Source organism: Cydia strobilella, chromosome 4 (assembly GCF_947568885.1).
Source record: "Cydia strobilella chromosome 4, ilCydStro3.1, whole genome shotgun sequence".
In the NCBI taxonomy this organism is placed as follows: Eukaryota; Metazoa; Arthropoda; class Insecta; order Lepidoptera; family Tortricidae; genus Cydia; species Cydia strobilella.
Window position 1 is genome coordinate 7,423,056 of NC_086044.1, and position 114,533 is coordinate 7,537,588.

Genomic DNA, 114,533 nt, shown 5'->3' on the forward strand with positions numbered 1-114,533 from the left:
AATTCATAAACAGACTAAGCCGACTATAGGGTAACAGATGTATTCATACCACATGTGACAAAAAACCTGACGATATATTTCTCTTGCATTCAAGAGCAATAAAATGTAAAAATAACATGTAGTTTTAATTTCCACTTCTTTTCCACACATATTCCAATTCAATTTATTATAGGATACGATTAATCAGCATCGAAAACAAGTTTAATTAAAACCGCATCTGCATGGCTGGAGCTGCAAAGTTTATCACAACTTATGTTTGCTTTATAGCAATCATGTCCAGCATGCAAGCGCAAAAGTAATGAATACGGGGCGGTGCACTTTAAATGGAAATTTCCACACAGTTTCCACTCTTATGGTTTTTGTCCTTTATTAACATTGGCATACTATTGGAGCGGTTCTAGTTTTAAGAACGACATGTTAAATTAAAGGATAATGCAACCAAGCAAAATTGGTCGATAGGTACTATAAGTTTAAACTACACAATCTTCAGTTTCGCAGTTAGACGTTTCTATGATGATTCCGATGCCAAATCATACTTAATTCCGGCTTAGATGAGCGTTAGTTTTTATTTACATTTGACTACCCCGTACTGATGTGTCGTCGGAAAGTTTCCAAAACTGCGAGTTCGACTTAGAAAAATTTCGGACTTTCCGAGAAAATTTCCAACTTATTTGAGACTTTCCGCGACGTTCCGAAACATTTCTTTTAGTCATGTCGGGCACATACAAGACGTTTGCCAGAAAACAACATTTTCGAAAAGAGCAACATCAAATACAGCTTGCCACATAACAACTGCAAATTATAGTATGAATTTTCTCAAATGATTTTTACGCCTAAAACCCTAATCTGTTAAACAAGTCATTGTTTCTTTTATGACGGGCCCAAAGGTAGTAACTATTTATTAATCTGTGCCCAGCTTCCAACTGGCGCGTGGCATAAAACATTTAAAAAGCAACTGTATCGCGATAGTACTAAAGTTCAAATCTTTGTAACAGCTCATTCAAGATACGGTCGACCACCCCGATATAGGCGAGAATACAGCGCAAATCACGAGAAAATTCATACTATACATAATATACATATATATGATATCGTATTTTAAGCTTTATTAAAAAGATGATAAATAACATTTACATTAATTGTGTAATACAGAATTATGACTACTTATAAAATAAAACGACTAAAACTAAACTTACCTATAACAAACCCTGACCTCTTGGCATGGTGCCCATCACGCAGGCAGCATTCCCGCGCATTATATAGGTATGATATGTATGACATTTCACGACAACAATTGATAACTGTTAACTTCCATTGCGCTTCTATTTTAATTTAGTATGCCCATTTACCTGTTTAAGAACGCACAGTTAGAAATCAGATAAGTAGACCTGTAATTTGGCAAACATTATACCCTACAATTGGAGGCAAAGTCTCTAAATGTGCCTATCGTTGTGCGTTTCTCGACAACGTTCTGCGTTTAGTTTTGTATGGGGAATGTTCTCGTGCGAGAACGGCACAACTATACGTGTCTGTGATTCTAATGGTGTACCTATAATGGGGTTGGCTGGTCGAAATATTTAGCAGATGGCGCCAGCATAGCTTGCCCTGTCAATCCCTAGAATTGTGTCAAATTTTTGTTTTTTTAAAGTAATTTAATGCCCTGGATGCCAGCTCTTTAAGCCAAATCTCATAGAAAATGGGGCAAGCTATGATGGCGCTATCTATGCAAACCTTTGACAGTTGCCAACCCCATTGTACAGTCGCTATCAAAAATATCTGTGCTGCACAAAACTACCTGAAATTGTACTTTAATGCCTTGAAAATAGAGTGGGGCTTATATGTTTGTGAAAACCATGTTCACTCAAGAGCAAAGATAGATATAACTCCGTAATAGATAGATACAGTCTAAAGAAAAAACGTGCCTCGAAAATCAAGAATAATATTCAGAGGGCGCTACTAGCTTTGGCCTACTGTCGTATAGATGGCGTTGACGGTTTCGTTTGTTATTTAACAATTTTAACGCATGTCAGTGAAAGAATATGGGTCAAAATCATAAAAATAATTAATGCAAATAAAAAAAATCATTTATCCATATTTAAATACATTTTATCGTATTTTTATAAATCTTCATTTTTAGTTTTAAAGTGTGTTTACAGATGGCAGTGAATTTACAGGGGTTACAAAATTTACTATGACAGTACCGCTCTAGTATAAGTTACTCTATGCTCAAGAGTTATCCGATATCAAGATTACAAATCAGATAAACTATAAGAGAGATAAATGTGTGGATTTATCTTTTCTGTTTAGCTCCCGTAGAAGAGGGAAGTCAAAGGAATGCTAGCTTGATGCCGTAAAGGATGACATCGGAATTAGTGAGCTGTGAAAATGAATTATTTGGAAAAAGAAATAAATATATACAGATCTGATGAAAGCGGGGCTTAAGAGTCGATCACCAATCTGTGCATGGGAATTGCAAACATGAACATTATAGATACCTACCTACTTTTAACTTGAAAAAGTATTAGAATGTTTGAATAAGGGGCGTCAGCGTGTAAATGAGTTATTGGTTGCATATGCAAGTGACAGCTATGCGATGCGAGTACCTGCATGGGTGAAAGTACCCGCGGCAAGTGAACTAACGAGCCCCCACCAGTCGGCGCATTCGCTAATCTCGCTCAATCACTGGAGACGTTTGATTTAATCGCACCAACAATGGGAAAGAAAGTGCAGCAATTGTAAGACGGCCAGGAAACGGCTTGCTAAAGTACTCCCGACCTAACTGAGGCGTGGTTATGTTTGTGGCAATCTTCTTTCCATAGCGATGCAATACGAAAGTACTTAGGTACATTCTCTTCAACTTTAGGGTAAACAGGCAGAATTGAGTGTCGTGTCATATTATATATTGATGAACACAGAATCCGAATGAACATACGAGACTATGAGTAGCTGTTTATATGAGCGCCTTTGCGTTACTGTCTGCTAAACTTCGTTATTGCGTACATTCCTCCGTTTAAATTGATATGGACAACTGTTGGTAGGTATTTATCAGCATTTAGTTACATGGCCGATCGTTGTAACTACTTATTTAAGCATTCATAAGGATTTCTTTAGTATTATCCTGAAATTTTCTAAGCCCATGGAGAGTAGTTGTTACGTCGGAGTCGCGACAGCCACGTCGTTGTCGGCGCGGCGCGCCGGCCAATATAGCGCGCGACACCGCCCGCCCGCCGCCCCCGCTGGCGCCCGTGAGCCCAGTCCCGTCCGCGCCGCCGAGCCGCGCGCTAGTGCCGCGCGATCATCCTGTTCGCTCTGCAAGTCTCTGACCACTGAATCCGACCGTTTATGACATTCGACAACCCCGCCCTGTGTCAGTGCATTTTCCCGAGACGCATTGCGTTTCGAACACGAGAGAGCGCTGCTCCAAACCGAACCGTGTTGGGATTTGTGGCTGCGTTTATTTATGTTGTCGTTTTGGTGTGGTGTATATTGTGTTATACGGACGAAAACCGTATTATCTGTGATATAGTTTGTGGATACTTTTAACAATCGGTGGCATATTCACGAAGGTGAGTCAAAAACTTGTTTACTTCGTACCCACATAACGAAAATTCGCCGCGACGTGGCAAGCGAATCGTATCCAAACAATATTAAAGCGCAAAATAACTCGCGCATATTAAACTGTCGGTAACTAATAAGCCTGCCCGATACACCACTTTTTCTTGTAGTAGTTTTCTTCGTCGTGCTCTGGGATTTATCAAAAGAACAGTTCCTCGTTCGCAGTTGTTGTATACATTATGACGTCACCTAATCAATTGATTGGTACGGAGTTTACAAGGGACCAAAATACCAGTTTTCGATTGGAGTATTATGCTGATTAGATTCTTATTGGATTCGGTCCTATCACACTATCCCATATGGTGGCCGGAAGCGAGTGGATAAGAAAACATGGAGGAGAGAGAGGCGGCGTCGGCGCGGGGCGGTGCGCGGCCGGCGACCGCATTCCATATGGAATGCCGGATTAAACGCAATGTCAGTGTGACGGGGTTCACCGCGGGCCGCACCATACACAGCCCATTGCAAATTCACAACAATGTAACCTGAGAGAGCCACTACAAAGGCTTCTGTTGGGGATACATTCCTGTAAACATTTTGTAAGCACTTACGTGCGCAAACTCCCACTTAATAAAAAGTACCCTACACTTAAATATTATACGGCCACCTGTTGTGGTGGAGGGGATTTTGATTTCTAATGATAAGTTTTTTTTCAACCACTTCACTGTAGATAATAAGTTTACAATAGGTTGCGATTCGTAGCGCTTTTTAATGACGCAAGCATTCTATTTAACATCTTTGCATTTGCATTCATATAATTTTGCTATACCTACATTACCTACAGCAAAATAAAATATAAATTATATGAGATAATAAATAAATAATTTCTTTATTCAGACAATACAGTCCACATTTGTTAATCAGATACTTTTAAACTAGGTTAATTGTACACAGACTAAAATTAGACAGGTATCTTTAACCATTTACTTTATAATAGGTATTTATTGCAATCTTTACAGTTGTAACAGTTGTTAGGAATGGATAATGGAAACAATTGTGATTTATTCCGAGAGTAATTCGCAAATGTATGTGTAGCAAAACCCACATTACACCTGAACATACATACAACTGTAATCAAGAAATCCTGCAATCAATATTTCTGACATGATATGATATACACATGCCTAGACTGAACCAATTCAATTATATATTATTGTAGGTACCTCACCTATGTACTCGTACATTATAGTTATGTATTTGCAACGACGATACTGCGACATTGTGCTCAAGATACGTCAGGGGCCTCAGAAAATTATTTGCAGCATAGGATTATCTTTAAGGCCGTTACAAACACACTTCGACCCAGAAGGATCTATTGTGTGTGTATTCACACTTATATTAAATGGGTGTATGTCACAACGGTGGGCCTTAAAATCTTTGACCCCAAATAGGTATGTAGCTATTGTTTCTTCTAAAGTCCTTCAATTGCAATCTAAGCAGACACAATCAATTAATAGGTAGGCTTCATCGTTGCTTCGACACACCTGCAACAATCAACATTATTGAACTAAAACGGGTCATACTGGCATACCTATATAACAAGTTTGAAAATGACCTCTGATATTTCGTGGTTCCGGAATATGATTTGACAAAGCCATTAAATATTGTAGAATAGCTGCCGGGGTTTTCAAACTACCCGCACTCGGTCCCCTTTTATTTACTTGGGGGCGTCCCTAAATTTCGTGAGGCGTTTTTGAGGATCCTCTCGGGCCTTGTGACATGTTCTGAGATTTGCCTCAACTCCCTCCCCTTCCCCCAATCTCACGTGTGATCTTTCAAAATGTGTATTTATGTAGGTATAAATGCGTTGGATCACACACGCCTCACATCTATTCATAGATTTAATATACCTAAATATAGGAGGATTGTATCAGCGCCATATTTTAGTGTAGAATAATGTTTTACTTGGATTTAATCTAATTTTCTCGTGTATCTTACACAATTTTTTGCCAGAAAAAAATAGCACGATATTCGCTGAGATTCGGCTTGAATTGAAACCCGTTAGTTAAGGTTGTCATTGTCACGTCGTGGGATTCCCTTACAGGGATTAAAATCATATATCAAAGTTATAAAATTAGCTTTTCATTGGCGTCAATTCAGTTCAATTTTTCAATGCCAGGCCGGTTGCTTCTAAAGTTTGTGAAAGTCTTTATTTCCATTCCATTACAGATTACAGTCAAGAAACTCCTCTAACAATGTTTGTTTGTATGATTAAGAGAATGCTTTTTATTTTATCTTGGGGTTTGTTTACGCATTTTGTACTATTTTATGCAATAAAGTCTAAACGATAAACATAAACATAATGATTTTGAGCAAATAAACAAAATACGTTTCAAGTTTTGCCATTGGCAGTTTTCCATATTAGTGGCCTGGCCTTTTGTCAAAAAGTCTTCTAGAAATCAATTTTTTATTTCTCATGCTCTGAAAGAGGGTCATTGTTGTTCTAAAAGGTGTGCAGAAAATGATACGTCTCTTCTGCACTAGAGCATTTTACGTTTCAAGTACGTGTTTTTCAATTTTTTCACAATAAGCAATTGAGATTTGGGTTTAAATGAATTTGTTATAAAATTTCCATTCTGATATTTAACTTCCCATTCCATAAATAATAATACTTTTGCCAAAATTGCTAATTGAAAGTACCCTCAAGAAATACTATAAAATGTATACTTAATCATGTTTTTAAAATAACACATCATTTTACTTTCCTCGTATTCGAAATGAAAAGTAGTGTTTAACTCGGGTGAAAGGCATCATTTCAGCCTCGAACTATTGGCGCTCTCACTGCGCTCGAGCGACTAACAACCTCGGCAGGAATGAGTGCCTTTCATCCCTTGGTTAACAATCTACTATTCGCTCATGTCATCTCAGATATGGGTGAATATGGTATATACAGTGTGGAAAAAAATTATGGGCCCTGGAGAGCCCATTTTACTTAAAGGAAACATTTATTTTTATTTTTAAAAAGAAACAAAACTGCATTCAAACTTTAATACTACTCTTTGTGCGAGGAAAATATTAGATACTTGCCTAGATATATACAATTTGTAAATAGCGAATTACACAAAAAATAATATTGTCTTCGGTTACCGCGATAGTTACTCATGAAATAAAACTATGAAAACGGATTATATCGCGTATATTGAATTTATAACACATCCCGACGTTTCGAACCCTTTACAGCGTTCATGGTCAACGGGTGACTGAGGAAAAATTACGTTAATTAGTATGTGGGTATTTTTGCACTTTGTAATTTTTCCTCAGTCACCCGTTGACCACGAACGCTATAAAGGGTTCGAAACGTCGGGATGTGTTATAAATTCAATATACGCGATATAATCCGTTTTCATAGTTTTATTTCATACACAAAAAATACTTTAATTAAAAAATAACAAACAAATAGATAAGTAAATATGTGCCTGTATGTATTCAGTGAAGCATATACTATGTACTTGTTGCAAACCTATTTCGGACGTCAATTGCTAAAATCAGATAAGCCTGGCGCTTTTATGCTAAACTGCTATCAGATTACACGATATCGATTACAATGAGTTGTCCCAAAAGCGGAGTTCACAACTGAGAATATAAGTAGTATACAGGATCCTTTTTAATACGTTGTTACGTTATGTTTTCATACCCATCCATTTGCATAAAAAAATGGAGATTTACATGATTGTCTGACAGTGGCACACTTCATGACGAAGTCTGGCTCGATGATTTGAAGCAGAAAAGACTCCGGGCTGCACAGGAACCACCAACAGACTCGCGTTTCACCTGCGATCTTTGTGGCAGAAAGTGTCGTGCTGCGATTGGACTTTACAGCCACAGGAAGAGATGTGCCGCACCTCCGATCTCCGACGGCGCACAGACCTCTTCTTCATAATAAACTGTCGCTGCAACAATCATCTGTCAAGATGCTGTGGCCAATGATGGTACACTTCTATTATAGTGGCATTACTGTTTTACGAGGGCGGTTTCATAACTACCCGTTTTCAGGTTTTTTTTTTCAACACATAAATAGGTATTCTAAGTATTTTCTACTCCATCTTTTCTTAGCTCTATATATTTTTGCCAACGGTATTTTGGTTTCAGCAAGCCACCCAAAAAATACGATTCTTGAAAGTCCTGAAAATAGACCTCTCTGTACCATCAATGATCTCTACGTTAAATGCATATTTTTTCCGCCATGCCATTTTTTCAGATTTGGAAGTTTAAAATAATCGTTAAGAGATAGAGTGGGTGCGCCATCAATTCGTAACGTAATTCTTTTAATTTTGCTATTACAAGCCGAGATCAGTGAGGTGGTTTGGCTGTTCCTAGGGAGTAAATTGTTATTATTATTTTTTTGTTCTCAAATGTTTTGTACCTCCTTGATAACAACATTGACAATGTCAACGATTTCCCGAAATTTTATTTGGCAGTCGGCTAGTACAATATTTTCAATTTCTTAGCCATTTCCTCTGAAGTCACCCCACTGAACCGACCAGGTTCGTCCTCATCAAAAACAGATGTACTGCCACGATTAAATTCGTTAAACATCATATTATTGTTGTTATGGAAGAACAGTTGTTATAAACAATCCGCAACCTTACTCTTATATCGTCATACGTTTTTCTTTCTAAAAACAAGAACCGAACTACGGACTGGTACTGTTCTTTTTTCATACTTGCAAATACTGTCGACCGCTTGACCTTTGATAGCGTTCGAAGGAAGAAAAAGCAAACGCCATTTTTTTAATCTTTTAAGGCTTATGAAAATGCCTTACAAATGTGGAATTAGTTATTTACGAATTTTACGATACAAGTGCGGAAAAGAGGTAATTCGAAACGAGTGGCGATAAATTAGCGAAGAGCGACTCGAATTGTCGACTGCCAGCGTACTTCGGAACGGCTTGACTCCTTGGCGCTGCGTAGAGATGTGGCCTCGCTCTGCATTTTCTATCGCGTGTATAACGGGGAGTGCTCCGAGGAATTGTTCGGATTAATCCCTGCAGCTTCTTTTCGCCATCGCCCTACGCGAAAACATTACCATCCTCACCACTTAGATGGTTGGCAGTCCTCAACTGTACGTTTCTCTAGAAACTTCCTGCCTCGCACAGCTAAACTGTGGAATGAACTGTCGCCTGCGGTATTTCCGGACCGATATGACCTTCAAACCTTCAAGAAAAGAGCGTATTCCCATCTTAAAGGCCGGCAACGCACTTACAACCCCTCTGGTGTTGCGGGTGTCCATGGGCGGCGGTAATCGCTTTCCATCAGGTGATCCGTCTGCTCGTTTGCCTCCTATTTCATAAAAAAAAAAAAAAAAAAAAAAAAAAAAAAAAAAAAAAAAAAAAATTAAAACACGACCGCAGGGAGTGTTTTAAATCGACACGAGTTGCGAATTACCTATTCGCACTGTATCGTACAACGTTTTACAGTACATATGGCCCTTTAAACTTTCGACATATGCACGAAAAGTGCTCTTTTACGCACTAGTGCGAGAAAGTAGCACCATATGTACTGTAATAGTACATTTCGATGCTAGTGCGGAAAGTATGTCATTACTCCACGAGTACCGAGATATAGCCTATATATATGTATATATAGACGGCTCGTGGCAAGACTGGACGAGTGAAGAATGACATTTCCGTTTTTTAATAAAGTTGCGAAAAAATAAGAAAAACAAAAGTTAAGGAATAAAAACAATATCGAATGTTGCCTTGGAAACTTAAAACATGCTTGCAGTAAGAAAACACGCCTCTTTGACAGGCGTTTCGGCAGCTATTCCTACCTCTACCTTCCATAGCTATTCCGTTTCATTCAGACAACTTATTAAGAACGGTTTTTCAATATTAAAAAATAAACGTGTTATAATTTATAATGATGAAGAGGTAAGTAATAAAATATGAAATATGTATATTTTTCGTATTCTTACATTAACAGTAGGTTTTTATGTTGATTACGACGTTTAAAGGAAACTAATATTAACAGTCATCAATAAGTAGTCATGAATTGGAACAAGGATAAATTTCAAAAAATTGGAAAAGTAAAAAGCACCAGTTCGCGAAAACCAACTAAACAGCTACCTACGTAAAGTAGCACTTTTTGAGCAACTGTATTAAAAAATACATTCTTGACCAGTGACATAGACAGTATGGTAAAACGAGTACTTATCACACCGCCCTCGTAACGTGTGATTCGTGTGAAGATACGTTTTCTGATTACTACATGCTACTTACTTAGTACCGCGTGAAGTATTTGTGAATCGATAGTGCGTGCTACATTCGAAAACTCGACCGCGGCCGCTTCCGTCTCGTCGCCACGTTAATTATGATATCTGTTTTGGGCATTGCCTTCCTAATGATATCATAAATGCTTAGGCACATTCTTACTAAACTTTTTATCAAACGAGATCCGGGTGCTAGGTCAAACTTACACAATCTATGCGACCTTTATCTTGTTTCAGATATTCTTCTTTGAATTCTGAGAACTAGAATCATATCTTAATGTTCATTTCACTGCTTCTCGTCAACAGTAGGTAATCAAGTTATTATTGTTTCATCCACTTTGCGAAAGATGGTGGTGGTTTTCCCATAGAGCTACAGTATGGGGTTCTTCAAAAAAGGAGTGTACATGTTTTTAAGTATCGGCAACCCGCATGTAATATCTCTGGTGTTACAGGCGTCCATAGGCTACGGTGACTGCTTACCATCAGGCGGGCCGTATGCTTGTTTGACACCGATGTGGTATAAAATAAACCGGCCAAGTGCGAGTCGGACTCGCCCACCGAGGGTTTTGTACTTTTTAGTATTTGTTGTTATAGCGGCAACAGAAATACATCATCGGTGAAAATTTCAATTGTCTAGCTATCACGGTTTATGAGATACAGCCTGGTGACAGACAGACAGACGGACAGCGAAGTCTTAGTAATAGGGTCCCGTTTTTACCCTTTGGGTACGGAACCCTAAAAAAAGATGTTACTGATTAACTGGTTCATAACAAATTCAGTTGATCCTCGTTAATTTCATTGTTGACGAAGACGATGTAATTAAATAGGGGTCTCCCTCGCGATCCCTAACAACGTTTGTCCTAAAAATCACTTGCCCTAACTTCCTAATGGCTAATAGTCGTAACAAACAATTGTCATAACAATTATTTTCCATAATCAAAGAGAATATATAGGATTGAGGGGTACTGTCATAGTAAATTTTGTAGTCACAGTAAATTTACTGCCATCTATCGACACACGATTAAAACTAAAAATAAAAATATCAAAAATGTATATATATATATGGATAAATATTTCGCGATTTTGGGGTTGGTCCCATAGTAAAAGTTCTTTGCCATAATGTAATGATTGCTCTAAAACTCATTTCTCCGCAGCATGTTTACCATAAATATCAGTATCCCTGATGTTTCTTTTGTCATAACGTCAGAATGTCCTAGTAATCGATGTCCAGAAAAATAAGTTAGGGTTACACTGCGACTCTCGCGAAAACGCACTGCTGCCAGAAAAGTAGGTTAGGTTAGAACTGCGACCAGGGGCCTGCAGGAGGCTGTATTTGAGTGTCGTGCTAGAGCAGCCCCAAAAGATGAGCCCGCATGGGCAACGCTGGCGGGGTATCGGAAGTCTACAGTCGCGTTCCCGAAACCCCGTCCACAAAGCGCGCGGCGGAACACCCCAGAGGGTTTAGTACGCGGGAGTCGGCCATACCCACTTGGCTTTCGCGAAAACAAACTGCTACCAGAAACTAAGTTAGGTTAGAACTGCAACCCTCGCGAAATCGAACTGCTGCTAGAGTTAGAACTGCGACCCACGCGAAAACGAACTGCTGCCAGAAAACTAGGTTAGGTTAGAACTGCGACCCTCGCGAAAACGAACTGCTACCAGAAAACTAGGTTAGGTTAGAACTACGACCCTCGCGAAATCGAACTGCTGCCAGAATAGTAGGTTAGGTTAGAACTGCGACCCTCGCGAAATCGAACTCCTGCCAGAATAGTAGGTTATGTTGGGTTAGAACTGCAACCCTCGTGAAATAGAGCTGCTGCCAGAATAGTAGGTTAGATTAGCACTGCAACTCTCGCGAAAGCTATCTGCTTCCAAAATAGTAAGTTAGGTTAGGTTAGAACTGCTGCCAGAATAGTAGGTTAGGTTAGAACTACGACCCTCGTGAAAACGGACTGCTGCCAGATTAGTAGGTTAGGACATAAAATGTTGGGGTAGGGAAAAGAACCGTCAGGAAAAATAATGTTAGGTAATAGGACAAACTACATATTTAAGGTCATATAAAGTTAGGTAACATAACGATTAGGACATATGATCTTTAGGGCTGCTAATAATTATTACAAATAACTATAATGGAACATGATTACATGACATTAAGATAAATATTTAAGTGACATTAGGAAATAAAATATTGAGGCAAAACAAACCATCCATACCACGTTAGGGAAACCAACATTATTGCATGTGAGTGTTAGGACAAACAATATTAGGGAATGCAAAAATTGTTTAAAAAAAACTTTAGGGATTCCGACATAGATACCTTAAATAAATATATCTGATTGATTTTATGTAGGTAATGTAATATTGTTTCATGACATCTTCACATCAATTAGGTAAGACATATTTAACTAACGCCATCCATTAAAAGACGTGTAGTTCACCAATAAATGTTGATTGTACATTGAGTCGCATTCAATTACCGATACTGAATTACTTAAACTAAATAGGGAGGTATACTTGAGTCTGGACGTGTTGTTTTTAATGTTTTGTTGTACATTTTGGATCATGATGTCATCAAACCAGCTAAGGCAGGTAGATTAAAAATAAAATTGAATGAATTGGGAAGTTTAATTTTGTGTTTTACAAAGCATTAATGGTTTTAGTTGGCATTTTCCTCATTCGGCCCCAACAGTCAACGTCAACGCTGACAAACAATAAGCAAGCAATGATTGTGAAATCCTTGTTTACTGCATTGTATCAAATGTGTAACAGTCGCTATATTTCAGATACTATTATCTTCCTCACTTTAATCTGATGTTAAAGTCTAGTAATATGTGGATGTTGCACACAACTTTTGTACTTCGGTATAATAATACAAATCAGACTTAATGCTTCAAGGAAAGGAAAGAAAAGTTCTTTTGATAAATGTTTCGAGATGATTACTTCTGTAAGTTTGCTAATAGACATTGCGTTAGACATTCTGTAAAGCGAATGACGATATGCTCGTCTGTTCTAGTGATGAAATCTTAAAGAGATATAATCGCATTCCGCGGTGAGCCTCCCCTCTTTCTTGCGGTGTCTATTGCATGCCGCCGCCGCGCGGGCGAGTGGTTCTTTAAGTGGGTTTTGCACTTACCTTCACTAAGGTGCTGATGCGGGAGACTCTGCTGAATTTGCACTTTGTCAATTACGCATGACCCTTAGCTAATAACTATGCATATAGCTTCTATAGACACATGAATACCTTTATGAATATCTTTACTTGAATATTCATTCACTTTCTTGCTAGCTCGGTTAAGAGGATTCGAATTAGTCTTGGTATATTTGGTGATTTGGCGGTAATAGGGCGGTAGATGAAGCAGCTATCGAGCATAGCGGGGTAACGGTTCCCTCGTGTTTGCAGAGGCACTACTGAGCCGTGTGTGCGTGCGCCACTCACGCCCAAACACATACGCAAGCGCTCACGCCATAGCTCGGCCGTTGAACCGAATGCTCGAGGAATTTCTCCAGCGCTCGCTCCGTTTGTAGACGAAGAAGGAAATTAGGCTGTTGGAGAGGTGTCAGTCAGGGATGAGGATGAGTTAACGCCGTGAGCGATGTCGCGACCCCGGAACGAGTGTTGACCAATGTCGAAATGATTTTACTTTTAACTTATTTTGTAACAAACTTGGGAAGTAGTAGGTATTTGTAGGTAGTGATTTGTCGCAGGCACGTGTGCGAATGCTCTCGCAATCGCCCGCATACCAGTCCAGGGTGCGGGCTAATGTTTCAAATCGCCAATAAATTAGCCTTGCTGTATTGACGTCATTTATATGCCACTGTCGGGTTTCGGGCCTTTATTTTCGTAATATAGTATACATAATCGATGTTGATTGATGCAGTTATCTCATGTCGGTGCACTGTGGATGTGTTGTGTTTTTGGGACAACAGATTTCAAGTCAAGAACTAATCCGGGTGTTATAATGAATATAATGATAATACACCGTTTAATTCTAGGGATTGATGTTAGATTTTAGCATAACTTATCTGTAGTTAGTATCATAAAACAACATTGAACTAAATACCTATTGCAGGCTTGATAGGTAGGTACTTGTAATTAATCCGGAATGTCGTGTAATAAATTTGCATATAGCATGTATGTGTATTAATTGACAGGTCGTATAAGAACAAATTATTTAGATATTTCGTGGTTGCATAAAATGTCACGCTTAGGACAAGTGCTTCATAATGGTTATTATATTTATTTATTTAAACTTTATTGCACAAGCAAAGAAAAATGTACAAATGGCGGACTTAATGCCAAAAGGCATTCTCTACCAGTCAACCATTAGGTCAAACAGAGACATAAATGTTGGTGCAGGATAGATTCATGAATTATAACGAGAAATAGAACCAAAAAAATGTCAAATTTTATGTATATATATATACATATAATACAATATATTATTATAATTTTATGTATATATATATATATATATATATAAACATAATAAAGTAAACTAACAAAATTATGATTAAATACTAATACTTATATGATATACAAAAAATAAACTAATACATATTAGTACATACAAGATGGAGAACATTATTTAAATTCTTCTGACAGAAGAAGTTAAGAAGAAGAAGAAGAAGAGTTATTATAGTTTTCCATCGCAGCCTATTAATTTTAGTACATAATAATAAAAGTTTGCGTCACTAGCGTTCACTTTCAGAATTTCGACACTGCGCATGAGCTGCATGCACGTTGCACAAACATCCGGTTCGAAGTACCAGCGAAGTTTAAAGATAACAATCGGCGCTTTTCAAGGGTTCAAAGTGACAGACTAATTGAAGTTATAGTTTCATGTAAAAATATTACCTTAAGTATTCTAGGAATTGGCGTATGTAGGTCGTTTACAGCGGCTATTCTATTTGTCGTTGATTGTGATAAGAGGCTACGTGTTTTGTATAAAGTATTTAATTTGTGATACCCTTAGGTGGTGACGGTGGTGCAGTTGCCTGTGGCGAGTGAACGCGGCGACCTTGGGCCTGCGCTGGCGCGGACGTTCGTTGAACGCACCCCGCACCCCGCCACTTGCACCCGCGCCCCATGCCCACCTCAACTCGTTTGTGTCTCGATAATTCTTAATTGAAATAGAAATAAACGCATTCTCTTAACAGTTCAACAAGCTTTTGTTGGACGCAATACTTTATGTAAAATGATTTTTGAATGTTAATAAAGCTGGATTTTTTCTTCTATCACGGAATTCAGGGTAGAAATATAATCGAATCGGTCGTTCGATTTGTAGCTGGCCCCGAACGGCTTATCCTTTGTCTATTGTTAAGTAAAACCGCACGTGCATAAAAAATGGTTCGGTCACTTTAACCGGTTATTGAATAACAACTCCTATGGAAATTGCAATAAGATTTAAAAAAAAGAAAAACCTAATTTACGATTTTTTGTGTGGTCCCTCTACGGTTACTGAGTGCCGGCGAGTCGAATGTGGATGCGTAACAAAGGCGCGTTATCGAAGAGCGCACCTAACCTACACTGGTTTTTTGAGCGTTGGACTAGGCCGCGGTCAGGTGCCAATTAGAATTGCACGACCCTTATTTGCAGGTAGGCGGTACGTGCGGTTTTACTTAACAATAGACAAATGATTAGCCGTTCGGGGCCAGCTACAAATCGAACGACTATAATACGTGTATCTCATGTAAATGATTTGAAACTCAACGTGAAAGTGATACCTACCTACATAAACATGTACAAAGGTTTGTTGACTGTGTTTAAATAATGCGAAAATTATTTTTTCCAGTAATGAAGTCGGTAATATTTAATGGATATGATTGTATCATTACTTCTCAGTAATTTGTCATAAATATAAAATAAATCACCGCTGACGTGTAGAGTGTAGATATCGATAACTTATAATTACTATCGATAGTTTCGTTATTTAATCGCGCTATCGATACGTGGGCGGCGAATGTTTTAATGTCACGCACGCAGGCGGCCCAGTCTTTAAACGTCTCTCCTATCTCCTATTTCCCTTTGTGGAGACTCATTAAAATAATGATGTCTGAAAAAGGCTGTCCGTCTTTTGTCTAAACGTGCATAATTTGCCTGAATATCGCCAAAACAAACGAGTGTCGAATGCTGCATTATTTTTGCCATAGTGGGTACCTGAGGCCCGCCGGGCGGCCGGCGCCACAGCGAGCAATGACTCCTGACGTACTACGTCATAAACATTTTAATATACAATTTGTAAAATTATATGAAACTCGCTATACAAGATGATATTTTAATCGTCTTTTACTACTCGAGTAATATCCGAATCAAACATGATGTCATTTGGACATAACGATTTGCATTTTGATATGGTCTATTATTTATTGTTTGTTACTAATCTGAGGTTGCCTTTCCTTAGAAACATGTTGCATACAAACAAGATGCGTTAAGGATTTTCCTTGTTGGACGCTGGCACAGCAACACGTACATTATTAATGGCAAGGTATCTCTAGCTCGTAAGCGATACGTGCTGTGCTGTTTGCGGTTATTTTTATCTTTGTTATTACCACAATATTCAAATGTGTTGCTTCAAGTCTAGTTTTGTTATTGGATTAACGTTTGTCATAATCATCATTGTCAGAATAGGTGTAAGTATACATTACTATTGAGCACAGGCACATCCCCTCGTAACATAACAAGTTTTTTTAATAGTGTGGTTTATTACGCTACCCTGGTGCAGATTAGGATATATTATCACCTTCTTCTTTATTAACTTATTTGCACTGGTTTCCTTACAATGTTTTCCTTCATCTAAATGCTGGTGGTATTTAAATATCAATTGAACTCTCTTGCGTAATTCCAAGAAGTCAAGTTAAGATCAGTTTTAACCGGTCTAACTTTATTACTAAACTATGACTTGATATGTAAAACACCACTGGCATTATCTTGAATTCCCTAATATAAAATACTAGCTTTTTCCCACGACTTCGTCTGCGTGGAGACTAATTTGGGTAGCTTATATTTTATCCAATCTGCTTTTTATCGCTTCTCCATACAAACTTCCACCCCCCTTTTCACCCCCTTAAAGGATGGCTTCTAGAATAAAAACTACCCTATGTCCTTTTTCGGGACTCAAACTATCTCTATACCAAATTTCAACTAAATCGGTTCAGCGGTTTAAGCCTGAAGAGGTAACAGACAGACAGACACATTTATAATATTAGTATGGATTGTTTGTCATAATACTCATAATGATCATTTGTCCTAACACTCACAAGCCCAAATTTTGGATTTCCTAACATTGTATGGTTTTTTTTTGCCCAAATATTTTATTTTCTAATGTCACTTGCCATATTGATTATTCATCCTTATGTCATGTTTCATAATAGTTATTTGTCATAATTATTAGTAGGCCTAAAGATCATATGTCCTAAACATTATTTACCTAACTTTATATAGCCTAATGTAGTATGTCCTATTTTTGTATTAGGTACCTAACATTATTTATCCTCACGATTCTTTTCCCTAATTGTGATTACCCTTTCATTTTATGTCCTAACCTACTATTCTGGCAGCAGTTCGTTTTCGCGAGGGTAGCAATTCTAACCTAACCTACTTTTGTGGCAGCAGTTCGTTTTCGCGAGGGTCGCAATTCCAACCTAACCAAACCTACTTTTCTTGCAGCAATTAGTTTACGCGAGGGTCGCATTTCTAACGTAACCTACTATTCTGGAAGCAGTTCAATCTAGCAAAGATCGCAGTTCTAACCTAACCTACTTTTCTGGCAGCAGTCCGATTTCGCGACGATCGGAATTCTAACCTAACCTACTATTCTGGCAGCAGTTCTTTTTCGCGAGGGTCGCAGTTCTAACCTAACCTAACCTACTATTCTTGCAGCAATTAGTTTACGCGAGGGTCGCATTTCTAACGTAACCTACTATTCTGGCAGCAGTTCGATTTCGCGAGGGTCGCAGTTCTAACCTAACCCTTACCTATTTTTATGGACATTAATAGGACATATTAGGGATACTGATATTTATGGTAAACATATTTATGGTGGACAAATGCTGTTAGGGATTGTGAGGATTATGGAAAAAAACATTAGGAATATTGATAGTTATGGTAAAAATGCTTAGGACAAATGAGCTGTTACATAACCTCATAACCATTACATTATGAAGAAAAATAATTGTTATGACAATTGATCGTTCGGGCCCATTAGGACAAAACAGTTAGGGCAAGTGATTTTAGGACAAACGTTGTTAGGGATCGCGAGTTAGACCCCGGTAAAATAACCTAAAATATTGGATATTTCTGTAGGTATATTTTACTCACAATCTAAGTGAGTGTTAAAAATTACATATAGTTGGTCAAACAAATCTTGTCAGTGTCAATTTGCCGCCTTTTTCTACTGACAAGATTTGCTTGACCAACTATATTTTGACTTACTTAATTTACTGAAATTGCGACCTCTGGATAAAACATTTGTTAAGGTTTTATAAAACTTACATAGGTAACTATGTAGATTTCTAATGATATTTGTTACTAATGAATTCGTTCAAGTAAACAATTTGAAGCAAAAGGCAATTTGTACACCTACAATTCCCATATTAAATAGGTGTTTGAAGATAATTGGTTCAAAATGTCATACATGTAACATGATTCATTCGAAACAACCACGTTAACACTAAACTAATGTAGTATTCAGAAACATTGTCGTCACGCATTAACAATTAAAGTTTCAGGGCAATACAGTTAATGTTCGTAGCATTTCATTCATACTATGTAACACACTTCGTTTCTATTCGTCCGCCAGACACCATATTGTCACGCAACGCTATCCAACATCGGAGTTTATCCAAGAGCACTTTCTCTCTTCGTGGTCGCAATCAAATCTAACAACTTTAATGAAGAGATATCAAGCCTGTCGTCCGGTTGTGCACCTATTCCATTGTTGCTTTATGTAATCTCTCGGATAGTTTGCATGTCGACAGCAAAGGCTTTTATGGACTCCATAAGTAGGAAACTGAGACAGTTTTTAGGATTAAGTACGTTATTTCAATTGCTGCCACAGCTGTATTGCTGCTACTGCACAACTGATGAGAAACGTTATAAAACATAATATTTATTAACACTTAGATGTTAAATTCAAAAGAGTTCCCACCGTCTAGGTGGCAGTGCTCCTAATTCTTTTTGAGTGTAACAATAATTTATAAAAAAAAAAAAATCTCGCTCGCAGTATGTATTGTTTACAAAATAAGCGCTTCTATGGCGACCTGTTTCTTTATCAGCGTTTTCACGACCTCGCTCTTGCCAACAATCAACATTGCGCAATGCGCGGGTGTAATGTACCTACCTAGTACCTACACTGATGCGCGGGCTGATTATTAATCTGTTTTGGGAGTAGAGATTGTATAAGTTAATAATACTAGTAAATGTTCTTTCCTTAATACATTAAGGAAATATGTGGTGACCATCGCAATGGATCTGACAAAATGGGCGAAATAGGCTTTCTTATGAAAGTTAATTAATGTGGCTTTTTGGAGTAATAATTTAGTGTTTTTAGTTTTGTGTTTGTAAGCAGTAAGAGTCAGGGCTATATTCTTCTGATACCTACAAGTACATAGTTGAAAAACTTATTACAAAATTAGATTAGACACACTATGTCTTGCAGATACTATATGTTATTATAGTTGCAGTGGCGGCTTGCCGGGATCGACGGCACTCGTTATCGGAAAAGATAAGCTGGAAGCCGCCAGATTACTTCAACCACTTTCGTTTATCAAATCAAACGATGCCGTTTGCAAACAAGTTTCCCGGGCCCGTGTAGATTGCCTTATTACCAGCCCTGCGAGTTTGCAGGATGTACAACGGAGACCTCGTTACAGCTTTTTAATATCATGCTGTGCTGAAAGATAAAAAATTACTCGTAGGCCATGCTTTTTACGAGTAACCAGTTTTTAGCGTAAAAGATTACGGAGTGGTTGGGCAAATATTCTACGTAAAATATCCTCATGTAATCCTATATCCTCGTGTACATTAATTATCTAGTCCATCTATTCAAGTAGGTTTTTTAGTATTTTTTCTTCGTATTCATCATCATCATATATTTAAGAGTAAGACTTTCGGTGGAGCAATTTCCGTGTTTGGCGGTTCTCTGCCTTCTCTTTGACAGCCTGATACGACACGACGTTGATTTATTCCATTATTTGATGCATGTACTACGCTCTTCTTGGTCTTCCCTTCTTCCTCTTTGCTTCAACTTTTTCTCCTATGATGTCTTCATATTTAGTACTTATTAATTCGTTATGTTTTGAAAAATACTAAGGAAAAAAGTACTGTGATCATCAAAGCAATGAGTGCGGGTTTTCACATCCAATCTAGTCAATTGCTAAATATATACACTCGCAGGTCTCCTCCCAGGAACTCCACAACAACTGTTTGAGTTATTCAGTGCCAACGTGACCACGTTTGCGATAGTCGTGAATATTATTGTTCAGTTACAAAATTAGGCTTAAAATTGATTGAGAGGTTACATACATATATAGTTGATCTCAATTATCTCAAACTACGTGGCATTCTTAATGTTTTCTCAAATGTATATGACGCGTAACGCCTCAATTAATTAGAGACGTCGCACGCAGTGCACCGGCATCGGCACCAGGATTTCGAGATGCGACTTAACGGCGGCGATCAATAAGGGGGGCTGCGGGCGCCCCCGCCCACGGACTCCTGGCTTCGACAGCGTTTCCATCATGTTCTGCTACTCATACTGTACGAAGTCCTGCTTAGCTATTACTGGCTATTGAACGGTTCATGGTATAGTCACTAGGTATCAACCGCGGTAAATTATGTAGATACGAAATTTGTTGTTGTTACTTCTTCCTTAGTAAAAGACTAAACGATAATAGGCATTTATTAGAGGTTTTTTAGATAGGTACAACAAGTAAATATTTTAACAATACTATAGCTATATAAAAACTAAATATAAAATACCTCCCCAAAGCTACCCGCTTCTGGAATGGTGCCTAGGACGCTGGCGAAGATGAAGTCGGACTTTTATATTAAAGAGTGCTTAGTGAAATGAGTTTTGCCATTTATTAGAAACCGATAACAGTCCTGTGAAATTTTGGCCTGATTTAGCCAGCTGCCACTACTCAAAAAAAGTTTTGGCATGGTAATCAGGTTGATTACATACCCCGCGAGATGAATCCTCCGAATTGTCCCCAATTTTGATCTATCGAAAACTACTGGGCAATCATAAAAAAAAATTAAACATGACTAGTCAAATTGTCCAGGATATCAATTCGTTGCGATCTACATGGGATCAACACGCCAAGAATGTCGATAAGTGTTGTGCAGAATATGATGGGGTCCATTACGAAAAAAGTTCGTAATTATTTGTGACGTTTTCAACTAAAAGGTACCACATTGTCGGTTGTCGATAAGGTTGATTTCAAATTGAAGCTTTAAGGAAATAGCGCCGTATTGACAAGCGACTATAAGTACTCTTTTGGTTGAAAACGGCACATTTACATAACAATTTTATTTATTCATTTATACATATTTAAAAGCTAAATACATTACTATTTAAAATTCACTATTCCTAACTTTGTTATATCGTTTGCTTAAAAAAATATCAATTTTCTAGTGCGTACCAATTATATATGAACTATGCTTTATACTGCCAATGAGAATAAGCGTTCTACAGGCAGACGACAGAAATGCTAGGAGCGCCAAACTGCCCGTCAAGCGGATACCAAGACCTCCATATTTCGATCGGGAGGGTAGGGTAGCTTGGGTCGAACTGGGTGAACTGGGGGATGTGAAAGTAACTTTCAGAATTGTGCCAACGGTGTCTCTTAAAATTTGGTCAATGTTTGCAACTTTGCAGTAATTACGGGGAATTTCCAAAGTGGGGCGCAGAGGAGGATGTACAAAAATTTGGGTGAGAATAGGCACAGTAGCAAAATGTAGAGGGCCAAAAGTGGGTCGATTTCGTAAAATAGGCCGGAACACTTATAGAATTGTTCTATTTTTGAATTTATAGATAGCGGGATGAATTTGTCTAAAATGGGGGCTCCTAAAAGTGTGAGAGTTTCGCGAGATAAAATGGAATAGTTGGTGTAAGCTGGTTAATGTCGTTAATTAATAATTATAGAGGATCGGGTATTGGGTGGAATGGCTTCAGAAATGAACATTTCACACTTGTTAAAGTTGATTGAAAGGCAGATTTCTGAGAAGCGGTCAATTAAAGTTTTTAGGTCTGCCAACACAGATGACTTACTTCCACCGATGGTGTCGACGTCTAAATACCAATAATTTAATTCAGATGTAAGTGGAGTGATAACGGGATGGATGGCTAGGCTGAAGATTGCCGGCCCTAGTGGCTACTGACATCCTACACAAGAAAGTATTTTGTTGTTTTTAACCGACTTCAATTTCATAGAAGGAGGAGGTTCTGTATTCGGTTGTGGCATTTTTTTTTTTTATGTATGTTCAACGATTATTCCGAGACCCGTGGTCCGATTTTAGTAATTCTTTTTTTGTTCGAAAGGAGCTACTTCCAAGTTGGTCCCATATTAATCTGGTTCTGATCTGATGATGGGATCCCTGAGGAATTGAGGGAACTCCTCAATTTTTAAAGGCACATGTATACCTATAGTGATTTGGGTGTTTTCATAAGCAGTGTTTTCGTATTTTCTCTCGAAAACGACCAATTTGATGAAGTGGACCTGATGATGATGATTATTTTGAAGATAGTGATGATGATTTTTTTAATGTAGGATGTTCAGCGATTACTCCGAGACCCGTGGTCCGACTTGAACAATTTTTTTTTGTTTGAAAGGAACTACCTCCAAGGTGGTCCCACATTAATCTGGTGCTGTTCTGATGAAGGGATCCATGAGGAATTGAGGGAACTCCTCAATTTTTAAAGGCACATGTATGGTGATTTGGTCGTTTTCTTAAGCAACTTGAGCATTTTTTTCTCGAAAACCACCAATTTGATGAAGTGGAGCTGATGATGATGATTGTTTTGATGATAATGATTTCAGCGATTACTCCGGCACCCATGATCCGATTTGAGTTATTCTTTTTCTGTTTGAAAGAAGTTACCTCTCCAAGGTGTTTTCGTAATATTTTTGGTTTTGATCTGATGATGGAATCCGTGAGTAATTGAGGGAACTCCTCAATTTTTAAAGGCACGTGTATGGTAATTTCGGTGTTTTCTAAAGTAACCCAAGCATTTCCTCCCCAAAACCACCAATTTGATGTAGTGCAACTGTAGCCTAATCACGAGTTTGACACTAAATATTCTTCGTAACCTACTTTGTACACTAATATGCCAGTACGAGCGAGATGCATAAACAGTAAGTTACGCACACGATAGCGAATATATTAATGTCAAACTCCGATGTTTTCCTTCACCGAAAAGCGACTGGTAAATATCAAATGATATTTCGTACATTAGTTACGAAAAACTCATTGGTACGAGCCGGGGTTTGAACCCGCGACCTCCGGATTGCAAGTCGCACGCTCTTACCGCTAGGCCACCAGCGCTTACTAACTAAGAATACAAATATAAACACTAAATAGTAAGAGAATAGGAATTATTGAGAAACACATTTTTAAAAGTATTATATCGTTGGAATGTTTCCCAAAAGCGAAGTAGATTCTACCAAAGGAACAGCCGTTACCTTGCAGAACTGGTATATATAAACTTGATCACAGATGATTTTTGTAAAACTGTTCCCCAAGACTTCATTTGTTATATTTATTCAATATTTACAGATTTAAATGTATTTTTTTAAATAAGTGAACAAAAATTGCGTTAGCTGTCAACGTCAACACTTAAAAAACTGTGCTTTGAAGAAAAGAAACAGTTCCCTAGAATCTCTACGTATAGCAATGGATATTTAGGAATGCGGTTGCAAGAAATTAGGAACCGTTCTCCAAGGTACTTTTTTTTCCTTTATAAAAAATGTTCATGATCTGCCTGTACGTTAATTTAATAAACCTTTAAATAGTTACTCTGCCACACGCTAATTATTACTTACGTATTAATTTTATTTTCGCAAGTACGTATCGATAAAATGGGTGTGTATTGGAAGCCATCTTGTTGTATGTTAATGTGGGTACAATTGAATTGTCTCGGCTGTTTAAAAAAACCTCATTGTTCCCGCGCGCCGGCGCATCATACACCGTTCATGTTTTCCTGTGTCTGTCCTGTGTTATATGCATCGGTTAAGGTGGTTCGCTTTCCATACAAAAAAACAATTGCGTTTTATTAAGTCATCATTACACACTATTACTACATAAATATGTGCGCATTTATCTACTGAATATTCGTTTGTTTGAAATTGATAGAAAAACTTTGTTTTATACAAAAATCGCGAAAAAAAACTTTCTCAAAAACTATGATTGTTAGCGAGCGCTCTTAAACCCCTTTAGAAATGCGCAATTTGACGTAGTACCTGCCAACGGCGCATATAAAGTGGTTTTGGGTGTACAACGAACAACATTTACGTACCTACCAAAAAAACGCGAAAAGCAACTTTTCCCCAATAATTTTGATTGTATCAAAACGTGTTTACGTTGTTGTTATATTTTTTCTTATATTCTATAGTTATTCAATATGTGACTTTGTTTTATAGAGTGCACATTCTTTGGCAATTATGAATTATTATTATTACCTCGGAAGCTATACCTACCTCGGTGTTAGGGGAGTTGTTCTGGTTTTCGTAGATTTTCTCAAAAACTATAATACTCATTCATGTTCGTTACAGATTTTGAAAAAGTATGAATTAAGCTACACATTATTATAAACTTCATAGTGATGGTATGCTTTGTTCCTATGTCTGTTAAAGTAAAAATTGTCACAACAATCCTTAGTCTCCCCTACTTTGTTCATATTCATAGTGGACATGTGCAGGCCACGTGTGTGTGACTGTGACCTATTATCATTCTGATGTACTTACTACTTTATAACCTTGTTGCTTGGGATTTCCATATATATCGCAAAGATTGTTCTTCAATAATATTTCCTGGAATGCGGCAAAATTAAGATTACTTTCCAAGATATTGCGCGATTTGTATATATTTCTGCATAAGTTAGATGGGTTGATTTGCAAGGTTTCTGGTCATCACCAACATTTGTCTTAAAACTATGTGGACTCGGAAGACCACATAGTTTAGTATGTAGTCGCCAGTCACAAGTTAGTTTCATTCGGTGTTTTAGGTACTCTTCTGACACAGACGATCATTCTTAACTTCTAGTCTTCTTTATTTTGCAAGTTCTTAAAAATAAATGACAACTGTTTATAATATTAGTATGTATACCCATGCGGCGTAAAATACGATGCCAGGGGCCCGAGAGGTAGATAGTAGATAGCATAACAACAGGGTTGGAACATTCACGGTATGCGTGGGTGGTTTAAGTACATAGGGTAAGTACATTGTATCGTATCGAGCGCCGGCCATTCAATGACTGCGTGACTTGATGAAGATTCGTGAACAATCTAACTGCTGCAGCGATCGCGGTTTCTAATTTGTAATTGGTGCGTTCTGGAAAAATCTGGAATTGTAGATCAGTGAAATAGTTATTTTCTCAACACTTTTCTTAATTGCTTGCTTAATTTCGCGCTCTTTTATGTTGTTAATAGAACCTAAATTGTATTGCGAGACAGGCAATTCCAAATTCCTACAAGAATTACTGGAATCCAGTCTTATAGGTTTCTAGAAATCTACATTTCTAAAAGTCTGTGTAGCCAATACTTTTTATTTTGCTTATCTACCTAATGTTACTTCATAAAATAAAATACCTAGGTAAAAATATTGACATCGTGACGGTACATCTCCCTTGGTCATGCTTCTATTTCAATAGTTTTGCTGTTAGCCCTCGATATCTCATAAACTAAAAATGTGTACTGTGTTCAGATAATTCCTGAAAGCTCCTTATACTCACATTGATATTTTTCAAACCGAATAGAGGTCGTTTAATGCGATATAGCCGATATAGCGTCGAGTGTGCATAAATAAGTATAAAGGAATAAACGGTAGTAATTGGCTCACCAAATCTCTTTGAAACGTTAATCGGTAGTACGTTTGTTCCTACCGAGAAAGGATTATAGTCTTGAAGCTAAATGAAGATTGCATTATTAGATAAAATGGTGGAATTAACGTGCATTGTTGCAAGCGAATAGGCTTGATATTATTAGGCTCATTGCGAGTAGATCGTGACTCGTCGTCGGCGGTCAGACGCGGAGTCTTTCCTCTCAGCTCAAGTCTTTATTCTTCACAATTCTTCAACACTGATGTATTTCATTTAATCTTCTTTGAATGGTAACAATTCTCTTGGATTGACAACACTTGCACTGGATGGTTTCGCTCGTCAGACTGTCAGTCATGTTATCATTTAAATTTTAATGAATGGATGGCCACTTAGAAGAATTACTTCGCTTTTATGAACAGATTGCGTCGTTATTGCCATTTATTGGTCATACGCATGAACGTTTTCTGAGTGAAACGATCTAAACGATTACTTGAGTTCATTGACTCTACATTATACCTCTCTCGACTGTCGATAATAAACAATAGACACTATTTCGTTTCAGCACCTAATCATTGTGGGCAATGTTCTCCTAACTAGCGCAACGACTGTCTGCTTTGACTTGGAAACGTTTTGCATCGTCCATATTATTAACGTCGAGGTCGCTCACATCGTCAAGTGTTCATGTGACTGTCAAAACACGAAGCTGCGTTGATGAACGTAACAGCTGAGCATCAGCTGGCGGCTATACAGATAAGTCGTATAGGCGGGTGTCGCGTTGAGCTCATCGCTTAAACGATCCACAGTGGATCACAGTGCAGTGCGCACTGCGGCCATTGGAGCTCCCGGGTAGCGCGAGCGCGCCACACCAGACGTGCGCGAGCGCACGACAATTGAGGGGCCACGTCGATTGAAGATCGCCTTCACAACGTCTGCTATTGCGCATAACCGAATGAAAGTCTTTTCGAATGGTTTAATCTCGTCCGTCGACGTGCAATCAAATACCTTGTGTGGTTTGTAAGATGGATACGAGTAGTGCAGACGATACGGAGGTTAACCAGCATAATGTTTCTTATTTTGGAATGCTACATACGCTATCGCTCCCAAACTAGATGTATATAGTTCGTCCTCGACGTTAAAGCGATGATGCGATCAGACCGTGGGAATCTTTATTTTATAGTCCTTTAAAGGATCATGTTTATGTTAATGATTACGAATACCATAGACTCACTGTACTTATTGTAGCATGTTGTACTATACTGTAGGCACTCTGAAAGTAACTAGACATTCAAGTAACGCAATTTGACTTTATCTAATATCCAAATATGTCAGTTAAATGTCAAACATGGGTATGCTTAGTTGCATTGCATGTATGTGGTCGTATACAGTATTTAACTTGAAACATTATGAAATGTCGTAAGGGCACTTGACTATGTCGGTATGTGAGTGACGCATGCGAAAAAGTGAGTAATTAAAAGGTTGACAACGAAGGCCGCCAGTTCCGTGTGGTGTGGTTTCGCAAGCGCGGCGCGGGCGCGCGGCCGCTCACCTCGCCGTCTGCGGGTCACGCGCACCTTCGATTCCTTTCTAATGTACTTTCTATACCTATCTTAATTACACACCCCACGATTCAATCTCGTCTTTCCTTCACGCTTCTTTGACATTCTCAATTTGTCATTCGGATCAAATAACACTGCTCTGATTTAAGGCGTTTTCCATGCGGATGTTAAACCCTGGCATCGCGGTCTAATTATCCACGAGCGATGTGCGCTGCGACTGCATTTTACATCAACATTCCGATAGCGGCGCGTCATCCTTGATTGTACTTCGATGCTTAGTACAAGAGCTCAATAGAAATGCGTCTACATTCAGATTCAGATGTTTTGTTGGTAAAAAGCAGCCATTTTAAAAGTCAATAAATAGATGTACAATATCTATGCTTAAATAATTTTACATTTTAGGTAGGTACCTACTAGACTTATATTGACCGGGATATAGACCGTGATTACCTTTTGTATTATTTGTGAGCTCCCGAGCTTTGTGATCTTCAGTCACCCGTGAACATGATGCATGTAACTGCGTCGAAATATCGGGAGCTCACAAATAATACAAAAGGTAATCACGGTCTATATCCCGGTCAATATAAGTCTAGTGAAACTAACCGTGAATCATTCAAAACTCTAGGTACCTTACTACTTAATTATTGTTACATATTTATATTAATATTATATATTTACATTCATTTCATTATTATCGGACGAGCAAGCGAATCGAAGTGAAGTTCTTACATTCAACTTGGAACACACGGCTGGCTAGGGGCACGTCCTGGCATTTCGATGTTTTTAGGCGTTTAATGGACAATAACTTTAAGTAAATTTGTTCTAATTTAAATGAAATTGGGTAAACGTGTAGATGACGGCAGTATATTTTAGTCATTAAATTATGAGCAGGCTCCATCAAGAAGTTATGGGGCTAGAAGAGCCCAGAAGGCCAAAAAGCTATTTGTGATGGGTCTTGCTATTCTGGTCATCTTATTTGCAAGAAAGTATGGTCGAGTTTGGTATCAAATTAAAGTGCTCGGTTTACACATTTATAATATTGTTTTTTAATTTACGATATCGGTCGCGTCGAGGGATACGGCAGAGACTATCGTGAATGTGTCTTTTTTCGGATGAGCAATGGATTCAAGCGTCTTTGCGGATACGTCACGGTGGTCTCGGTTATGCGGTGTGCGGGGGATGTGACCCTGCCAGCCTTCCTAGCGTCGGCACATGGAGTTGGTGACCTGGTCTCTAAAATTTTAAATTGTCATGGAGATAGGGTTACCATTCCATTTGTGGAGGATGCACTGGCAAGGTGGACGGCTCGTTACCTAACTGCGTCGCTGCCCGAGGCTCCACGCGTACAGCGCGTTTGGGACGATGTAGGAGCCAAGGACGCTCTTGCAGGGCTTGTGGGTGTGGCCACGAGGGGTGAATTTGGCTAGCTTGAAGTCGGTGTCAAGAGTCGAGGCCGGAGCGTGGTTGCAAGCTTTGCCTGCTCCTCATCTGGGAACACTTCTAGGCAACGACTCATTGCGTGTGGCAGTAGCTCTCCGCCTGGGCTGCGATGTTTGTAAATGCATCTGGGGCTCCATGGTGGAGGCGAATGGCCATCACGCTTTGAGTTTTCGTCGTTGTTCGGGGAGGTTTTCGCGTCACCACGCTCTCAATGACATCGTAAGGAGGGCCTTAATATCCACCAACATCCCTTGTGTCCTGGAGCCTCCGGGCCTCTGCCGCACAGATGGCAAAAGACCGGACGGCTTGACTCTGGTGCCGTGGCAGAGGGGTAAGTGCCTGCTGTGGGACGCCATGTGCGTTAGCACTTTCGCGGCCTTACACCTCGGCCGAACCGTGCGGACAGCTGGTGCCGCGGCACATTTTGCCGCGGTCAAAAAGCAGGTTAAGTACGCGAACCTGGCAGGTAACTATTATTCTGTACCCCTGGCGTTTAAGACTACTGGGTGCTGGGGGTCAGAGGCTATTGCCTTTATTAGGGAAGTGGGACATCGCATTAGGGAGAAGGGGTCTGACGCCCGCGCGGGTTCGTACCTGGTGCAAAGGTTGTCCATCGCAATTCAACGTGGTAACGCGGCTAGTGTGATGGGCACCTTTGCGCCAGGGACAACTCGGGGGGGACTTTTTGACTAGGCTTAAGTTTAGTCTTAAGTTATTATTGAATTGTTTTTTATTGTTATACTGACATTTGTTGAATAAATAATTATTAATTTACGATATTAATAGTACATTTCGGGACGAGTGAAGAATGACATTTCCGCTCGTGTATCGAAGGACGTTTTTTAATACAGTTGCGAAAAAATAAGAAAAACAACAAGTAAGGAATTCGAAACTTTTATATTATTAATTCTGTGACATCAATGACATTGACATTATGAAGAGGTGTTTTTTTAGCTGGGTGTTATTATTATTGAACCCACTTCAATGAGTCTTTTTTTACCCAAATATCGTTAATTACGATTATTTGTGTATCGTACATTTATAAAAACAATATCGAATGTTGCCTTTAGAAACTTAAAGCAGAAAGAAAAAACGCCTCTTCTTTGACTGGCGTTCCGTTCCATTCAGACAACTTATTAAGAGCGGTTTTTCAATATTCAATATAAAAAATAGGCGTGTTATAATGATGAAGACGTAAGTAATAAAGTATATAATATGTACCTATATATTTTTCGTATTCTTACATTAACAGTAGGTTTTTATGTTGATTACGACGTTTAAAGGAAACTAATATTAACACTCCTCAATAAGTAGTCATGAATTGGAACAAGTATTAATTTAAAAAAATTGGAAAAGTAAAAAGCACTAGTTCGCGAAAACCAGCTTTCCGCACGCTCAACAGCTACGTAAAGGAGCACTTTATGAGCAACTCTATTAAAAAATAATTGGCAAGATTTATAAAAACGAAATAAAATAAACATAATATACATAGGTAGGTATTTGACATTTGACAAGAAAGATTACGGCTTACCACAGATACAGTTTATTTTAATCTCTATATTCACCATAAAGTCACCATGACTTAAATCTTTCAGGTAAGGGCTTCACAGACCTTGCAATAAATCAATAAATCGCACGCGGTTTTCGATCCTTTGCGGACTTGTTGCGGACTTAGGTAGGTGCATTCAATTGATATAACTTTTTGGCGAATCGCGAGTTCTCAGTTCGGGGCGAACTACTAGTATATTTATATCTATAATTAATTACTCAGACTTGTATTGACCGGGATATAGACCGTGATTACCTTTTGTATTATTAAGTTACTTTTGTGTGTAAGTGAACGCAGTCGACGCGCAAGAATGAGGGTAATAGACCGAGCGCTGTCTACACAACTTTGACACCCACCCATGTAACTGCGTCGAAATATCGGGAGCTCACAAATAATACAAAAAAGGTAATCACGGTCTATATCCCGGTAAATATTTGGAAGTTGCCTTAGAATCTGGCATCTGTACAATGAATCTAAGATAACTGTATAAATGAAATGGAAAGTAAGGCGATGCGGCGCATTGCACAACTCCATTGTCCTCACCATAGATGCGGCTCCCACATGAGTGGTACCTAATGGCGGCATGTAATTCATCGGAGCGCTCGAGCGGTATGAACTCCCGTTGGACGGACACTTTAATTAGAGCCGATGTCGATATAAATCCTGTAGTACGTCGTCACTGTTAGAAAGTAAAGTGATGCAACAATGCGGCGCAGGCAGCTCCAGATCGTGACTGATCTGTTTGTTAGCTAGCTCTCGTTCGTTAGTTAAATATCTTTGTTTATTGTGCCACGTCCGGTTTGTGTTACTTCTTTTTAATGTGTTCGCACACCTAATACTTACGTAGTTTTAAGCGTTATTATTATTATATCACCATTAATAATGAATTCCCCTGATGGTACAGGCAGGTACCTATTGCACCTAACTATAGGCTATGTCAATAGAACACCCAATTTTAATCAAAAACTAAGGTAGGTGTACCTTGAGCTGTACTTGATGTGTTTGATTTTCAACGACATTTCAATTTTAAAACACTAAAAACCAATTATCAATATTGTCTAAGTAATTTAATTTTGTTTTGTTTGTTTGCGATTTGTGTAAATGCTTGGAACGTAATTTTTGACTCCGTAACTTTGTTTGGACTAGTTAGGAGGTGAACATATAAACAGTCCCCGGCCGTAGCCCCTGAGCCGGGGGAGGGGGGTTTTCGGTTTTCGGTTCATCACTTTTATCTTGGAAACTGCGTCTTAGCGACATGAGCACTTAAACAAACCGAAAGCTTTTTCGAAATGGGTCAATGTGATACCATAAATGCATTCAGCACCCCCGATTTATGCGAAAGCGATACCAAACACGGCCTAACAGCTTCACTGATGTAGATATCAAGATGAAATTGAGAGCCATAAATGAACTTTCAAAAGCGGAGATATCGAAAAACTCGACCAAATAAAACTGATAACTAATTAAATCAAGTTTCGTTTTGTATGTGGCCATGTCGCTAAGACGCATAGTTTCCGAGATATAATCGAAAAACCGAAAAATGGGACCTTCAAACCCCTCTCTCCCGTCCAGCTCAAGGGCTACGGTCGGGGACTTTTGATATGTTCACCTCCTTACTAGTCCAAACAAAGTAAAGAAGTCAAAAATTGTGTTCCATTCCAAGCATTTCCCTCTATAACTTTTTATGAGCGTTTGTTGCCTGACCTATTATAGAAACACAACCCGCGTGAGGTTGTTTCATTTGGAGTTTTCAAGTGGATAACTTTTTGCCGGATGGCTGGCCTCGATATTATTTGGTGTATGATATCGTTAGACAAGTTTGCCGAGGGCATAGGAAAGGGTGCGGCAACTGCGGCAAGCGTTTTTTTTTTTCTGGCACGAATCCGAATGGCGAACTGTAGATTTTATGATAGCCATGTTAGAAAATTGGCTGGCGTGTCTAAGACTAAGTGAGCTTTAAAGTCTTTGATTGTTTATAAATTAGCTGATTCTAAAGGTGCGTTGACGCAAAATCGCAGCTTAACTAAAAATTGCAATTTTTCGTTGATAAAGTCGTGTTACCGCAAATGTGACAGACTGACAAGTATTTTCTAGAGCACTACCATAAATACGTATTTTAACTGTTAATGAATATTATAGTTCATTCATGGTTCATTCCATTCAAATAAGTGACAACACTTGAATACCGTGTACCAATCTTTAAGTAGCGATAAATAAAAATTGTAAGTTTCGGCGTAGATGCCATTAATTGTCTTTATGTCGCTTTAAATCAAACCGGCTAGGGACTCGCTTTGTGCTAACTGGTTTATTGACATTCAGTGTGACTAGCGCGGAGTCAGAAAAATCTTTTTGTTGCTTTTGCTCTGCTTTAATGAATATTAAAGCATTCAACTAGATGACATATGCATTGAGATAAGATATCATCGAGTCAAGTGAAGTAGGTTAACCTAGAAACAAAAAGAAAACTCGTCAATTTGGAATGAAAATGCTTATTCTCTTTCAGAGGTCTCATAGATGACGTAATGCTCTTAGGTCTATGAATAAAACAGCAGACAAGTTGGATATCTATTATGTTATGTGTGAAATTCAAATGAGTTTCGGCTCGCTGCAGCCACATTACTTAGCTACTTGTTTGCTGCCCTGGAGTTTTATCTCTTCGTCTCTCACAGGCCCTGTCCCGACCCGACTCGGCTGGATAAAAACAATATGTTATATCTTGTCACTTGATTTTCTTATTTTCTTTGCTAATCAAAGTATTATAATCACTAGCTGTGCCCGCGGCTCCGCCCACGTGGAATTCGGTCTGTGTCAGTAAGCGGCTAATTCACCCCTAATTTCTCTCCCTTTGCCCTGGAGGTGGAACTTGAATAAAGTTGACAGATGGATACGCTAGAGGACTGTAAGTAGTCCAGATAAAATATATAACAAAAAAGTTATATCTGTACATACTATAACTGAAATAATTTCTTACAAAACACTAGGGGCACTATATTAATTAAAAAAGAGCCTAAAATGAAACCTTAAATATACTTAAATAAATTAAGAATAATGTGTTACTCTTGCATATACTACATGTTTACTCTTACTGCAACTAACCATCGGAATGCGGTTTTTTTGTCAAACGACCCACGTGTACGGCTAATATTTAACTTAACTAATAAAATTAAATGATGTTGCTTATTGACTGTCAAGTGTCAACACATTGAAAATAGAGGATGGCGAATCGTGTTTCCACCGTGATACAGTTTAATACTAGTACGGGGAACAGATGTAGCTTACTTTATTCATAAAATGTTAAAGTACCTATATTATTTTGTTGTTATCTTTACTGGACAGTGCAGTTGACTGACCAATTGTAGACCTTATTCTAACGACTTAGGGACGTCGGTTGGTCACTTAACTGTGCTGCGCCTAGTGACCAAGGTCACTACACTATGTAGTTGTATAAAAATGTAAGCACATATATGTCTTTTATAATACTGAATAAAGATAATTTTGTTTTTTTTTATTTATTTTTTATTTTGATTTTACAATTAGGTACCGCTAAATAAAACTACACTCCAAAATCAACAGTTTTTTTCGACCTTATTAAAAATTAAATTGGTTCAGCGGTTTAAGCGTTTTTTCATATTTTTTGGGTTTTTACTTCGGAATGGTATCATTTTGATATCATAAATAAATTCGGCATCCCTGAACCCTGAAAATTCGGCAAAACGATACCAAACTTGGCCTAGTAGCTTAAATTATATGGATATCAAGATAAAGTTGTGAGACCCCCCCCCCTCTACATATTTACATCACAAATCTTGGTGGCTCCACTTCTTAAATCCATCATTGGGTCCTAAGGACCAATCCTGCCAAAGGAAATCTTTTGTTCACGCAACGCTGTATTTTAGGACCTGCACCTGCGACTAAATCGAGTGTAGTGACTTGAATTATTATAGCATATAAACTGGCCGGAGATTTTCTCGACAGATTAGTAAAGTTTTCATCAAAATCAGTTCAGCCGTTTTCACGTGATGCGCGGCCAAATAAACAGACAAACAGACAAAAATTCTAACAACTGTTGGATCGTGTCTGTTATCGATTCTAAGTATCCCCAGTCACTTTTTTTCGAATATCTTCCATGTACAGACTTTCGACCCTCATCCGCTTTATTATAATATGTAATTTTATTTTAATTTTATTTATTTAGCTAATTTAAAAACATCACCTAACAAAAACAAAGAAGAAAAAATACAAAAAGAAATTCCCTCGCTGGGATTCGAACCCAGGACAAAGAATATAATACTCAGGACCATTAGCTTCCTGAACTGCGGTGGCAGCATGGTTGCATTTTTATCGCTTGTCACTATGCCTGTCACTTTCGCACTTACATACTTGTTAGAACGTAACAGGCATGGTGACAGGCGATAAAAATGCGACCGTGCTTAGCCCACTGGATTACTGCCAATACCCGCTAGGCCAAATGGGTTGTCAATTTTAGTTAATGCTATACAACCAAAGCGCTAGTCGTATAAAATAACTTTTGAAAGGGACATTTTTTTTGTATGGAGTTATAGTTCTTCTCCTAGTGAGTATTATATTATTTGGTCAGGTGTCAGATTGGTAGGTATAGAGGTCCTCCGGGCTGCCTTGGAATCGTCTATTTTGGCATCGTTCAACAATGTGCCGGGTAGTTTGGTCTTCAAGGCCGCAGTCACAACGGGCTCTCTTTCCATCCCATGACATGTGCGGATTTTGTTGAGACGGCCCTGAGTATTTCCTCTGCAGCAAGAATCCCTTCGGCTTCTGAGTAGGGTACTTTTGTGGTGACCAGTCGTTGTTGTGCCTTTATATGAAGATTCAAGTTTCGCACTCAAAAAATGTTAGACCTCCATACAAACGTTTAACCCCTTTTCAACAGCAGAGGGGTTAAATTTCCAAAAACGTTGAAGTTACTTTTTTGTAATCGTCTATTATGCCTTTCTAAGAAGTTTCAAGGCATTTGTAATGGATTCAAAATTTAAACCCCCTTTTAACCCCGTTAGGGAATGAATTTTAAAAAAACGTTGAAATCACTTTTCCTGTATTATAATAATATGCCCATATACTAAGTTTCAAGTAACGCACTCGAAAAAAAATTGATCTCCGTACAAACTTTCAACCTTTTTTTCACCACCTTAGGGATGAATTTTCAAAAACGCTGAAATTAGTTTTCTTGTATTTCAATAATAGGTATATGTTTTTACGAAGTTTCAAATTGCTAGTTTAAAATAAATCTTGAACCCCATACAATCTTTCATCCCCTTTTTAACCCCGTTATAGCCTATAACCTGGCCGTGGATTTTTTCGACAAATTAGTATAGTTTGCATCAAAATCCGTTCAGCCGTTTTCACGTGATGCGCGGTCAAATAAACAGATAAACAGACAAACAGACAAAAATTCTAAAAACTGTTGGAACGTGTTCTGTTATCGATTCTAAGTATCCCTAGCCAATTTTTTTTCGAATATCTTCGAAGTACAGACTTTCGACCCTCTTCCGCTTTATTATAGATAGAAGATTATACATATTATTGGTCTATTTCTTTCTGGGCACGTATCGGGAGGACAATCCACTAATAATTTTAGTCAATAGTCCTTACCTTACCTACATTAATTCAAATGCAAATCGGAATTACTTATCACTAGTTATAAGTAATTCCGAAATACTACAAAAAAAATTTGAGATGTAATGTGATACCAAGTCGGTTATTTTAGTCAGTGCCAGGGGGTGTTAAAACAGTAACAATATTAAATACTTACCTTTATTTTTTTAATACATATAATGACTTGGCAATCGCACACAATGCTTTACTTGTACTCGTATGTCTTCTTCTTCTACCTAGCTTTATCCCGGCCTTTGCCAGATTCCGCTTTCCTACTAGCCTTTCTCCACTTTGCGCGATCCTGCTCGATTCTTAAACTACATGTTCAAATTACATGTTATTGGGAATATATCTAAGTCATGTTATGCTCTATACGCCACTGAAAATTCAGGGTTCTAGCTTTAGCTATCACAAAATTACAGAACGTTGAAAATGGCCTGAGTGGCTTCGAGAAAAGGATGGACTCTTTGTTTTGCTCGACTTGGCGGGGGCACGATAGTAGTAGATATAGTACTGTTTAAAAATGCTCTGATCGATAAAAAAACGGCCAAGCACGAGTCGGACACGCGTGCCAAGCTTCCAAAAGGTTCTGTACCTACATTGCACAATTTTTAACAATGTATTTTTTTATGTGAAACGTGAGTGAAATGTCTCTAAATTATTTTTTAAGAAAAAAAAAACCGACTTCAATGGGGGATGCCGCTGAAAGTTCACTTATTGTTGATGGTGCACTCTTAGATTCCAGACAATGAAATGAAAAAAAACAGCATCTTTCGCCTAATTATGTAGAAAAGGAGGTAAAACCACCCATTTTTCTAGTAGCATTTCGTTTTTGTAAGGGTCGCAGTTCTAACCTAACCTAACCTACTTTTCTGATAGCATTTCGTTTCTGTAAGGGTCACAGCTCTAACCTAACCTAACCTAACCTACTGTTCTGATAGCAGTTCTGTTCTGTGAGAATCGCAGTTCAAAAGCCCACTTTTCTAGTAGCATTTCCGGGTCCGGGTCTGGGTCCGGATACGAGTCCGGGTCCGTGTCCAGCTGTCCGGGTCCAAGTTTTGGTCAGAGTTCGGTCCGGGTCCGGGTCCGAGTTGGGGTCCATGTCCAGACCCGGGTCCGGGTCCGAGTCCGGGTTCAAGTTTGGGTCTGGGTCCATAAGGAAGAGAACAAATCGCCAAACGTGAACTATGTGTCATTGAAGAGTTCCATTCTGATCATCATCAGCAGTTCCACTTCATCAAATGTCACTTTTTTTAATGTAAATGCTGGATTTGTTGATGAAAATACAAAAATCACTATATGTATGCCTTTCACATTTGAGGGGTTGCCTCGGTTCCTCGTGGGTCTCATCATCAGAACTCGAGCTTGACAAAAATATGTCTTAAAAACTTAAGTTGCTTAACAAACATAAAGAAGAGGACAAATCGCCAAACGTAAACTATGCGTCATTAAAGAGTTCCATTCTGATCATCATCAGCAATGTCATCATCATCAAATGTAACTTTTTAAAATGGAAATGCTGGATTTGTTGATAAAAATACAAAAATCACTATATATATGCCTTTCACAATTGAGGAGTTCCCTGGATTCCTCATGGATCCCATCATCAGAACTCGAGCTTGACAAAAATGTTTCTTGAAACCTAACTTGCTTAACAAACATAACGACGAGGACAAATCGCCAAACGTGAACTATACGTCATTGAAGAGTTCCGTTCTGATCATCATCAGCAGTTTCACTTCATCAAATGTCACTTTTTTAAATGTAAGTGCTTGATTTGTTGATGAAAATACTAAAATCACTATATGTATGCCTTTAACATTTGAGGAGTTCCTTCGATTCCTCATGGATCCCATCATCAGAACTGCTTTTTGACAAAAACGGGACCAATCTGTATATATATACTTACAATCAAAAAAAGAATTTTCAAAATCAGTCCAGAAATGACGGAGTTATGGAGTAACAAACATTTAAAAAAAAAACATACAACCGAATTGAGAACCTCCTCCTTTAAAATCTTGAAGTCGGTTAAAAACATAATTTTTAAGAAAAAAAACCGACTAATGGGGGATGCCGCTGAAAGTTCACTTATTGTTGATGGTGCACTCTTAGATTCCAGACAATGAAATGAAAGACAGCATCTTTTGCCTAATAATGTAGAAAAGGAGGTAAAACCACCCACTTTTCTAGTAGCATTTCGTTTCTGTAAGGGTCGCAGTTCTAACCTAACCTACTTTTCTGATAGCAGTTCTGTTCTGTGAGAATCGCAGTTCAAAAGCCCACTTTTCTAGTAGCATTTCCGGGTCCGGGTCTGGGTCCGGATACGAGTCCGGGTCCGTGTCCAGCTGTCCGGGTCCAAGTTTTGGTCAGAGTTCGGTCCGGGTCCGGGTCCGAGTTGGGGTCCATGTCCAGACCCGGGTCCGGGTCCGAGTCCGGGTCCAAGTTTGGGTCTGGGTCCATAAGGAAGAGAACAAATCGCCAAACGTGAACTATGTGTCATTGAAGAGTTCCATTCTGATTATCATCAGCAGTTCCACTTCATCAAATGTCACTTTTTTTAATGTAAATGCTGGATTTGTTGATGAAAATACAAAAATCACTATATGTATGCCTTTCATATTTGAGGAGTTCCCTCGATTCCTCATGGATCCCATCATCAGAACTCGAGCTTGACAAAAATGTGTCTTGAAACCTAACTTGCTTAACAAACATAACGAAGAGGACAAATCGCCAAACGTGAACTATGCGTCATTGAAGAGTTCCGTTCTGATCATCATCAGCAGTTCCACTTCATCAAATGTCACTTTTTTAAATGTAAATGCTTGATTTGTTGATAAAAATACTAAAATCACTATACATATATATGCCTTTAACATTTGAGACACCGAGGGGGGAGGGGTGGGGAGGGTTGCTGAAAAATAACTTTGGTCTATAACATACACATCTAAATATTTGCAATTGAAAAAAGTCTTCTATTAATAATGCCTTAATTTTAGCTAATTTACCTGAATTATGTCTTTGGTGTTTGTGTGTCTACCTGTGACCTCGTATCGCCGAAACAGATGAACCGATTTTAATGTGTTTTTTTTTTCATAGACCTAGCATGTTTTTTTTGTTTGATAGCTGGCTTCACTGCGGTGAATTTTAGGTATATTTCATTAAAATCCGTCTAGTCGTTTTGAAAATATAATGCACGTCGTCAAACGAGTATGGTTATTTTGTAATTTTAAGGTTATACAAGTACTTATAGCTTGAATACTGTCCAACTTATACAAAAACACAAAGCCTTTTTTGTTCCAAATTTAATGAGGATTAATTCTGTCCGTGACACTTTTTTGATATCTATTATAGTTTTCGTGAGAATGTCAAAAAACCACCAACAGGGACACATTTCAAGGTGAGGGGGGGTGTAGCGTCAGGTGGAGGGAGGGGGAGAGTGGTGAATTTTAAAGAGTACACCTAGATGTATCATGCCACACAGGTTTGAAAACTTTATTAATTTGTTTCATTTTCCCATACATGCTTACGTAGAATTCCTCAATTAATATTTTGACGGTTAAGAGAATTAGGGACTGAAATTGGCGCCATTTATATTTGGTTAAAAAAAATCTAAAACCATAGGCAATCCGATCTTTAATTGGGTGTGTCTGAAACGGCCTTAATGTATAGGTACGTGCCTTAAAAAAAGTGAAACTGAATGAATGAATGTAATGTAAAGTAAGTAAAGTAAATACACTTTATTGCACCACAAAGAAAAGTCAATAACATATTTACAAAGTAAATAAAGGTAGCAACAGGCGGTCTTATCGCTGTAAGCGATCTCTTCCAGGCAACCTTAGGGTAGCAGGATATAAAGAACAGAAACTAAAAAACAGGCAGTGCATTACTAAATTACAGGAATAAGTAGATTACACATACAAATACAATTAAATAAATACGTAAATCAGATGCATATATATACAAATATATAAATACATACATACGTACATACATAATATATATAAATATATAATATACCTATATACGCAGCGGCACACTAAGGAAGAGACAAGTAATGTAATGATAATGTTTTAAACATTCATCGACATTTATATTTTTTAACCCTTAAATGCATGATTTAAGTAAGGGTTAACACAAAATACTAAATTTAATAAAATTTAAATATAAATAAATATATTAATATTTAATAATATATTAATGCTTTGTATATATTTGGCAACAATATGCATTTAAGGGTTAAATAATGCAATGCAATGGACATTTAATTTCGATAATACTTGGTCTGAAAATGCGGAAGCTTAACTGAATAATATGGCATACCTATATGTATATGGCTGTTAGCCGTTGCTCGAAGTACAAATAATAAAATAGTTATTTGTTATACAAGGGTGCAAAGTTGTATTTTACCCGCGAGTGTTTCAACACACGAGAAGTAAAATACATTTGCGCCCGTGTATAACACAAAACTTTTTCACCTCAGCAGCTCGAACAAGCCTACTTTCGTCACTCCCTGGAGTGAGGAAAGTGCGACTTTCCTCACTCCAGGGAGTGAAACAATGTAGCTTTTTAATTTAGTGAAGGCCATGAACTTCACACTTTTATTACATTTTTTTAATGGTACGGTACGGTACGGTACGGTACGGTACGGTCCGGTAGGGTCCGGTCCGGTCCGGTCTCGTATCGTATCGGTATCTTATCGTATCGTACATATTATAATACTTTTTTTTCTGTTTATTCTGTGTAATTCAAAATACATTTTAACCTTTAATATGTTCTCACTACTGAGGTGAAAAATTATGTGTGCAACACGAGAGCAAAGTTATTTTACATCTCGTGTTTTTGAGTCTTTCGCTTTCTCGGGACTCAAAATAAACACTCGCAAGAAAAACCAACTTTCCTCTCTTGTTGCACAAATAACTATTCACCTCACTATAGCGAGGAAAATGCAACATCCACAGGCGTTAGATCATCTTCATTACTGGAATCACTCATTTCTTTACGATATTATAACAGAAAACTCTGGAAGTTGTGTATTTTTACGCGAGTCGGTGAGAAAAGTTTTTTAGTAGAAAAATTGTTGACAATGTTGACATTTCTGACGTATGAAATGTCAACGATGCGTTTTGAAATTGCATCGACTCAACTTGTGCGTTCAGAATTATATTTAACATCATTATAAAAAAACAAACTTTCAGCCTAGGAAAGGAGAACCTTCCGAATAGGAGAGATGAAAAAACAATTGTTACTACTTGTGCCGTTGTACTGTGCAGCATGAGGCAAAATAAACATAAACAATTACAAAATAATTACAATCAACGCCTGCAGAGTCTGTAGTTCGAACTTCGAAGTCCTCTGTTTACTAGCGTGGCTTTCTCCATGAGACATCTTACATCTTAATAATGAAACGAGGACTGATTCTTGACATTTGAAATTTTTTCCTTTTAATAATTTAATCGATGAAGTAATTAATTGACGTCAATAGTTAATATAAAATTACATCTTTGCCTTGTTTCAGAAAAGCGACCAGGAAAACCAAAAACCTGTCTGGATATAAAATTAATTGTGTGGTAACAAATGTTACGATATGTGGCTAATCTTTGCATGTTTTGTTATTACCTAGAAATGTTTCATTCATTCATTCGTTTTCTTGGTGCAGTAAGGTATTTTTCTAAATATTTGGGATCGCGTACTATGAATAGAGAATTCCTCTAACATACAGATATGAGAGCCCATCTCCTTATAAAGAATAGGCACAAAGTACCTTTATCGAATTCGCTGAAAATCGGAAATATCCCTTTCAAGTACCTACAGTACTACGTCGATTCAGTATCGGGGCGAACGCCCACGTCCACTGGGGGTAATTTTAAATGTTTGCAACGTGTGGGTATTATGTATTAATAATTCCACATACACTCCATTCATGACTGCGACGCACTGCTTGGAAACAAAACAGCATAAGAGGCAATGGTTAGGCTTTTTAATCATTATGGGAATAGGATTAAAAAAATATATTTTAGATTTAGCCTTTGAACGAAAAAGGAAGACACTGACACTGACTGACGTATCTGTTCAATGTCAGAATGGATCAGTTTTGTACATTCTTGAAAACACTTGTGCTATAACGACTAAAACTATAGCGATTATTTTGATTTTGGTATAGACAGCCAAAACTGAGAAATAAGACTGTTTTTTTTTATTATTATTTGTTTGTCCCTATGGACTTATGGGAGGCGTGTGTGGGGCCGAAGCCAACAGCGCAAAGGTTCGTTAGTCATAATTTGGTTTTTCTCAGAAACGCGTAATTTTTGAGGATTGCCATAAAACAAACCTAACCTAACCTATCTACAGGATAACCTTACGAAAATCCTGAATGTTAACGGTTTCAGAATTATAACTAATGATAATCTGTCAATCATTACATAACGACTTTCAATAATTATGTCAAACAACGGGATCGAAAGGGATACCCGTGGCGGATACCGGGCCGCTGGCAATTACCATCCCCGAACGCACAATATTATACATACCTATACATTCGGAGATGATTCCCGTCAGGTGCAAAGACTATCGAAGTGCAGCACTTTTGTGCTGCAATGGGAACTAAGGTTAAGGTAAGGTAAGGTTAAGGTAGGGTTAAGGGTAAGGCTATTGATTTTATGTTGGATGGACTGGATATTGGGATATGGGCGGACACCTGCCGTGACAATCAGTCTCAAAATTATAAAAGACAGGTGGTAACTCGCCAACTAATTGAGTGGGGCCCCACAATGGCCGCACGCTCAGTGCGACAATAGGGCAACACTTGCAAGCACAGAGGCGAGGACCAGATAAAAGGGCCCTCTGGAATAGGGGTCCACGGTTTTTCCGATCAAAATGTAAATGACGCCAATTCCAGTCCCTTTCTCTTAGCGCCCAAGTGGCCCTAACCGTCAAAATATTTTCGTGTTTGACTTTCCTCTAAGTCGAAATAAAAAGTAGTGTTTAACTCGGGTAAAAGTAACCATCTCACCCTCGAACGAACTCGATATGTCTCTAATCGTATGGTTCACTTTCCACCCTTGGTTAACAATCTTCTATTACAGTACATATAAATCTGGTGTTATGGCTTTACCGCACTATTGCGATATTTAGCACATAAAGGGCCATATGTACTGTAAAACGTTGTACGATAGGTACATGTGCGAATAGGTAATTTGCAACTCGTGTCGATTTAAAACACTCGTTTCTAATTTGCTATTTTTCGCACTTATATCGTGATGTACTATGTCGATGATATGTCACTTATGACGTATTAATGTTAAAGCGTGACGGGTCGCGTGAATGGGTTCCATTAGGGCGCTAATTGAGCGGCTGTCACAACGCAGGGCTAATACTCCCATCGTTTGACTTAACACTCGCCCCAAACAAACCAGTATAATTGTGATCTCCGATTACGTATAGTTTTCGTTGGACCTGGCGATAATACTTATGCTAGCTAAATCTAAGGCTGCTGAATGGGCGACGGGAGTAGCATTTCGGGGCGCCATTGTGAGCCTTACTCGGATTGCCGCGAACTATGCCATGCTCAACAGTTCCTGTATAGTGCAATTTCATTCACCTGTCGACGTCGCGAGTGTCATAATGTTTGACGTTTCACGGAATAAATGAGGTCAATAGTTTTATTAGTACACTGACCATCGTTTTATAGCAGCGTAACTGCGTTTGCCCTGTCGTCGAAAAAGTTTTCGTCTGGGAATATATAGAGCGTAATGAATAAAACCTAGTTGAAATAAATTTGAGTATTACTCAATGCGGAGTTAGCAATAATATGTATTTTCGTCGAACTACTTATTCTACAATGTTACAAAAATGTGCAATCATTAAAGTTATTGTCAAATTATAAATTGTTTCATTATTCAAAACTTACTCGTTATTGAATTTGAATGCTATTCAATTGGAGTGCAATGACATGAGATCTAATTTCTCATGAATGGAGTTTTTATAATAATATATTTAAAGTATGTTACACGCCTAATACTGGTTTTTACGTAGGTGTCATAAAATTGTAACAGCTTTTATATTAAAAACTGTAATAGATGTCATATATTAAAGAAAAAGTGACGAAGCCCTCCAGTGGTGAAGGCCGGATTTTTTATTCTATATATATAGTTATTAATTTATATATAGTAGTGTGACTACTTTAAAAAACACAAATCAAAATATTTAATAAAATAATTTGATTTGTTCTCAAACTTTTCTCAGCTTTTATATTACTTAATAGGTTTATAAATAAACAACTATGTACTTATGTACACGGGTATTGTAACATTTGTAACTTTACTTGACATGTATCTATGACCTTAGAATTTAAAAGTTCGAGGTGCAGGTATTTAATTTTTTTAAGATAGCTTATTGAATATTTAGGTACGCTACATAACAAAAGCAAGTTGAACAACAAAATATCTAAAGTAATCGACCCTTCTTTGTATATGTACTTAGGTGCCTTTTAAGAATGTTTATCTTTCAAATAAACATCTCTAAGACTCCGCTGTCTGTCTGTCTGTCTGTCCGTCCGTCTGCCTGTCCGTCTGTCACCAGGCTGTATCTCATGAACCGTGATAGCTAGCTAGACAGTTGAAATTTTCAGAGATGATGTATTTCTGTTGCCGCTATAACAATAAATACTAAAAACAGAAAAAAAATTTTTTAAGTGGGGCTCCCATACAAAACCAACGTGATGTTTTTGCCGTTTTTTGCGTAATGGTACAGAACCCTTCGTGCGCGAGTCGGACTCGCACTTGGCCTATTTTTTTAGGGTTCCGTAGTCATGCGACAAAGTGGTAAAAGAAAAACCAAGGGTAAGGGCAATTTTTTAGGATACCTCCTCTACACGTAAAGTGGGGAAGAACTTTTTTTTACGCTCCCACCCTATGGTATGGTGTCGTTGGATAGGTCTTTCAAAATGAAAAGGGGTCGTCATAAAAGATTTCTTGATAATTATAATATTTTCATAAATAATCACCCCCTCGTCTCTAACTTTTGAACTATGGGTCCAAAAAATATGAAAAAATCGTGCACGTTTAGTAAATATTTTCAACGAAAATATCGAACATGATCGGTTGTAATTTTTGAGTTTTTGCAAAAACTCTTTCCCTTCTTAGTAAAAGTGCTGCTATAAGGTACTTCCTTTTGTGGCAAGCAAAAACAGGACACCTACAAATATCTCCTATTCGTGGCAGTCTATTCTGACGGACGGGTAAATACGGAACCCTACACTGAGCATGGCCTGACATGCTCTTAGCCGGTTTTTTGTAGTATAAGTGTTTATGCTGTTTACGTTTAAATTAACAATTACGTGGTACGTATGTATTTGTGTACTAAATAAATGTGTTGTTAAACGGTTACGCTTATATAGGAATAAGTAAGTAGATTTAGATATTTTTCAAACTTATCCTTACGTGTCGTATTTTTTACATTAGCCAAAAGACAAAGCATGTGTAATAATATGCATGCATATGTTCCAATTTAAAGTAGTTTAGATTACATTGATATAATTATTAGAACTAATGGCTAGGACCGTGAGCATTAGGAGGGTAGGGTGCCGTGAGTGCCAAACATGCTACACAAGAATTATTATTTATTATGCCGCGGAAAATTACATTTCGAAAGTACTTTGAGATATTAAATATGAAAGCATGTTGTGATTAAGCTACAATGCATTAGCACCGCCTGTCGTTTCGATTTTTGCGAGTACAAAGCGGGCTATGGCAGGGGTCGGGGAAGGGAGGGGGGCGTAGGTGGCGCTATCGCCGGAAGAGGCGCCCGTATCCTGCGGATGATAGCGCTCAGCCTCATCTCTGTCATCTCTGTGACACCACCGCGCTCAATCGGCGCTCGATTGTTTTTACAATCGTCGTTAAACAGTCGCAGTGGCGACGCAGCAACCGCGACACGGCGACATGCTGGCTGCAAAGAATATTGAAATTTACCGATTTTTGTGCGAAGTGCCTGTCAAATTGCATTTTGTTAAGAAACTAGAAAATATCGGTAATTTCAAATTTTTACCGGAATTTCTTTAGAGGGCAGATATTCCGGGCCCCCTTGTATAACGACTTCGCCACCAGAGGGGCCTCACATTTGCATACTTTGTCTACATTCAATTGTCTCTAAATAGGTTTATCAATGTGCATAAAGCAAGAAATTCGTTAACAACAAGTTACTAAGCTATTTTAAGGGACATTGCTAGTCTGAGCCACCATAATTTTCATCTCAATCAGCACCACATCTGTTTTTACAATGCGTAGACATAACATTCATGAGTGTGGGCTATGTAGACTGTAGACAATTAAATCACATACCCATCTTGTCGTTGCAATTTGCAACATAACATAATAATATGTTAGATTTACGATCGAAGCTGCTAAAAATGACACACCGCTCTCTCCCTCACCTTAGGATTATAGGCATGAGTGTAGGCGTACTCAACATTGAGTCCACACTCCATTTCCGTTTATAACAAAGTAACGCTTCAAGCGTATAGCGAAACCATGGAAATAAGGCGTATGTTTAAGTCCTTAAAGCGTGGAGAAAATGTCTATTATCGCTTGTTTTATACGCTATATAGTTGGCTTTCTGCATGTACTAATAGTTATACTTAATTCGAAATTAAAGCGATTTCAAAACTTATATGACGAGCATGTCAGTTGTAAAACTGGGTTTAATGCTAATGACATTTTTTAATCGGCTCCATGTGGTTGCAGTGCGCATTCCGGCGTGCATTGTATTGTAGGTAATGTATGCGCGGTTTTGCGCTCTATTTCAGTTATCACGATGGTTAACTACTTGTTTGTTATTTACGACGCGACCGGGATTCCCGATTGTATGTTTTCATTTGACATTAATGGTGTTATTTTTATTTAGCATCTTGTCTTATATGTTAAATGTTAATGTTGTTATTAATATTTGGAGAATCCAGGGGGAAAACCATACACAACGATTAATGACATAGTGTTGCTGCATCACGCAACTTTTATTATTAATGGCATAATATAAATGTATTGATTGCGATGATTTGAAATAATAATAAAACTTTTATATTCAAAGTGCCGTACTAATATAGGTACCTGAATATTTAGTATAATAATCGGCCAAGAGCATGTCGGGCAATGCTCTGTGTAGGGTTTCGTAGTTACCATTCTGTCAAAATAGGCCAAACGGGAGCTATTAGTAAGTATCATGTAGTCAACCAATTTTATTCCTAGCCCACTATGAACTATAGAACCATGTCACAATGAATCAATTCAATATGTTTATCTTCCACCACGACAGTACTTATTGAGTGATGTATGTCATGTATCTAGTAGTTAAAGCGACAATGTTCTATAGTGGCCTAGGAATCAAATTGGTTGACTGTACATTACAAGCATAAGAGAGTTACAAGCATAAAGGACCTTTTCAGCGCTTTGTACGTCTTATTACTAAGAAAAGAAGATTTTTGCAATAACCACTCAAAAACGACTGGGCTGATCATATGTTCGCTATTAGTTTTCATTGGAAGTATTTATTAATGCATGATTTATGTATCCATGCCAAATGCAGCTTACTAGCACTAACGATCACGGAGCAAAGCCTCGGACAGACAGACATGGCGAAACTACATATATAAGGGTTTCTAGGTGACTACGAAACCCTAAAAATTACAAGAAATAGTCTCTATTTCTAAATATTTAAGGAAAAATACGTCTTCTGCTAATGTGTTATTGTGTGTTATGTTATTAGAGTTATCACTCTTATCAGGTAGGTATGTCCACATTTACATTATTGTGACAAAACTAGTAACTCCCCCACACCGCGTGGCCACAACAAACAATAAGCTTCAAAGGTCTTTTTGCGTTTGTGTTTTATAGAATTATATTTAGTAAATACTGTTAGTGTTTAGTAGGTATGATTTTTGTCTGAAATGTCGTGGGTACCACAAAAGTTTAACTGTTGTCCTGCTACTCCTGCTGATGTAATCCACTGCTTCATTGTGGAAGTGTTATTGATCGCTTAACTAAAGTATTCATTAAGTAATGATTCACCGGGAGCGACCGTTACGGCGTCTGATCTGAAGGTGAGCATTGAATGATGTGGCATTCGCTTGCTTATTATTCAGATCAGCTATTAGGACGTGCTGTCTTTGGCTATCATTCACAAAGCTTCTAGAGCGCTTCGCTTGTGCCAGTATAAATGTGAATTCTAGTTGTGTATGCAGTTATACGTGTGTTAATATATATTAAGTTGTACTAGGGACGAGCTCACAGTGAAAATAAATATGTTTGAAGTGGTAGTGCCGTGGTACTGCAACTATCGCGCGATGATTCGGAGGTCGACGGACGCCCCCACGGCCCACGCTATCGAGTCCATGTTCAACCACTGTAACAAACTAGAGATACGATTAACCATAACAACTTTGATAACAATAAACTTCGCCGGTTCAACGGCGACATGTTGGATTTTGATCACGATAATGGCGAAATATTGAGGGTGTTTCAAAAGTCCTGTGCATAATCGTTATCAACTTATCACATTATGCCTAAAGAAATAGTCAATAAATGGAACCCAAAACCTCATCAACCATTCTATTCGAATCAATTCATTAATCTCTGCTCAGTACTGAACGTACATGAGGTGAAAATTTACATAATGTCCATTTATTTAATGCTATATCGACCGATTATGATTATGACTATGCGGATCGGATGGTCGTGGTTTTTGGAACACCTTTTATGTACGTGCAAACAAAAGAATTCTCCGGTATGTACCTAGCTGGTGAAGCCAAGGAATGATTCACCCGTGTTTAGACACCGATGCAAGTTAGTCATGTTTTCAGTGGTGTCGCACGAGGTTGGTCAATGATGGCTTTATCGCCGCCCCACTGACCCTGCGCCTGCGCGGGCGCTTCGTTCATTCACTGCTTTACATATTGTTATCTCGTCTAATTATTACTAGAATACGACGCACGTTGACTTTTGGACTTAATGCCTATATCAGTTACTCATTGCGGCACATAATGTTTCGTATTTTTTCTACCATAGGTATCAAGTTTTTATCAAACTTAAACATATAATATATTAATCTGAAAATAACCCCTGCTCCAATTTTTTTAAATGTTATCATAGCGGCAACCAAACAAAATGTTATTAACATTTTGCAACACTCCTCCTCATTTAACACGCCTCCTTGGGCTTACCGTGGAAATTAGTCAATCTGTGTAAGAATATCCTATAATATTTGTTGATTATTTATTTATTTATTTTGTAAAAAAAGATACTTCAAATGATTTAATTTAAAACGCTAATAGCAAGTTACAAACAAAAATATTAAAAGGTGATCATCGGACCATTGACGTCATTACATTGCTAAATTACTTACCTACAGCCTTATTAGGTCTAAAAATGCTGTTCAAATCACTCGGGCAAGTATCAGCATATTTGACCGCCTTCATTTATTTACATTATACGAACAAGTTTCCCAAGTGTACAGTAGTTACAGTACACACTAGTTTGTGTGCCTTTAGTTTCGGTCTACCAAACTCATCATTTATAATAGTAAACCCGCCACAGAATGCACCGCGGTATTTTGGATTTCCCCGTCGGCAGATTTTTCGAGCACATCAGCCTTGGGGACGAGTTCCGTGAGGCAGCCATTTCGCTGCATAAACATGCCTTGGCCGGGTGTTCTTGTTAGTGCAAGGACTCCAGAGTCTAGTTTTTAAGTGAACCATTGACTCATGACCTCGACATTCGTACAACGTAGTCGTATTCATAGTCGGTTCTTCTGAGTCTACAATTCGCCCATACTTGGCAAGCGACTGAAATTTCACCCCTGTTTGTGTAAATGGTCACAAATAGGCTTGTCAGCGGAAATGCAAGTTTGCACGTATTTTGAGGATCCTTACTTTAACGGTGCAAACGTAACTTTACGTGTGTTTGTGTTTTTGTTTCTCAGTAAGTACTTTTCTTTGGTCCAACAATTGAGATAAAGTGCAAAGCACCTAACTTATCTTAATTTTTTACTACTGCTAGTAGATGTTTATCCAACATGGTACCATCAATCACACTCTACAAAACATTACAGTCGTTCGACGAAGCCGTCTAGACAGGGCAATCGTGCGGGATGCGAGGGGTGTACCAGTGCGCACCCGAGCTGCATAGATTCGCCATTGTTAGTAGCTCGGTACACGTCAAAGCGTCTGTCCACTGTATACTTTTTACACTGTCATTATAAGTATTGGTTATCTATTCAAATATCATTTTGATTTTGTCAATAGACAGGTACGGATTTACGATAAAGTAGGTAGGTATGTTTTACTTTGCGGTACCTAATTCTACCATTCACGGAACTGTAGCCGTTACCTGTTAACTATAATATTTTAATAAATAAGTCAATAAAATTACAAGTAAATACTTTAGCGGAAAAATGCGTAATAATAGGCAGAGGTTTACATACCTAGCTGGTAATTTTACATATAGCAATGAATGAACGGTAAGTTCATTACTAGAAACAAAGCTCGGAATATAGCTAGCGGTCTTGGTTCCTGCTATGACATTACGAAGGTTTCACGCTTTGCTGGTTAGGTTAATTTGTATTTATTGCACGGAAGGCAACATCGCCCTTTAGTAGACCGTTCTAAACACAGTAAGAATGTATCTTCTAATACTTATTTTAGAAATTCTATGATGTTACCATTTAAGGAAAATCCTAAAAAGTTAACGGTTTAAGAATTATGACTAATGATAATATGACAATCATTACATTATGACTCAATAATTAAATGAAACAAAGGGATCCCCATAAATATGTATACATTTCTTCACCTTAATCCATTGTAATAGGTGAAAAAATTTATACACATGTAAACTCGACTATACATTATACAAGGTATATAACAAAAGGAATGAAAAATAATAACTTATGTTTTCTCAAATTTGAGTCGATTCTGAGTAGCCTGATAAAATAACCTACCAATACTTAGAATAAAAGTTTTCTAGGATAACCAAGGAACAAACAATTTATCTTCAATAATAATTCTTTCAGTTTGTTGGATATGTAATCAGATATGGCAGGGGTTCCCAAACTGAGCGCCGCGGCACCGTGAGGCAATACTCATTAAATGATTTATTCGACATGTATTACTTTGATGTAATGTAATATTAAGTAAGTAGATAATAATTATATCATTGTAATGGTATTAACCAAAAAAATACTATTATTGTTATATATCTTTCGAATACCACCTTATTGTACCATATTTTTTTTAAATAAAGAAATTTAATTTAATCCTTCTCTCCCTGTTACCTATCTATTTCGAATAGCTTAGCTAGGTTAGGGCTTAGGGCGCCGCCGCCGAAATTTTAACCTTGCAAGTGCGCCGCGGACTGAAAAAGATTGGAAACCCCTGGGATAAGGTATAACTTATAACACGTAGACTCGTGATGTCTCCAATCTTCATGGTGCCTAAGGTAGGCCGTGGGCGGGAGCAGCCTACTCCCAGCGGCGCCCGGGCGGGCGGCGCCCACGCAATGACGCAGCTACCTATCAAACCTTCATTCATCTATTTTCAGCCGTAAGCTTTAGCACAAAGACCGGATATTTAATAACTTGCTCTTTCAACAATTAATCTCTTCTTGCTTATGATTGCATTTTGTCGCTCTTATGTCATACGTCATACTTCCAGTTCCACGATCAGTTCAATCATCAATAGTGGTTAATGTGTGGAAATAAAGCCTCTTTCATGTTCTAAATTAACTACAGGAACGAGTTTGTTAGTTATAACTATATTGTAAATGGTTGTGGTTGGCCGCTTTAGAACAGCGATCAGAATGAAATATTTACTACAAGCAATCGCGACGGGAATAAAACAATAACTTAGTGGAAAAAAGTTGTATCTCACAACGAAGTTAATAGTAAGTTGTGACTTTGTTCCATCAATGGTAGCTATACTACGGAGGCCGGATACGACGTACACTTGAACTGCGAAGAGTGGTCCTGTGTACGTATTATTAACAAAATCGAGTCGAGACCATACGACTGCGAGTACTCCCTTAAAATAACTTCACTCCAATATCCTCAACAAGTATGCCCGATCGGAGTTCAGGTTTATGCTGGTCTGTTGTCCTGGATTGGGGCCAATACCAGTCCAAACTCATTCATCGCCAAGGAGGCGCCATCGACCGTCTTTAAAATAGGTATTAAAAAAAAGTTGGCCCCTTTTACAATGGTAATAAAGAATATAGATTTACCACCATATAAACAAGCTTTACTTCGTAACACAACAAAACTGGAATTCATTATTTTACGCCTCCTGTCTTAATAGAATTATGTTTTGACAACAATATTTTGGAGATGCGTTTCTGCTTAATGTAGGCATAAGATCCTGTTTTTAACATTTGTTAAATTACAAATATTTTTATTTTTACATGGGTCTGATTTCATTGACTCTAACTACCTACATTCCCTAGTTCTGAGCTTCTGAGCAACAAGTTAAATCTTAACAAACGTTGTGCTTTGTTGGCGAACAGTTTTCATAATTAGTGTGACTCAAAACGTTCGCATGTTATGCCGAATATTATAGGCGCTTCGGCCGAGGGGTCGAATATTCGGTATTCGGCCAAAACCACGATTCGGGGCATCTCTAGTGCAAACGATTATATAGGTGTTTGTCGTTGGCAACAACCTCTACATTTCCTATGTAAATGAGTTCTCGGAACTAACTGTCCTCTCGATGTCGGAGCTAGCTCACTTAAGTCGGCTAATCTTCCTTTTGCCTTAGGTTTCGGCTGGGATTTCCAGTGGCAATCGATGTTGTCTTACGTAAGCGAACAACCCGCGAACGCAAAGCGCTGCGGCGCGGCGCGGCGGGCCCACGGCGTTCGCATTCGCAACAAGATCGCCCACGTAGGAGAATTCTATAGGTATCAAAGGATTGATTCACCCCGCGCCGCATCGCTTCGCTTCGCGTTTGCGTGTTGTTCGCCTACGTAGTACGCTGCGTTAAGGATGACTCACGTTAGACCGGGCCGTGATCGGCCCGGAGCTTCCGGCGCTTCGTTTTCTATGGGAAGCATCACGTGATCACCTATCATGTCATAGAAAAGTAAGCGCCGGAAGCTCCGGCCCGGACACGGCCCGGTCTAACGTGAGTCATCCTTTACTCGTGACTACGATTAAACATGTTTTGACAGCGATCGAAATAAAAATCGCATTTATCAAAGTCAAATATAAATAGTAATTCAGCTTTAAGTACGAGTAATTGTGTAATGGTATTACCCATTTACTATCTACGAATTTAAGTCGAACATTGTGACTATCGTGAGCATTGTTATAAGGACTGTATCGTTTATTGGACCGCGAGCCAGGCGCAAATTTCGTCAGTCATCGCCAAAGAGGATATAATAAGATAGAGCGGTACTGTCATAGTAAATTTTGTAGCCACAGTAAATTCACTGCCATCTATCGACATACTTTAAAACTAAAAATGAATATTTATAAAAATACGTTAAATGTATTTAAATATGGATAAATGTTTTTTTTATTTGCATTAATTATTTTTATATGATTTTGACCCATGTTCTTTCACTGATATGCGTTAAAATTATAAATAACAAACGAAACAGTCAACGCCCTCTATACGAGAGTAGGCCAAAACTAGTGGCACCCTCTGATCGAAAGTCAAATTTTCGTGATTTTCGAGGCACGTTTCTTCCTTAGACTGTATCCATCTATTACGGAGTTATATCTATCTTTGGTCATCGCCTTCCGGGCGAAAACTCGTATAGCGGTTAACGGCTATGTATTATGAACCCTCGTGAACGTCAGCTGCCGCTCCGTTGGTGGGTTGAGGGATGGCAGCCACCGAAACGCGTAACACGGTCTTTCCACCGCGATACAACTGGCTGACGATTTGTTATATTAACAATAGCATCTAAACTACCATCTGACAAAGTATCAAACGGGAGGCGATGACGCCGATGACTGAAAAGAATTTTCTTTTTTACATGTTCATGTGACCAGCTGACGGTCTTTCCACAGCGATACAATCGGCTGACGATTTTGTTTATTGACAATAGCATCTGAACTATCATCTGACAAAGTATCAAGCGGGAGGCGATGACACCCTCGTGAAGTTGACCACCCCATTTCGTTTGCCCGCAAATGGCATATCTATATCGTTAGTTCATCGTTAGTTCACGTTTGTTCAGTAGGTAAAATCGTTAGGACCCGATTCCAAAGTCGATTTAAAAAAAAAAAAAAAGGGGGTGGCTGTCTTCACGCTAGCCACCCCAAACCACTTTTTGTTAGTTTTTTTGGTCTAGATAGCAAGATATTCGTTAGTTCATGATTGTTCAGGCATTGGAATCGTTAGGACCCGATTCCTTCATTTTTTTTTTTTTTTTAAAGTGGGGTGGCTGTCTTCACGCTAACCACCCCACCCAGAAATCAGTCAAACTAACCATGTGAATCCATCGGGCGACGTTAGTTCACGTTTGTTCAGGCATTAAAATCGTTAGGATCTCAATAGATTTGCTATAAAAAAATAAAATCAAAAAATTCATATTGGCCGGCCGAGATAGTTCAGCAGGGGGGGCGTAACAAGCAATCGACACAGATACTAACGATTCTATGCCCTAAATAAGCATCTATAGACGATATATAACCGATACAGTACGGTAACTTGCGGGTATTCAGAACAGATTAAAAGATTTTCGTGGTTTTATATTTTTTTTATTCTATGGTGGTGGCTGTCTTCACGCTAGCCACCCCAAACCACTTTTTGTTAGTTTTTTTGGTCTAGATAGCAAGATATTCGTTAGTTCATGATTGTTCAGGCATTGGTAGCGTTAGGACCCAATTCCTTCATTTTTTATTTTTTTTTAAAGTGGGGTGGCTGTCTTCACGCTAACCACCCCACCCAGAAATCAGTCAAACTAACCATGTGAATCCATCGGGCGACGTTAGTTCACGTTTGTTCAGGCATTAAAATCGTTAGGATCTCAATAGATTTGCTATAAAAAAATAAAATCAAAAAATTCATATTGGCCGGCCGAGATAGTTCAGCAGGGGGGGCGTAACAAGCAATCGACACAGATACTAACGATTCTATGCCCTAAATAAGCATCTATAGACGATATATAACCGATACAGTACGGTAACTGGCGGGTATTCAGAACAGATTAAAAGATTTTCGTGGTTTTATATTTTTTTTATTCTATGGTGGTGGCTGTCTTCACGCTAGCCACCCCAAACCACTTTTTGTTAGTTTTTTTGGTCTAGATAGCAAGATATTCGTTAGTTCATGATTGTTCAGGCATTGGTAGCGTTAGGACCCGATTCCTTCATTTTTTTTTTCAAAGTGGGGTGGCTGTCTTCACGTTAATCACCCCACCCAGAAATCAGTCAAACTAACCATGTGAATCCATCGGGCGACGTTAGTTCACGTTTGTTCAGGCATTAAAATCGTTAGGATCTCAATAGATTTGCTATAAAAAAATAAAATCAAAAAATTCATATTGGCCGGCCGAGATAGTTCAGCAGGGGGGGCGTAACAAGTAATCGACACAGATACTAACGATTCTATGCCCTAAATAAGCATCTATAGACGATATACAACCGATACAGTACGGTAACTTGCGGGTATTCAAAACAGATTAAAAGATTTTCGTGGTTTTATATAGGTATATTTTTTATTCTATGGTGGTGGCTGACTTCACGCTAGCCACCCCAAACCATTTATTGTTAGTTTTTTGGTCTAGATAGCAAGATAGCCACCCCTGTCTTCACGCTAACCACCCCACCCCGAAATCAGTCAAAATAACTATGTGAATCCATCGGGCGACGTTAGTTCACGTTTGTTCAGGCATTAAAATCGTTAGGATCTCAATATATTTGCTATAAAAAAATAAAATCGGAAAATTCAAGCAAAGCAAAGCAAAGCAAAATCGGAAAAGGCAAGCCGAGATAGTTCAGCCGGCGGGCGTAACAAGCAATCGACACAGAAACTAATGATTCTATGCCCTAAATAAGCATCTATAGACGATATATATAACCGATACAGTGCGGTAACTTGCGGGTATTCGAAACAGATTAAAAGATTTTCGTGGTTTTATATTTTTTTTATTCTATGGTGGTGGCTGACTTCACGCTAGCCACCCCAAACCACTTATTGTTTGTGTTTTTGGTCTAGATAGCAAGATATTCGTTAGTTCATGATTGTTCAGGCATTGGAATCGTTAGGACCCGATTTCTTCATTTTTTTTTAAAAAGTGGGGTGGCTGTCTTCACGCTAACCACCCCACCCCGAAATCAGTCAAAATAACCATGTGAATCCATCGGGCGACGTTAGTTCACGTTTGTTCAGACATTAAAATCGTTAGGATCTCAATAGATAAAAAAATAAAATCGAAAAATTCATATTGGCCGGCCGAGATAGTTCAGTAGGGAGGGTGTAACAAGCAATCGACACAGATACTAACGATCTAAGCCCTATGTTTACGGGTCTGATGGGTTTATAATAGAAATAACTCCAAGTGTAAAAATATGTGTTTTATCTTTCTTATTGAAAATTGAAGTGACATTTGACATGCAAAAGCCCAAAAGAAGCTACATTAACTTTTATCTATATATAATATACTGCCAGCATCCGCGGAGGTGTGATTTCTTGCGAACATGCCCCCGGGCGTTGAAAGCTTGCCTTTCAACCCAAACTGCTCTACCCAGGAAGTAAGTACATCATAACAGCGGGCCGCCAAGTTACTGAAGGTGAAGAGGTATCTTCTCTTCTACGAGCACAAAGGCGTCAAGTTGCAGAGCGTGTGTATCACTCAGGCTCTGATGGAAGGTTCCAAAGCTTCTTTCATGATTTGACTGCTGCCGCAACTGCTCAACGCTGACGGACTGTGAGTGGCCAATGTAGCGTACTCGAGGTCGTGAATCCATGCCGATGAAAGAGGACGGTCACCGATGGAGAGGTAGCAGCCACCTTGCAGCATCATTGAAATAAATGGCAGCAATTCTTCTGGGTGGAACGAAATTAAAGTCAGTAGGAAGTGGCAACCAAACCAGTGTTGAGGTCATTGACGATAAACATTATATTACAATACCCAGCACTCATTAAATAAAATATGGTTGACTTTACCCCAGCTTCCCATGAAACTCCAATGTGAAGGACACGTAGAACTAACATTAGAAAATAATCGAATCACTAGCTGAAGCATTAGCTTGCGAATTATAGCTGCGCTTATAGATAAGTCTAAGACTCATTGTATGCACCCGTTGTATGTACAGTACAACTGAAATAATGAGTAAAGATCCGGATGTACAGGCAAAGAAGCAGTCGTTCAATAGAGCAGCTAAGTCTTGCAAGAAGGTTATACGGAAAGCCCGATTCCTTCACGTTCGCCGTGTAGGCGCCAAGCTAGCCTCTTACCCGTCAGGGAGTAAGGCGTTTTGGTCGCTGGCAAAGTCGGTTGAGTCGAATTTCTGTCGCCCCTCTTTACCTCCATTGCTGAGGCCAGATGGATCACTGGCGCATACAGCGAAAGACAAGGCAAACCTGTTTGCCTCTCTTTTCGCAGAAAATTCGCGTCTGGACGCTGGCGTCGCTAAGCCTCCCTCCTTGCCTACCTTTGGTGCTTCAATGCCCGAAGTAAAAATACACCAAAGGGAGGTATTGAAAGCACTGCGCTGTCTAGACGTGAACAAAGCTAGTGGTCCTGATGGAGTTCCAGCGATTGTGTTGAAAACTTGTGCGCCTGAGTTGTCTCCAGTACTGACACGCCTGTATCGTCTTTCCCTGAGGTCGGGTCAAGTCCCCGAGTCGTGGAAGCTTGCAAACGTACAGCCTGTACCTAAGAAGGGTAGTCGTGCTGACCCGTCAAATTATCGACCTATCGCGATCACCTCCATACTTTGTAAGATTATGGAGCGTGTTCTGAACACCAAGCTCCTGGCATATCTCGAAGGTAACGATCTCCTCAGTGATCGGCAATACGGTTTTCGCCGGAATCGGTCTACTGGGGACCTTCTGATTTATGCCACCCACCTATGGGGCGAGGCCATCGAGAGACATGGTGAGGCTATCGCCGTGTCCCTCGACATTTCCAAGGCTTTTGACAGAGTCTGGCACGACAGCCTAATTAGCAAGCTTTCTGCGTATGGGATCTCCTCTGGCCACGCTCCTGGATCACTGATTTCCTGAGGGACCGATCTATTCGAGTTGTCCTAGATGGATGCTCGTCTGATCTTTTGGCTATTAATGCCGGGGTACCTCAGGGTTCAGTCCTCTCCGCGACCCTCTTTCTGCTGCACATCAACGATCTGCTCAAGCCCGGTATCTTTGGGTACGCGGATGACAGCACGGTTACGGAGAGATACCTTGGTGACGCGAGGGTCAGTGTAGCTGACACCAAGATCCTCAGGGAGACCATGGTGGAGCGATTGAATCTGTCCTTGGATGCCGTGTCCGAATGGGGCGAGGCCAACTTGGTTGGATTCAACGCCACTAAAACACAGGCGTGTCTTTTCACTGCAAAACGGAGCCAGTTTACCTTGGCTCCCACTTTCCGAAATGTGTCCCTTCCCGTGACCAACACTTTAGAGCTTCTCGGTCTAAGTTTAAAATCAAACTTAAACTTCGGGTCGACTATTGAGTCTAGGGCTAAAACTGCTGCCAAAAAACTTGGTGTCCTATTTAAGGTGAAGCGGTATTTCACGCCGAATCAGCTTCTCTCCCTATACCAAGCACAGGTACGCTCGTGCATGGAATACTGCTCCCACCTATGGGACGGTTCTGCCAAATATCAGCTGGCGGCCCTGGACTCGGTAGAGCGCCGGGCTCATAGACTCTTTGGTGATGATCCATCGGTCAAGTCAAGGATACAGAGCCTTGAGCATCGCCGTCGAGTCGCTTGCCTATCGGTGTTCTATCGGATACATTTCGGGGAGTGCGCACAGGAACTGCACGACCTGATCCCACCTTCCCCTTTCCATCATCGGACATCCAGGCGCGGGGAGCGTATGCACCCGTTCGTGGTCCACATTCCATTCGTTCGGACGAAACGTTTTGCCTCCTCCTTTTTGGTACGGACGGCTAAGGAATGGAATGCGCTCCCGCCATCTGTATTCCCTGATCAATATGACCTCGGTCTCTTTAAAACAAGAGTGAATAGGCTGTTACTGAACCGGTGAGCTCCATCTTAGGCCCTGTCTTCACTTTCCATCAGGTGTGACTAGGGCCAATCGCCGATCAGTTTATAATAAAAAAAAAAAAAAAAAAAGAGTAATGCTAGCAAGTACTCGTAAATATATAACTAGTAAAGTCGACTGCTAGCAGTAGATGTACTTAGTACGAAAACATACGAAAAATGGCTAAGATATAACACTTTCACAAGCTTTTTTATAAGAGCCAAAGTAGCTACACTAATGAGTACATATTTAAAATGTTACTAATAATAGCTGTGCTAGATTATTAGTATGTAATAAGTAAAATCTCCAGAAGACATGGATTTTATTTTAACGTGAATGACGCCGAGTGAAAACCTTAGTGAAATACTTTCTATCTAAGTCGTTGCTGTTCGAGGAATAATGAGATTGTTTAGTGCAGACCTTTGCAGGCTGCTGGAACCCCTTGAGTTGGGTTCGAGTCTCATCGTCAAGCATTTCATTACTGGCGTAAGAAGTGACATTTGTAAAACAACAATTAATACGCGAAGGGGCCGATACTTGACAGCTGTTTGTTGGGCCTGCGACTATATACCCTAGTTTAGTCTCAAACAGTATCGTCTGTCCATCGCTTAATTCAATTTTATGCGACCCTAACATGTTCCAAAAAAGGTCAGCTCCTATTAAAAAATCGACCTCGGAAGGTTTATGAAAGTTAGGATCAGCTAAACGGATGTTAGACGGAATATTCATTCGTGATATGTCCATCCGTTGATAAGGCATCTCGTCAGATATCGAGGGCAAAACAGAACAATTTAAATAAGTCGAGTAGGTGTCATCTAAGGATTTAATTGGCACCTGACACATTTTGCCTACGTGAGACTTTAATTTGTTTATGCCTGTAATCGATTTATTTACTCGATTAGTATGTACATTTAACTGTTGACACATCTTCTCAGTCATAAAACAAGACGCACTGCCATTATCCAAAACTGCTCTGGCTATGATCTCGCGTTTGTCATGCCCATATACTTTAATTAATGCAGTAGTTAGTAGTCCGACATTTGGTTCAGATGCATTCAAGTGTGGAGTTGCTACTCGTATGCGAGCCGATAATGCAGGGACGGAGGCGGTAGCCGGCGCTGGCGACGAGGGCCGCTCGCACGAACTCGATTCCGTTTTTTGCGTATGCTCTGTGACATGAACGAGTGAATTATGCCTACGCTTACATATTCGACAGCCTGCCTTCTTGCAATGGTTTGCATAGTGATCGCGTCGGAAGCAATTAAAACAAATATAATTCGGCAGCAAATTAAGCCGCTCGATATTGCTTAACGCGAGAAACTGAGAGCAGTTATTTAAGCTATGCTCACCATTACATTTCGGACATAATTGAGACTGAGAAGTGACACAGTGTTCAGTGGATTGAGTAGAAAGCAAAACCCTATGTTTAGATGCGATTTTAGCCGGCTGACTAGACTGACCGGCGCCTGAGGCGCTCGATAACTCTAAGGTTTCAATCAAATCTGCACGATTACGCATAAAAGTCATAAAATTATCAAATGAAATAGGTACATTCTTATCAAAGCTACCTTTATGTTCTTCCCACTCACGAAATGTCGTAGTGTCTAATTTGTTGCTAATGATGTGAATAAGGAGCGTGTCCCACTGCTTGACAGGCTCGCCTAGGGATTCTAAGCATCTCAGGTTTTTGTTTACGTGGTCAATAATACGTTTTAAATGCACGGACGACTCCGTAGTGATTGGCTCGATGTTAAAGAGCGCAGATACATGGTTCTGCAATAACAACCTCTTGTTATCATACCGCTCACATAAGAGTGTCCATGCCACCTCATAATTGCTCCCAGAAAACTCTATAGAGTTAATAACCAAGGCCGCAGATCCTTCCAACGATGCTCTTAAATAATGGAATTTATTAATGTTATCGATGTCATCGTTCGAATGAATTAGACTTGTGAAAGTATCTCTGAAACCTAGCCAATTCTCGTATGAACCCTGAAATTTCGGTAACTGAATAGTTGGCAGCTTAACCAGTTTACGATTATTTGAACCACTTCGCGACCCACGATTGCTACATGACTCAAATTCATCACGTTTTTTATTAAAATTACTGAGCATATTCTGGGCCCGCGAGAGTACAGAGAAGTAGTTGTTTTGAAACTCATCTCGGTCCGTAATGTGTGCATCCAAATTATCACTGCTGCACTCCAACTGTGTCTGTACATCGTCATAAAGTGCATACAATGCTTCAATCTTACCTGTACGCAACTGCAATTGACTGGCTTCCGCTTAAGTTAGTGACGTTTCATTAACTTTGCCTAGGTATGTGGTAAATAAGGTGAGTTGACCTTTGTAACTGCCTCTCTTGCGAACTAAATCCTTTTCCTCAACCATTTTTGGGAAGCTGGTGTACGTAAACCTTGAATGTATATAAACAATTTATAATGCAATTATTATTTTAAAATCCCTGGTAATAATTTCTGTTTATAATTAATACAGATAAAATGAATCCACAATACAGATAAAAATATATCGAGTGGATAAACGTACCTACACGAATAACGGCACATTAACGGTCAGGTTGCGTTGACAATATCACAAACTAAACAATTACAACGAACTAAATTATAAATAAATCTGACCCATCATATAACTACCAAATAAGTACACTTTAAAATAAATATTCACCAACCTGGAGTTCACTATAAACCCTACCTATTTACTACCTTACGAGTGCTGGTCCTAATTATAAATCCTAACACACTCAACACTGGCGGATTCCGATGTCCTGGTGAATTTCTTCATCACAGCCTCGGCAGTCATAATATCCTCGCAGTGTTCAATTGGTATTTTATAGGTATTTCCCTTTGGTCCGTCAATAAATGCTGGTTCCTTTATTTACATCCGGTTCGAAGGACCATGTTTACGGGTCTGATGGGTTTATAATAGAAATAACTCCAAGTGTAAAAATATGTGTTTTATCTTTCTTATTGAAAATTGAAGTGACATTTGACATGCAAAAGCCCAAAAGAAGCTACATTAACTTTTATCTATATATAATATACTGCCAGCATCCGCGGAGGTGTGATTTCTTGCGAACACCCTACATAAGCATCTATAGACGATATAACACCGACACAGTACGGTAATTTGGCGGCATTAAATAAGGTTAGACAGGCAATTATAAAATGCAAAAACTTTCTTATGCTCCTAAGTCGACGGCTGAAAAAAATACTCAGAATCGAGTCCATACGATGCCACTTGCAGAATAATATCAGCCGACCATGCTGATTTAAGATAGGTAGGTCATTTGCGGGTGATCAAAGCAGATTTTGCGGAAAAAAATAAAACTTGAAAATTTGAATAACCCAACTTATGCTCCTAAGTCGACGGTTGAAAAAAATACTCGGAATCGGGTCCTTACGATGCCCCTTACAGAATAACATCAGCAGACCATGCTGATTCAAGATAGGTAGGTCATTTGCGGGCGATCAAAGCAGGTTTTGCGGAAAAAATAAAATTTGAAAATTATAATAACCCAACTTATGCTCCTAAGTCAACGGCTGAAAAAAATACTCAGAATCGGGTCCTTACGATGCCACTGGCAGAATAACATCAGCAGACCATGCTGATTCAAGATAGGTAGGTCATTTGCGGGCGATCAAAGCAGATTTTGCGCAAAAAAAACTTGAACATTTGAATAACCCAACTTATGCTCCTAAGTCAACGGCTGAAAAAAACACTCAGAATCGGGTCCTTACGATGCCACTTGCAGAATAACATCAGCCGACCATGCTGATTCAAGATAGGTAGGTCAATTGCGGGCAATCAAAGAATATTTTGCGGAAAAAAATAAAACTTAAATACTCGTATTTTAATAACCCAACTTATGCTCCTAAGTCGGCGGCTGAAAAAAATACTCAGAATCGGGTCCTTACGATGCCACTTGCAGAATAACATCAGCCGACCATGCTGATTCAAGATAGGTAGGTCATTTGCGGGCGATCAAAGCAGGTTTTGCGGAAAAAAATAAAATTTGAAAATTTTAATAACCCAACTTATGCTCCTAAGTCAACGGCTGAAAACAATACTCAGAATCGGGTCTTTACGATGCCACATGCAGAATAATATCAGCCGACCATGCTGATTCAACATAGGTAGGTCATTTGCGGGCGATCAAAGCATATTTTGCGGAAAAAATAAAACTTAAATACTCGTATTTTAATAACCCAACTTATGCTCCTAAGTCGACGGCGACGACAGGTATGAGTACGAGTACGAGTAACAGGTATAGTGTGAGACGGGTATGAGTATGAGCTTTCAGAAAAGTGGTAGCTGACGTACAAGAAGTAGTACCCGAAAAGACGGACTGCCTACAAAAAGAGATGAGATCCCAAAACTTCTACAACAAAAAAGTTTAGAGATGTAATATGATACCAAGTCTGTTATTTTAGTCAGTGCCGGGGGGTGTTAAAACCGCATCAACATTAGATAACTTTAATTTTTAATACATATAATGACTTGGCAATCGCACAATATAATGCTTTACTCGTACCGTACTCCTATAGTATTTTATACAATCGTGATATAATAGAGAGCTTTTCAGTCGAGTACCGTGTTTAAGCAACGAAGCTTGCTGAGTTGCTTAAGGTACGAGATTGAAAAGCTTGATTATATCACTATTGTATACAATACTTTTTTCTACGAGACAAAAAAATAATACTTACATCGATTAAGCCCGCACACGTTTCGCAAAATTTTCCGTACGGAATCACATATACAAGCGAGACAGCACTATGCATTTGTTTCCACCTGTCATTCGGTTTCCGTATGGACTGACAGGTGCAAGCGAGACAGCGCTTTGCATTTGTAGAGCGTCGTCTCGTTCCCACCTGTCATTCCGTATGGAAACCGAATGAAAATTCCGAACGTCTGCGGTAAAGCTGGCCTCAGACGTTCGGTTTCCTGATCAGGAATCCGAACGAGGGCTATCGTTTTTTTTCACCAGTTGGCGCCTCTGTTGATGGTGGTCCAAAAGACTAAAGAACAGCTGTAAGTTATAAATAAATAAATAAATATTATAGGACATTCTTACACAGATTAACTAAAGTCCCACGGTAAGCCCAAGGAGGCTTGTGTTATGGGTACTCAGACAACGATATATATAATATATAAATACATAGAAAACACCTATGACTCAGGAACAAATATCTGTGCTCATCACACAAATAAATGCCATTACCGGGATTCGAACCCAGGACCATCGGCTTCACAGGCAGGGTCACTACCCACTAGGCCAGACCGGTCGTCAAAACGGGTGTCATTGAAGTGACAAGTGACATTTGACATTTCGAACTTGGCGAAGACCACCATCCACACTAGCGCCCCTAGCGGCGAATTCATACGCGTTAGCCCTCATTGGGAATACAGATTCGGAATTTTGTAACCATAGCGCACACATTCGATTATTTGCGTTAGGTCTCATTCTCACGTGCGCTTTTTCAACGCGCGTTAAAAAAGCGTTTGAATGACACTAATGGAAACATGTGTATTTTATTCACACGATAGCGGTAGCGCGTTTTATGAAGCGTTGTTGGATTTCAACTTTAAGCCTTGGTAGTTAAATCGAATTTAGCGTGCGGGCAATTTCAAGCGTTTGTTTAACGCGCGTTGAAAAAGCCCTCGTGTGATGGGGCCTTAGGCCAGGATTACACTTGTAAGTTTTACTTACGTAAGTAGGGACAAAGCTATTTGCTAGAATGAGATAACGATATTCATATCTCATTCTGTAGTATAGCTGTGCCCCTACTTACGTAAGTAAAACTTACAAGTGTAATCCTGGCCTCAGGGCAATCATACGGAATTTTCGATCGGTTTCCGTACGGAATGACAGTTGCAAGCCATTATGCATGTGTATAGCGACGTCCCGTTCACACCTGTCATTCCGTACGGAAACCGAATATTCTGTCCGTGTGCGGCGAGTCAAATAAAATATACGTAGGCACTAGCTGTATTCGGGATGACGTCATTCGGTTTTTACCCGACTGCCAAAGGAGGAGGGTAATGTTTTTCGAGTGTATGTAAGTATGTATGTATGTATGTATGTATGTATGTATGCCTGTTTCTTAGTGGCCTCCTGTAGCCTAAACGGCTTGATGGATTTTGATGTATGAGGTATCGTTAGATTCGTCTTGATCACGGGAGTGTCATAGGATACATTTTATCCCGAAAGTCCTACTAGTAGGAGATACGGCTTATATGGTCGACCTTCACCCATACGTCTGACGGATGAAACTTATATTTTATGAAAGAAAATATGTTCCTGAACATAAATAAATAGGGTTGCCTAAAGAAATATTGTCAAGGCTATTTTAAATAAATTTTTGAAAATATAGTTTTTTCTTTAAATTTCACCGATTTGTCTGACGAACAAAATAAGTTCCAATGGAAAGTATACAACTTGTACAACATGAATAAATTACGTTGCCTATGTTTTTCCGGTCACTATTATGAGGCTGCCGTGTTTAAACGGGTGAGTTAAAATCGATAATTGCACCCATCTGTCTGACGATTGAATTGTATATCAAAATAATGGTAATTTTATTGCGAATACAATGGTATAGGGTTGCCTGCAAAAATCCGGTCACAAATAAGGGTTGCCAGGCTTTAAAAGAAAATAAGAAGGTTATAAGTTGCTGATTAGCGAACTAGACTCCACACTCGCGTTCGCGGCTTCGCGCCCCGATTCCCGCACGAGTGTGGAGGGGGCTTAGTATATAAGTGGATCAGTCATGGATTCTCTTTGCTCGTACAAGACAGTCTTAAGCCACTCGTGTGTGGAGGGGGCTTTATACATGTGCGGGGGGGGGGAATGGACCGAACGGGACAGTCTTATACTAGAAGACGCTTTCTCTGCTACACCTACTGAAAGATACTTGAAGATACATGTATATTTCAGTAGGAGTATGGTGCACATAGTATGGTTTATGGTGGGTAACAAATAAAGCCCATCACAGATACGGCATCTGCCGATATCTTTTAAGAACCCTCCACACTCGTGGGCGAATCGCGGAGCGAAGCCGCGAACGCGAGAGTGGAGTCGAGTTCGCTGATCTGCGAAATCGACCACACTCGCGTTCGCGGCTTCGCTCCGCGAGGCATCTGCAGATGAATTGCGATGTATCGGTCTGTATATTTCGTTTCTCTCACAATTTGCAGTGTTGCTTCCCAGCGAGATCTTGGTGTCGTTATAGCTGATAACTTAACATTGGGAGGAACACATTTTGGGTTTTACCAAAAAGGCTAACTCTGTTTTATATATGATTAAGAAAGCTTTCCGTTATATGGATATAGTTATTTGTTATACAAGGGTGCAAAGTTGTATTTTACCCGCGAGTGTGGAATTGATACACGAGCAAGCGAAATGATTCTATAGTTGAACCACGAGCGTAGCGAGTGGTTCTAAAATAGAATCCTGAGCGTAGCGAGTGTTTCAACACACGAGAAGTAAAATACATTTGCACCCGTGTGTAACACAAAACTTTTCCCCTCACCATAGCGAGGAAAGTACAACATCCACAGGCGTTAGATCATCTTCGTCACTGGAATCACTATTTTTTTTTACGATATTATAACAAAAAACTGGAAATTCTGTATTTTACGTGAGAAGTTTGTAAGTAAAAAGTTTGAAATAAAACTATGAAAACGGATTATATCGCGTATATTGAATTTATAATACATCCCGACGTTTCGAACTCTTTACAGCGTTCGTGGTCAACGGGTGACGAAACGTCGGGATGTATTATAAATTCAATACGCGATATAATCCGTTTTCATAGTTTTATTTCATGAGTAACTATCGCGGTAACCGAAGACAATATTAAGTAAAAAGTTTGTTGACAATGTTGAAATTCTGACGTATGAAATGTCAATGATGCGTTTTGAAATTGCATTGACTCAACTTGTGCGTTCAGAATTATATTTAACATCATTATTAAAAAAACAAACGTTTCTTATGGAACTTTAAGGTCTATGACATAAAATCATTAAATAAAGCTAAATTTGGTATTTTTTATTAGATTCTCAAACCATTTGTTTAATGATAATTAATCATTATTATGAGCGTTTTACGTTTTGTTATCTGTCAAGCTACTTAAACACGCTCCATCCAAGGTCAAATTACTTTCCCCACTAGTGGATAAAATGCGTTTTTCCCTGCTAGTTTTAAAGGATAGAAGACAACTTTCCGAGCTAGTGAGGGGAAAAGAATATTTTAATTAAACTCTATAAAACATACGTAAGATCCTTATTGGAATATGCGTTCTAAATTTGGAATCCATATTTCCGAAAGGACATCAACCTTATTGAAAGAGTCCAAAGAAGAGCAACAAAATTGGCGCCATCTCTTCGCAACCGATCTTACGAAGATAGGTTAAAGGAATTGGGCCTGACAACAGTGACAACCTTGGAGCAGCGAAGGCAACGTGGTGACTTAATAGAAACATACAAAATACTCACAGGACACTACAACGTACCCGGGTTAAGTGACATTTTCACTCGGAATATGAATGACAGACTGAGAGGACATTCTCTGAAGCTGGCACGGACGCAGAGTAGTAGCAACCCAAGACGACACTTCCTGTCTAACCGTGTAGTGAAAGTGTGGAACAGTTTGCCCGAATCCGTAATCAGTGCGCCTTCAGTGAACTCCTTTAAAAACAGACTCTACAAACATTTTACGAATGGACAAAACACAAGTGCAGGACATTGATATGCACGTATCAGCTATTTTAAGCTGCCTGTGCATTCGTATATAGTAATAATAATAATAATGTAGGTGCTAAACAGAGAGCGATATATATTTTGGTACAATTTCCAATTTTAACATATAGTTGTTCAAGCAAATCTTGTCAGTAGAAAAAGGCGCGAAATTCAAATTTTCTTTGGTACGATATCAATTTGCGCCTACATTTTTAAAATTTACCGCCTTTTTCTACTGACAAGATCTGCTTGCAAGATTTAACTTACTTAAAGTGACAAGTGTTTATTATTCTATAATTTTATTGTAGTACTAAAAAAAAAATTCTAGTTATGACAATAGAACATAATTAGTTATTTACCTATTTTGTTTCACTTTATTTATCATTCAATACATTTAATTTTTTTATGCCTTTAGTCCTAATCATCTGCACTTTCAATCCGGAGGTCGCGGGTTCAAACCCCGGCTCGTACCAATGAGTTTTTCAGAACTTATGTACGAAATATCATTTGATATTTACCAGTCGCTTTTCGCTGAAGGAACACATCGGGAGGAAACCGGACTAATCCTAACAAGGCCTAGTTCCCCCTCTGGGTTGGAAGGTCAGATGGCAGTCGCTTTCGTAAAAACTAGTGCCTACGTCAATTCTTAGGATTAGTTGTCAAGCGGACCCCAGGCTCCCATGAGCCGTGGCAAAATGGCGGGATAACGCGAGGAAGATGATAAGTTCTAATCATCTGCGCACCACAGTTTGCTCCTCTCTCCAATTCCCTGAAATGTTGGTGCCTTCTATACATAAAGCCCCAAGCAACTGCTTTATTTGATCACTGGTTTATCCGGCACTGATAGCATACCTTTTAGATAACAACCCTCCTGCCTACTGACAATAGGAGGATATAGAATTATAAATATAGCGAAACATATAGATTTATTTATAGGTACTGAATTTACTGATCATATACACTGTCAACATAGGTTAAAAAATACAATGTACAATTTAAGATCAAAATGAACTACAACTAGTGCCAAATATGTGCGATATTACATTGACTTTTTTTTATACTACGTCGGTGGCAAACAAGCATACGGCCCGCCTGATGTTAAGCAGTCTCCATAGCCTATGTACGCCTGCAACTCCAGAGGAGTTACATGCGCGTTGCCGACCCTAACACTCCTCTCCCTCGAGCTCTGGCAACCTTACTCACCGGCAGGAACACAACACTATTAGTAGGGTCTAGTGTTATTTGGCTGCGGTTTTCTGTAAGGTGGAGGTACCTCCCCAGTTGGGCTCTGCTCTAGATCTGGAATGACATCCGCTGTCCTGTGCCCTACCACACAAAGCGAGATGTTATTCACAGTGCCCATACCTCTCTTTTGGACGTAGTTTAAGGACATACCCGGGTCGGATATACTTTTGTTATGTTATAATAATTATTATAAATTGCCTATCATACTACTTAATGTCTCAATATATTTTGATAATAATCAGTACAAAATGCGTAGTGACAAGTTTTGGTGTTATTTTTTTATACTACGTCGGTGGCAAACAAGCATACGGCCCGCCTGATGGCAAGCAGTCACCGTAGCCTATGGACGCCTGCAACCTGTTTATTTCAAGACTTGGCATAGTATAGTAAAGAACAAAGAAGTTTTAACGGAAACAGCCCTTTCTTGTCACTAACAATTTTTGATTGGTGGCATAGGAAGATCAATCAGTGATGGGGTTTCAAATGATTATTCCCACTAGGTACCACCAAATTGGTAACAGTGGTAACAACAGATTTTTTTTCACCTATACCCAGTGGAGGCAACCATGAAAAATAATTTCCAGAAAAAAGCGCACTGATAATAATCATCTTGCTGGTCAGTTGCTGATAATGCAGCTTAAGATATCATGCTTAGTACAAAATACAACTACTCCGTAAGAAAACTATTTATAAGTCAAAGTCGCCTGCAGCAATACATTTAATCAGATGATGGACTGGGCTCTGGGCATGATGTATTTGACGCTATTTTTATTTTTTTATTTGAAATCATTATACAGCGTGGAAAGATAAGTCGGGCCCTGGAGGGAAACTACCTTAAATCCTTAAGCTGGCTCATTTTACTTAAAGGAGACATTCCTTTATTTTTAAAAAGAAACAAAACTGCATTCAAAGATTTTTTTAAACTCGCTTGCCTCGCACGGGACTCGAACCAACTAAAATAAAAAAAAACAAACACTCCCTATTTTATTATACTAATCAGGATATAGTATCAGGATAGGAGTATTATTATTCAGGATAAAATTTCTCTAACCAACATTTGGTCTTAAAAATAAAAATGATCGTTAAATCTAACATTAATTTTATTTTACTATCAATTTGTTACACTTAAATTATTTAACTGATAAATTGTTTGAAATGAGCCCCCTCGTTCCGGCTACACAAAATTAGTCGCCGTTGAAATTCATTTCTTGTACCCTTCAGCAAAGTTGTAGCGGAGTTTTACTCCAAGGGGGATGTAATGATAACCTCGCTACATGGATCTCTATGTATACAAAGCACAGTATAAAATAGCTATTGCACTGACCAGGAATCAACACTCGATGGGCGCACAATTCCATCTGCTCTCAATCTCATACCTCTTTTCTCTTGTTATGAATGTAACCTCAACACTCTCAGGGAGATTAGAAGGGCCCCAAGTCCCGTGGCTTGTATCAGTGGATGCGCGGCAAAACTGAATCTCGACAAGAGAACTCATCGTGCATCCCGCATCTCATAGGTATACTCTTCTCAACCTCATCCGATGAGTACTGAGGTGGGAACCATGTGGTCCCCGACGAGCCTCCACAACAACCCCTACAGCTCATCCATCAGCCTCCATAAGAAACCTCCAGTAACTCAAACCGATAAACTCCAGCCAATTTTTTTCAGCCGTCTACTTAGGAGCATAAGTTGGGTTATTCAAATTTTCAAGTTTTATTTTTTTCCGCAAAATCTGCTTTGAGCGCCCGCAAATGACCTACCTATCTTGAATCAGTATGGTCGGCTGATGTTATTCTGCAAGTGGCATCGTAAGGACCCGATTCTGAGTATTTTTTTCAACCGTCGACTTAAAAGCTTAAGTTAGGTTATTTAAATTTTCAAGTTTTATTTTTTTCCGGAAAATGTGTTTTGATCGCCCGCAAATGACCTACCTATCTTGAATCAGCATGGTCTGCTGATGTTATTCTGCAAGTGGCATCGTAAGGACCCGATTCTGAGTATTTTTTTCAGCCGTCGACTTAGGAGCATAAGTTGGGTTATTCAAATACGAGTATTTGTTTTATTTTTTTCCGCAAAATCTGCATTGATCGCCCGCAAATGACCTACCTTTCTTAATTCAGCATGGTCGGCTGATGTTATTCTGCAAGTGGCATCGTAAAGACCCGATTCTGAGTATTTTTTTCAGCCGTCTACTTAGGAGCATAAGTTGGGTTATTCAAATTTAAAAGTTTTATTTTTTCCGCAAAATCTGCTTTGATTGCCCGCAAATGACCTACCTATCTTGAATCAGCATGGTCGGCTGATGTTATTCTGCAAGTGGCATCGTAAGGACCCGATTCTGAGTATTTTTTTCAGCCGTCTACGTAGGAGCATAAGTTGGGTTATTAAAATACGAGTATTTAAGTTTTATTTTTTTTCGCAAAATCTGCATTGATCGCCCGCAAATGACCTACCTATCTTGAATCAGCATGATCTGCTCATGTTATTCTGCAAGTGGCAACGTAAGGACCCGATTCTGAGTATTTTTTTTTCAGCCGTCGACTTAAGAGCATAAGTTGGGTTATTCAAATTTTCAAGTTTTATTTTTTTCCGCAAAATCTGCTTTGATAGCCCGCAAATGACCTACCTATCTTGAATCAGCATGGTCGGCTGATGTTATTTTGCAAGTGGCATCGTAAGGACCCGATTCTGAGTATTTTTTTCAGCCGTTGACTTAGGAGCATAAGTTGGGTTATTCAAATTTTCAAGTTTTATTTTTTTCCGCAAAATCTGCATTGATCGCCCGCAAATGACCTACCTATCTTGAATTAGCATGGTCTGGTCATGTTATTCTGCAAGTGGCATCGTAAGGACCCGATTCTGAGTATTTTTTTCAGCCGTCGACTTAGGAGCATAAGTTGGGTTATTCAAATTTTCAAGTTTTATTTTTTTTCGCAAAATCTGCTATGATCGCCCGCAAATGACCTACCTATCTTGAATCAGCATGGTCGGTTGATGTTATTCTGCAAGTGGCATCGTAAGGACCCGATTCTGAGTATTTTTTTCAGCCGTTGACTTAGGAGCTTAAGTTGGGTTATTAAAATTTTCAATTTTTTTTCCGCAAAACCTGCTTTGATCGCCCGCAAATGGCCTACCTATCTTGAATCAGCATGGTCAGCTGATGTTATTCTGCAAGTGGCATCGTAAGGACCCGATTCTGAGTATTTTTTCAGCCGTCGACTTAGGAGCATAAGTTGAGTTATTCAAATTTTCAAGTTTTATTTTTTTCCGCAAAATCTACTATGATCGCCCGCAAATGACCTACCTATCTTGAATCAGCATGGTCGGCTGATGTTATTCTGCAAGTGGCATCGTAAGGACCCGATTCTGAGTATTTTTTTCAGCCGTTGAATTAGGAGCATAAGTTGGGTTATTAAAATTTTCAAATTTTATTTTTTTCCGCAAAACCTGCTTTGATCGCCCGCAAATGACCTACCTATCTTAAATCAGCATGGTCGGCTGATGTTATTCTGCAAGTGACATCGTAAGGACCCGATTCTGAGTATTTTTTTCAGCCGTCGACTTAGGAGCATAAGTTGGGTTATTAAAATTTTCAAGTTTTTTTTTTCGGCAAATTTGTTTTGATCGCCCGCAAATGACCTACCTATCGTGAATTAGCATAGTCTGATGATGTTATTCTGCAAGTGGCATCGTAAGGACCCGATTCTGAGTATTTTTTTCAGCCGTCGACTTAGGAGCATAAGTTAAAGTTTTTGCATTTTATTATTGCCTGTCTAACCTTATTTAATGCCGCCAAATTACTGTACTGTGTCGGTGTTATATCGGGCTTATGTAGGGCTTAGAATCGTTAGTATCTGTGTCGATTGCTTGTTACACCCTCCCTACTGAACTATCTCGGCCGGCCAATATGAATTTTTCGATTTTATGTTTTTATCTATTGAGATCCTAACGATTTTAATGTCTGAACAAACGTGAACTAACGTCGCCCGATGGATTCACATAGTTAGTTTGACTGATTTCGGGGTGGGGTGGTTAGCGTGAAGACAGCCACCCCACTTTAAAAAAAAATGAAGGAATCGGGTCCTAACGATTTCAATGCTTGAACAATCATGAACTAACGAAAATCTTGCTATCTAGACCAAAAAAACTAACAATAAATGGTTTGGGGTGGCTAGCGTGAAGTCAGCCACCACCATAGAATAAAAAATATATAAAACCACGAAAATCTTTTAATCTGTTTTGAATACCCGCAAGTTACCGTACTGTATCGGTTGTATATCGTCTATAGATGCTTATTTAGGGCATAGAATCGTTAGTATGTGTCGATTGCTTGTTACGCCCCCCCTGCTGAACTATCTCGGCCGGCCAATATGAATTTTTTGATTTTAATTTTTTATAGCAAATCTATTGAGATCCTAACGATTTTAATGTCTGAACAAACGTGAACTAACGTCGCCCGATGGATTCACATGGTTAGTTTGACTGATTTCTGGGTGGGGTGGTTAGCGTGAAGACAGCCACCCCACTTAAAAAAAAAAAAAAAAAAATGAAGGAATCGGGTCCTAACGATTCCAATGCCTGAACAATCATGAACTAACGAATATCTTGCTATCTAGACCAAAAAAACTAACAAAAAGTGGTTTGGGGTGGCTAGCGTGAAGACAGCCACCACCATAGAATAAAAAAAATATAAAACCACGAAAATCTTTTAATCTGTTCTGAATACCCGCAAGTTACCGTACTGTATCGGTTATATATCGTCTATAGATGCTTATTTAGGGCATAGAATCGTTAGTATCTGTGTCGATTGCTTGTTACGCCCCCCCTGCTGAACTATCTCGGCCGGCCAATATGAATTTTTTGATTTTATTTTTTTATAGCAAATCTATTGAGATCCTAACGATTTTAATGCCTGAACAAACGTGAACTAACGTCGCCCGATGGATTCAAATGGTTAGTTTGACTGATTTCTGGGTGGGGTGGTTAGCGTGAAGACAGCCACCCCACTTTAAAAAAAAATAAAAAATGAAGGAATCGGGTCCTAACGATTCCAATGCCTGAACAATCATGAACTAACGAATATCTTGCTATCTAGACCAAAAAAACTAACAAAAAGTGGTTTGGGGTGGCTAGCGTGAAGACAGCCACCCCCTTTTTTTTTTTTTTTAAATCGACTTTGGAATCGGGTCCTAACGATTTTACCTACTGAACAAACGTGAACTAACGATGAACTAACGATATAGATATGCCATTTGCGGGCAAACGAAATGGGGTGGTCAACTTCACGAGCATGGCGATGACATAATTTTTTTATAGACTATTTGCTGCCATTCCCCAACCCACCAACGGAGCGGCAGCTGACGTTCACGAGGGTTCATCATACATAGCTGTTAACCACTATACGAGTTTTCGCCCGGGAGGCGATTGGTCATGGAAATCTGTTCCTGGCCCGCGGTCTATTATTAGGGTTCCGTACCCAAAGGGTAAGAACGGGACCCTATTACTAATAAGACTCCGCTGTCCATCTGTCACAAGGCTATCTCATGAACCGTGATAGCTGTACAGTTGAAATTTTCACAGATGATGTATTTCTGTTGCCGCTGTAACAACAAATACTAAAAACAGAATGAAATAAATATTTAAGTGGGGCTCCCATACAACAAACGTGATTTATTTGTCGTTTTTTACGTTATGGTACGCGGTTCCCTTCGCTACGCTTCGGTCAATAAACGATACAGTCCTTAAATTGTTTATATCGTATACATTATCAATATCATCCTTAAAGTACTTTTATTGGTCATACAGTTTTTATAATCCTTAGAAACGATGTGAACTGTAGGTATGACAAGAAAATCAATAATCAAAGTGCATCTCTTAAACAATAAAATAATGAGCACGTTTTTCTCCGGCTTAAAAGTAATAATTTAGTTTTGTTTCATTGCTGTTTTTCCGAATTAGCACGAGTAATGGATGGATGCAATTATTTAGGGTAGGTATCATATGTAGCCCATAGCCTCTGGGCGACACAAATTTTTATGCATGTAGCGAATATTTTTCTATACTTATTATTGTTTCTATCGAAAACCGAAGTGACGTGATTTCACTCACGTGCGTCAGCGGCGAGATTGGTATTTCAATTACCCAACAGCCGATATGAAAATCGTAAAAACATATTCGTTTAATTGACTGGCCCGTGTAATCGATATACCGGAGATTTTATTCCACTTTTATTCATATTCACTTACATCACTAGCCGATCATGCCGGTTCGGAAAACCAGTAGAATTAATCTTTCACTACACAAACACAGTTATTACATATCTCAAAGTTACACGTATATTGGAGTCTATGGGAATAACGCGTCACTTAGTTACCCATGGCCGGCCGCTCTTACCCATGAACTATCTAGTTTATGCTCTTTATTTGCACGCACAATGCTAAACCAAGACGCATTAAATGACATGAGTGAGAGCTACGGGAGATCAATACAGTCATGGTCAGCGCGAGTTGGCCTATACAACTCCATGATCTAAGAGTATCTATGTGTTGGTGATCTCTAGACAACGGACGTCTTTCGTTCGTCGAGATGGCCCCTCGATGAGCTGTAGGCGTGTAATATGAGATAAAATCGATATATTTTACCAAATGATCGCGTAGGTGGATTGATGCCCACTGAGCCGTCGATACGCAGAGCGCAGGTGTATCCGATAAATTGATAATTGACGGAATTAAGATAAGTAATCTACAATGTAGTAAAACAATATTTTTCTAAAAATAAGAAGGTACAATCTGCGTGGGAAAACGTGTTTTATTCGTACGAATGCTTAGTCCTATATACCTATGTACATAGAATCAGCAATTCAATTGTCCAAAAGTGGAAGTTTTCGGCCAATTTTGGCTTTGGTATATGACAATGATGATTTCATAATCGCTGAAATAATACGGTCAGTTTTCATTCTCGCATGGAGGCCAGGTCCCAATAGTGGATCATTCGGTGATGACAATGATGACTAGGTACTATACATTAAATTGTTATCCACGTAAATTGAACCCCCTTCGGTTTTGGGGGGATTTTTAATTAGAAAATTTAAATGATTGCACTTGATGATTGATCTTGATTCCTTTGGAGATATTCATAAAAAATAGGCAAAAACGTGGCAAAAACCGACCATTGCAATAAATAATAAGATAAATGGAGCTTCAAAATGGATATTTGAATAGGTATCTTAATTCGATTCTCCGAAACAGTCTGGTCACGTATTACGATACGATTAAGAATCAGGAAGACTCGACGTTTTAGTTGAGCTTGATATTTACATAACAACATAGAATCCGGCTTTAATACGAACTCCACGCCAACTGCGTGTTTATTCAATTGAACATGATCGAGTGCGATGAATAACCGTCTCGAGGGTCCATTCCAATCCTGGGCTGCTATTCGTGACACCTAACGAGTGCGTCGCCTCGCCTCACCTATATACTCCACACTCCACCACGCCTAATATCTGTTAACAGCCGTAACAGCAACAGCCAATAAACTAGTTGAAATTTGGAATTTGTTGCTCGAGATTTGCGAAACTACGATAAACTATTGAATGAGTTTTTCGTTGACTGTTATGTATGCAAAATTGCAAATAACTACGTAATCTAATTAAAATTGTAAAAATCGACCATGTCTACTTACTAAAACAAAAAAGCAATGTAGGTGCATCCCAATGGAGTGTTTACCCAGTGTCTCGTGCAGATGGGAATTTTGGGAAAATTTAGTCATATGAGTGCCTTTTCAGTACTGTAACAAACGAAACTTTAACAGACGAAAAAAATACCTTCGCAAGCTTCTGCAATGGTTAGTAACCATTTTGCTTGGTTACCAAAGGCTGGTATTATATTTGTTTTCTGTAAATTCGACGACTAAAGTACAGAAAGGAAACTTCCTACAAAACTGACGTTTGACAGCGGTTCAGGTTCAAATAATGCTATCCCTTTCGGCTATCTAGGGTTGCCAAATTCAAGTCAATATCTTATCTGTGGTGGTGCACGCAAAGAGACGTCAAGTTGTGCCAACCCTAATAACGATGTCGATACCGTTTTTGTGGTCACCAGTTGGCGCCACTGTAGATGTAGGTCCAGAAAAACAGATCTCAAAATTCTTCTAAGCTTATTTCTATAAAATCAATACGTTTTAATATACACAAAGGTATTTTAGCGTCTAAATGTGCCATTTTTTCAACCTGTTTAATTTTATATATATTTTATTTGGCACTTTTTTTAAACCACTAACATTTATTGAGCTATATCTATTGTTTGCCATGATTAATCAAAGATTTACCACAATTATGAATAAGGAGTACAAATTCCTGATAAAAAAGCTTAAAACCCCCAAAACTTCTATGCATTTGACATTTTGAAAGACCTCCATCTACACTAGCCCCCCAGCGCTAAATTAAACACGGCAGCAATGCTGAGCCAAACGGAGCCGAGTTTGCCCGAAGCGAGGAGTTTCGTACCCCTGCCTCTGCGCTTGATACTCAACTAGGGTTACCGTATGATAAAATATATATACCCTGGCAAAACTCCGGACATCACCCTAAAAATTTTAACGTCTACACGAACTAAACGGAGTAAGATTATTTTATAAATTCTTTATTCTAAAACCTTTCGTGGGCCACGATAAGCTATAGCTACGGCATAACCCACCTTTTCCTCTGCCCAATTCCCAACTTTTAGCTTCTAGTGGTAAGTTGAAATTTCAAAGCCAAGTCCAACCGAAATCCTGTGATAAAGGACCAAACATCCTGATATATCAGAGGAAATCCTGACGTATGGCAACCCTATACCCAACCGTAGCGCACGCCCTCTACTTCCTCTGGCCCCGAACTCACGGTTTTGGTTCGAACTGTGAGTTTGTATGTACAACCCTTGAATCCCTTGATTTTAGCTACCATAATATATAGTTACGAATAGTATGTAGATACTATTCAAATAATATCTACTAAGGATTAAATGTGTTACAAAATCTAAAATCTGTTTACGATTATAAATAAAATAAAATAAAAAAGCCTTTTATTTCGAGTCCAAGTTAATTACATTAAATAAGTCAGTTTTGTTACAGTAAAGCATTTATATAATTTATTTAGTATGTCAATTTAAATAAGTAAATTTTTCACATATATTATTAAGTAATTTGATATTATAATCTATAACAAAAATTAAGTTTGCGGACAAGAACCCCTCATCGGGTGAAGGCCTCCTCCAAGGACTTCCATCTATCCCTATTTGCAGCTATATATCACCAGTTTGTACCGACTGTTTTATTTATGTCATCAGTCCAGCGGCTATTTGGTTTCCCGGAGCGTCTTTTGCCTGCAGGTCCTTTCCAGGTGGTAGCTTCTATGGAAATAATCAATGCAAATATTGCAGTTCAGAGAAGATAAATATTATTACATTTAAAAACTGTAATAGATGTCATATATTAAAGTTTTTAATTTATATATAGTAGTGTGACTACTTTAAAAAAAAAACACAAATCAAAATATTTAATAAAATAATTGTATTTGTTCTCAAACTTGTTTATTTATACATTTGTTAATATGCATATGCATGGTTTGTTGAACTTGATGGATTTATATATATAAATTTTCCATTGCTTTAGGTATAAAAATAAAAAATCTACACGATGTTGGGACATTGTAAATACAGTGCTCTAAATTAAAATGAAATCTATCCATCAATGAAATTAAATTTGCCTGTATACTTATTGAATAGTATTAATTGGAACACTATCCTCACAAGCACAAACGATGGAAATCGTCTTGGAATGTAGTGCTCGCTTACTAAAGTCCATCTAATGAATATTTTTGACATTGAAGTTGAATTTAATACGATTAGTTGTCGTCGAATACAGGCTCTGTTGCCTGCGACAGATAAAACAAGGCACATAACAAAGTTATCTGTGACTCGCTGCTACCTAAATGAGCTCCAATTCTTTGAAGTAAGCATACTGGGTATTTAGTTTCTAGGCATAATAGCGCGGTACCATACATAGACTGCAATTATTACATACATATACGCGTTTTACGTTACGTTTCAACTCATTTTACGACATGGTGTAATTTATAGGTACATTACCTATACATATTTAATTTAATAAGTAAAACTATTTACCTAACTACTTAAGTCAATATTTTTTTCCGACTGACGCATTTCGTGCTAATTTTTTTTAAGTTTCAACACTTACTGATGCAACGGGGATTCCCCGACGAATATTTAAGGTCTAAAGGTTCCTACACATTGACGCGGCAGCGGAACCGACGCGGATTGCGCGCGGTACCACACAACTGGGAATGCATCATAGACCTAGATCACATAGATACGCTCGCTACGCTATACGCGACACGTTCACCCGTGAGGGACAGAACATACGCAATGCGACAATATGATTGGTCGATTAGATTTGTAGTCCACCATAAACCATACAAATTTACGGTGGGGAATAAAAAAATGTGAGACTGTGACAAGGGCAAACAATAACAGCGCTTTCTCTGCTACTCCTACTGAAAGATACATAAGACTATCCCGTTCGATCATTTCCCCCCACCCCCTCATACCCGATCCAGTTATACTAGATTCATGGAATGCATAGAATGTTATGAGCTACGTCACATTGCCGAAGCGCGGCACCGCGTTCAACCCGCTCGAACGCCGCTGCCGACCGAATGCGGAACCGACGCGGAGCGGGTCACTCGCCCGTCACATTGGCGTGGATCGGAGGCGGGGCGGTTGTGCTGCCTGCGCCCGTAGCCGTAGGTAACTTGCAACGTGGGTCCGCGATCAAAACGCTTTCAATCCGACGACCGCGCTCAATGTGACATCACCGCGCTGCTCCGCGACCGCTCTGGAACGCTTCCGCGTCAATGTGACGTAGCCTTAACAGGGCAAATAAACTCACCACTAATAAGGAAAATATGTAAGTGACATGATAACACTACGAAACTAACGAAGCTTTTAAAGATAATAAAGTCCTCAAATAAGCGTTATAGAGACGTTTATAATTAGCGAGTTTTAGTTCTTTAAAGCTAACCGGTATCGTACCGCTAGGACTCAGACCCTGACCTTTACATTCTTTGGCTATTAACATTTTTTTGTACGTGCCGACGCCATTTTCGTAATGCCGCGGCGCCGGCGTTGCCACGTACGCTTTCTTAACGAGCAGAAGAGCAGTGCTCCTTGGAAATTACTGACACGGATTGCGGGCTCATCCACGCAGAACTCGTGAGTCGCCGTGACAGCACCCCATTTAAAAGGCAAATGCGGTCACGATGCTCTGACGCGGATATGTCATGCAGATATCGACGAGGCTTCAAGCTTGTGCAACATCAGGAGTGTTGCTCCAGTCGGTTAGAATCGAACCTTCAGACGAACCATTATATATAGATGCGCTCTCTGATCATGTAAGGATTGTATAGGATATTAAGGTCTCAGTTATACAGGTTCTCTCAGTGTTCGAATAATCTTTCAATTAGAGTACTACACACACCAGCAGTCCAGCAGCAAAGAAGCTCTCTCTTCGCGACGGGTGGTCTAATATTTGGCTGCTCTGGCATATAGACACTTAATATACAAGGCCAGCCACGAAAGCTAGTACCTATACGTGTATGATATTCTCAATCGATATCGCGTAATATCAAAAGAGCCGAAGTTATGAAACAATGCTATAGTTCGTCTGAGAAACTTGCGGTACCTATAAAATTACGGCATTATTAGAAACTTCTTCAAACTTTACGAAATTCTGTTAACTTTTGTGTGAGTTCGCTTATAATGTAGAGTAGAGAAACAAACTTGGTTTGTTAAAAATTAAACGGGTAACACTTAGTTATTTTGTATATTTAGGTGCATGCATTGCTTTAAATAAAAAAAATGATGCAATTAAGCTCCCATAATTATATGTTTTCGTGCTTTTAACAACCGAGTTCCCGCATAAATATGACTACCCTCTAAGTACAGATTTTGTTAGTGCGGCTTTAGGCAAATTTGCCTATTGTTTTCAGTGCTAGCCGGAACAACGTTCAAAGATCTCTCTTTTTCATCATTCTTAGAGAGTTTTCTCCATTTTTGTAACTAAGTACTTGACCAAGCAATAACAAATAAGGCGCCAAAGATTTTCTCTGCCAGTATACAAATCTACTGTTCCAGGTACCTGTGGTAGCTACTAGTAGCTAGTAGCCACCCACATTAACGTTACATGTTGTGACTTGTTCTTTTCGTTACGAGTAATTAGATAAACAAGGCTTTAACCTACTACAACGTTATATGGAGTAGCTTGAGTCGAGTAACACGCGTAAAGGGGCGTTTGTACATGTACAGTCAAGTTTATGCTAAAAGTATGAGGTTGTCCACAAGAAATCGACTCAGTGATGTGAGTGATGGTACTTCAAGACAAAGACACAAATAATGATCATCACCAAACTGCTGTAATGAAGAACAAAAATTTCTTATATTATTATAAAAGAAATTTTAATTTGCAACTAGGGAAGAAACCAAATTATTTAATGAAATATTTCGATGCGTGTTTTTTGATTCTTCCGTGAATGCAGAAGACGTCGGTTCCGTTCCATCCAAAACCGGGGCACTACATACACCTTGGTCACTTTTTCTTTCGTATATGACATACAGCATGTTTATTTTTTTATTTTTTTAATAGATTTTTTCTCTTATTCCAGAGTTAGTGGTCCGCGGTTCCGGATGGTCCGGCGCGCGATGCGCTGCTAGTCACGATGGTGGGCGTGGGCGTCGCGGAGGGCGGCGGCGGGCCCGGTCCCGCGGAGCCCTACTACGGCGAGTACGGCTACCCGGAGCCGTACTACGTGCCCGAGATGTGCCCGCACCCGCAGCATCCGCAGCACGCGCATATGTGCACCGTGCACGCCGAATACGGTTAGTACACTAAGAGTTCACCTATACTCTGAGACTTGAAGACACCGTAAGACCCAGGCCCATAGGTGCATCAGGCAATGACTATAGCTGGAAGAGATGGTGATCCCTTGTTTCGCAGACAAAAATTTCATATAATTTTGTTTCACAGAAAATGTTTCGTATAATACTTGGTCCTTGTATTTTTAGTTCGAATATTTTTGTTTCAAAGACTACCTATATTTACTTAAATGAAACATAATGTCACAGAAACACATTTCAATGAATTTTATAATCTCACTTTTTTATTTAGCAAACTTATCAAACAGTAGATTTATGTTTGGGGTATTCTTGTTTCCAAGACACAAATTTCACAGAATTTCGTTGCACAAGAAACTGTTTCATATAATATTTGGTGCTTGTATTTTTATTTCGAATATTCTTGTTTCAACACCTATTTACTACAATGCAACATATTTCATAGAAACGCAGTATTTTATTCAATAAAATTATCAAACAGTAGGATTATGTTTTAAAGAAAACTGTTTGTCTTTATTTTATTTATTCATCGATATAAACGTTCAGAGAAGTAGGTTAGGTTAGGTTAGAATTGCGGCCCTTACAGAACCGAAATGTTACTAAGAAAAGTGGGTTAGGTTAGGTTAGAACTGCGCGCCAGAGCAGACTTATTTTATTGTACGATACTGATTTACAAACAGAATATATACTATACAAACAGAAGTTATATTTTAATTAGTGTCTCGTATATTATAATAAGAATACATATCTAAATCTATCTAATAATAATCTAAATTGAATAATATGAATATCCAAACATGAGAATTTCTTAGCAACAAAAATTTCTACAAAATAAGTATTCTGCGAATGGTTTTTTCTATGAAATGATAATATGCGATTTTGTTTATGAAAAACATAATTCTATAAAAACATATGTCGTGGTAAAAAGTTTACATGAACTAAATAATATAAGGATAAAGAATATATGATTAGAAACTCTATGAAATGAATATCGAAACTTTAAATTTTCTTTGCAACAAAAATCTACGATTAAAATTTTTACAAAGTAAGTATTCTGCGAAGTGATTATTCAATAAACTAATAATATTTGAATCATTTTATATGAAGCGAAATTCTTTAAAAATGTAGTCTATGAAACAACGTACAACCGGAAGAGATACTTACATCTTTTACTGTTATATATGTCTATTTTGTGTAAACCTGTTTGTGCAATAAAGTGACATACATACATTCATACATAATATAGTTGGGTACAGGTATACACAAGAGCTGGTGGTACGAATGGATTGAATGAGTGAATGAAAATATCTAAGTGTGTCACATCATAGACATAGTATAATAGTTATAGACATGAAACCGAGCGACCAGGGGTAAGAGAAAGACATATTCATGTATGTATATATATATGTATATATATATATGTCAGCAGAATCCTTTTTCTCTTTCACTCTTATAAATTTCGGTATTTCGCCATTGCCTCCTACCCATAGACCTAGCATTACATAGATGCGGCCTACCGCGTGCGCCCGTAAGGGATAGACATAGATGACGTCATAAACGTGGGGATACCATATTGGTAAAAATTACCCCAATATTTGATATCACGTTGGGGTGATTACCCTGGAGGCAAAGTATGACGGTATTAAAATTGTTGGATAAAATGTCAATGGGCCGTTCTTTTTAGGCGTATGAAGGTATGAACAATGAAATACCTCCTATAATTCGCGCAGGTGGTACAAAACTAAACATGTTTAGTAAATAAAACGTAAAATAAAATGTATTATGAGTTTTAATTTTATGAAATCACAAATCACAATCACATTATTCACACCAATTAATGTACACCACATTTAATCTTCACAACATTTGTTTATTTTATTTTTTGGAATTAGAAATACGAAAAAACTTAAAGGTCAAAATTACCCATAAAATTATGATATTTTCATCTGGTATCCCTAACATGATTGTTATGCAGCTAAATTAAGAAGAAGATTAAAAACGGCTGACCTCAGACTCGTCTGAGTAGCTGACATATTACCACAAACAACCTACGTAATTTGGGCGGATAATTTTACAAATAATGTTTTGTTAATTTGCGTAAATAATTGTGATATTTTTATTGAAATCGTTTGATTCTACATTGCTTTGAGTGTAACGTAATTTTACGATGTTATTCTCACATATTGCGTTAAGAGGAAGGTGTAAAATACCGTACTTACGTGTTAAAGGTTATGTTCTCATATTTTTGCTCAGAGCGGCTATTACAGCCGATTACAGAACAATTCACCATTATTTTATCAATTCAAAACGCTAACCATCACTATGTTTTATAGGAGAAAGCACAATTTCATAGAAAACAACGATAATTAAACAAGCAACAAACAAGCATGATATGTCACGTACTTATTTGTTTGCCACAATTTCGGTTGTGGCAGCGGTGGAAAAGTGAAACTATGACAAAGACAAAAAGCAATATATTGCTCTCTGTCACTACTACTGAAAGATACATAAGACTATCCCGTTCGGTCGTTCGGTTATTTCGCCCCACCCCTCATGACCGATCCATGTTATACTAGATTCATGCTCCTACCTATGCTGCCATAACCCGACCATAAGGACCCGGTGATAAGGACAAAGCATGGCACTATTTTCTCTTTCCTCTTATAGGAATCGCAATAAGACTATCTTTCTCTATCAAAGAGTGTCAGGCCCTTGTATCACATTAACCCATAATCTAGTATAAAACTGGATTAGGCATGAGTGGTGGGGGGAACTGTCCGAACGGGAGAGTTGTATGGTTTATGGTGGGGGCTACAAATCTACTCGACCAATCATATTGTCGCATCGCACTGCGTATGGTCTGTCCCTCACGGGCGCACGTGGTAGGCCACTTCTATAGGATCTTTTTTTTTTTGACGCAGGGGTAAATGCATTTTCGCATCTCACCCCCCGGGCTGGCGAAGCCCATTGGGGGGGTGGTATGTGGGACTCGCTCCTCCCGTACATCCTCTAACCAGAGGATGGGTAGGAGAATACCCACTAACATCCCCTGCGGCGTCACCCTCTCAGACGTTGTATGGGGGCATTATGGGCTCGCGCATTCATTCTTCCACCATGCCCCCCACTTCTATAGGATCCTACCTTCTATGCATTAACCAATAAAATGGTGACTCTAACTGTATACCGATACAGGTCATACAGGTGTCACTCATCCGATGAAAGTTTTGTTCATTCCAATTGTGCCAACTTTCGTGAATCGACCTGTACCTTCCTACCTACTAGGTCGTTCAGCTATTACAGACACAGAAAATTTCAAAAAAACTTTCATCAAAGTACTGACTATATAACGAGACTAAAAGATTTCTAATGATATTTATGGGACACACGCTCTTTTAGGAGCGATGACGGCGTTCGTTTTTCAGGCGAATTTCGATTAAATTACTCTAATTTAATACCCAAATGAATTCGTCTGAATTAGGAAACATCGAGTCTCTGAATGCTCTTGAAACACGAGCGACGAGTGCCCCACAAACAGCTGAAACAGCAGCCGGTGATAATCTCAAACACGAGTAGAGAATGTAGAGATTCGCTATTCGGAGAATCGAATCTATTGCCTATCGTTCGTTAATCGAATATTTAGAAGTATAATTGATTGCAGCTGCGATTAAATGTCCGCTAAAGCATTGTTAATTGTAGCATAGAGTAACTTATACTAGAGCGGTACTGTCATAGTAAATTTTGTAACCCCAGTAAATTCACTGCCATCTGTCGACACACTTTAAAACTAAAAATAAATATTTATAAAAATACGATAAAATGTATTTAAATATGGATAAATGATTTTTTTATTTGCATTAATTATTTTTATATGATTTTGACCCATGTTCTTTCACTGGTATGCGTTAAAATTATAAATAACAAACGAAACAGTCAACGCCCTCTATACGAGTGTAGGCCAAAACTAGTGGCGCCATCTGATCGAGAATCAAATTTTCGTGATTTTCGAGGCACGTTTTTTCCTTAGACTGTATCCATCTATTACGGAGTTATATCTATCTTTGATTGTAGTAAAGTCGCTCTTTACTTTGCTGTTGTCGTCATTTCTGACGACAACAGCAAAGTAAACAGTGCCTTACAAACGTTAACGGATGGCATTCGTATTCGTTTTCGCACTGATGGCAGTGTATTCAATCTAGCACGACTGAAGGCCCGCACGAAAGTATCTCAAGCCACTATTACGGAGATAATGTACGCAGATGAACTTTACTTTGTAGCGGATTCCCCGGAAAGTCTACAAACGCTTATGACGAGTCTCAACGAGTCCTGTCAGCGCTTCGGCCTTAAAATTAGTGTCAAGAAAACCGAAGTCATGGGTTGGAGACACTAGCGCCCGTTGACATCAGGCTCGGCGACGACTCTCTTAAGCAAGGTAGACAGATTCAGTTATCTGGGGAGCACGATAACATCCAAGTGCCACCTTGACGACGAAATCAACAGCAGAATCGGAGCGGCTGCTGCTGCGTTCGGTAAACTTAGCGTCAAGGTGTTCCGTTCACATAATATTAAGCTTCAGACCTCTCTCTGTGTATATGGCCATAGTTCTGCCCAATCTCCTGTATATGGCCATAGTTCTGCCCAATCTCCTGTATGCCTCTGAAACGTGGTGCCTTTACCGAAAGCATATTCGCACATTGGATAGGTTTCACCTTAAATGCCTGCGTGACATTCTGAACATCACATGGTCGGATCGTGTCAGGAACACAGAAGTGCTACGCCGTGCTAATGTCAGCGGCATTGAAGCCTATCTAATGCGGTGTCAGTAATGGTGTGGTCATGTCTCCCATATGTCCAATGACAGAGTTGCTAAGCGCATCTTTTACTCAGAGTTGCAGAGTTGGAAGCGGTAACAGGGCGGCCAACTTTTGCGATACACAGATATACTGAAGCGCCACATGCGGAGATGTGACATTGAACCATTGCACTGGCAGACTTCGGCACAAGATCGACCGAAGTGGAGGCATACAGTGAGTACAAAAGTGCAGGCCTTCGAAGAGCAGAGACGAGTGGAACTATCGACGCGAAGCGTGACGAGTTAAAGGCCCGACCACCTGCGGTCATCAACTACAATTCTGTCGGAGGGGTGCTGACCTGCGGTGAGTGTGGCCGTACATTCACTGCAAAAATAGGCTACGTCAGTCACCTGAGAGCTCACGATCGTCGCTCTCACTAGCCAGTACAAACCCAGTCGCCGTGGCCGAAACCGGCCAGGACAGGATGATGGTGATGATGAATTGTAGTTAATAGCAATAAGAATAGAATATTTCTGAGCGATTACAGCAGCAGTTAAGCCTAATGTGGCTTTATTCGCTGGATGCTTTATTTAAAACCTACTTATATGAATTTATATCACACTTTAAACTCTCGCGTTTTGTACACGTAATTAATGTGATGTGTGTGTGTGTGTGTGTGTGTGTGTGTGTGTGTGTGGTGTTTTGTAATGTAATTTATATCAATTTCATAAAGCGGATACGATGCTTTCCGTGAGGAAATACAGGGTGGAAAAAATTAATGGGCCCTGGAGGGAAAGTGCCTTAAGGCCGTTCCATCGGTTTGCCGCTGTCACTGGCACATTTCGCAAGAAAGAACGGGAAAGATCATGCGCGCCAAGTGTCAATTTTGATCGATTTTTGTAGATTTTTATTTATTTTAAAAACGTTACCTTACAATATCGAAATTCTTTTATTTTTTGGAATTTTTAGTCGCTGCGATTCCCGGGCGAGACAAGCAAATTTAAAAAAATCTTTGTATGCAGTTTTGTTTCTTTTTAAAAATAAAAGAATGTTTCCTGTAAGTGAAATGAGTTAACTTAAGGTTTTATTTTAAGGCACTTTCCCCCCAGGGCCCCATAAATTTTTTCTACACTGTATAAAGAGCCTATTAAAATAAAAATTAATTAATATTACTTTAAGTTCTGAAAAAAAAATAGTAATAGAACAATTCGAAATAATTTAAAACAAAACAACTGGATTATTCAAAAGTACTTACACATGGTAGGTTGTTCTTGTTACCTGTACATGTAACTAGTAAAAGTGCTACAAAATCCGAATTTATCCCATTTCTGTCACGAGTTCCCTGTAAGATATGAATAATTAACTTGGGTTAGACCAAGCTAAGTTAGCATCGATTTTTTCATAGAAGTTTGACGTTTAGAATAACACTTTCACAGTCTGTGCTATCAAAATCGCTGCCAACTTAGCTTGGTCTGACTCTACTAGAGAGAGAGAATATTTTTGTATTATTTCGTTATTTTGTTTTGATTTCGGTAATGTCGGTTCGGTAAAATTTTGCTCAACGGCATTTTTTAAATATCACAAATTCCGAATAAGAAACGCAGTGGAAAAATCCAATCCAAGTACAAGTACAATGTACCTATATTGGCATGTGTTGTGCTTATATGATGAATTAATTGGCTGTTTTTTTTTCTAATTACATACATATACGCAGCGATAACATTTAATTTTGCAGTGGTTTTGCGACGCAAAGATTGTTCACGACATAGGTATTTTTGTTAACCATGCAACAAGGCATAATATGTATGATGTAAAGAGTATATAATAGTATAGGTAGATAGATAGGTACACACACGTAGGTCATGCTGAATTTTATTATTTTTATATTGCTATTATGGATGTTATAATAATTTCAATGAATTTGTGACTACTATTTATGTACTTAATGAATTATTGTAATTTTTAATGTAAGGTATTTTACTGTTATTTTAATATGATGTAACTTAATCGATGAACTTTACTGTATAGTAATTTGATGTTATTTAGCAACTGACTTGTAAATTGGCTTTATAAAATAAATGACTATGACTATGACTATTTTACTAATTGAGCTGTTAGTTTTACGACTTTCGTAACTCAGCCTCTATCATTAATTCTAATGACTTCTAGGACAATAGCAAAGATAGATATAACTCCGTAATAGATGGATACAGTCTAAGGAAAAAACGTGCCTCCAAAATCACGAAAATTTGATTCTCGATCAGATGGCGCCACTAGTTTTGGCCTACTCTCGTATAGAGGGCGTTGACGGTCACTTTTGTTATTTATAATTTTAACGCATATCAGTGAAAGAACATGGGTCAAAATCATATAAAAATTACCAATGCAAATAAAAAAATCATTTATCTATATTTAAATACATTTTAACGTATTTTTATAAATCTTCATTTTTAGTTTTAAAGTATGTCGATAGATGGCAGTGAATTTACAGTGGTTACAAAATTTACTATGACAGTACCGCTCTACCTTATTATATCCTCTTTGACAATAGCTAGGCATATTAGGTACTATATGTATATTATTAGACATGTATTATGTAGGTATAGGTAGTTACATACTTTTATTGACGTTTGAGTTTGACGTTTGGCACAGCGAATTTGTGAAATTTGTCCAACTTGATTTATTTAATTAGTCACCTACCACGGATAAATTTAAAAGTAACTAGGTTAAAGCGAATTTTTTTTGTAAACATTCGATATTTAACAATAATACAACAAATAACGTTATTTGTTGTTGTGTTGTTGTAAGTATTAAGTAGGCCTACATTAGGCATTAGGTATTATCTTAACACATCAGCAATAGCGAATTACATTACAGTTATGATTACAACGCTTCAGCATTAGCGTGCAAAAAACGGCCGCCATAGATATGAAATAACGGAACCACTTCTCGGATCTGCATTCATCCAATTAACTTTTTGTTTTTTTTCGACATTGACACGGCGCCCCCGTTCCGGCCGGTGGCGCTGCGCTTTATGAATGAACGTGTTTTGGATGTTCGTCGAAATCCGTCTGCGGCCTCGGATAATGTCTCTTTGTGGGATCATCCACTGCCGCCGGTTCGGTTCGGAAACGCGCCGCATAGTTTAGATCGGGGGTGACATTCAACCAACCTAGCACTGGCGAGTCAAAAGGCAAAAGGTCAACCAGTGAACAATAAAGGCGCGTCACACTACGTGTTCATTTGAGCCATGTGTCCAGGAACAGCGTATCGTAGGTTCCTGATTCGAATGGTACAATGTTCCCCAGTCAGCGTCAGACAGGCAGCGATTCGTAGCTCTAGTTGAGAGAACACGCGCATTCATGTATTAATAATATTACTGATTTCGACATCAGGCTACGCTGGTTCGCTTAAGAGCTTGACTCCCCGTGCTTGCGTATTCACTGAGAATCCACGGCCAGCAATGCAACTCACTCAACCGCAGGCTCTTGAGCAACGCCACGGGAATCCCGCGACAGCCTTGACGTGCTTTGTTTCTCGAGTAAAAGGATCTTTTTTATTTCGCCATTAATTTGAATACAAACAGCTATATTGCATGCGTTATTTAACGTCCACGCAGCTGTAGTTTTGCGCGCTTCATAAAATTATTAAGGTCACTCAGCTGGCATTTAAACCAAGCATAAACGCTTATTACGATCGAGTCAGTTTTATCACTTACATTGTTGAAATGTATACATATTACTTAAACGCAGATAAATAGCTTTCTAATATTTTTTAAATAATGCCACTAATAATCAGTATGCATGACATGACGATGCATACGTCAATGAAGTAGTACAAATAGATACAATAACCCAACATTTTAGTTTAAAATATTCGCGAACACGATTTCGCAGTCGCATATTTAGAGGTATGATCAATGCCTTCATACCGTATGAAGGCATTGAATTTGATACAATTTAATCGGAGATCATTTATCTGCTCGCGTCAGCCTTTGTCTCCTATAGGCGATTTTATTTTATTTTATAAGTTCTTTATTTAACATAATTTATTACATGATAATTACTTAATCTAGTGTACATTTGCATCCTAGACAGTAATAACAATAAATTGATACAGTTTAGTGAGCTATAGGCGCTCATTATAAACTTTTTAACACCTCAGTGTTTACTCGTATAACATTATTGACATGGGTAATATCATATAGGGTAGGGTAGGAAACAGTGGCTCAGTTCGAACAGAGGCTCAGTCGCCCCAATATCGCCTTTATCATGTTGGAATTAGGTTGAGTGAGCCACTGTACCCAGCAATTTTTTTCCGAGCCACTATTTCCTACCCTACCCACTACACACACACTACACTAATGCTTATTATAAGTAAACAACAGCATAAATATTATATTAATACGTTCGCACAGATAGCTTACGTTTTTGCCAAAAGGCGATTGGAACGCCCCGTCTGAAATCTGAATGAACGATAGAACCCACAAACCCAGCCACCGTGACCGTCCGCGGCCGTAAAGGCCCGTGACTTGTAAACACTGTTTAATTTTGTACCTACATACTCGCTAATTAACCATTTCTATTATCAAGTAAAACGTAACATGTAAATAAAATAATATTAAATAATACGTGCACGATAACGGCCGGTAGGTAGATGACACATGGGCTTAAAATAGTGGTAAGTTAATTCTGAAAGCAGCGACCTATAATTAGCATGTAGGTAGGTAAATTTATATCTATATCTACATACCTATTTGAGTTACGCGCATCTGGAGGCCTAGCCAAGATGCCAATCGTTGCGCCGTAGCGAACGAAACGCTATGTCTCTGTCGCACTTATATGGAAGATTGATAGAGAGACATTACCGTTTCGTTCCGTTCGCTAAGCCGCAACCGATTGGCATTTTGGCTAGGCACTCTCTGATATCTACGAGTATAGTGGTATAGTTGGTCAAAGGACTAGAGGGAATCATACTATCTTTGTCTTACACTAGTACTAGCACCCAAAAGGAAAGGATGAGTATAGTTTTTTTTGTTCTTATTTACTGACAAGATTTGCTTGACCAACTATAGATATACTTTCTTATGGTACGAGTAGGTCTACCTATAAATAACTTCAATAGGGATGAAGACATGTTGAATTTTATAACAAAATCTAGTAAAATAGATAGCAAATGAGCAATTAATAGTGCACTGCCTTACGGGAATATAGTTCAGATCCGGAAACCGCTTTCAACTTTTAACATAATTTTCACATTTTTGGTCTGATTTTGATTATTTTGATATCAGTGTATGGCTTGAGACATCAGCTTTAATTTTGTAGTACATTGCTTTAACGTCCGACTTGGTTTGGTTGAAAAACCCAAATAATCGATTTTTTTTTTCATCATTTTGATTTATTTTTAAATTTCTCTTAAACTATTGTATATTTTGGTACATAGTGTATTAGTGAAATATATAATATTTTATTGGCTTTCGTTTAATATCCCACACGTGTATGTGCATTGCATAGTTTGTGTGCAATATGCAATATTCGCACCGAGGCGGGAGTCATTTTGATGACATCATTTCGCTGAAGTAGATGGCCGGCGCCGCTGTCTCCCGGCAGTTTTGGAGACCCAATACCATGCCCAGCAACATACTAAAATTTGGTAGCGGTTTCCGGATCTGAACTATCTCTTCGACCGTTTCCCATAAGGCATAGTACTATTATCACAATATTTAAAATATAATATATTGTGGATATTAAAATAATATATGGAAATGATAAATAAAAACCGGCCAAGTGCGAGTCGGACTCGCGCATGAAGGGAGCCCCACTTAAATATTTATTTTATTCTGTTTTTAGTATTTGTTGTTTTAGCGGCAACAGAAATACATCATCTGTGAAAATTTCAACTGTCTAGCTATCACGGTTCATGAGGTACAGCCTGGTGACAGACGGACAGACAGACGGACAGCGGAGTCTTAGTAATAGGGTCCCGTTTTTACCCTTTGGGTACCGAACCAGACAACCCTTTGACAGACCAGACAGACCTTTTTTCGCTCAGACAAGATGTGAATGAAAAAAATGCGTTCTACCTACTTATGACATTATTGCTGGTACACAACTTACGAATTACTCTAATATGAAGGGTTATCCATTTTCTATGTAGCAACAAGTATAACCCTACGGAAGTGGTCTTACTATGTAACACGTGCTGTATATTATCACTTCGCCACCTACATTGTAAGCTGCGAAGGCGAATAGGGCAGAAAGGGTGCAGCTAGGTTAGTGGTTGCTTTATGTAGTCACGGTCGGTAATGATAATAGTAACTAGAACACTTGATAGTGGAGCAACATTGCAAAATGTCAGTAACCCCTACTTCCATAGACAAGAGTCGGTACAGAACATGTACATGACATGTACAGAATAAATAATACATCAATCATTTATTTTCACGTCACAATAAATAAAACAGTAAATAACATCCATGCATAGATCGTGATCGGCAACGCAGGCTTCGTCTAGTGGACACAAAAGCAAATCAGCAACAGGCTTCGTCATCGACTTACAAATGATGTAATCCGCAACAGGCTTTGTCTAGCTTAACCACTAAATTAAACTATTTAGGCTATGGTGCCACCCCGGACCGTAGCCGGCCCAAACGTCCCCATGACACTGGCAGCGTTGCCCCGTTGAATTGCCAAGGAGATCTGTTGGACCAGGTACGATCCGGAGCGAGGATCGCAACCCCTATCTCTCAGTCGCCGACCCAATTCCCACACAAACTCCTTAGCCTCCGCACCCCAAGGTCCTGCAGTCTTCACCGCAACTGGTATAAAATCATGATCATACATTGGTTCCAAGGCAGAATACTTCGTATGCTTCTGTTTAGCCGCATACTCCGCAGCTGAACCAGCAGCACCGATGGTGTGACTCAGATGGGACGGGGCAAAGGTGCTAACACACGTTGCGTCCCATAAGAGGCACCGACCCTTCTGCCAAGGAACCAATGTAAGACCATCTGGCCTTTTGCCATCAGCCCGGCACAATCCCGGAGGCTCCAGGACACAGGGAACATTGGCTGAGACCAAAGCCCTGCGAACTACCTCATTTATCGCATGGTGACGCGCAAAACGCCCAGCTGACAACTACTGACAACTAAGGCCATGGTGACCGTCCTCCTGAACCATGGCTCCACATATACACCTATGTACCTCGCAAACCTTCGAACCCAATCGTAAGGCAACCGCAATCCTCAAAGAATCGTTATCTAGTAACGTGCCTAACTGAGGGGAAGGCAACGCATGAAGCCATGCTCCTGATTCGCACCTAGATGCGGCCTTCAGGCGCGCTAAATCTGAGCCAATAGCCTCGCTCAGCAAATCTGCAACCACCTTCTTACATAGGATGTCGTCCCAACCTCTTTGGGTCGCAGGATTGCTTGGCGGTTCCGTACCCTGACAAAACGATGACCACTTGACAAATGCCTCCGCAGCAAAAGGTATCTGGGAATTGCCACCATTGTCAGACAATATTCGAGTGACTAGTCCCAAAGTACCATGTGCCGAGGCAAGGAAAGCCACTACGCCTACTTCACGACACCGACGAACCCCAAGACCCCCGTGACGTACCGGAAGAGCGGCCTGCGCCTCATTCAGATGTACATTTAATATTGACTCCAGCGCTAACTTGAGTGTGTCATCTAATTTCACTACATCGTCATGAAACATCCAGGTGGGAGATGTTCTTAAAATATACATTATCCGAGGCATCGCGAAACAGTTCCGCAGAAGAACAACCTACGTAAATTTGGTCGGGTTATTTGTTGCCTTATATGTTCATGTTATACTCATGTCCCAGAGCCTAACTAGCGCCACCGGAGAGATTAGGAACTATTATTTAAAGCTGAAAGCGGTCACTTTTACAACAATTCTGCCATAAGAGATTGGCATCCTTTCTATACCATCCATACGTCGTCGTAAGTATACTTAATGGCTCCTCTACACGACACGATGGCCCAGCGTAGGCCAGTCCAAGGGTCCCAGCTATGCGGTGGAATGAGATAGCAATATCACTTGCTCCCTCTAACGCATAAATGTGTCCCTTGGACTGGCCTACGCTGGGCCATCGTGTAGAGGAACCATAATGTTCTAATCGTTTACATTTCTACATATTTATAGTATTTATAAGTAAGTTGAAAACGTTACGATATGGTTACGTTACGATGCATAACTAGAACGATTTCTTTCAATGAGTATTAGATATAGTTGGCCAAGCAAATCTTGTCAGTAGCAATGTAAAGCAAACTAAAGTAGGGCAACACTCAAAGAGCAGTATTAATGTAGTATTGCGCTAAGAAAAGCAGCAATGTACATCGAACCAAAAAAATATTTTTTTACTGCTTAGCGCGCGAGGAGCGCGCTCTTCGTACGTCAAGTCAAATTGCCGCTCGCGGTTAATACTTTATTGAAACATTTTAAAATTGTTATTATTATGCAGTAAAAACGATGTTCACAATCATAATATATTTATTGTGACTATACGCAAAGATAGATATAACTCCGTAATAGATGGATACAGTCTAAGGAAAAAACGTGCCTCGAAAATCAAGAAAATTTGATTCTCGTTCAGAGGGCGCTACTAGCCTTGGCCTATTGTCGTATAGATGGCGTTGACGGTTTCGTTTGTTATTTAACAATTTTAACGCATATCAGTGAAAGAACATGGGTCAAAATCATAAAAATAATTAATGCAAATAAAAAAAATCATTTATTCATATGTAAATATTTACATTTTATCGTATTTTTATAAATCTTCATTTTTAGTTTTAAAGTGTGTCGACAGATGGCAGTAAGTTTACTGGGGTTACAAAATTTACTATGACAGTACCGCTCTGGTATAAGTTACTCTATGCTATACGTATACAAAAAAGGTGTTACATTTCAGGTACCTGCAACCACTGAGCAGTCACTGGTAGCGTATTACTGTAACTATTCCTCTCACGATTACAGGACTTATTAAATATCAAATATGTGGACTATTTACATTTTAATATGATTTTGTTTTAGTAAACTTAGAAGACATAGACAGAGAGCAAACAGAATTGACGCCAATTCAGAAACTGAAGGAGCTTGAAGATAATAAATATGCCACTTGTTAATGTAAATTATTGTACTTAAAGAATGTCACATAACTGTGTAATTTTTTTTTATGGTTGTATATTATACATATTAAAAATAAAAACAAACAATTTATATTTTGGTGTTTATTTATTTTAAAGGTAAATAAGGTTTAGGTCACTTTAACTTACACTATAATTCAGGTCATTCATTGAAAGAATAGGTATAATGAAGTTACCAATATTACAAGAATAATCTAATCCATTGCTCTCAATATTTTTGTTAAATTTCAAATACCTAATAAGTTTAGTTTTCGCCTTGGTTGCGTTGTACACGTACATAAACCACCGTAGATAAGTATTGTCTCAATTGTCTAAAGAAAAATACTACTAACACCTTATATTGGGCGAGTTTTAATCCTGCAACAAACATATGCAAGGATTAGGTAGATGTTGCGTATGAACGGCGATATAATCAAGGTTCTAAATACTGTTTAAAAAGTTTACCTTTGTAAAAAGTCGAATCAGTCGCTGAATATATCAGACATGTAGCCTATGGACGGTTTCCAGGACTCCATTTGTGGCCTTATTCGATAGATTTAGGCATACTTTTTAATTTTATTTATGCCATAAGTCTTATAACCCTAAAGCAAAAAAAAAGCACAATCAAAAGTTCTTCCAGTAATTATCATAACCTCCAATTTTTGAAATATTTACTATCAATGAGCATGATTATACATTGTTAGGCACCTTCAGTTCATGCACATTTGCACAATATTATTTAATATATTGGTATTTAATGGTAACAACAGAAATTCTCTTAAAATAGAAACGACTCAGAATGTAAACAAACAAGATGGCGAACCACATTCCACAGATAAGACACAGATGACACGCGATTTTGGAATTATTCGAACACAGTGTTGCAAACCCGCGATTTTTCAAATTTGCCCCCTTTTTCTACTGACAAGATTTGCTTGACCCACTTTAGCTCACACACTTCCTACATTGCAGTCCTACCTACCAGAGGACCTACCACGAAAATCGAAATTTCCCTATCTGCCTCCCTATCGCTCTTGCCGCTTGCGATAAACTAGAATATCTAGTGATAGAGAGGCAGATAAATAAATTACGCTTTTCGTTTTTCGCGGTAGGCCCTAGTGTCGGTGCTCTTGCAATACCGTTATGTGCTATTTCTAAAAAAAATATAGCTATTTTTAGCTTATAAAGTTTATGGTGTTCCAGGCGGGATGCCGGTGGTTACGTCGGCGACGATGATGCCGCCCATGCTGCCGCCGGTGCTGGACGAGAACATGCGCCACTACCTGGTCCACCAGCACCAGCACCCGCACCAACACCCGCACCACCAGCCCCACCACCAGCCGCACCACCAGCCGCACCATCAGCCGCCGCCGCATTACGTTAGTATAATAATAAAAATATTATTTTAAACTTCATTGATATTTAAAAAAATACAACAGTTGGACTTAATGCTTCTAGGCATTCAGTCAACCATAGGGTGAAACAGAAATGTTTGGCAGTTGGCATGGATATTATATACTGAATAATTATATTTAAATTAGTGGGCTCATATAGCAGGTAGTAGTAGTTTTTCTATTTCATTCAACCTATTAAAGATAAGGATAAAAATAAGTTTATTGCACACAAAACAGGACAGTTATACAATACAAAAATTGGTGTGACATCGGGTGGGTGCATAGCATGGGTTACATAGTACAGAATTTCCAGGGGTTCACAACGAATGTTTTTTAATGGCGCAGGAAATTTATTAGGTATCCAGAACAAGATAGTGGTATCTCTCCAAAAGTATATATGCATTACCTACTCAAAGTTATCCCGATGCGTTTTTACGCCTGTATCTAAAAAAAACACATTTCAACCACAATGGCAAACTTGCCATAAATGTTATCCAAGGACTAACGGTACGAAAAGCGTCATTTCCACGAATTATACGCAACAGTAATTAATCTAGAATTGCACGTCCTAATTTTTATGCCTGTAAGGGTACCCTGCAGAAGAACCTGTGTCGTACAGTGAATGAATTAGGTCCTTTGTAGAATTAACAATTAACTGTACCCTAAGTTTCGGCAGAATGACAGCAACTCAATAAAGGCATGTGAGAGCACGACTGAATCGAATGATTTAAGTATTGCTTGCTAATTGGTTTTTTACACACAGTGACGCAATGCTCCAATATTTGTAAGTACATTTGCAACTGGATCTAGTTATGGTATCAAGTAGAGCTGTGATAAAACCAACAACTTTAATTATAAATTGTAAACCATGACCGGGCCTCGATAGCGCACCTACAGCATTCTAGATTTACGTCGAGATTGCTATCTCGAATAAATATATGGTTATGCGGTTTGCATTGTAAAACGAGTAGTAGATTTCTCATGCAAAACTCATTTAGCGGGTTTCTCGGCAAAGTTGAGCCCTAAAGCAGTCATTTAGCCGCGTCGGTAGCTAAGCTGGCAGCGGATATTCTCGTTGGCTGCCATGTTTAAGTTCACTGGCCCTGCAAGGTCGGACGTCGGACGTCGGGGTACATAAATATTTTTTACAATATTTTCACTTAGTCCATTACATACTGATAATAGAAATCAGCTCGTTAAATAGAGGATAATCACAGGACACCGGCTCCGCGCATCACAATGCTTGACTAATTAACGTAGGCCGATTTATGGCATTATATGATGCGGGCGCCAATTTATGTTAACGCATAATTACTACATCTTTGTCTGCTTTGCCTCTTACTAAATAATTGTAAAAGTTACCACGGGAATGGGGAGAAATATTAATTACAGTGCGGTCAGCGCCGACGCCGATGCAGATGACGTCCATATTTTTATGATTTAGTAGTACTAGTAGTAAAACTCTTGATTGTACAAAAAGAGACATAAAACAAGAGAAAAACGCATTATTTACAAAGGCGAACTTATCCCTTTCCTTTTATTTTTGATTTGCCAGCTATTGATAGTTAACTCATGGGCCCGGGCTGGGTCTAGGACAACAGTAGGTAGATCTTTTTCTAAACTGGCGACCCCCCCCTCTGACTTTGATCAGGTGACCCCCCCTAACTATAAAGCTGGATCTGCTCCTGAATATTTTCTTAGCACACAATTTGCCTACATTCTCAAGATACAACAAAACCATAGATGGGCACCGTTAAACAAAATAAACAAAAAGTTAACTTCGTTAATCGCCAGAGGAGTAAGTAAGTAAGTAAGTAAGTATAATTGGAATGTGTAATTCAGTTATACGCACAGACGCAAGCTATAACAACACAAAATGCAATAATATGTTACACTAAATATGTGACACGGTCCTATGGCTCTACAAATAAGATCGTGTCAGATATTTGTGCGGCCTTCGTTGTGTAAGTGTAACATATTGTTGCAGGTGTCTGTACTATAAATTTGTATACTTGACAAAACAACAAACGAAACACTCGTCACTCTAAGCGCCGGTACTAAGCAATGAAACGATAAAACGAATCATAAGAATGAAATTTCTTTGCAGTTTTCTCGCTTACAGGCGCCGGCAAGACATATATACATAGATATAATGCATATATACTATCTACAGTACCTAGGTTTCACTCACGGCACGCGCCGCGCCGCACTAGTCGACCGGCCGGCCCGAACGTACTTGTCAAAGTGAGTTTTTCGCGTAGCGGCGAGGTACGTCTTTCATCTTTTTGGTAAAATACCTACGTACTTCCGTAAACAATTTTTAAAGTTAACTTAAAAGTAAATCCGTTATCCATTATAACGTCCATTAGAAAAAAACATTACTAATTTAGTGAGTCTATTTTCAAAAAATGTATCTGTAAAACGGCAAGATGAGAAGACGTGCTAATAGAAACCAGTACGACTAAAATCGATATCGATAAAATTAATATAGAAATAATAAGTTCGTATCAATGTGGTATCAATCATATCTTTGTTCACGATGCTAGTAACAACCATGTAACAACATTATGAATAAAGAAAGGTCTTGACGTACGAGATTATATTCGTTGATATGCAACCTTCTTAATTAATGTTGGGTCGAAATAAATAGTAGATGGCGCCAGCATAGCTTGCCCTGTCAATCCCTAGAATTGTGTCAAATTTTTGTTATTTTAATGCCCTGGATGCCAGCCCTTTAAGCCAAATCTCATAGAAAAAGGGGCAAGCTATGATGACTCCATCTCTGCAAACCTTTGACAGTTGCCAACCCCATTGTATCAATTTTATAGTGATATCTGGTGACGTAGTTTGCATAATACTAAGTCAACTTTACGCAAAAGTAGGTAGTCGATCCAATAGGGGATATTACTGCAATTTTCTGCCACCAGAGTGCAGCAGTAGCCCGTTTAGTAAACCATAGAGTAACTTATACATACTGTGCCTTTAACAGTTTTTTGACAGGTTTTCAGAGATAATAAAATATGACATTGATGCACCAAGGCGGTTTGTTTGCCTCTGCAAACAAACCGCCTTGGTTCTCTGACCTACCGGGAAACGCGAATCCGAAATTTCGCTATCTGCCTCTTTATCGCTCGAATATGCAAGAATGACAGAGATGTTAGATAACGAAATTTCGTGATAGACCCTCAGATTGTGGTAGTGGCGCCCCCTGCGCAGTTTCGCGTAATATTCCCTTATCTTTACTAATGTTAACTACATTTCTAAGTGTTGTACTTATTCATACTTCAAATATCTTTATTGCCAATATATTACATTTACATGGAATATAGACCCTGTAAGGGCACAGCAATTGAATCTTATACCTACATAAGCACAATACATACTATAAGCATTGCACAGACATTCGAATAAAACTATTCATTAAAAAGAATTAATAATAGTTTATCAAAGAATAAAAAATAAGTTTGTCAAAGGACTGTCTCATTTCAAACATAGACAGAGAATTATACTATCTGTCTTACACTAGTACATACTAACACCACTAACACCCAAGAAAAAACGATGAGTATAGTTTTTTTGGTTCTTATTTACTGCCAATTTGGTTTGACCAACTATATGCGAGAGAGTAGAAAAAAGGCATAGACCTAGCATTACATAGACCAGCTATACGCGTGCGCCCGTAAGGGATAGAAATAGATGACGTCATAAACGTGGGGATACCATATTGGTAAAAATTACCCCAATATTTGATATCCCGTTGGGGCGATTACCCTGGAGGCAAAGTTAGCTTGTTTGACGGTATTAAAAAATTGTTAAATAAAATGTCAGTGGGCCGTTCTTTTTAGGCGTATAAACAATGAAATACCTCCTATAATTCGCGCAGGTGGTACAAAACTAAACATGTTTAGTAAATAAAACGTAAAATAAAATGTATTATGGGTTTTAATTTAAAGAAATCACAAATCGCAATCACACCAATTAATATACACCACATTTAATCTTCACAACATTTGTTTATTTATTTTTTGGAATTAGAAGTACGAAAAAACTTCGAGGTCAAAATTACCCATAAAATTATGATATTTTCATCTGGTATCCCTAACATGATTGTTATGCAGCTAAATTAAGAAGAAGTTTAAAAATGGCTGACCTCAGACTCCTACCTACCTACGTAATTTGGGCGGATAATTTTACAAATAATGTTTTGTTAATTTGCGTAAATAATTGTGATATTTTTATTGAAATCGTTTGATTCTACATTGCTTTGAGTGTAACGTAATTTTACGATGTTATTCTCACATATTGCGTTAAGAGGAAGGTGTAAAATACCGTACTTACGTGTGAAAGGTTATGATCTCATATTTTTGCTCAGAGCGGCTATTACAGCCGATTACAGAACAATTCACCAGTATTTTATCAAAGTTCAAGCATTCAAAACGCTAACCATCACTATATTTCATAAGAGAAAGCACAATTTCATACAAAACAACGATAATTAAACAAGCAACGAACAAACATGACATGTCACGTACTTATTTGTTTGCCACAACCTCGGTTGTGGCAGCGGTGGAAAAGTGAAACTATGACAAGGACAAACAATAACAGCGCTTTCTCTGCTACTCCTACTGAAAGATACATAAGACTATCCCGTTCGGTCATTTTCCCCCACTCCTCATGACCGATCCAGTTATACTAGATTCATGAAAAAAGGCGACAAATTTAAAAATGTAGACGCGAAGGGATATCGTCCCATGTTAAATTTGAACTTCGCGCCTTTTTCTACTGACAAGATTTGCTTGACCAACTATATTTTATAATTTGAATAATTTCTTTCTGCAAAGAAAAATACACTTGGTCAAGCACTTGACAAGTTGACATTGACATTTGTAGCAACGTCACTCTGACATTGACAGGACTAAAGTCGTAAAGCATGCGTAAAGCGCTTGATTTGGTTTGTTGGTAATTATAATGGAATCGATTTGGAATATAAAACTCACCCTCTGTTGATACTGTCGACAATGGTGTTTAACTTGATTGCTCGTTGAAATATCGATTTTTGTTTTGTGAAGCAGTTGTCTTATAGTATTCCACTGTGTTATTTGACAATGATATGAACACCGGGACAAAGTTGACGCTAAAAATGAATACGTGTTCACCTTCTGTGTAAACAAATTGTAATGTAATTGTAATTCAAACACAAGTACGCGGCAGTGTTGTGTTAAATTCTGTTCATGAATAATCCTGACATTTTTAGTATATTGTTCAATGCATACTAAGTTAGTGTGGTTGGTGATGTACTCATCGTAGCTATGTTATACCTATTGGTGGATTGCGATAAAGCAGTTGGGAAGTTGAACGTTATCGCCGGCGAGCGCCGATCGGTGGATACGTGGCGCTGACGTCCACCAAATTATAAAATACGTATATAATGACAAATCCAGAAGAATCTCAAGATCCCTCTATAGCAAAGGTCAGTTTAGTGCAATGTTATTGTTTGGTAACTGTTTTCTGTATTCAATTAGCACCATATGTCGAGATACAAAACATGTTTGTTACTTATTATTGTTTTTGATAAGATTGAAATTTTAGGCTTTTTGATTGTACTTGAAGAAATTGTGATATAAAATGTTGCCTTTTAAAATCACAACATGTATTTTTAAATAGATTAGTTACTCTATCAAAATGGTAGCTATAAAGCCACTATTATGTCAGTTTAATGTAAATGTCTATCATGTTTATTCACTTATGAAGATAAATTATAATGGTGTTATCGCACTTAAACTATCGTGAGACATATTTCAAAATATTTATCAGTACGGTTTTTACTCACTATTATTATTATTCCCAAAGAATCCGAAACATGTCGCAAAAAGCAAAAAGCAACTAAAAATAATAGTGAGTAAAAACCGTACTGATAAATATTTTATAATGGTGTTATAAATGTTAATAGAATAATGTAAACAAGCTATTTTTATGATTACAGGGTCCAGCAAATGGTGCGGGTGGTCCCCAGCATTTCTACGGGCCTGGCTACCCCGCTCACTTCCACCATGTCCCTCCGCACCACATGCAGCACTCCCCACCTCCGCCTGTCTACCAGAAAGATGAACGTACACAGAGAATGCACTCCAAGCTCAAACAAAAACTGGAGCGCAAACAGACCAATAGAAATAATGGTATAGGTAAGTTCATTTCATACGCATTTAATGTAGTCAATTTTATATCTATATAATGGTTTCAAAATAATGTAAACAATGTTATAACTTGTTATTCTTTTAATGAAGTATCTACAGTTTTGTAACAAGTTTAGCAAATCATGGATATGTCTTTATGTTTGTACTTAAGGAATGAGACTTTTATCCAGATGTTTTTATTAAATATAAAACATTTAAATTGACATTTTCTAATAAGTAATAACTGGTAGTAACATTCAGTAAAACAAGCAAACCAAACAAACCTTTTTTGAAATAGTTGTCAATTAGTATATATTGTATTAGTATTATATTATATTATTATACTAATAATTTGATAATGATTTATGTTGTTTATGGAATACTGTGATCTGGAACAAATTATTTTATTATTATAAACACAAATGGAATGGAACAAACTATTTTCAACAATTTGTTAGACAGACGGACAGAACACAGTAAAAGTGTTTTTCACATAGCTTGGGTCGGTGACAGCTGTCATTTCCGTACAATTTATAACCTTAAAATGTAAATATGTAATATGTATCTATAAAGCTAAACATAACATAGTGGTAGATGGCAGGTTATACAATATGTCGACGAGTACAGACTCGACGAAGGCTGCTATCTGACCCAAGTAAACGTTTACTTGGGCCAGATAGCATCCTTCGAGAACAGCCAGTCCATTGAACATCAAAAGACGTATTGAGAAGCCTGGAAGAGCTTCTGGTCCATGAAAGGCGATTAATGAAGGGCAACCTTGCCTCCTGCCCATCCTAACCTACGGTGCACTGAGGCTCTAAAATCGAAACCCAAGGTTTGCCAGCGAGCGATGGAGCATAGTATACAAGGTGTTTGTAAGACTGATTGAATCAGAAAATGGAACTACGCTCCAGAACTCGAGTTGTAGATGTAGGCGTCAAGACCGCTAAGCTTAAGTGGGACTGGGCTGGACATGTCTGCCGCATGCACCCGGAAAGGTGGGCCAAAATGGTTACTGAGCGGGCAGGCAGACCGAAAAGGAGATAGCGCCGACTTGGAAGCATTCTACCCAAAATGGTGGGAAAATGCTAACGACAGGGTCGAGTGGAGAAGACGAGGGGAGGCCTTTACCCAGCAGTTGGACACTAAAGTAGGCTAATAATAGTACATTATTGTCGAGGCTCGGAAGTAGCTACTTGCTGGCTAAGGATTTGTTTTAAACGGACGACCTTGGGAGTCCGTTTAATTGAATCCGAAGCCAGCAAGTAGCCTTCCAGCCGAGTCATATATAGTGCTTTTCTCAAAAATGGCGCAATAAATGCAAATATAATAGAAATATTTTACAGAAGCAACATTGTTATGTATATATTTTCACAGAAAAAAGTAAAAAGATTTGCTTTGCCGCCGTTTTATTTTTTTTATTAAAAATGGAAGTGTATTTTTCTGCTGAAAATACGCCAACCTATTTGAGACACCTAAATAGTCGCGGTACCAACATTATAATAATAAGTACTGATCATCTGTTTGGCTGTTTAATGGACCTATGCCTTCATTTGATATGGCCACTTCAACTTTTAAAAAGTTTGGAACTCGACAAATAATGGAATTTGTATGCAACATTGCAGTCTCGAAATCGAGACTGCTGAAAAAAAAAAAAAGGTATATGTACTAATGTGTGTATGTATGGTGTTGCTGTTACTGTAACCAAGCTATTTGAAAAATACTATAACATAAGTTTATGACCAATGTCATTTGTATAGCTAGGAAAAACCAAGTAATTTTTCTCAAAAATGGACTGCAAAGTCGACGTTGCCGGTTAAAAAGTAGGTCGCGAAGTGCGTAGTTTATGGTCAGTCAAAAAATAAGTTAAAAACATTGCAGTCTCGATTTCGGGACTGCCAAGGTCGTCCGTTTAAAACGAATCCTCAGCCAGCAAGTAGCTACTACCGAGCCTCGACAATAATGTACTATAATGTATTCAACATTTCGATATGTATTGTTTTTACGTAGCCTATCGTCTCGCCGGATCGTCTGTTACATCAGTTTATAACGACGTTCATGTTCAGTTCCAGAAGCGAACTCGGGCGGCAGCACGCCGTCGCTGTCCCCGCGCAAGGAGCTGAACGGGCGCGGCGGCGGCGGCGGCGGCGGCGCGGGCAGCGGTGGGAGCGGCGGCGCCTCCTCGGGCGCCTGGTCCGAGGGCGAGGGCTCCTCGGCCGGCGCCTCCGTGCAGGGCGACGACGACAACGACACGCAGGCGCTGCTCGACCTGCTGTCCGCCACGCGCACGCCGCAGGTATCAATAACAAAAAAAATAGCTAATGTTACGCACGCGAGCTACGTGGGACATTTCATTTCGTGTGTAGTGTAGGCATTTTATACAGCCTCTCAAAAAATCAGCATCAGCATCTTTCAAAAAAATCTTCAGGGAATTATCTATTTCAGAATTGGTGGAATAATTTGTATTCTGTATTGAAGAAATCAGAAAACCTTGGAAAAGACTCACGTAACAATCTATTTCGTCCAATATTGAAGTCCAAAATTGTTATCGTTTTTGTCTCATCTCTTGTCTTTGAAGTATGTCTCAGGGCAGTACAACTGTCATGGTCGTTACAATGTTCGACGAATAGTTCTCAAGCGAGTTAAGTCAGTTCAGTTTATTTATTTATTTATTTTTCGGAGAACCAACAGCTATCAATTATACAATAGTTATATAAGTAAATAACAAAAAGCCATATTTAGATTTAAATGTTTTCTCAGATGCTATACATAACTTTGTTTTGTCAGGTCAGCGACATGACCCCTACGAGCGCGCTAGTGCAATGGAACTCGCCGCTCCCGGAGGGCGTGACGCTGCCCAACGTGGAGCTCACCTACGACCTGCTGCTGGGCGACCGCGGCCGCTACAAGGCCATCTACAGCGGGCCGTCCCTCTCCTGCCGGTTGGTAGCTAGTTTATACACAACAATTTTATTTTTGTTCCACTTTTGCAGGCTACTCTCGCCTTCCGAACCCTCAGCACTCAGATTAATAACCATTAACATTAAAACTCCTGCTTAAATTAAAACGTCACCATCTAGTGGACAGACAACACTTTTCATAAAAAAAAAACTGCACTCAAATCGGCTTATTTATTAGGGAGCTACAAATTTACAATGCTACAAACAGACACATAGATACATCTAAAACCTAACGTAACCTAAAACATCCCTAAAATGAATTCGCATCGATATATGTATGAACTTGTCTAGTGTTCAGTATTATTTGATCAATTGTTTGTGTTTGCAGCGTGCGCGACCTGCGGCCGGGCTGCGAGTACTCGGTGTGCCTGCAGATCCGCGCCGGGCAGGCCACAGGCGGCGCCAGCGACGCCGTCACCTTCCGCGCACCCGCCGCGCCGCCCGAGCGCCCGCCGCAGCCCCGCGCCACCCAGCGCGCGAGGACCTCGCTGCTGCTGCGCTGGCAGCAGGCGCAGGTATATTGTCCAACCTACCGATTAACGAGGACGGTCGGGAAAATGCATATTCCTTTTGGTAGCTAGCGCTCGTAGGGGTCATGTCGCTGACCTGACAAAAGTTAGCCACATTCGGGATGTCAATAACAGACCTGTGTAGTTTTTTAATAAAGTTTTTAATGCATTTTCTGTTCGCAGGACAACGGCGCGCGACTGACGCATTACATCTTGGAGATGGACGACGGGCAGGGCTGGCGCGAGGTGTCGCGGCCGCGCACGCGGCAGCACACGGCCGGCAACCTGCGGCCGCAGACGCGCTACGCTTTCCGCGTCGCCGCCGTTAACGAGTGCGGCCGCGGCGACTACAGCGACGAGTGCGTCGCCTGGACCGCCGGCGCGCCCCCGCCCGCGCCCACCCCGCCCGCGCTCGCCGCCGCCGCCGCGCATCAGCTCGCGCTCGCCTGGGAACCCCGCAAGGGCGACGAGGTCTTCACCCTCCAGGTCGACGACCCCGCGCAGGGCTACGGCTTCCGACCCGCCTACCACGGGGATAGTAACGAACATACGTGCACCGAGTTGCGTCGCGCGACCGAGTACCGCTTCCGGCTGTGCGCGCAGACCGACGACGGCCAGGGGCCCTGGTCACCCGAAGTCGCGTACCGCACGCTCGCCGAGCGGCCCGCGGCGCCGGCCAGGCCGCAGCCACGCGGGAAGATCCTGCCGCGCACGTTCCGGCTGCGCTGGGAGCCCCCGGCCGACGACGGCGGCGCGCCCGTCTCCTCCTACACGCTCGAGCTCGACGGCGGCGACGGCTACCGGCGCGCCTACTCGGGCCCCGAGCGCGAGGCGCACTGCGACCGCCTGCAGCCCGGCACGCCGTACCGCGCGCGCGTGTGCTGCGCCAACGAGGCCGGCGAGAGCGAGTGGTCCGCCGCCGAGACCGTCACCACCGAGGCCACGGCGCCCGGCGCACCCGCCGCGCCCGAGCCGGCCGGCCCCGTGCGCGCCACCGCGCTGGCCGTGCGGTGGCGCGCGCCCGACTGCACCGGCGGCGCGCCGCTCACCGAGTACCGCGCCGAGCTCGCTGCGCCCGAGGGCGTGCGCCGGGCCTACTGCGGCGCCAAGCCCGAGTGCGACGTGCGCGACCTGGCGCCCGGCTGCGTCTACAGGCTCACCGTCACCGCCGTCAACCGAGTGGGCGCGGGCCCGCCGTCGACGCCGCTCGACTTCACCACCGCGGCGGCGCCGCCCGACGCCCCGGATACGCCAACGGCCGAAATCCTCTCGGCGCGTTCCGCTCGCCTCGAATGGACCGCCCCGCGCGACAACGGCGCTCCCGTGCTCGACTACCGATTAGAGATGAGCGCGGCGAGCGCCGACGAGGCGGCGTACGCGGAGGTGTACCGCGGTCCCGACACGAGCTGCGTCGTCGACGCGCTGGTGCCGTTCTCGCCGTACCTGTTCCGCCTGTGCGCGACCAACGCGGCCGGGCGCGGCGCGTGGTCGGCGCCGCGGGACGCGCTGACGCCGCGCGCGGCGCCCGGGCCGCCCGGCGCGCCGCGCCACGAGGCCGGCGCCGACAGCCTGCGGCTGCACTGGCGGCCGCCCGCCGACCACGGCGCGCCCGTGCTGCGGTACCGCGTGCAGGTGGACGACGACGCGTTCGAGACCGACGGGCCGGCGGCCGAGCGGCTGGTGGAAGGTCTCACTCCCGACACCGTCTACCGCGTGCGCGTCGCCGCGCTTAACGAACTCGGGCTGGGCGAGTGGAGTGAGGAGGCTCGCGCCGGCACGCGACCGCCGCCGCCTGAGCCGCCCGCGCTGCGATTGGCCCAAGCCGCGCACAACTACCTGCGGCTCGAGTGGGCGCCGAGCGGCGGCGAGGGCGCGCATTACTGCGTGGAGATGCGTGCGGCGGACGCGCGCGAGTTCCGCCCGGTGTACCGCGGCTCGGCGCGCAGCTGTAAAGTAAAGAAGCTGAAAGAAGCGAGCGAGTACTGGTTCCGGGTCCGCTGCTCGGACGAGCGCGGCGGGCGGGGCGGCTGGGGCGAGGCGATGTCGGCGCGCACGCCGGCCGCGCCGCCGCCGGCGCCGCGCGCGCCCGCGCTGTCGCTGCCCGCGCCGCGCCAGGCGCTGGCCGTGTGGGACGCGCTCGACGACGCCGTGCCCACCACTTACGTGCTGCAGTGCGCGAGGGGGAAGGATGCCATATTCAAAGAGGTGAGACTTCGTTGTTCATTTTTAGGGTTCCGTACCCAAAGGGTAAAAACGGGACCCTATTACTAAGACTCCGCTGTCCGTCTGTCCATCTGTCTGTCTGTCACCAGGCTGTATCTCAAGAACCGTGATAGCTAGACAGTTGAAATTTTCACAGATGATGTATGTCTGTTGCCGCTATAACAACAAATACTAAAAAGTACGGAACCCTCTCGGTGCGCGAGTCCGACTCGCACTTGGCCGGTTTTTTTTGTTTTAATTTTGTCAAATTAGAAATTCTATCTCTAGTTTAGTTTAGTACTATATATATATATTTTTTTTTTTTTTTTTTTTTTTTCATTAAATATATACAACAAACTTTTTACTATTTCTAATTATACATTTTAATTTAAGCCAGCATTTAAAGACATAGTGTGCAGTAACAGCCCAAAAAGACCGGGGCCTGTGCTAGGGCTAGTTACAATATATGTGACACAATTTTTAGAGAGCGATCGGATTTTGGATAAACAATTTTCTTATAATATAAAGTTTACTTAATTCAATTAAAAAAAGCTTTATTAAATAAACATGCATTACTGGTATTTTTTATTTTTATGTACGTATTTAATATACGTATATTGGGTTTTTATAATTATGTAAGTAGCTATATATATTATTTGCTATCTAATACACATACATACATATATATTATATGGAAAAATAGAGAAATATGACACGGAGTTACGTAGCAATCTATTCACTGAGGAAATATTTTTGTGTAGAAGTCTTTAAATTCAGTAAAAGAAAAACTCGGGAGAAACACTTTAGTTTTTTTATTTAGCCTACTTATGTAACTTTGATTATTTTGAGTAGACACGCTTGAATAGCTAGGTTGTATTATGTCCTGTAGGTCACCTGGTAATTTGTCAAAAAGCCTAGTTCCAACATATGAGTAGTGTTTCCTAGCTGCAGCACTGTTCGTAATCGGTATCTTATATTTGCTTCTGGTGTTTCGAAGGTTTGCCGGGTTAACATTTAATACCATGTCATCTATATGTCTACTAATATATATTATTACTTGCCAGATGTATAGTTGCCTTGGTGCTAACACTTTACTTAACCTATAAATTGCTTCAGTAGAAAAACGCCTTGGTTTTCTTTTAATAATTTTAATGGTTTTCATACTCTATTTAAGGAAACTGTAGGTCTATAAGTCTGATTACCCTATATTGTAACAATTTATTACTATAAGACATTGTTTGTTTCTAAATAAAGAAAAAAATATATATATACAAGCTAACCCTCATATCGTTGGGCAGGTGTACTCGGGCTGCGAGCCGCAGTTCCAGCTGGAGGCGCTGGAGTACGGCGGCGAGTACTCGGTGCGCGTGTGCGCGGTGCGCGGCGGGCTGGCCAGCGCGTGGTCGCCGGCGGCGCGGCTCGCCGTGCCCGCGCCGCCGCCGCCGCAGCGCCCGCGCCGCGCCCGACCCACGCGCGCCTTCTCCTCCCGCCAGGTGACCACATACCACATTAATAGTTTGCCGGGGCTACGCCCGAGAGGCTTAAAAGTGCCGTAACTGCGGTGTGAAGTACCTACTACACATTATTATGTTTATATACATTCGCTTGTACCTATTATGTTAGCGTGTGAGTGTAATTTTTTGCCTTCAACACCGTAAAGTTCCAGTATTTAAATTGCAACTTATATTTCATATTTCACTGGTTACCCCACAAAGTTCCCAGATGCTAATAAATAATATGTTTGTGTCAGGTGGCGTGGCTGATGGCGGGCGCGTTCCTGCTGCTGGGCGTGCTTGTGGCGGTGCTGGTGCAGCAGCTGGTGGAGCCGCGGCCGTGACGCGCGCTGGCGGCGGCGCCGACCCGCGCGCTCGCCACCATCTAACGTGCGGTGTGGCCGTACCCGCGTCACACCCGCACCGCGACCACTGTGCAATTATCCGCCAATATTTTATCGAGAGACGAGACGTTGTAGTTGAATTCCGAATTGTTTATTATGTAAATGACTCGCCCGGGTCTAAGTATTCGGCCTAGCGACTCGTGGTTCGCCCGCTCCGTGGCTTCACGAGTGTATAAAATATTTTATGCGTAAATGTTGCAGTCACCGACTTGTATAATTTTAATGGCAGCGTATCATGATATCATAATTGTCTCTTGTATGTTGTAATTGTAAACTTTCACAAACTCTATATCTAGTCTATGCTTCGAACTTGCTGTTTATGTTTATCGTTCTTGTCTGAGAAGGCGATGTTCTATATAGTAACTGATATCTATTTTATCACTTTTCCATATACATGTAGTAAAATATTATTTTAAGTATTGAATGAAATGTACTTCCAATATTTACTAGTCTTCTGACTGTAATTATGTTTTCCAAATATTTAATGATATTTTTATAAAATATTAAATCGGTCTGTTGCATGTTTTATCAGATTTAGTATAGCGACCAAGGTGCTCTATTATTATTAACATTCTGTTGAGAGGGACATGGCCCCTCGCTCTGCAACGAGTTTCCAGTGTGTGTGCTGTGATCACTTCCTTATGCGAATGAGACTGATTTTAAATAAATGCTTTCTTTCTAGACACGTTTTGAATGATGGCTTTCATAATATCGGTCCCTAGCCGCGTCCGCGTCCGCGCCCGTGTCGACGCCGGACCGCGTACGGTGTCCGACCGTGTACGGTGCGGTGCTCGACCGCGGACGGCGCCTGATCGCGTACGGCGGCGCCCAATCGCGCCCGACGCGGCCGTGACGTCACAGTCCGATCATGTACTCCGAATGCTTATTTGATAACATTCATATAATCGTATTGTATCGACGATAGTTAATTTTAACATTTTATATCATAGGACATGAACTTTTATTAATTCATTATATTATGTAAATTAGAGTTATTTGTATAATTTTAAATTTAGAGATTACGAATTATTGAGATTGTTACCACCCGGTATAATGGAATAGGGAGTTGTTAAATTCGACCTAATTTGTAAGAGTTTAAGTTCCAAATATGACAAAGAAATAATTATGTAATCAATCATCACTAAATATTGATGTTCTTGCTACTAATTGTTCATTACAGTATTAGAGAATTTTTTAAGCTATTTCACTATGATGTCTTCGATCGATGATTTCTTGTAGATAAGCGAAATATATCTTTTATTCTATTCAGTCGTTCAGAAACGTTAGAATTAAAATTAATAGTGCATTATGAATTTACATGTTTATACTTGGATGTTTCTTAGTATCATTGTTCCCTATTGATGTTATCAGAAATGGAGTTCTCTACGGACTATCGGCTATTCTTATACACGACATTCGTTAGGCTGTTGTCCGATGGGCGGCGAGTAAGCGATTATTTTCTCGCACAATTATCGTACTACGTGCAGACGTATGTAGGCCCCGTGTGAATAAAAGAGATGAAAGAAAGCATATACTAATTTGAACGCTGACTGCTCACACTGGCTGCGAGTTGCTTTATGTGAAAACACTCGCCTGTGAAGAGAATGAACTTGGTTTTCGCTGATGGCGGCCGGTCGGACAGCCGCCAGTGTCCGCGGCAGCGGCCGCTTGCACTCGTTTGTACGAACTTTACCGTGACGCACCAATATTAGGCTTAAACATAAATATAATATTTCGTAAATATATGATATTTACCTCTTCTGTGATTAGCGTATCTTTTCTTGTTAAATCTTCGTTGTTATCCAATACATTCCTATATTTTTCTTTCAATTTCATAGACGATGTCGGCGATGAATATTCACTTGTGCCTCATTTTGTAAGGCGTTGTTTGAAAGGTAAGCACAGCTTACGGCTTATAAAAAAATATTAATTTTTGAAATGTTTATCATAATAGTGTGCAATTAACTATTTATTTATTCTGTATCGCTTAATATAATATTTATTTTTTAGAAATTATATAGAGTTTCTACGTATAGTGTGGTCTAATTACAAAGGGAAAATTCGATGTTCCTAAATAAGTTAGCATTTGCACAATACACGGACTCGGCTAAACTGTGTACAACAGACAAGCATTCCAAGTTGATTCCACTTGTAAATAGGCCTAATGAACTCTCGTCTTGAATGATTGTACATCGCGCTTTAGTTGTCAAATGTAAATAAATCTGATGTTATGAATCATGAGCTTCTTATAAGGGCATGTTTAGGTACTGAACATGTATGCCAATGGAAATTACTACACTGTATTGAGACTAAACGTTTTAAAATAATGAAATGAATTATATTAAATTAAATAACGGGGATAACATCTCATATTGTATTTGTGTTTGAATTAGTAACGTATAACGAAATGTATATGTTTATAATGTAATATTTGATGACGTTATGTATACAATTTATTAAACATGAATATATCAATAAAACTATATTTTGTGTACGATGAATGTTTAATTTCATTATTTAACTTAAATCACCTTAATTTTAGATCACTACAAAATTATTATCTCACGCTAATTATTTTAGACTCGGTGAACATTTGTTCTCGAACTGAGCTAAGACTATAAAGGCGGAATTCCACCAGTGTGCGGCACAAGCATTTTTGTACTGAATTTGCTTGTGCCGCACACTGGTGGAATCCACCTTTACGGTATGAGCAAACGCATTATAACAGTTTTCTTATTCCCTTTCCTCGTAGTATTAGCTCAGTTGTCAACAGAATTAATAAAAATTGTTGGTCATTAGGTACATGTCTTAAAAATCATAACTACAATAAATACTACTTAAAAAATAAAGAATATATCAAATTACAATTTATCATACAATACAACGAAGGTAAACACGCTTCTTTGGTCCTATTCGAAGACTAGAAATTTTGTACTATAATGAGTATTGAATTATTTTACTCTAAAAGTCTACCTACACACATGCAACAAACCCGACGAATGCGTGAAAAAGGCACAGTAGAAATATAGAAATTGCGACTCTGATGTTTTGGGGGCTTTTTTCTAAACATACTACCATGTTCACTGTGAGATCATGTTATTCAAAATCAAACCATGATGATGAGCAACCGTTACCTATAACAGATAAGTGCTCTATATTTTGCACTGTGAACCATGATTATTATTAGTTTTAATTTTAAAATCTATATATAACAGGTTGACAAAGAGGATATAATAAGATAGAGCGGTACTGTCATAGTAAATTTTGTAGCCACAGTAAATTC

At 39.4% G+C, this 114,533-nt stretch overlaps 1 protein-coding gene across 2 annotated transcripts; it reads left to right on the top strand.

Annotated features, from left to right (window-relative positions):
* The first annotated feature begins 3,168 nt into the window (after positions 1-3,168).
* Positions 3,169-113,744, top strand: LOC134740952 (fibronectin type-III domain-containing protein 3a). 2 transcript variants are annotated; one of them, XM_063673623.1, is made up of 10 exons: positions 3,169-3,566; positions 81,949-82,162; positions 97,319-97,494; positions 103,493-103,691; positions 105,749-105,978; positions 106,470-106,624; positions 106,971-107,157; positions 107,335-109,356; positions 110,652-110,846; positions 111,104-113,744. In XM_063673623.1, the coding sequence occupies exons 2-10, from the start codon at positions 82,003-82,005 to the stop codon at positions 111,188-111,190; spliced, it is 3,411 nt and encodes a 1,136-aa protein (XP_063529693.1). In that variant the 5' UTR covers positions 3,169-3,566; positions 81,949-82,002; the 3' UTR covers positions 111,191-113,744. The 2 variants fall into 2 exon arrangements, with proteins under 2 accessions (XP_063529693.1, XP_063529694.1); XM_063673624.1 differs by lacking the exons at positions 3,169-3,566; positions 81,949-82,162; positions 97,319-97,494 and adding an exon at positions 102,730-102,979.
* Positions 113,745-114,533: the final 789 nt, after the last annotated feature.

Bases quoted from the DNA above. Each gene is read 5' to 3' on its own strand.
- LOC134740952 (XM_063673623.1), top strand. From the start codon at position 82,003: ATGGTGGGCGTGGGCGTCGCGGAGGGCGGCGGCGGGCCCGGTCCCGCG. The intron at 97,495-103,492 runs GTTAGTATAATA...TTATGATTACAG, and splicing joins ATCAGCCGCCGCCGCATTAC to GGTCCAGCAAATGGTGCGGG. The intron at 109,357-110,651 runs GTGAGACTTCGT...ATCGTTGGGCAG, and splicing joins AGGATGCCATATTCAAAGAG to GTGTACTCGGGCTGCGAGCC.